General features: G+C 36.2%; 2 protein-coding genes across 2 annotated transcripts; one reads left to right on the top strand and one right to left on the bottom strand.

Annotated features, from left to right (window-relative positions):
- The first annotated feature begins 718 nt into the window (after positions 1 to 718).
- Positions 719 to 49,263, top strand: LOC129255124 (uncharacterized). The gene is made up of 14 exons (XM_064095723.1): positions 719 to 730; positions 4,821 to 5,057; positions 26,583 to 26,692; positions 27,218 to 27,309; positions 33,162 to 33,191; positions 35,687 to 35,779; positions 36,779 to 36,895; positions 39,903 to 39,932; positions 40,869 to 41,123; positions 41,353 to 41,411; positions 41,853 to 41,974; positions 43,505 to 43,635; positions 44,169 to 44,442; positions 48,893 to 49,263. The coding sequence occupies exons 1-14, from the start codon at positions 719 to 721 to the stop codon at positions 49,170 to 49,172; spliced, it is 1,842 nt and encodes a 613-aa protein (XP_063951793.1). The 3' UTR covers positions 49,173 to 49,263.
- A 4,302-nt stretch (positions 49,264 to 53,565) lies between these two features.
- On the bottom strand, positions 53,566 to 58,390 carry LOC129255125 (uncharacterized). Its single transcript, XM_054893679.2, has 4 exons — positions 58,280 to 58,390; positions 57,619 to 57,996; positions 56,713 to 56,926; positions 53,566 to 56,138 (listed from the first exon to the last, which is right to left on the bottom strand). Exons 1-4 carry the CDS (start codon positions 58,388 to 58,390, stop codon positions 55,882 to 55,884), a joined length of 960 nt encoding a protein of 319 aa, XP_054749654.2. The 3' UTR covers positions 53,566 to 55,881.
- Between the last annotated feature and the right edge of the window lie 63,506 nt (positions 58,391 to 121,896).

Here is a 121,896-nt window from a genome sequence, read left to right as displayed (position 1 = left end):
TTAAACTTTCCAAGTTTAAATAATGATGACAATAGCTTAAGTAGTGGTCGAAACTGAGCTCAATGTGACCATATTATTTTCGTTCTACTTTGCAGAGTCCACGTTTTTTTATCGCGGACTAACGGTTATGCGGTCAGATTTATAGTAATGATATAGAGGCCAACTTTCTATCATAGTTAGGTGAAACAAACTATAGGGGTCTCGATAATTAATGCCTTTCCCTTTTCTTTCCCCCTAGCTGTTCTACAGTTAAATGTGTTCAGGCTGGCAGATGTTTCAGGGCTGAAAAGTAGCTTCCTGAGTCATCGCAGCGAGCAAAGGCTCGGTCTCTGTGAGGGGGTAACAACTTTCAAAATGAAACAGACTATGTAGACACGGATAGGGGAGTTGCATCATAATCAACACTGCTCTCCAATCCCCGCCGCTTGTTCTGGGTTTAAAAATGGATATACACAAATTATGCCGGTGTTCCATGCCGGCGATCGTGAGACACCTTGTATTCTTAGTGCTTTCTATGAATTGTGGAATAATTACTTGTGAAAATGATGGTACTATTTTAGAACTGGTGGACGAAGATCAAAATGTGAATAGACCTTTGAGCGAGTTTTTGACCCGAGGAAGGGTAAGACGTTCGGTGGGGTTCACGAGAACTCAACAACATGCCATTGTGGAATTACATAATAGGTTTAGAGGGGAGTCAGTTCCTCCAGCAGCAAATATGGAGCATTTGGTAAGTACAGAATGTTTCTGAATTTCACTAAATTCATAAGAAGAATCGTTTTTCTTTCTACAACTTGCTCTGAAGCCCCATGAGCATTTAAATTACGATGGAAAGTGCGCCATACAAAATTCTTATTATTATTATTATTGTTTTTGTTGTTATTGTTATTATTATTACTATTATTATTATCATTATTATTTTTGTTATTATCATTATTATTATTATTATTATTATTATTATTGGCATCATTATTATTATTATTATTATCATTACTATTATTGTTATTATTATTACTATCCTTATTGTTATGAAATTTAGGTTATAAAATGATTTTTTTTAATGTTGATTTGCTACGGGAATAATGACCAAGACCCCTTTGTGCGTATTCTTTATCATTTCAAATGGTATTCAATTTTAGTTTGATTCAAAATGCCCATTACACTTGTAAATAATATTCATATGTATGCCAACTTTTCTGTAAATCTTTATAAACAGTAAATCTCAATTCAATTCAGCATTCGTTTCCTAGTCATTAAATCTTGTACAGACAAAGAGACAATAACATCAAAACATATAAATAAAATATTAACAAAAATAAACAGAAATGATATAATAAAAGTATAGTTGGCAGATAAGTATAACGCTTTGTAACAAATTGAAAGATAAATTGGAACGTACTTAAAAGCCATATACATTATTTATTTAATTTGCATTGTATTTACATTTGAAACACCTAGTAGTAGTTCCAATGCAAATCTTAAAATGACATTAAAAAATCCAAGCACCTAAAACACTTCCACCTAACGATATCCATTTTAAAATGTTTATTCTAATTGGATATGTATTAACGCAAGAATCAATAAGTAAAAAAGGGCATTTTTGTTGTGATTTATTTTTCTTATTTTCATAAGGTTAAATATTAATTGAATCGAATGAAAGTCGTTACAGAAAGCATTTACACCTGGATTAAACTGATTAAACTGGATGAAACTGATGCGATGAGTAATGTGTTTCCAAATGGTGTGATCAAGCTATAAAATGAAGCGTGATCTGATATATCATACTATTTTTCTAATTAAGTTTAGGATTTAGTGATTTTTATAACTTTGTGTGATTCGTTATAATTATATATACATTATTTTGCTTAATTTGACAATTCATGATTGATTAATTATCGTTTAGATATGTATCAATGCTTTATTTTTATTGGTTATCATTTTTATTTCCTTAGACCCAAACGGAAGAAAAATATCATTTACATCGGTTGTTGAATGTGGACTATCCGTAGTATTTAATATGTGAATGAAGTGTATTATAAGGTTTTAATTACTACTACTATACTAATACAGTATACTACTGTTACTACTACTACTACTACTACTCTAGTAGCAACAACAACAACAATAATAAGCATAATAATAATAATAATAATAATAATAATAATAATAATGATAATAATAATGATAATGATAATAATAATAATGATAGCCCATTAAAAACATTAAACAACCTGCGTAGATCTTGTACGACTTGGTTTAATATTATGTATACTGGCGGTGGTTCTTCAAGAGTTCAAAGAATGCTAACAAAGATGTTTTAACAAATTTAAACAACATTCAACTTTTAAGCAATAGATATATTATGACCGTAATTAAAACGATTGTTTATCGGCGCAGAACGTGAAAGCTGTTTGTCAAAAGTTGTATAACATGCAAACATTATTTGTATAATCACTAAAGTAACAACAATATCCAAGCAATTCTCATTATGCTAATATTTTTTTAATGGCGACATGGTAAGGAGCCAGCTTACTTCTGAATTACTGTGAGATTTTTTTTGGGGGGTATACATTTTTCTATTATAAAAGAGATTTAAGTACCGGTATTTATTTTTTATATAAATTAACGTGCAAAGTCACCTAGCCATTTTATACAGACTTCTATAAAATATCCAACCCAATGGACGAGCTATCCCTTTAAATCTAAATGGTAAAAATTGATAATATTAGGTTATTTATACTTTCTATTTTTAACGCACTTTTTTTTCTTCAAGATGCTTTATTATTACCTTTTTTATTTCCTTATTGGAGGGGAATTCTTTTTCAATCCTCATGTTGAGGAAGAGACGCGGTTGTTGTTGAGTTTGTTTGTGGTGAATGTTCATTGATAAGAATGTTCGTGCCTAGTACGTCGATTTATCTGCCAACGTTTCGACGTTTGTGACACTAAGTCTCGATAACTGATAATCGAGTGTCATTCAATGAAAGTTTCTAAAGCTTTAATTAGCTTCCTCAATACATGGAAAATGTTAGCTGAACTTTGTAGGAGCGGCCTAGATCTCATTCATACAAAAAATTAGAATTATTAATTTGATTAGGGAGGAGTTGTCAATTCTACTATGCACAGTAAAAATGCTGTTTAAAATTTTACATAACGCTGTTAAGTTGTTTAAACTAATAGCATACTTACTGTGTAGGACGAGTATTCATGTCTTTTTGGTAAAATACCCCCCCCCCCTTTTTACCATCACAGAGTGTAAGTTCAATGAGTGTGAACTAGGCCTATTCAAAATTATATTTGTTATCAGCGTGGAGCAATAAATATCTGTTAAACGTTTTCGAGATGGAACACTCTTAAAAACAAATCAGTCAAATTGACTAGACCAGTAGTCAGCTGGGTGCAACTGATATGTCTAGTCACATTTCTGATGTAATCTAGTCAGAATACTGTGTTCTAGTAAATACGATTAGAAATTAGTCAAATATAACTAGAAAATAACAGTTGCACCCAGCTGACCCTATTAACTATTCAATTTTGACTGATTTGATTTGAGAGTGAAGGTTGAAGATTGTTTAATGGAACGGAAAGCCTGGATGATGTGTTGTGTGCGTGTGGGTGTGTGTGTGTGTGTTTTTTTGGGGGAGGAATTACTCTAAACTTAAGTGCTACCCATGCATCACTGTCAGATCACATCAGAAAAACACTTTTTATAGCTAAATATAAATATTAATTTTTCAAGCTCACAGCCTATAGAGGGGCTTGATAAAGCACTTAACATTAATAATTTACCTTATTCACTAACATTCGTTTTATTGCATGGTTTGATTAGAGAGTAGATGTTGATAACGATGTTTAGAGTCCGCACGGCGACATACGGAGTGTTCAAGAACATAGAAAACGTATTGTCAAATGCACATCATGACAAAGAACAACTAAGACGTCTTTGTCGAAAATTGGTGAATTGAGACAGTCTTTGACTCTGAGCAAACGATATATTTGCAAATTTTCGTCAGCTCCGAAACCTATAGGTCGAAACTGCCATTCCGGTTCACAATTTTCGACAAAGACTTTTCCGCTGTTCATTGTCATTTGACGGATATTTTCAACACATTTACTTGATTCTTCCGTACTTCCCGGATCGACAACTCTCTATTATCATCAATACAGACAATTTAATAATAAAACTGACTCAAAGTAGCACTTTCAAATTAACAGTTTAACGTGATGATGAAAAAAGGCACTGAAGTGGTAATTTCATTTTATGTTGTAAATTCATTCCCTTTTCGTGTTAAGATGATTAAGATGTTGACATCGCTTTTTCGATTCTTTTCATGGACGATAGTATGTAGAGAGTCGTGCAGAGGATGATCCCAATTCCCCCATATCTTCAAATGGGGGAGCGTTTCATCAACAGTATTTTAGCATCTGACAACATGGACAAGTTGTCAGATCTGACAATTTTCCTTGGTTCTGAATGGCTCACAGGCGCAATTACCATGGTAACTGTCGGATAAAACATCCGACAGGTCCTTGCATGGGAATTCAAAGAATAACATAAGGGTTGAGGATCATTGTCAGTTTTAGTAAATTACCTTTAAACAATTGATAACTTTATAGTTATGTTTCTTTTAATTGTCAAGTTTACTCTCATATCGTTCGTTTATGTGATATTTTCTCTTTTCTGGAGAGTTAATGGTTGCGTTTTAGACTTCATGACGCTGGCCCACGATTACAGATTCACTAACAAATGTAATCGAATCTTGAATGTAACTACCCAACAAGAAAATTTATCTTCTTTATTTCTTCTTTCCTGTTTTAAGATATGGAGCGACAGTTTAGCAAGGGCGGCCCAGGCCTGGTCAGAGAATTGTACTTGGGGTCACGGGCCAGCTGGAGTGGTCACTGTCCAGTATGGACAGAATGTTTGGCTTGATAAAGTAGCCACTTCTGGAAACCTCGTTGGTATCACAGCAACGCGGGGATGGTTCGAAGAAAGTAGTTTCTACGATTATGCAACCGACGGATGCACAGGGGAGCAGTGTGGTCACTATACACAGGTAGGTCTGTGGTTCGATACCCGTCCGGGGCCGTGTAATATTAATCTTTTGCGATCGATCGTTTGGCAGATTGCTACAATGGATTACATTGATTGAGTGTGATCAATTATAAAAATCAGCCAACGATCAATCATCATGTCTTATGTTACGCGGCCATGATGATTCGTTTATATAGGGTTTTATTATCATTATTATTACTTGCATTATTATTATTATTATTATTATTATTATTATTACTTGCATTATTATCATTATTATTATTACTTGCATTATTATTATTAATAATATTATTATTACTATTATTATTATTATTTCTTTTAAATCGCTTCACTCAATCACTTATAGTCTAGACAATGTTTCGAATTGCCCCCACTCTAAATGTAAAAGATCTAATGTGGTCCCACACTGCTCTCAGAGTGAGACGAGGGACCACTCGTTTTGGAGTGGGATTTACATCTCTTGAGAGTGCATTATAGCTCCTTCTGGAGTGAAAATGTCTAAAAATATACACTATTCGCTCAAGAAGCAGCTACAATTTACTCTCAAAGAATGTAAATCACACCCAAAATTTAATGACTGGTCCCTTGATCGTCTCACTCTTAGAGGAATGTGATTGGGGACCAGATTAGCTGTTTTGCTTTTAGATTTTAGGAAAAAGTATTTTTAGTATCGTCATGATATATCAACATTATTATGATTATAGACATATAAATGATTATCCATGTTGATTCTTTGATTGTGATTTATCGACTAATCATGTACAGCAAAGAACAATCATATACCATAAATAACATAACGTTATTGACCAAGACGCCCCCGCGCCTGTCTTGAAGAGCTAATATGGACATAGCCGGACCATACAAGCTATCAATATTTGCGGTGAATGGTCACAAGACTATTCACATTCAATCCTGAAACCGATATCATAAAATTGACAATGTCATTAAAGCAGCTTTATCAAGCGTTTGATTAAGTGAAAGCGGTTAACAAAATTTTCCAAAGGACGAAAAGTTCCATCCAAAATTGGCGTACGAAGGAGTTACAAATTGCGTTTCTGCATGTGATAATTGGTATTTTCTAAATCACTTGTGTGGTTTTGTAAAGTTTTTATCAATCTATGCAGAGTCATGTTGTGATGATCAATAGCTTGAGTGTGGTTTGCCAAATTTCTAATAAAAAACCACGAAAGCATTGTTTTCCTCATTTTCGAAGTTTCCATAAAATTGTGGGGTTTATCATAATTTGAGTGGAAATGTTTTTTTTATTTCACGGTAGATCTGATACTGTTCGGTCATTTACTAATGATTTAACTTGATATAACTGTTTTTTCTCGATGCTTCATTATCTCTGCCAAAAGAAGACATTTTACTACTGCTTCTAAACATGATGAACACCTCATTGATGCTATAATTATGTCGATGAAAAAAAAACATATCACATTGTATTTCCTTAAAGCGATGGAATTATTTGATTGGTTGGATCTATGATACCAAGATACATGTATTTCCTAATTCCAAGTCTAAATCAGGAATTGAATTGAAACAATTGAGCAATAGCAATGAAACTTGGCGGCCACAGAGAATTGTCAGTTTCTACTCTACACCCACCCACCAATTCCAGTGAAGAGAATCATAACTAACAAATATTTCAAGATTACTGGATGAATAATCATATCCATCAGGGGCCGTGGAACGGTTTTGAAAGTTGGGGAGGGGGGGGCTGACCATGCAAAAAAATACGATCAAATGGTTAGGTAATTCTTATGTTTTTGTACATGGTTTGGAAAAAAAGTGGGGGCTGAACCCCCCCCCCCTGTTTCCGTGGCCCTTGTCCATGGATTAATAAAGCCATAGGATAATTACAAAATAATGGAACTCTATTTTGTATGGTACCAAAGGTGTCCATCCGGTCAATCTGCATTATTGAAATGAGTTTTGATATGTAAAACAAAATATTGAATATATTGCTTAAAAATACCACACTGACGTAGCTTCATGGCCTACCGACGCGACGAAATCAAATCAAAATATCGGACGGGTTAAGGGGCTCAGCTTGGTCACGATTCAAATCTAATTCGGGAATAATCCTTCCTGCCTTGTACTGATGACTTTCTTCAGACGATTTTAGCTCTACAAATGTCCCCCATCGTGCCAAATTTTCACCCATTTTACAAGGTCGGCGAATTTTTTTTTTCATCGGCATCGAGTTCCATCTTCACAATCTTCGTCTATGTGGCAGTGGACGGATATTTGATAATTGTATCGCGCCGAACCTCAAACACTTTTATTTTTGGATGAAGAGAACAATGATATACATCCAATCCAATTGAATCCCATGCATTATATTCATATAGTCCATGGCATATACAAATGAACAATGGACAAAGTGAGATCCGAAAGAGGTGTGTGGAATTGTTGAATGATGATTGATGATGAAGTTTTTCGAAAGCCACCCCACCCTCCCCCCATCCCATGCTGACAAATATTTATATTATTAAGTAATTCATTCATTCATTTTTTAATCGACAAAAATATTCAATATTCTAATGTACACTTCTCTCCTACATATTATCACTATTCGAGCATATAGAAATATGTGTATATATTTTTCATAACATGTCACATTTGGTGTATTGGTGTCATGTGATGCAATGATAATTCGTAAATTCAGGATAAAATATTGAGACCTCTGAACCCGGGCATCAAGCACGACCGAAATATATTGTAATAAAAATTAAGTTATTCTAAGAATTTTAGAGTAACCCTATTTGTCAGGAGAGACTTTTGAGATGTGAGAGGTGCATTCTGAATTTGTTATCTCACATCCTGCGCTATAACCAAAATTAAATGATTCCGTATATTAAAAACAAAAACTGAAATGAATCAATAAGAATAAAAATTATAGATTGATTAGAATTGGAAAATGGAAATTGGAAAGTGCGGAATGAATAATGGATGAACAGACTGATCAGTGACGTAATATAATCAAAGTGAATAAAGATCAATAAATATACAAATACACAAACAAATAAATAAATAAACACACAATTGACTACATTGCTTAAGAGACCCGTAAAATAATAAGCAAGAGAAGTGAATCAGTGTAAATAATATTTTCACATAGTCCACTAACACCATACAAGTGAAGATAAACTAATGCATTTAATCAAGTATAGATAAAAAAAAATGGGGTCAACATGAGTGATGTTGGGCATTTTAAAACTTTACCAGTTGAATATTTACCTGATATACAGTCGACACTGCTGGAAAGAATACAATGTCACAGAATGTGATCACAGTGTGTCCACATACTAGTAGTGAAAATATTATTTACACTGTTTAAATGCTCAAATTCAACAGTGTATAGATATTTTCACACTGTGGACACTTCGACAGTGTGACTGTTCACATTGTGTTGACATGGTCGACTATGTGAATACATGATTCACACTGTTGAAATGCTCAAATGTAACTCAGTGTGTTCACAGTGTGTTCACATTGTGTTCCACACTGTGAACACACTGTGGGACACTGCTCTTTCCAGTACGGAATAACTTTTTTTTTATGGGTGTATCCAAGTAGTATGGCCTTCATACTAATGAAGTTAGAAGTATGATGTCATCCGGAAAAGAAGTACACGACTACATATCCAGGGCTGTGATTCAGTCAGAAAGAAGCATTTAAAATCAAATATAGTTTTCTTTACAGTCCCTCGCATAGTGATTCATGTTAGGCATTGGATTGGCGCCAACCATGTCCAATATATGGACAATGTTCAGAAAGGATTGGAGAGCAGCAAATATCATTCGTTCTATCTCGTCAACCTGGAATATTTGGCAACTATTTGGCATGTTTGGTTTAATAATCGTTTTAATCTCTTCCTGTATTTGAGAACAATGCTCAGGGTAATGTTAATATTGATATACATGTAGAGTGACTTGTATTCTGGGGACAAATAAATATATTGTTGTACACAATGATCGACAACACCCCCCTCAAGAAGGAGAACAAACATAGAACAAAAATAACTATTTATTGCTGCAGAGTGATGCATAGGTGTCAAAATGCCAAAGACAACGTAAGAGGGTATTAATCTGGGTCCAATTCATAAAACTTGTTATAATAAAAAAATTGCAATAACATTTTCAAACTACTGAAATGGTTCGATATGATTGGAATCTTGATTGTAGACTAATTCTTGTTATAAAAATTGTGCATTTTTTATCATTATGGTAATCAATTTGGGATGTGATAGTTAGCAAAGGCAGGCCCGTTTCGACATGACCAGAGGCGGCACCAGTGATTTTTTTTTGGGGGGGGGGAGTGGCAAGTGGATGGCTGAAGAAATGTTGGTGAAAAGTGGACAGGAAAAAAAGTGTGTATCACAAATTTGATTACTCAATTCGTCTTCATATTTCAGAATATCGGGGGGGGGTGCCCTCATGCCACCCTGGTGCCGCCATAAATCATGACCCAGTTGTTCCTGTTGTACCTGCCATTTTAATCATTTAGCTGTGATGGAATGATTAAATGTGATCAAATTATTTAGACCAAATAATGCATGAATATAAGTGGCCCGTTATGAGTAATAAAGTAATCTATTTTTTCATGCTTTTTCATGTCTTTCAAGCTTAACTTATTGTAATATATGCAATGACTATTGTAGATCTAGCTTTCATTGCTGATATTTGATGGCTTTAAATGACGCCAACAAATTAATGCCAATGTAATTCAATAGGCCTACATCGCGAGAATATTAAATTCAAAAAATAAATCTGGAAATATACCAGGTTTTCATGTTCCCATTAACATGATTAAGAAGGATGTGGTGAATGAGACAACAAGAAGTTCAAGTGGATATAGGCCAACGCCAACTGTTTAATTATTTTTATCAAATATTAAGAAATAAGTCCGGGTGCGCTAATGTATTTTAAAGACGACTCGGCGATTTAAAATGATTTATAGGTCGGCGAACAAAGCCAGGTCATGAAGGTGTTTGTAATTTGGAATGGCGCGGTTGACGAGGTGATACGTCACAATGGTGCGCCAGACGGTATTGTTTATGCGCACAATGACAATAATTTATACTGGGCGCAAGGAGCGCCCATATTTTGGCGCGCGCGCCTAGGCGAAGGCGCGAAAAATCCTTCATTTTAGTCTTGGCTTTCAACGGAGATGAACGTCCAAAATATTCGCTTGTAATTTTTCTACAAAGTACAACGAGATCTACAAGAATTTTTGTTGAAACCATCATCGATCGGGAATCATCTTAATTTTGCTTAATGCAGCTGTAAATGCTGTCCGAATTACTTGAGGATTCTCTATTTCTTGCCTGGCCTAACGATTAACCGTCTGCTTTGAACCGAGTTTTATACGACGGTACCGTACGAGGAGCTACGCTACGTGTTGTCGCTATAACTTAAGTATAACACTAGCAGTACCGGTACTTAGCAGTAGCACTAGCAGTAGCAGATCGGCTGGGTCCTAGAACTTTTTGGTTTCAGCAACGATGAGAAATTGACTCGAGATGGAATTCCGTTCAACGACGTACGGTCGACTGGGATTCATCATGATTATGAGTATTGAATGTTACGGTAGTCAGAGCCCGAGTCAGAGGTCCTACTACTACTAGTACTAGCTCCCGAGACCGAGTATGATGCGAAGCCTGTGGCTGAGCCGAGGCAACGGTCTGGATTAGCAGACGGAAAGGGGTCGGTACCAGACAATTTACAAGTTCCAGTCTCTGCAAGACCTAGCCTATCCGGTGAGTACGGAAGCAGGAATAGATCTAGGCTAGACTCAGTCTCAGTCTGGATTAGTGTTAGTAAAAATAGTACTACTACGGTACTAAAGTACTAGGCTAGTAGTAGTAGGCCTAGGCCTAACTTAATTAAGCCTATTGTTAATGTTAGTTAGGCTTGTTGAATGATCGAGGCCTGCTACAGAGACAGTGCTAGTAGTAGTACAAGTAGTAGGTACTAGTACTAGTAGTACTAGTATCGGGGTGATTTGTAACTTGTGGAGTTTTCTTAGTTTAGACTAGCGCAGGTAGGCCTGCCTAGGCCTTAGTCTGAGATTTAAAAAAAAAAAAAAAAAAAAAAAAAAAAAAAATCAGGTTCTTATTGGTCAGAAGTCGATTAGTTACGCTCTGAGTCTGACACAAAGCTCTTCCATAGTTTCAATTTCATGGCCCTTCAATACCCCCCCCCCCCGGTTTTTACGTTAGCACGCGAAGATCCCATTCCCATGTGCTAGGCAAATCAAATGCCTAACTTTAGGCCCTAGTAAATTTAGTCAGGAAAACAGGGGGGGGGGGTCTATTTGCCATGATTTGGCTTGCTAACGCAATTGGGGATTTACATATAGGCCTAGCCTAGGACCAAATGTCAAGCCATAGATCCTAGACATAACTTGGACTTGGCCTGGAATTAATTTTAAACTTGGTCCAAGACCAAGTGTTTTAATTACGATCATGATGGAAAAGGGAGGGGTTAGCTTCAAAATTTAAGCACAAGCCTAGCCTGGCCTAGACCTGGTCCTACTTGACTACTTTGTTTTGGTGTCTGAACCAGGTGTGTACTGTAATGATGGAGATTGGAGGTTTTGAGAATGAGTTCAACCATTATAACGTTGGTTACCGTATAGCGTATATATAGGCGTAGGCCCTAGTGCATCTGCATGACTAGATCTAGGCCTATGGACGGGTATGATATAGCCTAGGCCCTACGGTTGTAATATATAATTTCGAAGCCGGTGGTTTGGATTTGGCCCAGTGAATGCCAACATTGCGGTTCTAAAAATTCGGCTAGTATCGATAATATGTATATACGATCGAAAATCAAAAGGAAATTGTAGTCTATATTGGCGCTAACACTAACAGCTTATTTTAAGGCCTAGTTATGGTCTAGGCTAAGATCTATTTAGGACCATGATTAATTTTAAGCCACCGTATTTGAAAAATGGTGAGAATAATAGAGGGTCTACTAGTGATTGGCGAAAAGTTTAAACTTTTCGGTATTATTGATAAATAATTGAGTGGGAAATGTCACTTTGTTATAAATTTACAAGTAGTCTACTGCACTGCAGCAGTGCATGGTGACACCACAGAGTGAAAGTTGAAACTAGGCTTGGCCTAACGTTAGATCTACTTACAGTAGACGCGGTTTTACATGTATGTTTGAGGATAGACCCTATTATCAGATGGTTCAGTTAGGCCTATATTAAAGTAGTATTTGACCTCTATGACGTTTTCTGGATTATGGGCCAGCGAGAGCTGTGTTCTTGGTCGCAAAATTATGTGGATAGACCGGTAGTGGTAATAATTATAGATTCTACTCAGCTTTCAAATGTTATTGTTGAATCAGTCATTATTTCGGAAAGTAGCAGATGATGCTTATCATTATGATTATGCGATTAGCATTTTGTAATAATACACTTTGATAATCATTATAAATATAAATACCTCCACTTGCACCAAGGCAGTTTTGTTTAAACATGTACGCCTTGAAAGGAGGTTGGTTTTGGGAATTCACTTTGCATGAATTAAATGCCGATGCTTGGTAGAACTGTGAGCTCGAAGTTTCGAGGAAACATGGCACATGTAAAAGTAAACTTACCATGCACATGATAAAATGTGGATGTAATTTCGAATTAGCTTGGAATCCTCAATTTAGTTTAGATTGAAGTCAAGGGGTTCAACGAGCAGTTGTTATAATAGTATGGGCCTCCTAACAAGGAACCTTGATTTTTTTTTAATGATTTTGTATGGTTTATATCTTGTGGAAATGAAAGAATATAAATGCTTAGGCCCTATTGGAATTGAATTACTTGTTTTTATATAACGCTTTATCAACCTCTAACCGCTCAAAGCGCTTCAGAATTGAACCTTACACCTCATGGTTCAAGATATATATCAAATAGGCCTATTTGGCTGATCAATGATTTGAACTGAGATAATATCGATAGTATCATTTAAAATAATGATAATATATTATAGATTTGGTATACATGATCAAGGCGGCAAATAAGATAATAAATAATGATGATGAGCTTATAATTATGAGCTAATTTCTTGAAGGCATTCAGTAGAAATTGATGTAGTCGATTGACATGGGCCTGTGTTGCATGGGCCTGTGTTGGAAAGTGTCTGAAATCTTGTACCATACTGTAATTTCCCCTTTTGTTGCTTCGGGGGACACAATATACGGATGCCTTAATAATGCAATAGGCCATATAGGTATACTGGCCAATCAAACGAAATTTACCGATTGCTCAATCAGAAACCAGGTTCCAAAAAGTATATCTTCTTCTTGGAATTGGACAGCGTGTGAAATATTCGTGCTGGTGGCCCGTTGATTATGAAAATGTATCTAATGGGCTGGATGCAGTAATTTGGCTTGATTATTTCTGCAGTGGTGTAGAGGTAAAACCGAATACTGAAATAAGAATAATAAATAATAAAAATGATAAGAGAAGTTATAGTCTAAAATGGAACAGATTATTTGAAGCTTATTGAATCTGGTTTTGAAATATTGTCGAAGTTGCAACACGCACATATATGCAGATGATATTGCATCGCTGGTTGGGGTTATACTGTAAGGAATTTGAAAATAGCAGTTATAAATGAAACATAAGGAGCAGGACTAATGATTACTCTGTGAAGGCGGTTTCAGATGTTTCGGGAAGCTGCTCGTTTCGTATAAAGCTAAAAATTTAAAGTACCCCCGGTACGCGTATATTGGAAGCTATGATAAAGAGGGCGAAGGATATACATGTATATATTTTATTTGTTATTTCTGAATAAATGGTACAACTCCATAGGCATTTAGGGGGTTCAATTGAGCCCCCCCCCCCCCAATACTGGTGAGGATTGTAATCTTCCAAATTGTTTAATATGCTTTTCACTAGTGCTTGTGTGTTTGCAGTAGATGAAGAAATGTTCATAACCTCTGTTATATACGTCCTTCGGTTTTCGGGCCTACAAGAGTGATAAATCGAAAAGGATAGCAGAGGGACAGACCCGTTTTGGTACTAGATATAGAATTTGGTGTTCTGCCCAGGCTTTTTCTTCTTTTCTTTTGCAGTGCCGGATCTTTGGATGAAAGGGATTCAAGTGGGCTACTGCGAGGCAAGGTAGGCTGGCAGGAAAGTCTGATGACAATTAGACGGTAGACCTACTATAGTATGATCTAGAACGCTCCAAGTCTGGCTGCCAAAGAGTTCCCCTTTGGTTGGATCTATTTCCTGACCAGTTAGCTTAGAGTCCATAGTAAAGGATGTCATTTTGGGGCGTTAATACGCTCTTATAATAAATAGAACTGAACTGGGTATTGTTGCCAGCAATGACTCTAATTGGAGCAGTGGTCAACGTCTTCATCTTCATAGAACTAATTTACCGACAAGGTGGTTTTGATACGTATTCCAAGGAATAGAGGTTTTTCTTCAGTCAAAAAACTGGTGAACAAACATTTTAGCCTTCAAGCAACAGGGAAAGATCATATTTGAAACATCATGATACAGTGGGCTGTCTTGAAGGATAAGTTCATATAATATGAGGATGAATTCGTCATGATTTCAGTTTCAGACTTTTTATGAGGTCCCCCATATTGTTCAACTTGAACATGTTGAACATATGAAGAAAGCCCTTTGTACGTATGCTTTTGCCAACAAGAATGGAACATATTGTTCAGGATAAGCATATATGAATGTATCAATGTATAAGCCACTTCAAATTTTATTCATTATCGTTTGAAGGACTACTTGTTCGGATGTTATTTAATTTTTGAAATAAATAATTATTTCATGGATGTGGTGAGGATGATAAAACAATAAAAAGGCAGTCATGCTTTACGTTGATATGTGAAAACATTATCGAAATGATTCATCCCGGGTAAAGTTCCAGTTTATGTTAACTGGTTCTTAGTTTAACAGCATATTTAATTGAGGAGTGTTGCTCTAACCGAGTAGTCCTGATCGGGAAGGTTTCATATTCAAATTAGTTTTAGTGCCTTCAATTATCATGATTATACTCCATGTTTTATATGGGGTTATTCTGTGGATGTTACGCAATCTTTCAGTTTTTATTTTATCTCATTTCAACAGAACAATTTACAAAATCCATTATAACTCAGGAATGGTATAATTATGTATTTGTTGGAATTAAGTGTGAGGTGACTAACTAAATGCTGTGGTTGGATTTTAATTGATCGATTGTCTACAATTGAATTATATTTGTGCATAGGGTTAAATCATGCACTGTTATAAATGGGGCAACAAGAAAATGGCAGTACCTCAGTGCGGCATGCATTGCCGGTTTAGCAATGTTGGGATGCTTCTATGTGTTAACTATATGGTCAAACTGATGGCGGTCGGCCATCAAATTAGTTTTAGTGCCTTCAGTTATCATGGTTATACCCCATTATCCAATGGGGTTATTTTGTGGATGTTACTCAAGTTTTCAGTTTAAGATTTTATTTTATCTCATTTCCAACAGAACAGTATACAAAATCCATAAAAATACAATTATAACTCAGGAATGGTATGATATGTATTTGTTGGAATTAAGTGTGAGGTGACTACGATAGCTAAATGCTACCTAAATGCTAAATGCTAAATGTTGGATTTTATTGATCGATTGTCCACAATTGAATTATTTGTGTGCATAGGGTTAAATCATGCACTGTTATAAATGTATGGCAAATTGGGCAACAAGAAAGAGGCAGTACCTCAGTGCGGCATGCATTGCTAGTTTAGCAATGTTGGGATGCTAGTATTTGTTAATTATATTAAGGTCAAACCGATGGCGTTCAGCCACCATTGATAACTTATCAAAATTAGTGATGCAATGAATTTCAATTTTGAAGCTTGCAATATGTTTGTATCAAAACCATGATACTTAAAATTGCATATTATCTTGTCTTCCTTCATATGTTTTGTTTAGTTTTGTGCATGGTAATCAGATCTTAATTGTGAAGGAAGTTCTGACACGGTTTATGTTTAATGTATTTCTATTGGGAGATTGTTTCCAACAATTGAATACATAGAAGTGTTTTCCATGCTCTCATTAAACTTGAGATGGATATTTGTTCATATACTTGTATTGAATATTTCTATCTGGTTTTTAAATGTCATTTCATGCTGGTTTAAAAGGGGGCTGGTATGTTGGTCAAGGATAGAAAGCAGGTATTCTAAAAAAAAAAAAAAAAAAAAAAAAAAAAAAAAAAAAAAAAAAAAAAAAAAAATAATAATAATAATAATAATATCTAGAGGCAAAGAATGCAAGCCTTCAGGTAATTGTGTCATGAAAGACAGCGACGTCAAAGGTTGTACAAAGATGTATATTTTTGATTCATTTAAATTTATTGATGGAGGGCTTGGAGGCCTTCTTGATTATGCATGATAACTGATTTAGCTTGGCCAGCTAACACAAAACTGGAGTAAATTATGAACGAAGGCTTAAAAATGAATGAAGTGTTTTGGCGGCCGATCATATATATAAAATATATTCTCGTTTGGCGGTAATTTGTCAAATTATGCCGCCTAAACACTGTTGTCATAAGATATATTGGCATGGAATATGTTCTTTAATCCACAATGGTCACTTTTGCAAGGTGTGTAAAGCAGTGAATGATATTTTAGCCTCTAGTTATTAGATTTTCCACTTTGATGCCATGTACGTTGATTAATATTTCATATTGAATCGGGTCCTCATTCGGTACCTAGACGAAGGGGATTTATTTATAACTTTACATAGTACTTTAGGAACGCAATTGTAATTTGAATGTAAGGGTGTCACGCTCGAACTTTCAGTTTAGGCCTCACCTGATCTCATAGGCGGGGAGGCTGGTATTCTGTATACATTTATATTTTTCGTGAAATTTTGGCCTCACCCAAGTTCTCATGCGGGAAGGCTGGTATATATATGTATATTATATGATATAAGTATGCCATCTGTAATCCACCGATTTGCCGATAGCTCATACATGTAGTTAATAGCTGTGCTGGTATTCCTGTCCGGCTAGCAGAGAACCAGTGGGAAAGCAGCCGTGAAATTTAACGTTGAATTTTCTGGGAGGGGGGCCTTCTAGCCGGGGGTTTAACCCCCCTTCGGGGAGCTAAACAAAGGCTATCGGTTGGTTCCAGACATACATGAATGTAAGTCTATAATCAGAGGTATTCATATCCATGTTTTATACTTATGTGATTGTGACACCAGATTCGGAAAAGTGTTCATCTCTATTGAATAAAGCCACGACATAATCGCATATTATTTTGTTTTGTCATTTTGTTTGCCGAGTATAATGTATTTTAAAGACGACTCGGCGATTTAAAATGATTTATAGGTCGGCGAACAAAGCCAGGTCATGAAGGTGTTTGTAATTTGGAATGGCGCGGTTGACGAGGTGATACGTCACAATGGTGCGCCAGACGGTATTGTTTATGCGCACAATGACGATAATTTATACTGGGCGCAAGGAGCGCCCATATTTTGGCGCGCGCGCCTAGGCGAAGGCGCGAAAAATCCTTCATTTTAGTCTTGGCTTTCAACGGAGATGAACGTCCAAAATATTCGCTTGTAATTTTCCCACCTCCTCCCCAACAACCATCCATGTAAATGTTACGTTTGGGTCAAACAATGTTGGAATGTTTAAACACATGCAATGGGGAAGGTCGAGAATATAAAGATACTCTAGGTATCATTCAGAGTTGATTTGTGTTTTATTGGAGTGTATAGCTCGTTATGAATGGAATAACGGATGTAGAATTGTTATATAATAATTTGGACATTTGAATTATTTTACTTACATGAATTTAATGTTGATTTATATAACGAAACACGAAGTCAAATCCGGGGGCAGTTTGCCTGGTCGCACATCAAAACAATATAAAGATCGTCGTGTATTTAGAAATGTGGGCCGTAAGGGAATTTTATCCTTCTGATCTATTTTGGTCTGTGGTCAGGTGGGTTTTCGCCCTTACCCGTTTTTGGGACTGGGTGTTCGTTATATGTTGGTAATTCACTTAAATAGAGTTCTCATATTATTGGCATGGCATATGTTCTTTAATCCACAATGGTCACTTTTGCAAGGTGTGTAAAGCAGTGAATGATATTTTAGCCTCTAGTTATTAGATTTTCCACTTTGATGCCATGTACGTTGATTAATATTTCATATTGAATCGGGTCCTCATTCGGTACCTAGACGAAGGGGATTTATTTATAACTTTACATAGTACTTTAGGAACGCAATTGTAATTTGAATGTAAGGGTGTCACGCTCGAACTTTCAGTTTAGGCCTCACCTGATCTCATAGGCGGGGAGGCTGGTATTCTGTATACATTTATATTTTTCGTGAAATTTTGGCCTCACCCAAGTTCTCATGCGGGAAGGCTGGTATATATATGTATATTATATGATATAAGTATGCCATCTGTAATCCACCGATTTGCCGATAGCTCATACATGTAGTTAATAGCTGTGCTGGTATTCCTGTCCGGCTAGCAGAGAACCAGTGGGAAAGCAGCCGTGAAATTTAACGTTGAATTTTCTGGGAGGGGGGGCCTTCTAGCCGGGGGTTTAACCCCCCTTCGGGGAGCTAAACAAAGGCTATCGGTTGGTTCCAGACATACATGAATGTAAGTCTATAATCAGAGGTATTCATATCCATGTTTTATACTTATGTGATTGTGACACCAGATTCGGAAAAGTGTTCATCTCTATTGAATAAAGCCACGACATAATCGCATATTATTTTGTTTTGTCATTTTGTTTGCCGAGTATAAGTGTATCTTAAAGGAGGAATTATCTGCCATTTTGTGGATTTGGAACCGAATATTTATCGGAGGGAAGGGTATTTCCCCTCGCCTCTTTACATTGCTGATCCTTCCTTTACTGAATGATATGACTTGCTTTTTTGGATTGGTTGAGGTTTAAAGTCAAGAGAAAAATTAGGTTTCCAAAGACCATCGCGATAATGCCGATGTCATACTCTCAATATACATAAACTCTTCAGTTACAGAAAAACTGATTTCCAACATCAATATGAGCATAGTCACCAGTCACTGATATATATATATATATATGCCTCTTCTGAGATCAAAGGGGAATTTCAACCAGATTTAAATTTTATTTTAGTAAAAGCAGCTGAAAAAATATGAAAACATGATAAATGAAGTTTGGCAAAAATCCATCATTACAACAAAGTCATATATATTTATATATATATTTTTCTTATTTCGTTTATTTGTGACGTCACATGCGAGCATGTGACGATATATCTTGTCATACATTTTCAATACCGCGTTCTCCAAAATAATTTACTTCACAGAGCAGGATTTAACCTGGAAGAACCTTTTACAATTGTACATCTACACACATCCGATAGCAAATAAAAAACCGTACATATTATATCTATTATTTATGTGAATAACATAATTTTGGACGGTGAATATTCCTGTTTTCTAAAACATTCTTTAAGGGCGTATACTTAGTGGTCACCGTTTTATAAATGTAGCATTTTCTTTTATATTATTATAAAACATTGGAAAGGTATTCTCGATTGACAATAAGAGCATGCATGTGCTCATATCTGAATATTAAAACATTGGCACTTCCAAAAAGTTCACATTCTTCGGACATTCCATCATGTTCATGATTATCTTTTTCTGTTGCTGTGATATTACTAGGCGTGACTGAATTTTGAATTCCGCGCATACTATGTCCTCTGACAAATTCATCATGTTTCAATTCGATTCAGAATTATAACGGTTTTGTCTTGAAAGGAGGAAAGTGGGGGTCTGTGCGTGTGTGGGGAGGGGGGGTAGTCGACTCATGATTGGCCTATTATTGTTCTTTAAAAAGCCCCCACAAAAAAAAAATCAAACAAAACCAACAAAAGATGGAAGAAGGGAAGATGGAGAAAAAGAGAGAAAAAATGTAGAAAAGGGAGAAGAAAAAGTAGAAGAAGAAGAAAAAAGAAGAAGAAAGAAGAAGAAGTATTATAGAAGTTGTAGTAATAGTAGTAGTAGTAGTAGTAGTAGTAGTAGTAGTAGTAGTAGTAGTAAGTAGTAGTAGTAGTAGTAGTAGTAGTAGTAGTAGTAGTAGTAGTAGTAGTAGTAGTAGTAGTAGTAGTAGTAGTAGTAGTAGTAGTAGTAGTAGTAGAAGTAGAAGTAGTAGTAGTAGAAGAAGAAGTAGTAGTAGTAGTGGTAGTAGTAGTAGTAGTAATAGTAGTAGTAGTAGTAGTAGTAGTAGTGGTAGACAGAAAAATAATATTTATAAGAAATATAACACAACGATAGTGAGCGCATCTAAATGGAAGTAGGGGACTACAGCCTGTATTAAATGTGTAATGGAAGAAATTTGACGAAACGATGAAAAGAGAAGTAAGACGGTGCAAACAAAACGCTTATACTCTCCTAATTGGGTATCTTATGCAGATCCACTTACCCATAATCAAAACAATGTTCTGGCCCAAATGACCTATCGTATCGTTATTGGAAATGACGCTGAAACATGAAACAATATAGACAATTAAGTCTAGCCTGTGTCATGTCTGTATTTGCTGCACTTCAAATTCTGTCAAAAATCATGCGAATTGACTCAGTTTGACAGTATTAGAACTGATTTACTTTCATTATAACATCATGAACATGACAAAGACCAAGGGAGAGAGAGAGAACAAGTGACGATTTTTTTTTCCAACGATGTGAGAGGGGTGGGGGTGGGGTATCGCAGAATATTAAAGCATCTCAGAACCTGAAAGAAATATTTTGTACAATGTTTCGAACCGTAATATAATCCTCCTCAAAATGACCCCTCCCCTATACATTAAAAAGGAAACAACAAAGAAAAAGCATGATGAGTATTTATACAACACTAATTCTGTACTAGCTCAAGAAATCGGCATGATCTTCAGAGAAAGCTGAGAATAGAAATAATCTCTAGGATTTAAAAATAGAAGGATAATCTCTTCTGGATAATCTTGATTTCTTCTTCGTAGCCCGGTTATAATGTTCTTGGCCCTTTTTTAAGCCATGTACTCGTATCACCGTTACGAGACGGTGTCACATTAACGTAAAAGGATAGCAGAATATCGTATGTCGGTATTTATAACTTCATGTTATACTTTCATGTTTAAAAAATGTGCACTCAAGAAATGAACCGCATGTACCACGTGTATGCCGTCAAATGAAGGAAAATGGTGGCGGGGGGCGCAACGATTATGTATAACATTCCTGAAGATTTTGATATATTTCAAAACGAGATCCGAGAAAAAAAAATCGATGAAGCACCAGAGAGAAAAGAAGAGAAGAAAAGAGATAGACAGATAGATAGATAGATAGATAGGTAGATAGATAGATAGATAGATAGATAGATAGATAGATAGATAGATAGATAGATAGATAGATAGATAGATAGATATATAGATAGATAGATAGATAGATAGATAGATATATAGATAGATAGATAGATAGATAGATAGATAGATAGATAGATATATATATAGATAGATAGATAGATAGATAGATAGATAGATAGATAGATAGATAGATAGATAGATAGATAGATAGATAGATGGATGGATGGATAGGCAGACAGACAGACAGACAGACAGACAGACAGACAGACAGACAGATATATAGATAGATAGATAGATAGATAGATAGATAGATAGATACATACATACATACATACATACATACATACATACATACATAGATAGATAGATAGATATATACATAGATAGATAGATACATACATAGATAGATAGATACATAGATACATAGATAGATAGATATATAGATATATAGATAGATAGATAGATAATTTAACAAAATAGAACGAATAATTGACTCTTCGGAGGGAGTTGAACTCGTTATTAATATTGCTTAATCATTATCTTCAAACACATGCTATTGTTTATATTGTATAATATCTTTTATAGATTCATTGGTAAAGAAATATACATATTGTTGTGTAACCAAACGACATTATTTATTGCTGACTCAACTATTAAGATTCGGATATTGTTATTTGAATTATTGTCACAATGAAAATGTAATCAGCGGAGAAAAAAGGGAGGGACTGTGCTTTATCCAAATATAGCAATCGAGAAATATGTTTTGCTTCTCTTTGACGTGTTTTATTTCGATGGAATTATCATAAAAACAACGCATATACTATATGTTATATTATATAAGCATATAAAAATGCTGATTGAATTTCATAGAACTGCACCTATAGGAAATGAAAGCCTTATAACAAATTTTGATTTTGCTATAGCTGGCTATCTCCTCTTATTTAATTGTCAATGTTTCCTTCATTTGAGGCTAATTAAATCTCCATGGAACAGACACATACTTTCCAAATGTCAAAATGCTTTTGTTGCCAAAATTCTATATCGAAATTCTTATCACCATATACTTTTCGTTTAACATTCCGGTTGAAATTCCTAATATCCATAATTTAACCTCACAATTGCTTTAAAATCGTGATAACAAGAGATTTTGAATATTTTTTGTTCATGCCTTAATTGTATTGGTAATTATTTTCTGATTTTTTTTTTGGGGGGGGCCAGGCCCCATGACCTAAAAGTTTCCAATAAATTTCAAATATGAAAGAATCACTCTGATTGGTTTCTGGTCAGTGTTTTGAACGCAGTGTGTATGTAACATTGATCTTGATTGGTCATTGAATTTAGCGATTGACTGCGAACTTATGTTACGGAGCCCAAATCATTGGGATGGTAAAAGCATGGTTGGGGTCTCCAGTAAATCCGAAATACGCGACTCGGTTCAAATTCGACCCGGAGTGACGACTACGTGTTCGGTTCACTTCGGATTTTCTCACATCGATAAAGTCAAGAGCTGATAGGACCTAATGACCAACCCGATGACGAGTCTTCATAAATGTCCCTGCATGAGGAGCGACAGTGCTATGGGTGCTTCCAAGTTTTTTCCTTGGGCATGTTGGGGGTGATACGTATTATATTCTCCACCCCTGGAAATCGGGTAGGTAGGCCAATGCTAAATGGCAGAAATGCAACCAAAATGACTTCGATTTTTTAATGAAAACTTTAAAAAAATATTTTTCCCGGAACAAAATCACCTTCTTTTTGTAGTGAAACTTTTTTGAGCTTGTCAAATTTAAACCAGCACCCCATGTAAAAAAAAATCGTTCCCAGGGCCCGGAGAGTCTAATGATATGGCATGTCTACCTGTGGGCTTTTGATTTGGATTGAGATTAAGATTAATGCAGATTTAGGCCTGTACACCGTCTGTAGGCCGGTTCATAATCCTTGCCATTGACCAAGTCGAAATTATAAACGATATGAAAATGTATGCCCCCACCCCCCCCCCCCTCCTCATGAATCAGACTCGGCATGCCCGCTGTTTCTGCACTATCCGAGTCAATAATTAGTATTCAACACTGCAACATGATCACAATCATAACAACACCTCTCATTTGAAGAGAAAAAGGTCACATTTCGGATAAAAATGTGATGAAAAGTTTTCCTTATTTCAATCTACCTATTATCTTTATTTTCTTATACTTCTATTTCAGGGACCCTGTATTAGGATAACCAGTTCGGGGTGACACGACATATTTTGCTCCTGCATGCGACATTTGCGCCGGTTTTGATATCTCAGAGGGCATAAGATTAGAGTTGGGTTTGTAATAGAGTTTTTGGTTCAGAATAATGATTAGGGTTTATTTAGTTTTGGAGGTTATATTTTATGTTTGGCATAACATGCAGATTTTCCATCGGAGCAAATGTCATGGGACGAAAAGCGCATCTTCTGAAGTACATGCCTCTCGTACACAATCTTCAACGAACAGATATCATATAGCGAAAGCAGAAAGCAAGCTGACTTTACATAGTAAAAATATCTGGAGCTATACTTTTTAAAATTTTAAGCAACGCTGTTCAAGCCCGTCACTCTAACTTCTATTATTGCTTAAACTGTTAATCAACCGATGTTGTTCAAATTTGTTCACAATCACTCGCCGTGATGAAGCAATGCGGCTGTGTGCTATATAGGGAAGGAACCCCCCTCTATCGCGAATTTCCAATATAATGTTTAAAACATTATTTTACACAATAACTACTGATTTCTTTAAAGCTTATGTTTGAAAAAGAAGGTATGTATTTCAAGCAGTATTGCTAAACGGTATAAATGTAACCATCGTCAATTTAAAACGCATTTTTACAGTTTAAAAATAAAGTACACGCAAAGATTCTCATCGTTCCTGGAGAAAGCGTTGTAAATGTCAAAGGTATTACTATAATGTGCAACAGGGAAAGAAAAAGGGAGAGAGTTGGGGAGGGGGTTGTGTCGTTCTTAAACAAGGTCTTGTAAATATTTATTATGGCATGAGTTACCCCGTCTTGAAGCGGAAATTGATTATCGTCTTCTATACCCGGCCCCCTTCACGTAACCCCTGGTTAGAACATGACTAATAGCGAGGCGAATTGTTTAACCAAAAAAAATCAGTCAGAATTGTGTCAAGAGAGATGAAAGAGGTCGAACCTAATTACAGTCATCTGGCCCCTTTTCATAAAGCTTATCGATTGATCGCAGAGTTGATTTTTTACAACTGATCATGCACAATAGTCAATACAATCGATCGTAGATATCAGACCTATGATCAATCGCTAGGTTTTGTGTAACAGGGTCCTGGACACCTTTAATTAGCTTGATGTAGAGTAAGGAGGCATCGTTTTGTCATCGGAAATCTTCAGGGGGAAACAGCCATTCCGGATATAGGTTGACCCAGAAAGAGCTCCTTTCGCATCCAGGTCAACCATTTTACCCTTTGATTCCAGCCTCCACTCTACCACTATCCCCACCACCATCACCACAACTACCAACAACAACAACAACAACAGCTTCTCTATGTTTACCAGATTGAGACAGGTGTAACAGGATACAAACGTTACAATAACCATTGACTACTTATAGGGATGAGGATTTTCTTTCTCATGATCAATTCTGTAAATATCTTGAACCTTCTCCTTTTGTAAATACCGCTAACCAGTAGAGGTGCCAAAGTCAACTTCAGATACTTCAATAAATAGGTATTCCAGCCTGAAAATAATGAAAGCTGAGATTACATGTACGTTATTCATTCAATAATTGTCAATTCGTGTCTCAGTGACCTCGCGTCTAAAAATAAAAATAAAACCGTCAAAATAATTTTCTCTTTTTCACTTTTCGTCAGAATCGGTCGAATTATCGTTGTTAGAACATTCATATTTATCTACTTCTTTCCAAACAAACTTATTTTGAGATAGCGGACTTACCCATTTAAGGATGATTTTATATCATAACTAGGTTGCAATGATATTGGCCTTGCCCTTTGGAAGCGTCATGTAATCATGAGTGTGGTCATCAGCAGGAAATCAATTTTTCTAAAGAAAAAGGGAAAATCTGTACAGATCAAAAATCCCCCTAAGTATTTATCAGCACAGAGTTCAGGTGATTTGTCTTGTATACTGTTTGATTAAAATAATTCACGGTATTGTTTTTTTTTAGTGGACAAGTTGAAAGGTTGTCGAAAAATAAAGTGAAAACAGTAATGCGTAATGCCTGTCATCCTCTGACGATCTCATCTTCTTCAATTGTATCAATGGACGAATCCCAAGTCATTTGAACCCTTCCAACTTGATCTGCAATTGGCAACTATTCTGATGTTCACCTCAAATTCATGCAATAACTGGTTACCTTGCTGTCGTAATGCACCCCAATCAGATAATTTTATCTATTTCAAAATTTCCCTGTGTTTTTAAATGTCTAAAGATTAAATAATTGTTTTGGCAAGCCCTTAATACTAAATTTGGCTTAATTGTTGCGACCGAAAAAAAGGAGATATTATTATTGGCAAGTCCTTGTCGATATACCCACATTAATGGCTTAATGGTTGACGCTGAATTAAAATCAACATGAACAAAAGGTTTGTTTAAGGCTGTAACATAAAAGGCCTCGTTTTAAAGTGATTGATTGGCAAGCTACTGTAGCGTAGCTTGTTAAGACAATTTATGTTGCTTGGCTATGACTTATAAGGAAAAGGAAGAAGCCTCAGCTGGTATGGTGATATTATCATGTGGTAAAAAAAAACTTTAGGCCAATCAGGAAATGGAATGATTCCAAAATCTTATCTTCCAAAAAGGATTCGTCTTTGCTTTCAAAGTGTAACGACTGAAATGAAATGGAGAAAATGTGCGTGGCCGTACGAAAATGTGTACATCTTATGACACATTTCTTAGACTTCTGTTCATTTTATTGTATAAACTATTGGATATACATAATAATGTCCATCATAATTCGTTTTACCAAAGAACCCCCCCCCCTCCACACACACACACGTATATATGTGCCCTTGGAGAACTATGGTTTACTCATCATATTTCCGCAACCCTCTTCATCCAAATCATTTTCATTGACAGCCCCCTGACTCAGAAAAAGTGCCCAAATAATCACATTAGCTCCAAAAAGTGGATTACGTCTTTAATTTGTCTTTCATCACCAGTTAATGTGGGCGTCATCGAGAAAGGTGGGCTGCGGAAGGCACTACTGCCCAAGAGTAACGGGGGCGGGCGATGCCAGGGCCTGGTTCATTACGTGCAATTACTACCCACCGTGAGTATTATTTTTCATCATCATCTTTTGATTTTTTCCTATTTTTATGGGGGGGGGGGCTGCGAGTCTGGTTAAGTCTGGATGTCGAGGGATTAAAGGGCAATTAAAAGATTTAATGATGTTTAAAAATATAGGGGTGGTGTCGTTCCTCTATGGAATAGAGGGAATCGAAAATGACCTACCTCGAAATCCCCCCCCCCCATTTGGTTCTTCCGCAAAAGCATAACTACATCCTGATGAAGGAAATTTATGGCACGTATATGGTACTACTTTGTTTTCCTTGAGAACGATTATTGATATTTAATAATAATGGTACCGATAGTAAAACGTTCGTTGGTAATATCCAGATACCACGTCTATATTTCACGAAACATCAAATAACAGTTCGCTTTTACTATTAAAAATATGTTAATCATCACTTTGAGTATTTAATAAACTGCTGCATTGCATACACTGCAATATCTATAGGATTAAAAATGATCAGTTATTATGATTATTGATGTATTTTTATTGTATTGTTTTCAGGGGAAACTACATTGGTGCAAAGCCATACATTGCCGGTGAAAGGTGTACAAAATGTGAATCGGGAACTGGAACGTGTAATAATAATTTATGCAGTAAGTATCATGTGACATATTTGTATCGTAAGTATTTATTGAATTGTATGTTTTACCATACTTAATGTTGATAATGTTAATAGTCAGAATCATTAATTGATTTCCATTAATGTCCATTTGATAACATTTGACTGATTTGGATTATCTGAAATGCAAATTATGGTCTGAAATCTAAGGTTTGTGTTTGGATGCAAAAAATGGAAAACCATCAGTCTGATATACATTGATTCGAATAAATCATTCACAATCCGTTATATCAATATACTAAATTTTAAGTAATATCCGTATTTTCCAAGTTAACCATGCCAACCTTATAATATGACAATTTCGTTCAAAATGTTGAACAATGAGGACTAAAACAATGGAGGTCTTTGGTTCTGTTTATTAGATATATCACAAAACAGGCCTTATCTTTGCAACTGACTCTTTGTAATCGCGGATTTAGTGAACAATATTATTTTCATGACAATTGTGTTTTTCAAGGTCGACGTAAAATACACTTTCTGTTGAGGCGACATAAAGTAAATAACCATTTTAATTATCATAATTGATTGTACTGCATATTTTGAGAGAGTCAGCAATTGTATCTCGCAGTCAGATCTAAATGTAGTTATCCTGACAAAAAAATGGTTAGACAGACGCCCTCCCACCCTTTCCTTTTGCAATGCACATAGACACAATGCATTGCTATAATAATAAGTAGTTTTGCATTTCCTTTTTTCCTAAAAGAAGTTTTGATAATTCTTCAACCCCTTTTCCTAGAAGATTATAACAACTTTCTATGTGACAGGTAATATGAACGAATTACTTCCGAGACTTGCTGGTTCTTGGAATCTGTCGATATGAAACGATCACATTTATTTATAAGAGGTAAAAACTCTCACGAAATACGTTCTGTCAAAACGGACAGGTGGTCCTTTAGAAGATGACAATTGACATGGCAATAATAATGACAAACATCACCAGTTTGAAATAAAGTTTGATTTATTGAAAGTCAATAATGTAGAGCCCCTTGAAAATCAGCAAGGAGTTGGCAAAGATTTTTTTTAAAGAAAATTGTGGTATTATTTTGTGATATGAAATGAGAAAATGTATAATGAAACAGCATGACTGTACATTCGCGTTTGTGATCTTGTAATTTTTTTTTTTAAAGATCTAAAATCAGTGTTTAACAGTGCATTTAATGTTAATTCACAATGGACAACTTTCAATGAATGAGCCTTCTGTCATGTATATGTGAGTTTGATTCTATGGGTTTCAAGGAAATAAAACCATCTATTCCTACCAGTACAATTGATGACATAGAATGGGAAAATCAAGATTAATGAACTACACGAATGTTGTTTGGTCTTCCTGGAAAGGCAGTTTTAATCAATCAGAGTTTTTGTTTTATGTTGGTTAAAATGATCATTGTGTGCATTATATCATTGTCTGATTCTTGGTATAGTGAATTAAGGAGCATTAATGTTTCGGGGCTCCTGGAATTAAAACTTGCAAAAGCTATTTTTAGTCTAATATTGCACCCTAAAAATATTGGTCAAAATGGCCATCCTCTTGGTTGTGTCCGACTGAGAAAAAAGGTCAAAATCAATCAAATTATTGGTTAAAATCTTCCAAGAATTTGATCGATTTCAACCAATTTCATCGGTTGGGCCTGCCACCTAAGAACCATGATAATTCGTCAGTGAAGGGTCAGTGTAAATAACCAAAATATTGATTTGGTCTTCTTAAATTAAAAAGACGAAATACAAGAGCTTTTTTATACCTCTTTTTCATGGCTTCTGATAAGTTTCATTAAAAGTGTGCACATCTCATGTCTGAATTAAGCCTAATTTCAGATCTTGTTTTTTCCTCATTCTTTGAAGCTCTCGGCACAGAATTTCTTCTACTCTCTTAAAACAAGAAATCAGTCAAATTGACTACATCAGTAGTCAGCTGGGTGTAAATGATATGTCTAGTCACATTTCTGACGTATATTCTATTCAGAAATAACTCTGTTCTAGTAAAATACGACTAGAAATTGTCAACTGTGACGAGAATAACAGTTGCACCCAGCTGACCCGATTAACTAGTCAGTTTGACTGATTTGTTTTGAGAATGCACATCAATGCTAAATTATATAATTAGGATGTGATTTTTTATTTTACTGGGGGTGAATTGTTAATCATCCTTGGTCTTCGTGAAATTGATTTGAATAAATATAAAATGAAGTAATACACAAGGACTATTTCGCGAGAAGACCCATAGTCTGCAGTGATTTAAGTTCCTATGTACTGATCATGCACATGAGTGTGAAAAGGCCAGCATATTATCTGGATAAAACAACATTCGAGTTTTATATTCATAGTGTAAAGAAAAATTCAATGTAATCCTTCTCTTTTCCCTTATTTGGGGCAATATAGCCGATGAATACAAATTTAGCTTTTTAACAGGGCCCCCATACACCACATCTGTCAACCGTAACACAGCTGCCTCCATTGCTGCATCTGTTCTGGGGGTGAGACTTCCGGTACGAATTACCAGATTACACTTGAACGAATCCTCACTCGGTAATTCATCTCCTCATGAAATTATGGTTGCCATGACAACGCTCATATAGTTTTTCATGAATGATAGAAGTGCGAGCCTTTATCTTTATTAATTGGCACTTCTTTTCGCGCCGGCTTATATACAGTGTTCTTCAAAACAGATCACGCACATGATATAGTTGTATCATCATGAATATCTACACAATCGTACTAACAGTTATGTCCTAGCAACATGGCAAGGATTACTCAAAGGTAATTCTTGAGTTTTAATTTCATTACGAATGCTGAGATATGAAAAAGAAAACCCCTGGGATCCATACAAGCAACGGCGCATCGCGACAAAAAGATAACATACAAAGAATACCCAACACTACACTGTAAAAAAATATTTAAGCACACTGTTTAAGCCCGTCACTCTAACAACAAACTGTTCAAGCTGTTCAAACATCTCAATTGTTTATTTTTATAAACAACTTGATCGAGACTTTAAACAATAGTTGTTATGAGTGACGGGCTTTAAAAAACGTGGGTAAAATAAAAAAAAAACACCTCTAAACAGCTCAGAAGGCGTACGACTGTAGCTGCAAGTGGTCTTCTTTAGCATAACAACGCAGATAATTGAAATCATTGGTTTTTTTTAAAGAACTTTGAAAACAAAGTAATATTTGAGAATATCATCAGGAAATTGTACATCGATGATATAATGGTTGTATTATAACATGATGGGTTTCTTTCATATATTTTTTTGTCCGTGCACCCAACACTGATCATTTCCTTTTTGGCCAAATTTATGATTACTAATCATTCATACACCCTGGATTGTAATCGTTTCATTATTGGTGAAGTGATGTGTTCACAGTCCACACCTGAAAATCAATTAGGGTAATCATGATTCAATGTTGCCTTATTTCCGATTTTATCTGTCATTCAAATCAAAACGGGTGTGACCCCAATGCGACTTCAACTTTGGCTTTTGCTCATTAAAATAGATTAGGCCAAGTTCAATTGACTATTTGAATGGGGAATCTAAACTTGGTGATATGTGTGAAAAGACAAGAATGAAGAAAAGAGATATTAATGGTGAAAGTAAAATACACGTAAAAATCGGATGATGAACAAGAAATTTAAAACCCTTTCAATGGTGGGGTGGGGGGTCTGACCATGCAAAAATATCACGATCAGAATGTATTTTTTACGCTTTCGTACACGTTTTTGGGAAAAAATGGTGTTGCCTTAAGAAAAATAAGATCTAAATTTTATCTAAATCAGAGTTTTTGTCGAATATAACGCCAACCCAGAGCTGGCTGTAACAATTAATGTATACACCATGATGATGAGGTTACAAAAACTGTAAGTAACTTAAAGTATGGCCATCGACAAAATTGAAGGATATAATGATGTATCTCTCATGTCAAGAGGAAGTAATCGTATTGGTTAGCCGATGGATGACCCTTGCTAAAGACATATCACATTATCAGCTCATATTTCCTATGTAGAATTAATTAACATGAACCGTCTGACAATGCCTCTCTGCAATTCGAACTTTGATTTGCAGACCATCTTTATTAATGACAGACATATCCATGGAAAACAGGAATCTCTGCTTTGATTTGTATTTATATTTGTTTGTTTATTATCGTCATTAGATTGTTATTTGTTTTTGTTAATGTTGGTGCTGATGATTATGATAACGATATTTGTAATAACTATGATAATGATAAGGGTAATAATATTAATAATGGTCATGGTAACTATCATTACTATATTATAATGGCAATATTAATTATAACAATGATAAAGATAAAAGTAATAATGATGATATTAATAACGATAATAATAACAATACAATTATGATAATCTTCATCATAATCATCATCATAAAATTCCTATTACTATACTAGTAAATAAATTTAAATAAATGTTTCATGCCTATAAAAAATTGATATAAATTTAAAGAATGAACAGATTGTATTGACAAGGCTGACAATATAGAATTTTTCACAGAATATTTTTCAATGTATCATTTTGTACCTAAGGACATATTTAGGCCCGAAGCCAGAATTTGAACGATTTGGCACCATTGTAAATCCTTGTTGATCACTGAATTATGAGATTTCTCCGAAATCTCACCAAATTGTGCAAATCATTTTCTTATCATTTGGCCTCTTTTGTAATTTCATTTTGGTAGCATGGGTTTATGTGAATTATACGAGTGTTTTGAGCCAAAATTCGCAGATGAGGTAAATGTGATTTATCTCCTTGGGCCAGCCGTAGATTTAATTCTCCCAGTAAACACGCAATTCAAATGTGAAATATTTTCAAGAGTTTCCTATATATATATCAAAAATAAATAAAATCGGTAAAAGATAATGTATCTCACAATTTATCGGTACAATGAATGCATCGCAAAATACAAAATGATGACTTAAAATGAACGAAAAGGACATGACCAATAGTTCTTTAAAAATGTATATGAAAAAAATATTCTAAAATAAATCAATTGGGGATGTTATTGAAGTTGCAAGCATTTTACCAAAGAAAGTTCTTGTTATTTTGTTTTAGGTTCAGCTTATTATTGTTCAGGCTACCTTGAAAAGATCTTCATTTTACTTGAATCAAACAGGAACTTGTTTTTTTTTTCTTCTTCGTGATGATGGTACCCACCGGGATAGACGTCATTATTTAATGACGTTCATACTTTCTTTCCAAGTTCAGAAGGTGATAGAAGACAATAACCATTCACAAATTGACCTTTGATTTGCCTAACCCTAGGCTGTAAAACGTTATTATGATTTAACCCTTGCTGTTCCCCTAGTTTCCATGGTGATTAAAGAACGATTTAGTCTGGTCCTATTCCGTTCAATTCGATTTAGCCTGTCAAGCCTGATATCATGCAGTTTCGGATGACATCACATATATACTACATCAGTAAATTTGTTTCTGCACACCATGAATTCATAGTAGCTCCATGGTTTCATTAATGACTGAATGATATTAAAGTTAATAAGAAAAAATCTTGAGTTAACAGCGTTGTATATTAAAAAAACGTTTACTGCATAGCAGATCAAGGAATCAACATAAATCGTTATGTAACACAAACATTAACCTTTTTCTGTCAGTGTAAAATAATTAGTTACTGTTACCGTGATTGTTACGTTACCAAACTGTTGTTAGCTCTCATCACTTGCCATTTTATTGTCTTTCTGGCACTGAATTGTGTTTTGTATTTATTTTATCATAAAGATCGCTTATTTGTATCGAATAATTCACAGTAATGCCTTCATAATAACGATGACCATTCTCCTTATTCTCCTTTATTTGCAGGAAACTGTACCGGAATTTCAACGCAATGCCGTGAGTAACATACTATATTTTAAGAGAGTATTCCAATCAAACATGAGTAAATGCTATAATACCCGCAGGGGTTTTTTATTGACCAATCAGCATCGAGTTATCGATCCAAGACATTGCCCTCTTTATACCGGATGCGTTTATCAAGTACAGTAGTTAAGAAGAGTAGTGCATTAAAAACTTTATGCACGTACATAAACTTTATGCGCCAGTTTTTCTATATACCCTAGAATCATGATTTGAAACGCGTTTTGAAAGACGTTCCTGCAGATCTAGCAGCGGGTAATGCAACAAAACGTTACAGAATCTTTCGACTAAGATTTGGGTAGGGGCCCATGTGATTGTATGTCATTGATCAATGCAATTAATCGGGGGGAAATTAATTTAATGTTCACGTCGTAAGTTTGATGTCGCTTTGCCCTGGCGATTCTTCGACAATAATGATTTATTAACTGCTGATAATGAAACAACAAATGATATTGCAATTGGGTTTATAGTTTTTTAATAAATACCTTGATGTTAAACTTCCTTTTCATATATTCATGGAATATAGACATAAAACATGTAAAAGGAATATACATGAAATACATGCACATCTCGCTTGAAAAGTGAAAACTGAAACAAATGTGATATACGTGTACGATAAGTGAACTGGGGTGCAGGTGTGGGAAGCTTGGGGGCCATGGACCCCCCATTGTTTACGATCAAGAATACAAGAGGAGAAATCCAAGAACAGGAAAGTAAAGGAAAAGAAAAGGGAGATATGCTATATTTTTATGACTAATGCGTGGAAATCTATTACAAAATTAGCTTTTGTACTGAAAATAGAAATTGTGCCCTGTACGCTACTCTCGAAATTCATTAAACTGAAATAGATTGCGATTACGGACCAATCCAAAGTTTGATTGAAGTTTTCATTTTTTTTAAATTAGAATACAATCTTATTTGATTGAGACTTTCTTTATTAAATTTTGGATTGGTCCCTGACCACAATCTGATTTCAATCTATGGAGTTTTGAGAGTATGTCCGTCCCCTTTATTTTATTTCTAATTTTTTTTTCTTCATTTTATTCTCTACTTATCTATTTATTTATATTGATTTATTTATTTTAATTTATTTATTATTATTTTTTTTTTTAGGGGGGGGGGGCTCATCGCCTTAATGGATAAATGTATATCCAGTCTATATATTATGAACAAAACTTCTAATCGAAGTCATTTCCTTTCACCGTATAAAACGACACGCTTAATATTTTCAACACTTTCATGGATGATAAGTTGGAAATGTCCTTTTAATTGCATCGGTTAAATGAGTAAATGAAGGAATGCATCCATTACAAACTGTTTCGGTATCTCAACATAACTGGAGTAGTAAGCATTGCACTTTAATCATGTTAACTAATGATTCACGTAGTTAATATGATATATTGTGAGCCTAATTGAACAATCCAGAGAACTGAGTATCAGTAAACTAAATTTCCGTTATGTTCTGCTTCAGTAAAGCAATTATAGAATGCTTTCGTCACTGTAAGTCATAATCGTCATTGGGACCATACGAGGCTCTTATTGTCGGATAACAATACATACACGGTCGCAATCATGTAGTGTCTTCTGTTTCAAATTTTAATGTATGACTAATTGCGGTTATTTAATAGTTCGTTTTAATGGCACGGTTGACAATTTGGGTAGGGTCCCCCATCATGCTAATTATTTTGTTAAGATGCACACGCGATAATGATGAACTCTTCGTCACTTCAGGTCCCTGTTAATGTTTTGCACCAATGCCAGAAGGACGCAAGTGTCAATATTGACAAATATTTATTTGAATCATGGACATTTTTCTAATTTTGCCTACGATTTTCCTGTTCCATATATATACACAATACATGACTACCCTGCTTTTATGCAAATATTTTGCACTGACGTCTGTGTGTAAGGATCCTTCAGGCTCTGTTTTCTGGAAATATTACGGCCTATACTTGCTTCATTTTGTCATTTAATGGGTATAATCATGAAACGCACCCAAACATAGGCCTATATAAAGACATAAAAGGGGAAAGGGTATTGTTTTATATTATGCCAGCCTGAGCACCGGCAAATGTTTCTAGTCTTACAATCCCCAATTTGGTTGTAAACTTCAATTGTGTTCGCACTTGGATATCTGTAGTTTCCATAATTACATGTGTCTTTTGGGTATAAAATTTTTTCGCTCTCTTTCCTATCTCTGCACGTGTACATCTTCATATCGAGCAACAAACTGGCAGATGAGATGTTTATGAAACCGTAAAAATATATAGCCAGGATAGAAAGTAAGAATGATCTAAAGAATGTCACCATTTGAAACACTCTGGCGCTAATAGCGTTAATGAACGCTATTACAACAGCATTCATCAACATGTCTCATAAATTACACACAGCTTGACAGTTGAGCCTCATCACTCAAACAATATCCTTCAAACTACTTGATTATATTTAATTGTAACTTTCTTCTTTCACAGAATGTCGGCAGGTCTGTCATTGCGGTGGAACTCTCAACAGAGATGATTGCACCTGCGCATGTCCTAATGGCTATTTCGGTCCCGACTGTTCTGGTAAGATGAAGACCCAAACCCCACCCCCAGCCCACCTTCATCTCCTTATGCCCCCTCCCTCACTTCATCTCCATAACTTCTTCGTTTCTATTTGTTTCACTATAAAGAGTTATATCCTTACTACAGTTTGTAATATAATATTTTTGCATACATATTCGGGGCTGAATTCTAGCAATTTAATAGACTTATCCATTATCATTTTAAAATAAATTATTTGACATCAGTGTCCCATTTTCTGTAAATAGAATTTTAACTGCAAATTCTTAACTTTCGAATTCATTATGATACCGACCGAAGTAGGTCTGTAGGAAGCGAACTCAAGCTGTTCTAAATTAGTTGCACCTAAACAAGAACTTAACGAGTTTATTATGAAAAAGAAATGGAAAATTCTACTTTCAAAGAATTCAATTATTTTTAATCGCATTGAACAAAATGAAACATACCACTTATCAGATTACTAAGAAAACGAAGTGCAGATGTGTTTTTTTAAACAAGAATAACACTCCAGTGCTGTATCGTGGGCGAAAATAAGATGAGAGCTGGTGAACCGCAACAAGTTTTGGTTTATTCAATTTTAACTATTTTTGTAGATCTAATTTTCTTTCCAAAGGCATGAACATGATGAACGTGGGCTTTGCCGTCTTTTCTTACTACGACTCTCAAATTGTATACCATCAAAAAAAGAACATGCAGATTCGGGGCGGGGGCGGGGGCGGGGAATGGACTTTTCTGGTTGTCGGCAAAATCATCTGCAAAATTTAACGTGTGAAGCAACATTCTTTGAATTGCACACCCCCTAAAATATTGCAATAACTCTAGGGATAGGTCAAAATGATATGCCTGTTCTTAAATAGTTTTTTTATGATATCTTGCCGAAAAAGATTTGAGAGGACTATTTTGCATGATTGCAGAATACGTATTTGAGAAAACATTATTTATACTGTTTTAATGTGTAAGTGCGTTGTGATCTGATCTTTTTTTCTCTCTCTGATTTGATAGAATACTGCGAGGACAAGCATCCCCTATGCGGGAAATCCCCCGGCTGGCCCGGGTACTGGACCTGTGCGTTACACCCTCAAATCCCTCGAAACTGCCCAAAGATGTGCAAAGTTTGCAGTAAGTCTATTTTTGCAATTAACATTATTAGTAGTGGTGGTGGTAGCAGTAGTAGAACATTCTAATTTCCAAAGATTTGAAATAAATCCAGGTCGGCTGTGAACAGTGACCAGCCGAATATTAGATTCAGATATAAACCTTGTTGATTTAAATATAAATCTAAAAGATTTCAATTTAAATCTTTTGATATTTAAAAACTAATCCTTAAGATTTGAAATAAATTAAAAATTCGGCTGGTCGCAGCCGATCTGGAATTATTTTGAATCCTTGGAATTTAGAGTGTATAGTATTACTGCTGTAGCAGCAGCAGTAGTAGTAGTAGTAGTAGTAGTAGTAGTAGTAGTAGTAGTAGTAGTAGTAGTAGTAGTAGTAGTAGTAGTAGTAGTAGTAGTAGTAGTAGTAGTAGTAGTAGTAGTAGTAGTAGTAGTAGTAGTAGTAGTAGTAGTAGTAGTAGTAGTAGTAGTAGTAGTAGTAGTAGTAGTAGTAGTAGTAGTAGTAGTAGTAGTAGTAGTAGTAGTAGTAGTAGTAGTAGTAGTAGTAGTAGTAGTAGTAGTAGTAGTAGTAGTAGTAGTAGTAGTAGTAGTATAGTAGTACTCTGTAAAAAATATTTATAAAAATATCACTGTCATGGAAAATCTACATAAAATCAATGTGTAACGTGCATTTTGATAAAAATGAATATACAATCATGGATTTGTGAACTGATCATTCTTGATGCTCCTTAATGCCAACATGATACAAATAAGTTACATTCCTGTATGATTATCCGAAACTAAGTGTTTCTCAGCCACCGGAGCGGTTTGCAAGAGAAGAGCTCCTTGATTGCTCAAATGAATATTTTTAAAAGGTTTAATCTATATCTTTCACACATTTTATCTCTTTCGGTATTTTTAATTGGCCATTGTAGGAAGATATATGTCTATCATGCCATATACACCACCCTAGTATATGTCACGGTTGTAATCCAATAAGATCTTAAATCCATCTTATATCCGAAAATCAACCCTAAACGTGTTATATCCGCATGTATTCTAAATACCAAAATATATGCCAGAACAACAAATATATGCTAAAAATATAACACTTAACTGTTCTCTGTATTTGGAAATGTCATTCCGCCTGTTTGAGACGAGACGAAACACACCAGGTCGGAAACATCCAATAAAGAATCTTTTCAATTGTTTCCTGTTTCTTATATCCCGTCTTAATTAAAATTCCTTTCGAATTCGCCCCTTTGTTTATTCCATGATTATATGCCATTCATGCCTCCGCCCTATTCAAAAGGTGCGAAGGGGGAAAATTTTCGAGATATTTTGAAGGCCATTAAAAAGGGCAAAGTAGCGGATAAGATTAGAGAAGGGGGCCCCGATGCCCCGCTCCTACGTCAGGTTTGACGTGTCGTCGAATTAGGTATTTATTTTATTTAATTAAGGCCATCCACCCTCTCGCTCCCAAAGTAATAATAACATATGCAATATATCCGCAAATAGATGCTTGGCAGTACGCAGCAGGGGTGAGGGACAGGGTATATAGTCATGCATCGTGTTTTTTTTTTTTTTTTTTGGGGGGGGGCATTTGCTCCAAACAGAAATTTCGAGAACTTATAGTGTTTACTAAAAAAAAATCACAAAATGTATCAAAAGTATGCACGAAATCCTTTAATTTCACTTCAGAAAATGCAAAAACACTCTATGACAAGCTTGGTCGCTCCACTCCATCGCTTTCGAGTTTCTTCGAAAAAAAAGTATGTGTCTCGACCATGGACCTACTTCGTAATAGGTCCATGGTCTCGACCCCCTCCTGGAAAAAAAATCTGCGTAGTGCCAGTGTTATATGATTTGAAAGTTGACTTCTTCTTAAAATGAGGTGCGGTATCCTCCCAATCACTATATTTTTTTAATAATTCGCCTTCTCTTTCTTTTATTTTCTCTTTTTCTTTAAACAAATAATATGCATACAAATTGCATAGATTAAAAAAAAAACAATTGTGGAGGTCACACCCTTAGTTGATATGGTGCTGCCCCGTTATGGAGCCAGTGGTTAAGGTAAAAAGGGAGTTTTTGCAACCGCTACGCAGACGCATTCTGGAACGTAGATAATATATTGTTAAATGCTCGTCATGGCAAATGACAGATTTTGAATTTTTCGTCAGCTCTCAAACGTCAGACGAAAGTGCAGTTCCGATTCACCAGTATTCGACAAAGTCCTCTCAGGCTTTCATCGTGATAAGACTTGCATTATTTTTCGATGCATTTACTATGCGCTAGGATTAATTTTACATCGCAGTGCACAATCTTCCTATATTAGGTATAGCTGTGCGCAATATTAAGAGGGCTTTAAGAAGTGGACAGGCGGTTCCTTTTTCGGCAACACGGAAACATGTCAATGATTGTTACCGTTCAAAGGTCTGAGTTTTGTTTCCAGTTCTGAAAAAACCTCTCGCGACACAAGAAGAGTAATCAAGTCACCAAACTGTCTTGTCCGAGTTCATTGTCAGCCAATGAACTATTATGCAATTGATAATCATGATGATGATTATCAAGAGGAGATAGTCATTAAATGCTCATTTCTCATTAGGATTTGAGAAATGGCAAAAACAGAAGTTCTCAAGATATTAAATAAAACGTACTAGGGATTATGATGTTTCGATGTTTCAATTCAAAAGTGAATAAAGTTACTTGCTAACGATAATAAGCATGATGAAATGAATAGCAGGATTTGAACTCCTTTTAACTTTTTAGACAAGTATCATGAGTATTATTAATAGTCTTATTCCCAAAGTGTTGGAAGAAGTTGAACTTGTGTTTTCTGTAAATCCGGTCAATATTGATATGTTTATTATTTTTATTCACTTTATGTCTATAGAAAATTAGTAATTCATCATGTTTTTAATTTTCCGTATTTTATCTTTCAATTCTCTTCTTTTCATTGCCCCCTCTCTGTTCCATCTCTCTCTCCTATTACCTTTGACGATTGACCCCATATCTTCGCTCGCTTACCCCAACAGCGCCACCGGACCCCGCCTCACCAAGATGTGGTAAGTGCAGTGACCTTTATAAATAGGTTGTGGTTATTCCTACCATATCCAAATATTTGCATGATTAATCCCCCAATCATGATGTATGGAATAAAGGTGTGATTAGCGGTAAACTCCAATGTTACGCTTAATTGAAATAAACACGCTACAAAATGACTAAGGTATTAAAGGGGAAGTTTGTCCACTGTGAGGTTTGTTTCAATATCTTGTTTTCAGTCGAAATATTTAATTATGATAAAAACAGGGCTAGCGATAATAACATTACAAAGCACTTATAAAATGATTTTAACAAGTAAAAATACAAATCAGGTATGGTAACAACTAAAGGGAAGTAAAGTCATGAGTTCTACTGTTTAGTGATCAACGTCGTATACTTGCACCCCCTCGTATGAATACTATAAGGCACATGTGAAAAAAAAATCCCAGTGAAAAATTATGATTTCTCCATAGCTGTTAACTCTTGACTAAAAATTGTCACATTGAAGCATTTATCATTGAAGGGAGGCCGCGAGATGCGCCAGAGTAGGAAAAAAAATGATGATGAACATTATTAGACATCATTGGAGAACAAAGAGGGTACCCCCCCCCCCATCAGCAAGAATGATCCAAGGGATGGTGCACACATAACAAATTACGTAATATTGAGGGACAATGAATTGAGGGAATTACAGGAAATAAATCTGAAGTCTCTGAGTCAGAAATAGATTGACATCATGCAGTGACACCCGTACTAAAAAAAATAGTTAAATCTTTCCATAGTTGAATTTTAACTTGTGTTTTTTTTTGCAAATCATTTCAATAATTTCTAAATATTATTGGTAATTCGTTTGTAACTTGGTGTGATTTGTTTAGATAAAGATTTAAACATATAGACGATGAATATATTGGTACAAATTTGGTAGTAACTTTTTTTTGCAATATTACATACTGTTCTAGTTCTCCCCACGGCACAAACTCCGACTTTCCAGCCATTCAACACAGACGGCAACTTCTTCACGACAGCGTCTTTCTTCGGGCCTGGGGCGACAGACATGACCACCGTAGATGGCGCTATAACACCAAGAAACGGTCGAAAACGACCTACTATCACTGACGTCCCTTGTGTGGATAAGAAGTGCAAGAACGGCATTGTAAGGGGAACAGATTGCAGTTGTGCCTGTATAGTTGGCTACGAGGGCAGGGAGTGCCAATGTAAGTTCAAATCATTATCAAACAAAAATAGTGTAGCTAGCTTGAAGGTGCAATATGCTTCTAATGGTGCAAAATTGCACCCAAAAAAGGAGCTCTTCATGTTGCATTTGGTGGGTGCAAAATTTCACCTTCTTCTTTTATCTTCTCGTGTGTCAATATCCTCAAATATACAATCAACTGTGCATTCCTTTATCAATTTGTATTAATTTTCTTTATGAAAACTTTTCAGATGTAACTACAGAGCTCGATCATGGAGTTATATTTTACTTGGAAGGAAATATAAAACAGGTTGGTGACATTCATCAATAATTACACCAGTAATCTGTACTCTTACAACAATTATTCTCATGGTATTACAATTGTGTAATAGTGTAACTTGTTGATATTTCTATTGCTACAAGTTAAATAGATAATTCGTAAGTCAAAATAGTTAAGGGGGCAAGAAGTAAAGCCTCTCATAATATATCATTGTAATTGTTTGCAAAAGGCAGCATCTTCACAATACTAACACCATAAACTTTTCAAATCTTACATGATCTGCAATCAAATCCATGAAGTACAATTGAAAACTACTGCTATTTTACTTGGCAAAAACAAAAAATTGTTGCATGACCATACCTTTACTTTTAAAGATTCAAGACTTGTTCATAAAAATCAGTTTTTTTTTTCTTCAGTCAATTTTCCTATATTTCGTTGTTACAATTTCTAAATTTCATGTTTCCTCCGCAGTGGCCAACGAGTAAATCTGTTTTGAAGGCTATCATAGCAATGGCTGTAAATTCGTATTGTTCTCAGTATCCTCATGAATGTTGTCTCAAATCGTCAAATTTACAAAATCTCCTTCTAAACAGGTAAGAATCGTGAAGATTTAAGAGCCAATTAAATCTGTATTTTACAGTTGTTACAAATGCTGCAGTATATTTTCAAATTGTTTTGATTATAATTAATTTAGGTAGGGTCCCATTCCTTTTAAATATCATTCTCTATTGATACTGTAAGGGGCGGGGATGCCAAAGATGAGTGGTAGTCAAATTACAGATGACGATACGTTCTTCTGGGGGCAAGGGGGTGGCCGCTTCTAAGTAAGTAAAGTAATTTTTCAAGTGATGGAAAATAAGGTTAAAGATGATAAAAGACAAAGAAGCTAATATAGGAATGCAAAAGAAATGACGAGTATTACGGAACAACTACGATTGGTACTGTCTTGTTGGAGTTTTTTTAGAATGAAAACAACGGAGAGTATGTAAAATTATCTTAGGACATAATTACTTCACATACACAAATGCATGTCAGGTATGTAATTTACCAACACTTGAGGAGAGAAGACTGACACTGTGTAAAAAGTTTGCAAAATCACTTTCAACTCATCCTTTGTGTAAGACATGGCTACCTCGGAAAAAACATACAAACATATCTCTTCGTCGTACAAACAACTATCAACAATTTCCAATAAGAACAACAAGATTTAAAAACAGTCCATTGCCTTTTTTGGTTGACATACTCAACAAAAGATGAGTGTGTCGACTAGGAAAGGCAATGCAAAATGGTCATGCCCACCCCACCATACAATTATTTTTGTCATTTAAATAAGTGTCAGTCTCCTCTCCTTCAAGTCTGCCATTATCATATTGTATTCATTAATTCATTCATTCATTGCCTTTTATGCTTTATTTAAATTGTATTAACTTTTGAATGTATAGCCTTTTTAATGTATTTTACTGTGGTTTTTACTATGTATTTAATAATGTGCCAACATCAACTTGTAAACATGATATTTCCAGCTTTTGCTGTTTTTTCATGTATGATTGTTAACATGTTTGATTATCAATAAAGAACATTTTTGAATTGAATTGAAATTGAAATTGAATTGAAAATCACACTGGGCTTATAAATTGACGCTGATAAAATCAACCTTGCGCATTCCTATAGTGTGCATATATTAAGTGGAATTATGTGCCCTTTTTTCTGTGTAAAATTGTTCTAAGTGACTCTGTACCAACAGAACCAGGCCCGGATCTAGGGGGTACGGGAGCACCTGCCCCTCCCCTTTCCCAATTTTTTTCAGAAATAGCTCTCTGTGGTACTATGTGGCGTCCTCTCTTGTCAACCTTAAAAACGAAGATGTGCCAACTGGAAATGGTTATCTTTTTTTGTAACCAAAATCGCTCCATTGAAAAAATGTTTGATCCTCCCCTTTAAAGAATATACTTTTCCTATGTTATTTAAAAACGATTTTCAGATAATTATTTATCTCGCGATACGCAATCCGATATTTAACTTGTGGGCCACAAACATTTGTTCCGATGTAGATACAGAGTAAATCTTTCCCTATATCTTTTAATGACTAAATACCCATTTTTCTTATTTTTTTATATTTATAGAACTCGAGTGCCTGCTTACATCAATGGCAGTCATGTAAGCGCTGCAGTAGGGTTCCCTGTCAAGATCAATGAAAATGAATTCAAGGTTGATATGCTTGTTCATCCACCACCTAAATCACCTCTTTGTATAGGTAAGTAGGGACTCACTCCCCACCCCCCTCACGAATTGTAATTATAATCGAGGCGTCAAATGCCATTTAAAATGAAGCCAGTGTTTGATAAAAGTGATCACATTTTGAAAGAGGTAACAACAAAAAAGCATTTACATTATTTTGTTGTTGCAAAACTAGTATTGAATGATTATTTATTCGAAGGGCGTCTAAGTCGTAATAAATTAAATCAAATTTATATCGAAAAATCGCAAATGATACAAAATGATTAAATCGGTACTGGTACATAATTATATTGCAACACCATAACCATGATAACTGAAAAAAAATAAAGTGTACAAAACATCAATTATTTTTTTGCCTTTTCAACAAAAATTTACCCCCCAAAAAAATAGTTGTATTAATTGTCTGTGGAAAGTAATCATTAAGTCTGCATCTACGAAAATTTGCTCTCTTCCCTATTTCGAAAATTCTAACACCATCTTTTCAAATTCTTCTCCGCGTTCCAACCCCGGACCGTCAATTCCCTCGAACTCGATCCTCCTTCCCCTCAGACGGCGGCTACCTAACTCAGAACCTACTCCTTTCCTCGCTCGGGTACCAGTTCGACAGCATCAAAGCTTCCTTGAGTGTCACCACAAACTTCACCCTCTACGCCCTCGAAGGTAGGGAGATCCAAGCCAGTACTAACCCTGCCGACGACCCCTTCTCTCCCGATGAGGGGGGCAAGGAAGGGGCCGAAAAGACTCTCACCATTGTTCTTTCAACCGTAGCAGCAGTCACTTCCATCTTCGCTATCACGATTATCATCATGGCCATACATAAATGGTGAGTATGTATTTGGTGATATGTCAGACTAATTTCAGCCAAGGTCAGATCCAATATGCCGCGTCGTTTAGAGGGGACTGGGAATAATTAGGGTGAGAAGATCTTACAAAATGGATGCCCGCGTTCGAATCCAAGTCAGAGCGCGATTTGCTATTGGTAAGGTAATTCTTCTCATTATCAAGTTCATTGAAAGTGTATAGAACCTTTGGTATTTTGTTTACTTTCAGCATATCCAGGCATTTTCTTCTCTTTTTTTTGCATTCAGCCATTAAAAACAATAATTGTGGTAATATTTACCCCCCTCAAAAAAAAAGAATAAATACCTAAATTTTTTTTAAAAATCAAAGCGTACTAAAAGTGTGATGGTAAAGCCAGATGTGGTCTCTCGACATTATAAGAAAATGTTTTTGCAGAGACCAAAGTTTTCAGTATCATCGCATAATCGAATGTGATAGGCCTATTGTCCAATCACTTCTTAAACACCATAAATATTAACTAACTGTTAATATTAGTTGTTGATGTTTTTATTTTTAGTTAGTTGAACTTGTTATGCTCATTTTCTGAACATGCGTTGGATCTGCCCTTGTTTGATTTTAGAAAGTCTTCAATGGTTTCCTTTCTCTTAATCGTTATTCCTTGTTAGCTTATTCTGCTACCATTATTTCCGATGTTTCGATTCCTATAAAATACCTATTAACGATGTTAACTTCATTCTACGCTGCAAGTTCGATGAAATGATAAAGTCAAAATTTTACAATGAAAAGAAGAGATGTTGATATCCCTCTATTTATATCTATTCGAGAAACATTTTGAAAAATGAGAATTCTATAAAACGTGGTCAATGGCTAATCATACTGCAAAGTTATAGAATGAATCAAGGATGCACATCAAATACAGTGCGTGACAAAAGTGACAGCTGAGTATTTTCGCCCAAATCGGACTTGCTACCAAGTAAAGTTTCAAAACATATCTTACCAAACACATGACTGGCTTTCAAACAAACCCAAGTTTGAATCCACTTAAAACACACCATTTTAAAAGTAGCATTTTGAATGAATTAACTAAGAGATTGCCAGCAACTTTCTTTTTACTGTTCTTATTCCTTTTATTAAAGGGTATATATAGGGACGCATTTGACAGTGATATGCGTTATATTATTCATGATATCGGTATTATTATTTTCATATATTGAATGTGGATTTAATATTTCTTACATATTCACAGTTACCGATACACTTACTACGTTTATCGTCGCAGTCAGAGACCGCAGCATAAATTGAAAAGTGTGAGCAAAATAGCTGAGACCTTTATAATATATTTCTGACGCAATGGCACATAATATTCCAATTAATAGCGCTATATATTAACGTGATTATGCCATTTATATCATTTGCCATGGCAACACACACCACACATACAAATGATTTATTATTTCACGAGAGGTATTATGCTGTGTTTCGTAGTAAATTGTCATTGATTTTGTGAGTGCACGTTTAAAGACGATTTCTGTTTTGCTTAAGATATCTAGATGTTTAAGAGTTTACTTTGACATTCAGAAAATTTATGTCATAAATTCATTAATACCCATTTCTATTGTAAATTTCAATGATTTGAAGATAAACTGGCGGGCTATGAATAGTACCAGCCGAGTAACAGATTTAGATTTAAATCTTGTGTATTTGAATTTAGAGCTCAAAGTTGGATTTCAATTCTTGAAAAGATTTTTGAAATAGATCCTGATGATTCGACTGGTTTATAACTCCGGTATTGGGCTGATCACATTCACTCTGAATTCATTTAAATCCTTGAAATTTATGATGGGTAATAAAATGAATATCACAAGCATACCATACACGCAAGTTTCCATAGTCTGGGATAGCACACTAAACATGCTTACCACGTTTTAAACCTTTTAAAAGTCCTTTTGATAGTAATAGATGTTTTTGATTACTGTGCACCGGGAAAGCCATTCATCACTTATGCTGGATCATCTTTTGTTTCTTCCAATATGATTTGTTTTATTATTGTCACCTTGTACTTTTTAAGCATAAAAATGCCCACCCTCATGACCATTTTGTACTCTCTATGTAATTTGTCTTTCCTATTGTTTTGTAATAATCTGTAATTTGTCCCAATCAACGTTCAAGCTTTAATGTTTTTCTCTTGCTTTCTTTTATACAGTTTCAACTAATGCATTGTGTTACTAACTCTTGTGCCTACTCCTAATATTCTTTCGTAACCAAAATTGGCGTGCATGTAACAAAATATCTGAACTGCACGAATAGCTGGGAATATTTTCAAAGCACCAAAGTGAATTGGAGCATCATTTTGATTTAATTTTACCATCTTACGCACAAATTCAGCTTAAAATGCTTTCTCCACATCTCCCCCTCTCCTATCTCATTTAGCTAAAGATAGGGTTACACCGGCACCGAATCACATCTATGAATCCATCCAAATACACGTATTCGGGTGGTTTCGGGAGTATTCTGTTCTCCCTCCGCGAATGCGAGAAAATTCGGGAAGGATTCGGGAACATTCGCGGAGGAATTCGGCTCGTTTTGAAATGTTAAAAACCAGCCGAATACCCTCCAAAATACTCCCGAATGTTGCCAAAACATTCCATTCGGGCCGCATTTTGAGGTGTATTCGGATGACATTCGGTTGGATTAGGGGAGGTATTCGGAGTATTCTGGGCAGTTACGGACCTATTCGTATCATTCGGGGAGTAACGGTCCGAGCATGGCGCATTCGGCCATATTCATTTGTGTCGTCATTCGGCTGTAAACGGAGCAATCGGACCACATTCGGCTCAATTCTGGGCACCTTTAATTGGTTCGATTCTTGCCACTATTTGGGTAGCATTCAGTTTTATTCGGGATGGCCAAAATTGATTCGGGTCAATTCTTGGAGATTCTGCGCTGAATCGGACACATTCGGTACCCATTCTCTCTATTCAGAGAGCTCCCCTTAGCAGAGACGAATAACTTCCGAATCCACCGATATAAACCGAATCAGACCGTATTCGGGCAGAATCGGTTCGAATTTATTCGGAAAATTAGGTTTCGGTGCAACCCTGGCTTTGCATCGGCTTTTTATCGTTTGTTTTCCATTTAACAGTTTAACAAGTCTAATATGTGTTCCATTATCACAACTTATTACAAAACATCTCCTTAATGTCACGTCGCTATCGACCTTTGTTTTATGTGTGTCAGCTTACAGATTCCAAATAATCATTATTTTTAACAGCCCTTATCAATACTTTATTTATACCACTATCCTAAACTGCCAGCACCATTGAATAAAATATTTCCATGTTATGACAATTGAATTAAAGTGAAATATAACAAATTTACATTGTTTGAATAAGAACTCACACAAATTCATTGTCTTTTGGTCTGTGTATATTTGTTTTAATTTCATTTTAAACGAATAGACTTTGTGTTTGGTCATTTCAAAACAAAGTGATTTGTTACTGTTTATACCAATTTTATAATAATAACTGAAAAATGGAAAAGGAATTCTCAATAATTTTTATGAATGCTATATCCGTATAAATTTTGCTCTCTCTCTCTCTCTCTCTCTTATAGTATTTTTGTTTATAAGCTTTATTTGATTATTCCATCTACGTCAGGAGTGGCGCCAAGTTATTTTTGAAAGGAGGAAGACAAAGGGGTAGCATGAACTGACTTAAATTAAGGGGTACTAGTATTATATCTCCACGACCCAGGCACCCACCTATTTAGGCCATCTCTTTTTCCTTGTTACTTTCTTTTTATTCTATTTTTTCTTAGTTCTCTTAATTGCCCCTGTCAATGCAAAGTTTTCTTATAGCCCTGCACCTTTATCATGTCCATTTTTATTCTTAAATGCGTATGCTTCACTATTCCTTTTGAATTCCATCACATCAAGGGCTCTCCGACTTTTGATATTCTCCCCTTCCCTCTTCACTTTCAGCTCGAAAACTACAATGGGTACAACCCGTCGCCGTGCAAGGCCAAATCGGTCCGCCCGACGTCCAAAGAGTATCTTTAAGAGGCCCATCGTTGCCACCGACGATATTTAAAAATAAGGCAGGATCTCATTGGCTTGGGAACATCACGCGACATCAGTGACATCACCGACGGTTGCCGATTATGTGACCACGCATCGGTTGTTGGTCTTCTAATACCTCATTCGTGCTAAACGACGGCTAACATGCATGACTTTGATGATCTTTATTTCCGTTATCCTATCCCCCTCCTTCATATCCCGCATATCCTTCTGCTATACTTTCTTTAAAAAGAGCACGTGGTGATAAAGAACGTCGAACAAAACTCATCCATATCGCTCCCGACTAATGTATCTGAAACATAAACAATAACCTCGAAAAAGAGCGAAACTCACCTTCTTTGCTTTTACCCCTTCCCATATTTTCTCCTTCCATACCCGTGTTTTGGCTCTGTGGCAGCGTGAAAAAGAAAAAAGAATATATCCGACCGGCGATGTCGACCAAGAGTTCCTTCGTCAGCGTTCTCGGGGACGGGGACGGTGACGGTGAGTCGGCGCTGACAGTCAAGGACGAAGTGTACCACAACCGAGCCGCCAGGATGGAGTCGGCGGCCGTTAGGATTTCCAGGACATCGAATCTCTTCAAGATGTCCAGAAGGTCGTGGTTGATGACAACACGGAAACAGTTAAGGAGGAAACTACAAGTGCAGACGTCGGAAGGAAAGCTTTTCCCCCATTGACCCTTGATGTGCCAGTCTTCAAGAAATGGTTTCAGTGCCCGTTATCCTATGGAATCGGTGAAGAAATTACTCCCGCACGTCTCATGTCGTGTCAATGACGCCAAAGAGTACAAAGGGAATATATTCTTGTTGGTCGTGACAATGCAATTTCGTGTTTCGTGTAACTAGCTTTGTGACGAACAGGTAACATTACTTTTCTCAGTTACCGGTGTTTTTGTTAGTTTTGGTGGTGTTATGACCTTACCCTTTAAACAAGGTTGAATTGTGTATTATAATTATTTTTACTGAAAATCTGTATTGTATGTTTTGCCTTTGAAAGGTCTCAACATTCAAAAAGTTTTGCTGGATTCAAATGATATCATGGTTGAAGGGCACAATATATAAAATCCGTAAAATATTTCTTCCTTGCTTGAAAGAACACAATGTCCCACAGTGTGTTCAGAGTGTGGACAGTGTGAAAATATTATTCACACTGTAAAAATGCTCAAATTCAACTGTGTGAAGATATTTTAACACTGTGGACACCTCGACAGTGTGACTGTTGACAGCGTGTTCACATTGTCGACTATGTGAATATGTGTTCCACACTGTTGAAATGCTCAAATGTAACTCAGTGTGACGGTGATTTCACATTGTGTTCCACACTGTGAACACATTGTGGCACACACTTGGGGATAGTGCGTTCTTATCAGTAGGGTTGTATATGATTGTATATACACTTATATATGCATATCAAGTTGGTTGACATTTGATGTTAAAACCGTTTGGTTACAGATTTCCTTCCTGTCCAAGAGAAACTAGAAGAATGATTTTACACCTATCAAACGATTCAACTAAAAAATGTATGTTCGCCTTGCTTCAAATTTAGAATGTACATCTCCAGAAAATATCGTGTATTTTGTATGTTTCTTAAATTGTTAGGTGCTTATTTTAATAATTTGATTAAGAGTTCAATGACAATGCATGATTGATGACATGCGACATTGCAGGAACGTTGTTGTTTCGTAGATGATGCTCCACACTCTAAATTCATAGACTTTTATAATAAATTAATTCAAAATTATATTTACAATCATGATTTTTAAATGTAAAAATGAAATCTTTTCGATTGGGTTGCTTGTTTAAAGTAATTTCACGAATCGCTTTAATCACCGTCTTTCTAGATTAGTTTATACTCTCAAAAATTTAGATAGAAGATGTTCAGGATTTGAAATAAAAATGAGGATGACGAAAGACATTAAATGCATTATGCGTTTTATTCAGAGGTTATCTTGGAATAATTTCATGACTCTTGCTTGAGCAAGATGAAACATTCCGAACTTTTTGCATTTACTACGAGGAAACTCTACGGGGAAACTCTCCGTATGCGAAAACTGTCTTTTGTCTCGCTTTTACTACAACAGGAGAAGTGATAATATTAACCGACTTGATCCAAAGTGTATTGTGTATAATTATTTCCATTCCTATATCACTTTCAGAGCTACCATACTCTATGAAAACCAATTGTTGCGTGTAACAATGGATTTTGAGAGTATATGGATACTCTATATAAATGAAAGCTGTTTGTATTCCTTATACATGCAATAGTCTTTCACTATGGAACAATATTGAAATATTTAATATACACTATATTTATCAATACATCGTTCATTCAAGTCCAACCATAAATTAACTTTTGTAATTACCAGAGCATTGCTGTTTGTATAACCAGAGGGCCAGTCTATTATGTATTATCATTTTAAATCAAACTTTAGAAATCACTATATTTTGTGTTATCAATATTTGATATTACCATGGTGCTATAATATGTTATACTAGCAATATTAATGTAATTTCTTGCCACAAACATATTTTATGTGCCTCATACCAGTATCAAATATTTTATTCACATGTAATTTCTTGCCACAATAATATTTTATGTGCCTCATACCAATATCATTTTTTTTATTCACATGAAAGTTCTTGCCATGATAATTTTTCATGTGCCTCATACCGATATTTTTTTATTCACATTTATAATTATATATATATTTTATACATAATATTATTTATATTGTGAATTTTTCATTGTTTATGAGGTGTGAATATTGTATGCAAGTAACAAACAGGGTTGTCCGCAGTAATGTCGTATTTTGTTATTTTTGTTCACACAATTTCATCTAAGATGAAAACAAACCAAAGTATGTGACATGCCGCATTTCATTATTTATGCATATTAAAGTTTTCGATAAAAGTGAAGATCAAAATAATACTAGGTTTGTTCTCATTTATATGGTATTTTTTTTATAGCAAATCTCTTTCTGTATATATTTTGTATATAATATTGGAATGTGTTCATCAGTGCTTTCAGCATTCACAGAAAGAATATCTACTCGTCTTCCTTTCTCACTTAAAATGTTGGGCAACATACTGTCCACTAAGTTGGGTAATGTATGTTGGTAAAAAATATATATATTCTGGGCAATTATTATCCAATTTAGCAAATTTATTACCCAATTATTAGTTTTATTACCCAATTAGGGCAGATTTTAACCAATAGTTATGTGGACAATATGATGCCCTGGGTTGGTTAAAAGTTGGGCATTTTTTGCCAACTATTTTAAGAGTATTCTTTAAATCAGTCTTCCTTGGGTTATTTTTGTTACTTGAATTAGGAATGTAAATAAAAAGGAGTTATTATATTATTACATGTTTATACAAGCTCATAAACGGTAGTTTTATATTTATTTGATTTAAATCTACTAGAAACAGGGGATTCAGTTTATGTCGGATATATTGGCTCTTTATGACATTCAAGATCATGCTGTATGTATTTATTTCTCTTATAATTATTCAGCGTGACGATATTTTTTAATCATTGTCTGCTTTAATACATTGTTTGTATAAAAGAGAATATAAAATTATTCATGTTCGATTCTTTTTTGTGTGTGTATAGGTAGTGCGATGGTATAAGTTAAAAGGAGAGTGTCAAGGAAAGAAGAGAGAGAAAGAGAGAGAGAAGAGAAAGAGGCAGACCCGACAGAGGTATTCGTTATCTGAATTCTGAGATTCCCCTCCCCAAACATAAGCATAATATTCATAGTAATGATAAATAATTCACCCAAACTTCATCTATTAATCATTGAACATTAAGTTCATTGATTTGACACATGAAGATTGGGTGAATTATTATCACTTAAATCAATAAATGTCCTAAAATGCCACCATGCATAATAGATCGGTCTCTCAAACCCCCTCCGAGTTAATTCTCCACACATAATTAGATATAATATGAGAAAAGAGCTAAGAAATTGAGTTTGAGTAGAGGAGGAACTAAACAGAGACTAAGAAAGTTTGAGGTTTGTTTATCACCATAATCAGAGAGTTTTCGTAACCACTAATCAGACGTTTTCTGAAACTAAGAGAATCTATCGTCAAAAGCCCTTCATGACAAAGCAGCTTTTGCCGAAAATCGGTGAATCAAAACAGTAGTTTTTTCCGTAACTGACTCTGAACAACCGATTTGGATTTGCAAAATTTTCTAGTCGGCTCCGAATCTTGGGACGACATGGACCATCTGCTGTCCCGGTTGCGAAATTATTTTTTCTGGATCCCAAGTCTACATGATATAAATAATAATAATAATAATATAGGGTATTTATATTGCGCACATATCCACCTTGTTAGGTGCTCAAGGCGCTCCTATATTACCCGGCTAAGCTAGGCGTTCATAGCGCACACAGCTTTTTAAGGAATTACTTCCTACCGGTACCCATTTACCTCACCTGGGTTGAGTGCAGCACACTGTGGATCAGTTTCTTGCTGAAGGAAAATACGCCATGGCTGGGATTCGAACCCACGACCCTCTGTTTCAAAGTCCGAAGACTAATCCACTGGGCCACAGCGCTCCACAAATATACATGACTTGCGTCTTCGGAATAAAGAGTACGCATATGTATGGGCTTGATCGTAACAAAATTAATTTATACCGTGACATATATGCCTTAGCCCTTAGGCTTAGATCTATATCTAGATCCCATTCTTAAACACTTATCGAAATGACATTAATGACAAGACAATATACTAGGCTAGGCTATGCGTTCTTATTCCGAAGACGCAAGTCGTGAATATTCATATAATGTAGACCTGGGGTCCGGAAAACTGCGGTACCGGTGGGAAAAATAATTTCGCGTTCTTGTTCACCATACAAATTTTAACAAATACCTCTCGGCTGTTCATTCCGATTTGACGTGCATTTCCAATGCATTGACTAGTACTACAACGGAGTGCTGGTAACTCCTTGGTACTACGTTTTAGAATCCGTCCCGTTGCAATTGAAAAAACTCGCTATTATAATACGCGGAACACAATAAAAAACAATACGACTCTTTGACAGCAGATAAAAGATCTATCATTACTGGAAAATGTTATCTAAGAAATTGTTTATTACATAAATTAACAAATAAATATTCATAACTTACACCTGATTAATACAACGATCAAACATACAAATCGATTCTCAAGTAACGAAAACTTATTTTTGGTAAGCACACCTGATTCAAAATCATGAAAACAGCCTTAAGGTAATTTTATTGATGGCGGGAGGAGTACCACCTCCCCAATGCCTGGTATTTGTTTCTTAGTTTTGGAAAACAAGCTATGGGACATGGTTAGTTCTGCCCCCCTCCCGCTTCTCCATCTTCCTAGTCTGGGTCCCGTCTTACGACAGATTCAATTAACCACATGCAACTTTGGAAAGCCAGCGACCGAGCAACGTCAACATCTAAAATAAAATGTTTATTCAAAATATTTTCTAGATAATGTCTATTCATACATTTACTGCTTTCTTGACAATTTAGTATGCTTCTCTTTGTCTTCAAAGGACAACGAGCAAATTTCATATAGAAACAAAATATAACATTGATGGATTTCCTTTTACTCTAGGTTGATCGGATCAATCATAACTCTTTGTAAGACGGGGCCCTGCATGGACCTTAGACGTTATTTGTTTGGTAAACCCTATACACTCATGAGTGAGTGTAGGGTTTTCCGAACAAATAACTACTAACGTCCAGATCTAGACTACCATCTTCCATCTGCGGGACCAAAAATGTCTCCACACAAGGCAATCATAAAGTTTTTAAAATAAAAAGTTTTGTAAAACGATTTATGATTTGTAAAAGCCTTAACTTAGGCTATCATGATTACGAGAAACAACCAAATTAATGTTATTTTCTTTTCAAAGATATTTCATACTCCTATAATCGTACTTGAGAAAAAAATACTATAAGAATTTCGAGCATGAGTACTTTTCTAAGTAACGCTAGAATGCGAAGAATTCCTTCTTTTAATCATCGGTTACACAGGAACCGAATAAGCTGCGAATCCATCCAAATACATGCACGTATTCGGACGGATTCGGGGGGGGGGGGTTCTGTTTTCCCTCCCCGGCCCCTAATGCAAGAACATTCGGGAGGGATTAGGAAACATTTGTGGAGTGACTCGGCTCGTTCTGAAATGTTCAAAACCAGCCGAATACTCACGTAAAATGGCAGTATGCTTCCCTCGATGCACCCTTTTCACAATCACGCTTTGCCAGCAATTCCCAAGCATATCATTTTCACCCTTTGACATTTGACTACACATTTTCTATGTTCTTGAACCCCCCCCCCCCCTTCGTACGCCCCGGAGCGAAAAACCCCTATTATTAAAATTACAAGCACACACATCTAGGCACAATATCAACAAATACCAGTTTATACTAAAGCTATATTGTTACGGTTCAACTTTATACCACACACATGCATGTACACGCAAAACCATCATTCATGAACACCTCGAATTGCATTGAAACGAAAAACGTGTGTTTTCTTGCATTTTAGGTATAAAATAGAATCACCATCCACCAGGGATGTGATGTTACAGGAAATAAGTATAAAACGATTTATTAGACACCTCGACGACATCTACCAAAATAAAGTACCGAGATTTACAAGAAAATTCATCCTATTGCACTCGCATTTGCCATCACAAGACACCAGCTTACACACGGAGAATACTATAATTCTTATGAGCCTAGAATTTTGAGGACAAAAATGGAAATATAAGTAATAAAGTATAATCAGTGGGACCATGAAACTCGTTGTCCTAATGCAGTGATAACCCGTCTTGTTGTTGCATTCTAGATTCAGTTGTAGCACCCCCAATCAACATCAAATAAAATAATAACTACGAATATAAAAAAAAATGCCCATCGCATCCAACCATAGGATGTTCGAACGAGCTTGTGAACAGAACAAAACAAAATTTCTAATCAAATTTGCAATAACGTCTTTCAAAACGTGTTTCAAATCATAATTCTAGGGTAGAAAAAAGTGGCGCATAAACGCATCCGAAGCTTAACAAATATAGAATTGATACATCAATTTTACATTTTTTTGTTCCCGAGTGCATCGTGTTATCTTCATTTTGTTTCTTATCTCCGTTAATGGTTATAAACATAAAGACCAACACATGTGGACATTGTTCTGCAAATTGTTTTAACAGTTTCCAAATTAAACCAAATTTCCAGTATCACAGCAGCCACTAATATACACATCAGTCATAAACAAAATGCATGGCATTGATCTTAAAAGTCGAATTGGTGCAGATTTTATACGTACATCTTTCAAAAAATCGAAAATGGAATGGCAGATTTTTTCCGATAGGACAACCCGGCGTGGTGTTTTTGCTATGATCCATTGCCATTTTCTGAATTGTTGTTATCCTTGTGGTTATTGTTGTTATTTGGACTACCGTTTTTGCTTTTATGTTTGCTCATTTCTGCATGGAGCCTGTTTTTTATTGCATCTTCGTTGAGTTTCTTGGTGCATTTGGATTTGAAGTTGAGGGCCTGGACGATGTCCTTGAGACCGTCTGCGAGGACGAGCTGGTCGATGAACTTGTCGAGGCATTCGAGTCCCCTGAGACCGAGATTCAACTCAAAACCTGTAAGGTAGATTATGAAATAAAACAGGGGTTACAATGATCACTTTGGTCGTGTTGGTCTACGTTGGTTTCGGGGCATAGAGAAAACAAACAAAGTATTTAAGTTTTAACAAAACAATTATTGTCTAAATAATATTTTACCCCACATTGGGCTATTTCAACGCAACATTGCGCAAAATTTACAAAATACTTATCGTTTGACCCAAACAACATGCATGTACCCATTTGATCCAATATTAGGTAAACCTTTTTTTTAGTGTATAAGAAAATGAAATTAATAAAATAATGAATGAATGAATAAATAAATAAACAAATAAACAAATAAAATAAGAATGAAGGGGGGCATGGAAAAGAATACAAAAAACTGAGCATGGATAGATTAATATTGCTATTGGGAAGACTATTTTCGGGGAGCATTTCAAACAAGTCATCTTTTGTCAGAAGTTTTTCACTGACAACTGTTTAAAGCTACTGAAATCCTTTTTTATGATTGGCTGAAAGAAGAAATGTCAGTAAAAATCATCAACAAGACGCCCCTGGAGCGTTTCTCTGCGTGTATTACCCATGGTATTACCTAAACTGTAGTTGAAACTTCTAGTGGCATCGCCCTCTACCGACACAACCATGTTTTCCTCTTCGATGTATACAAGCGGTTCTCTCCGGTACGACATCTTGACCTCGGTTAGTCGGGTACTCGCCTTCAGGTTGAGAGCCTCGACATCTGACATATTCCGTTCACCCTTGCTCTTGTAGGTGTTGTAGGACTCTTGGAATATATTGCGCATCAGCTGGGAGTGGGGGGTGAATAAAAGAGATGACATAGTATGAAAAACAGTGTGAAACTTTTTAGATGTTGGAGTTTTTACATTTTCCAACCTACGTGGTCTTGGTAATTATTGTAGATCAGTTGTTAACATGCCATCCAGAAAAATGAAAACAATGACAAATCGACACCATGTTACTAGTCTGATTCAATATCATCTAGAAATGGCATACTTTCATCAAAGTTATCACCATTGATTCACCAGTTGGCTCAATTTATAGAGATAATCTTCTTGGATTAGATTGACTGAGAAGCAATTATGTTAATTTCAAGGTGCCCTTATACCAGAATATCGGCTAAAACAGGCCGTGTCCGTCGATGGCAGTCAAATAACAGCTTTGGTCGTTTAAAGACAGTTAAATCGTCATAATGTATAAGCCTATATCTTGCTCAGAAATGGTAAAAAATAATTCGACAACAAGCTCGATGACATTTTTAAAAAGTCAATTGAATATGATGCGTAGAAAATGGAGCAGAGACCAGAAATAAGCATGACAAGTAACGGTCACTACATTAAGATATTATCCTTATAAACACTTTTACTTTGAAGAAGAGCCTAGGATTTTTTATGATTATGAAAGATGACCACGCCAACGACAGACATGCCACTTGTGTTTGTCTAGGTATGAATACCATGATTATTAGGATTATTCTTACCATTGGGTCAACATTGAGCCTTAGCTGCCGAACAAGGTTCGAATCTCCCCTATGGCATATCAGCATCATGTACCGGTTTCTAAAGGTACCGAAGATTTTCAAAAAGAACACGGCCCGACTGATATCCGGTATCCGGAACTCGGATCCGAAAGCGGACAGGTCCATTTTGAGTCGAAATACTCGCGTCTCCGGGGTCGGCAGGCTGTGCTGATCGGTGCGTTCCAGCGATGACACGGCGCAGAAGGATTTACATGTTTCTTGGATGAACTCGTCGCTGAGGCCCAAGCAGTTGGACCCGGTACCCCTGATGCCGTCTGCGACGATCACGAGGGTGAGAGCCCGAGGACAGGTCAGTTTGTTCACATAGTCGGTTCCGAACTGCAAGGGATAATACAAAAATGAAAATGATTCATTAGCTAATATGAGTGCAATATCATTTTCATTCATTGTTTTTAAAGCGTGGAAACAATTTACGAATGAGTAGCACTCATTTCATGATAGTGAGGCTAAAAATAATAATGAATGAATGCTCCAGCGGCCTGTTTTTTATACACTTTTCGATAAGTTTTAGCATGTTTCGCTTTGTATACATAGCTGTAAGAAGAAGGGTGTGTCCTCATTCGATATCTTCCAATGATCGGCAGAGCTTCCATCAAATTACATCTGTCTCATGCCGCGACCTCTCTCCTACACCTCCCATCATAAATAATGAGATACTGGTGTATGATGGCTGCCTCATCAGAACAGCATCTGCACTTGAACCTGAGGCCATGTGTTCAAATCATGTCCGAGTACTATCCGATCAGATATTTTTTTATTCTAGTTGACTTGGAGAAGGTCGGCTCGAAGAACAGAAAATACTCAAACATTGCACCTTAATTTCCATGTAAATCATAAAAAAAAACAGAGCAAAAAATATGTTTAAGTCTTTCTTCAGGTGTTGCTATGGTGACGACTGATAAAAATAATCGGGACATAAAAATAGAAATGTCGTTCAAGAATGATAGATTTTTGATTGATCACGATTCTGATTTGTGGGAATGCTAATACCTTTGTTTCTGAAATTGTAGCCTAGAAATTTGAACAAAAACAGTTTTGTACGAACCTCACTTGCGTCATCAATTTCAGTAAATCGGATTTACGTCTTAGGTTGGGGAAAATGTAAGCCATGTGAAATATAGCGATGCCGTCGTTGTTTGTTGAGGGGATTTCTTTTTTCTTAATAAATATATTATGATAGTTTACAATAAGTTTTGATCATTAATCTTTGTGTGTGTGTGTGTGTTCATCTTAATTTGAAAATACATCGATGCTATGACATTCATCGTCCACTCTGAAGTTACTTTTGAATTTATTATTTTTCGTATGAATCGAATGCCAGCAAAGGTTTCGATATTTTTTTACGTTTTAATAAATCAGATTTTCAAAGTGACATTATTTCTGTTGACAAAATGGCTATTGCTATGCTAACTCTATTTTCCTCTAAATTGGTCATCAACGAATTATTCAAATTGGATGAATGCCTAAGTATTTGCCTATTTTTTTTTTAAACAAATTATCATTTTCACCTAACATGAGAATTGCATTATTACAACTTGAGCCAATACATCTGTTTCATTTTCTATCAGTGGAAGTGGTAGAATGAAAAGCAGATTAATTTGGAGATATAATTTAGACTTGTGTTGGGCTACATACAGAGAAAGGGGTAAGACTATTCTTATTCTCATAAAGAAAAGCTGTTAAATTATATTTTTCAATGTCACCACCACAATATTTACCAATATAGATACATATACTTTTATTTAGAATATTACTATTAAAGGAATTTCGATTTCAAAGAAAATACACAATTAAATTTTTAAAACAGGTAACTTATATGCTTGTTTGGTAAAACATACGGTTTTCTTTCGAAGATACATTTTCACACAAAGTTTTCACAGCATTTAGCTTTATACTTAAAAAAAATATTCCCTCAACCCAACATGCCCACTTAAGTAGACCTTGTTAGAGTGGAACATAATAAATAAATTCTAATTGACAACAAGGCATTGACTGAGTTTTGTTCACTGGCCATTATTGGTTATTGTTCCCATTAGTAAAAATTTACATAATGTAAGTATATCATAGAAGCGATTTAAGTAACTTCGCTGCATTATCACATCATTATCTGTATGTCATGCATCACATCATGCGTTATTGATATCTATTAACAAGGAGAATATTAAAAGAAAAAAGATAAACTCACAAAAAACAACATCGTTAGCGGTTTGAATGAAATCCATTAGCGCCTAAAATGCAGGAAATTTATTACATGATTATGTGGACGCGACAATAATGATATAAATTTAAGTCATGAAATAAAATCTTATAAAATAGTTGACGCCAACGCCAATACATTCACCCCCACCATATCATGATATTCACCTGCTTCTGTTAAAAATAGATGTCTTTTTTCCAAACTTGAAAATCTCTCATCTTAAATGCATGAACTGTAAGATAAAACATTAGAAAGTGCATCGTCTGTTCCTTTTCTGTCATATAAAACACGCTTACAGGCGCTTGTCTGTCTGAAAGATATCGTGTTCAACCTTTTATAAAAACATGATGAAATGGAATTTTTAAAAAAATGCGTCAATTTTACCAAATTTTAAAGCATGCCTCAGTGCTGTGAGGGGCAGCGCCATGCATGACGTTTGCTTCCCCCTGTCGGGTTCTATTTTAGCACTGCATGATGTTGAATTAACACTGAGATCTGTTTTAAGGCGTTTGACCAGTTTCAGCTTGCCTTGCATTTTCTCGTTAAAGGGAATTGGCCTGGGCGTATATTTGTATTCCTTTAATGTGCAGATTTACAAATAAATTGATATAGATTTTAAAAAAATAGAACAAAGCATAACATCCTTTCATATATACATGTAACTTTGTAACAAAATGCAAATCAATTTTTGATGTTTAGTAATTTTAACTGTTTGCTCTACGAAGGCGCTCTCCAATTATTATAACAAGCCTATTTATAAGACAATATTTTCTTATTAATCTACCATCATAGTGTCTTAAGCTAATTTACCATAATTGTCTTAACGATCGAAATATGGATTTGATTTTCTCTTCTTCTAATTTTATAATGTGTCATTCTTTTACGTGCAAAATCCTTTGTCTCTAGATGTTAAAGGAAGTGTGTGGAACGTTCTATTCATTTCTATAAATATCTGTCAAAAAGTAAAATGAGGTGGCATCCTGGCGAGAAATAATGGATAAAAGTTGCTTGAGCGATAACATGGGCTCCGAAATTCAATCGCTAAAAGGCACGGACAAATCAAAACAAGTGTTGCAAGCGCATTTTGTTCCGAAAGATGACAAAATGTACAATCAGAGCTATTCTTGCGACCGATCATAAACGTTAGTGTTACCGGGTTCTGTATGTTAACGATATGTTTTATTGTGTAATACGGATTTAGCTAGAGGTTACAATGTTCTCTTGGGAGGAATCGGGAGGAAAATTACCCACAGCAGTGCGATGAACCAGTCATATGTAAGAATCCATTCACAGTGATCGTGGTGAGCATATAAGATTGGGGACTGGTAACATGAAAACACACAAAGAAACTGGGACTGAACTCATGAACGTTAAGTAAATTCTTATGTAGCCATGCAGTGATCAATCGATAATTTTAAATAACTTATATCTGATCAAACGAAAAGAGTGGTCGAAGAGAAGAACATTAAATTTATATCTATAGGGAATTTTAAAGGTCATCGTGTTTAAAACATGAATGGGCTTACATGAATGTTACAATGTTGATTGAGATCAGCATTCACCATTTAAAATTAAGTCGAATCCAAGGGGGGGGGTTGCTAGAGACACTTTTCAAAATCCCTAAAAAAAACCGGACGATTTAGTGGGGTTTGGGGAAAGGTTGATCCATCCCTGTAACATCGTAATTTAATATGCCTTTATTTTTTCAGGCTTTTTTGTGTGTTTTTACATGGTCATCTTGATAACCCTTTCCCGAATATTCTGACCGATTTGACTTTAAACTAATGTCAATCTATGTGGAAATTAAAATGAATCGTTTACTACATAAACAACTAACCAAAATCAAATCAAATACCCGATAATCGTATTTTTTATTGTTTAAACACACACACACCCTCGCCGTCTCCCCCCCCCTCAACATCTCTCTCTCCCTCTCTCTCTCTCTCTCTTTAAACAATAACATACTCTTCAATAAAAAATTCAAGGTAATAATTACCGACAAGAGATCATTTTCACAAGTTATTATCATTGCGTGTTGAAGAACACACTTCATAGACATCTAAAGGAGATAGTAAACTACTAGATTCGGATAAGTGTTTATTGAAACGAGCTATAATAAAGATTCTGAAGGTTTTATTACAATAATATATTGAATCCCTTAATCAGATCTTGGTACGATTTTATTATTCCATTTTATTATATTTTTTTTATGAAAGGTTGAACTGACATCTACAGTAGATAGCAAAGTACTTTAGCTTTATACGAGTAAGCCACAGTTTGCCATTAGGGAAATTGAAATAGATTCAAAAGGAGTTTTCATAAAATCTTATTACTATATCATAGCTGGCTCAGTAATCCTACCTACAGCTTGAATTTTTTTAGTCTGTTCCGAGTATATAATATAATGTGTATACTTCCGTTATAATCTCCATAATTTACGATTGAGTACGTTGCTAATGTACCATTTTATAACGGGCTTAAGTATATTTGGTAGTATTCGTCTTTGAGGTAAAAAAACAAAAAAAAAAGTTCTCTTTGGCTTCACCACGCACGTTGATTCGAATCAACACATAAATGACATACTTTTTAGGAACGATCATCATGGGTGATAATAAGATATGTGTATGTGGCCATTTATCTTCAAGAGCAAGATTTTTTATTTGGTCAAAAAGAGTTATTGCTGTATTAATGATTCGATATTAAAGAAAGGACCTTGGACCTTATAGCTATGAATCACAGAGGGAATATACTACGAAAAAAAAAATAAAGCAACATGGCTACTCTCCTTATTGAAAGCAATTTATACCCCTTGCTCTTGACCGATGTTACTGTCCAATCCGAGAGGTTCTTCGGTCATTCGTCCAGCCATCCATCACTGATCAATTCATTCAAATTAAGCCAGTCAATTTACTCTTTTGAGGTCGGGCCTAGTCTCTCCACAGGCATCATTAATCTTCTATGTTTGTCCAGGCAACGTTAAAGAGGCCTGTTTTGCATGCCTAGAAACGTGCACCCTTGCGGGTTTTTTTTAGCAGGTTGTAATGATGCGAGCAGAGAATACTAGGGTGTGTGTGTGAGAGGGTGGGTGTGTGCGGGTGTGTGTGAGTGTGTGTGTGTGAGTGCGTGCATGTGGGAGAGTAGTACTAGTAAGTAGTATTTAGAAGGGCGGCGTTTGGTATATTTATGAGACCAGGCTAGAGAGGAAAACGAGAGATGGGGAAGGGGAAGGGGAGAGGGGAGGGGGCGGGGAGATATTGGTAGTAGAATGTAGTTGTTGTAATACAGGTAACCAGGATCGCACAAAAGATTGAAAAACACGACGAAACATTTGGTAAGACATATTCTAAGAAATTAAGGGATATTTAATCCGAGATGAGGTACGTGTTAGATTAACCTTATACCTGTAAACATATGATGATATCTAATCGGGGAGTTAAAGATGAAACTCGTGGTCATGGATAAAAAAACAACAGCCAGCAAATACTGCAGAACCGGACAGAGCTATGCGCCAAAAATCCACAAAAGAAGATGCAACATCGAACTCCATGCATGCACGAAACATGAATTTAAAGATTATATTCGACTGAGAGTCACATTCAAACATTGTTACACAGAGAGCCAGCCAGATGAAATTTCGATATTGCTGAGGGGAAAAAAAGGGGGGTTGGATTTATAGAACCGAGAAAGTCATGTGAGAAGAGAAAGACTCTTCGGTTATCTGCAGGGCTTTTGGCTGCAATTGCTATATCGATTTCAAGAGACTTGTGGATTTGAGAGCTTCATTTCTATCGGATCGAGATTACAGGACAGTCTTGAGCGTGGAAGATCGACATGTCTGAGAAAGAGTCAGTCATGTAAAGTTAATATTCTACACATTGAAATTCTCGATTTGTATTTGATTGAGAATTTTTGCATGATTCATCCGTAAAAATAGCCCCAGCAGAAGAGATGATGAGATTACCGGTAAGCGGAGCAAATTCTCCAAAAGAAAGCTAATATTACGTGAGGAATATAGATTTTTTGAGCTATTTTGATATCGTCATGAATATTTAACGATTGTTCAAATCAGATGATTATGATCAATCTAATTTAGAGCCATTTTGTCCTTTAATGTAAATGATGCAATAGGAATATACCATATGGCATATGTTTCATATTCATGTAATCATTGCAGGAATTATCTCATATCTATATTCAGCTATGGTATTTCGGAAAAAAAGATCTTAATAAGAAAATCGACAATAACGTCATTGAAGTGAAAAATAAATTAATTTCTTCATTGATTTATTCACACAGGTATTTGTTTATTAATCTACCAGCATATTTATCTATGTATGAATATATTAAATCATCCATGTGTTTTGCTTGTTTGTTCTTTCATTCTTGCATTCGTTGTGAATGAATACCAAAAAAAAAATGAAATATCACATTTAAGACAAAATTATGCTGACGTTTGAATTCTCAACTACTACCGATTTCTTATCAATGCACACAAAATATTTGTTTCGATTGATTTTCACCAATTTACTGTTTCGGCAAATGAATTTGTTTTTGGAAAAATGCGTCAAGATGTCCCATCAATCCTACCAGGATCGCTTACATATGCCACTCTTTTTTTTAATTCAATATATCAAGGCGTTTGGGTTACCTTTTACATTATACAAATGCAAGCTCTCCAAGAAAGGCATTCAATGTTATACGAGTCATGTGCCTTGCAGGAAATGTTGCCTCACGTAACACTTGATTATGCGATCTGCAGCTCACTGTCCTAAAAGCAGAACGCCACTTTTGCATTTTCAGTCTGGAGTACTCCTTTGCTATCGTATATCTTCTACCCATCCAAATCAGAGTAGATCTCAGCCGGTAATCTGAACCAATCATAGATTTCAAGGTCAAGATTATTTTTCTCAGATTGTCTCTAAATAGCGACGGGGACGTAATATTGAAGCGCTCATTATGCATTCTCTTTTGTTTTATTGAGTTCGAATGAAATTTGTACATCTGCTCTTCCTATTTCTCCTCATAGGTTTGCCATTTACCTTTTCTTAATTTCCCCCCTTCTACTCCTCCTCCTTCCCATTCTACTTCTTCTTATTTTTATTTTTTCTTATTCTTCTTAGTACATCCCTGGTTTCAAAGGTGTAAAGTTGAACAACTCATAGGCCTATATACCGAAGTGATCCAGAGTATGGAGGTGCTCAGAATAAGGCATCTTAGGCTGCAACTTTGAAGAGTACAAATTCAAAATATTTTCTTATTGTTTCTTTCTTTCGAGCTTCCAATATTTTCATAGCATGGCATTTTAAATTAATCATAATATTACTCATGTACAGTATCATATCCATTCTTTCAAGAATACAAGAATATGTAATACAAAGATTAGAAAACAGTTAGCATAATCGAATTTATTGATATACATTTAAATAAAAGTGTTGGACCTATCTCTCATGAACTTCCTACTCAACAATCCTTAAGAAAAAAAAAATTAATTACATTGATTGCTGATTGGTTCCGTTGCCAGAGAGACTATTTCCTTCGGCATAATTTTTTGCTCTAGGCATAATTTTTTTAAGAATCAGTAGCTCCATATCCAGCGAACAAATCTCATACCTGATCCATCGCTTGCACTGCGTACAGTGATACTAACACCTTACCTGCGGCGATCAAATCAATTTTCTCTTTTCCTTTTCTCAATCTCGCACTAAAAGTTTCCAAGATCATATTTGATGAAAAAAGTCGGTTTCGTCCTCCGTCGAGAATTAAAAAGTATTGAATTTCTGCAAGATGGGGGAAGATAGCAACTGCAGCCATACTGAGGGAACCGATTCAAGACTGGGTCAAACGACAGTGTTATTTCCATTACTTAGCATCGACCGGTTTGATGTTGCTTTCGTCGGTCTGACTGGGGCAAGAGAGTTTAATGCACTTCGCGCTTTGTTAGCGCTGCAGGAACCTTTCATCGGCTGCACTATGCAGGTAAGACGCATATGAAAGACAATACTTGCCAAACATGATCGCATCCTCATCACACGGAAAACCGTCCGTCATCTTGGGAGGAAGGTTGGAGAGAAAGATGGAGGGAAGAGCGAAGGAAAGGGTGTGAAATATATAGATAGGATGAAGGAAAGAGTTTTGTTCACGGAGTTACTTTCATAAACGTTAGCATCAAAACTCATGTACTTCTCAAGACACTATTAATGATAAACTTTTAAGATATCTACATGTATATCACCTTTTGACATGACATTTACAAGCTGCCAAATTTGAGGGTTTTAAAAGTATCCGTCAGTGAAAAAATAAACACATTTTGAACAACTTTCACATTGCACCTTCTTCGTTTCTATAACATTAAGGCCATAAATTCTCTTTCGTTCCTCGGAAAACTTCTGATTTAGGGGATTTGGCCTAACTGCGCATGAAAAAGGAAGAGAGCGCTCAGCGGCAGCGCTAAGGACAGGAGATTCCGCGTCATTGTCATTGCGAGACCGCAAACCTAGCCCGTCTTACAAACAGTTGCGATTGATTCGATTAACCACAACTATTGACGGCCATCAACCTCAACATCTACAATGCAAATTTGTTCAAAATATTGTCTAGATATGAGCAAATTTCATGTAGAAAAAAAAAATGGTATGGATGGATTTCCATACAGTAGAGATTGACATCAATAGTAGCTCGTTGTAAGAGCGGGCCCTAGCTGGGCCCCATCTTACAAAGAGTTACGATTGATCCAATCAATCGTAACTTTATGGAAATCCATCAGTGTCATAATTTGTTCTACAGTAAATTTACACAATGTCCTTTGTAAACAAAGAGAAGCACAGTGAATTTTAAGAAAACAATGAATGCATAAATACATATAATATAATTTATGTAGAAAATATTTTGAACAAACATGCATTTCAAATGTTGACGTTGCTGGCCGTCCATTATTGTGATTGATCAGATCAACCTCAACTCTTTGTAAGACGGGCCCTGAACTCCCCAATGCCGAAAAAGAAGACGGTATTGAGTGGACGGTATTGAGTGGATTTCAGTATCTAAAATTTTGTACTCTTGATATTCAGAAAATGCTACCAACTTTCCATTTTCAATGACTTAGTCCATACTTGTACCAACTTCGAGAAGCCTCAATGCAGTCATGCTCCAGCTAATACAAGTTCCCGTTATTAAATTTCGAAAGGAAAAGCCCATGTTTGTAAGGCTCTTCATAACATTCCTCAGAGGCCCCACATACTACTCTGTCAAGGAAGAGTACCTGGTTCAACATCCTCCTCGTCCTACTTGATCTCCGTCTTTGGGGACGCGTGCAAGCGAAAGACAGTATATATTGACTTAAGAAAGGTTGAGAAAAAATTAATACATGACGAGTAGAATTTACACTTCTTTTGAAGAAAACTTGATAAGCTCTGGAAATCTAGAAAGAAATTCGGAACATGGAAATGAATGAATACATGGAGTACTACGAATATGTCATAATAACCATGATCCTATTTCTCTTAAGAAATCTTGGAAAAAAAGCCGTGGACGTCCAGATGCAACTGTGCAAAGGGAAATCGCAAACAGTTACAGCTCTTTATTCCGAAAACATGGAAAAGGAGCGTTATTTCGATGGTTCGATATTCCGAAGTTTTGATATTTCAAAAATTCAATAAGATATAAGCAAGGTTTGCATTAGCTCGTTCGTTCGAAATATCTGGACTATCGAACCTTCGGAATAACAAACCTAATTCTCCTTCAAAAACAAATAATAAAACATGAGGGAGGAGGTTGAACATGGAACTACACAGGTGGTAATAACGGATCGCGGAACTCTATTTTATAGACTGAAAAGGGGGTCAGGGAACTTTATTCCAGAATAACAAATTGTCACCTGATTGTGTTTGGAGCCCCCTTCACCCCCCCCCCCCACAAAGAGTCACTCCTTTATCTTTCCCAATTATTATGCATATTCATTTAATGTACAGTGCATATGCGTGAAGGGCCGATCGACCCATGTATTTTTTTAAATGTAAATGATTTGTGCTTTAAAGAAAGGAAAAGTGTACTGGAACATAAACATAGAGAAAGGTGGGGGTAGATGCAAAAAAGATGAGAGGGGAAAACCTGAATGCCGGACTACATGCAATAGAGAGAGATATAGAAAGAGAAAAGAGATTAAGTGGAGAGGGTTAGAAAGGGAGGAGTACGTGTAATGGGCAATGAAATGAGGGTACAATAACGATAAACGATCACCAAGGAAAATTTATTTGGACAGCGCAAGTAGATTCTAGCTCTTCCGCCATTGGTGAACCAGCAATTCATTTGTCAACTCTCTGTACTTTCCGTCGATTATAAGATAAACAGTGCAAGTTTGTATAAATCTTGTATATAATCGTTCACTGTCTTGTGATAATTCGCATTTGTATTCAAACCTAGCTCTATCTATGATGGAATGTAGTGCCTTGGTAGAAAAGAATGATGACGTACGGATATGGAGGGGACTTTGTAGAGAAAAAAATAAACTACCAAAAAATATAATCCTTTTTGTACGGAACTCTACATAACTACAGAATTACATATAGTGCTATTCACGTTGGAAATATCAGATGGACACAATACAATTGAAACGGGCATTATCAGACTTACATGTATGTATATCATACATAATTTTATGCAATGGCATTACACCTGCACGTTTCAGACATCGTTTCGCTTTGTAACATAACGCCTTTGTTCAAGAACGCAAACATACATTTTGAGTGCACGGGATATCTATTTTGCCCCTCTACAATCGAGCATAATTTTCTCTCTGATGGCTTGAAGAATCTCCGGTTGTATAACTAGGCTAATTATTGCTCTCCAGTGGGTCCTTGTGTACAATGTTGACGATGTATCACCGCATATACATCAACTCTCTCACTCTTCAACATCCACTTTCAACCATTTCACTCTTAAGATGAACTGTATCTTATATTGGGACGTGACTTCTTATCTCTTTCACACTCCCCCTCTCTCTAAGTGTTTCTCGTTCTCGTTCCCCTCTCTCTCCATTGCGATTTTCTCCCCTTTCTTCATCTTCTATACTTTTATCGAATATTAATTCACCAGTGATCTCATTCAAACCGAATCTTTACAAGGTGATTTGAATGATTACATACAAATCTTAATCACAATCATAATATATTCAGATTTTGTTACAGTTGCTTTTCATTGATTAACATCCCTTTTTTCCAGATATCATTGTTACTCCATCTAGAGCAAATTAAGAACCTCCAACCCTCTCCCTCTTCGTCTCTTCCTTCATGATTATATTTCTTTCCCTCTATCCATCTAATTCTATCTCTATCTCCCTCTTCCTCCCCCTCTCTCCTCTCTTTACACTCTCTCATTTTAATTGATACTCGAAGCGAACCTGTTCTGCCCTGGTTTTTGTTTGTTTCTGAGCACCCCTCTTGGGCCTTTATTCCCACATGTCCCAGTTTACATTACATCAACATCACTATTACCCATTCATTAATGTCAGCGTCTCCCATTTGCCTGGCATAATCAGGTTCACGTATCCTTCACTTCATTCATTAATTTTTCTTTCGTCATTATTCCGTAAGGTATTCGTTGATTGTTTCTTTGCCGAGTAATTCAGATTATTTTCTTATCCTCGTTCATCCTAATTTACAATTTTTCTCTCTGCATTTGCATCATTCCTGTTTTTTCTGAGACCAGCTTCTTGTTGTCCTTGTTCTACGCTTTATGTATCGATGGCTCTTCAGAAATAATTCATGCAACAACAACACTCTAAAAAAATATTGGGTAATAATGCTCCATGAGGGTAATTATTTGTCCAACCAACATTGGGTATTTTCATTTATCCAGTGTGATGAAAATTTTGCCTATTCTAAAGTAATTGCTGCTTCTTCTTTTTTTAACCTTACTGGACAATATGCTTCCTGCATTAGGTAAATAAATACTGCCCCAAGTTGGCTGAACACATAATTACCCTCGTGCTGGTTAAAATTTTAATTTTACGTCACACGATTAAATAAAAGCAAATTATCTGTTTTTATACACCATCTCTATCCCTATTGCCTATTCTATATAGTCACATAGTAGACCATACACTCCCATGAAAAGACGATTAAAATAATCGAGACGGTTTCGTTTCTTTCCTTAGTAAGCTATAATGCCGCTTTGCTCCATTACGGGGGTTTAACTTTTTTTTTTTTACAGATCAAATAGGAATATGATCATGATGTGATGTTTGTCTGCAAAGACTACATAACATTTGATACTATTAACAAAACAATTTGAATTATAATACTTTTGCATAAAAAAATCAATACCAATTGTGAATTAAGAATTACTACATCAAACGTAATATAAGAGACAAATATAAATAAAATGAGGCGTCTCAAAGTACTTCAAATTTGCAATCTCGTACTTCTAAATGCATGCATTATAAGAACAAAAACAGGGAGAAATTCGAGACCAATCTATTTCCTGCATTGTAATTATGGTATACACTCCTATCAGAAAATACGGGTTATAAGACAATCTTAAAATCCATTTCACCTTTGGCAGAACCACTAGCGTACCTACGGGGGGGGGGGCAGACTGCCCCCCCTGACGAGCCACAACCCATACAAAAAACATATCCCTGCCCCCCCCCCCTGACGAGCTTGAAAGACCTTTTTTGCCCCCCCTAACGAGCTTGAAGACCTTTTTTCAGTTTTTTTTTTTTTTTTGCTTTTCTATTTTTTTTCCGGTACGAAAACCTTAATTTTGATTGAAGACCTTTTTTTTTTTTTTTTTTGGCTTGTCAAATTTTTTGGCGGCCGATTTTGCTCCCCCTGTGGAAAATCCTAGGTACGCCACTGGGCAGAACCCAAACCCTTTCTTTTAAATCATGGCATTTGTTGCGTGACCAACAGAGCTTTCGACTGTTTGCACTCTGAAATGAATGTACATTCAAGATTGAGTGTCATTGGTTGGGATTTTGAGACCTTTACGACCGACAATAAGCGAACAAACACAATTTTCTCCGCCGCTTTATATTGACATCGAAATTGCCTTTTTGGTGATCGTCTTCTGTCGAGAAAATGGGCAAGAGATTATGACTGAGGATGTGAAAGTTATTATGGTCGCCCTTAATGCTTCGGACGAATCAGAGATTCGGAGTCATAATGATTGCACAAGGACGTAAGGTCTAGCCGAGTTTTTGTTGCAAAAAGCTTGTTTGGTTTTCGAGTTGTGTTTAAACGTATCACAGTGTGCAGCAGAACAATGGCGTCTATCACCCACGCAATTTTGCAATAGTGACTTGTGATCTCACCTGATAGAAATTAAGAAAACATATTTGTAAGAATAAATAGATATGACATTCCGTATATAAAACGCTTTTGAAAAGTTTGTGCATATTTTGTACAACATGTTTAACTGTAGATAAGTTGTACGCAATACTATCTAATTTACATTTTGTTTCACAGTATTTTCGCTGTGGTACATTTACGTACATAACTGGCGTATACAGCATTAATCTAATTGGAAGTGAATATTAAAATGAATCTAATAACCAATAGCAGTACAGCTACACAACGTGAGAATCAAAATAAAATTACGAAGGGTCGCTTTAAAAAAAATGCACTCAAGAAGCCCCAGTCTGCAAGGATTTGAGGATCGATATTCATTGAGGAAAGAAGGAGATACAAACATTAGCCCTTCACTTAACAATTTCACTTAACAATTTTGCTTAACAATTTGGAAATGCTACATAATGCGGGCAACGGAAGGTAAGTAGGGGCTGGGGAAAACCCTTGAGTTTGAAGATTGATGTACCTCTCAAAGAGCATGACTGATGCTGTGTAACATAAACCCACGAGGATGAGCGATTACTATGTCACTCACCGCTTGCGCTCAATGTTTTCACAATAAGAAACACTTCGAAAGGGCAGAGGGCTTACGAGGACGGGAGGAGAGGGGGGGGGGGGTGCACTGGGTGTCGGAGGCCTGGGGTGGCAACTACGATCTAAAGTAGATATGAGGTTCACCAATGTACTCTTATCACCCAAAGGTTTGCGATTGATTTTAACGCAAGAAATAATACTTTCAATTGGTTCGTAATCAATGTCTTGACCAAAAAGCATGAGAAACATCGATTTTAAATGGTATTCAACAATATCCTGAACCTGCGCGTTAGTAATCTTAGTGGTTTATTGTAGCATTGATTTTTTTTACTCAATCATCGGTCCAAAAATGCAAATAATACTATTCAAATTAAAGTCATTATACGATCTGAATCGCCGCAGGCCTACGCAGAAACTTTGGCATGAGGGCAGACGCATGATCATTTTCAAAGAAACTAGAAAGGGATCAAAGCAACCGAGCTTGTCATGGTGTGCTTTTGCATTTTTCTAGAGGGAAATTAAAGGACTTCGTGCAATTTTTTTTTTGGTGAAAGTTTGCAACTAGTTTCCCCCATCCGCTGCGTACCTCCATGATAATTTGTCCACTTGCCTACATGCTTCATTATTCAGTCAAGAATATAAGCTTCACTAAACCCCTGATATGCAGAAAGCTCATATACGCAATGCTATAACAGTATCATTCATGAAAAAAAAAGAATAGGACGGGTGAATCTAAATAGACAGGAAGTTTCCAAGCTTTTGTTGTATCGTACTTCAGACAGTGGTCACAAGGAATAAACAAAAAATATTGTAACATGACTCGAGATAAACAGCATTGAAAGATGTTGTGACTAGTAGGATGGACAATGTACACAACCCTATATAGTAAAAGAAAAGAGAAGAACGAATACACGTCACAAAACGTTGTAATTACAATAGTTTGCTGGTACATGCGCTCACTCATGTTCATTATGTTTGTACAACTGTATAAAACACTTTCTGGCTGATGATATTGTATGGATGAATAATTATGTGCGAATGGAAACAAAAAGCCACATTTAGATATCTGAAAATGGAGGCAGTCGAGTTCTGCGTGTTGATATAAGCCTAAAGACAGTGGTCACATTTAAAAAATGGCTCATGTGAATGTGTAAGGGAGAAACGAGAAGACAAGTAATGTTCTTTGTTTTATTGTAATTCATTTTCATATAGAATTCCCTGTTTGTATTTTATAAACCTCCCCGGCTGAGGATGTTACTTTGTTGATATGAAACGATCAAGTTCAAGTGTGTCCAAAAGTATGATTGACCATGGGCTTGTAAGTCCATGATTCGTTGTAAGACTATGATATGAGGAAGCTAACAAAAATCAAGTGAATATATCAACTTATTCATGAAATGTATATAATAAACAGTAATGTTATTAGGCCCTATCTCACTTTAGGCCCTATATCTCACTTTTATTGGGGCATAATTATGATTAGGGGAAATCGTCCCTCAGTCCATCGCCTTCCCGACAACACGCACACACACTCTACACAAACAAATAAACAAACACTCAAAAGAATTATATTCGGTAGGGTCAAATAAACGATCTCACCAACTGTTGTTTTTCCATCTATATGCTAATAGAATAGGTAAAATATATATATATACATAAACATATTGTATTCCATTCTCATGCGAAAATTGAGACGATCCTTTGTGATTTTTTTCCTTGTTGATTTATGATATACCTCCGATGGCTCTTATTTTAACTAGAATAACCTGAAAACATGGTAAGAAAAAAATTGTTACCACGGTAATGAATATACAACATACTACTTATAATGCATAGCATATATTTATTTGTGTAAATTTCTATTTTTGTTTATCGTCATGAAGGATGCATTTTATGAATATGTTCTTCTGCTATATGATTCCGACAAGGATAATATCCATTAAAGCCTTTTTAGAGCGCCGAAAAATCCCAAGCCTGCAGATAAAAAACTATCATGCGCATAATTTTCATCTCTGTAGTTTTGTTTTTGCCTCTTCATGGTCGGGTTGGCCAATAATTAACTTCTTCAGTCGGTCGGATATTTTGATAGTAATTCGGAACGAATGCAAACATAGAAGCCTCCGAATTTGACCTTTCGCCAATTCAATGTAGCTCCACTGAGCAAACCCAGCAGAATTAAAAGAAAACAACAACGTAGATTTCGAATCATGCGTGTGCTTTCAGGAAAATGTCACCAAGCACCTTAACAGATTCGGTTCTGTATCACACAAATATGCTACTGATAATTTAAGATTTAAGGGAGTATAAAAACGATTACAGATAAGATCACCCCTAATACCACACTTGCTATTTGGAGGTTTTGTGTCACAACATTATATATTGATATTTTTAAATTTCATTTTAGAACTCGTTTTTATCAGCCGTGATAATGCCTGGACGTGAAAACGTATGATAACCTTTACTAGAAATGGTAACCAGCATAGATTGAATTAAAGGATTTTGTGCTGTACGTATTACAATATGGCATGAGAGATTTTGAAAGAAATATATATCCAATATTGTTTTCCCGCCAAAAATAATAATTTTAAATATACATACAAATAAGAGAGTTATGAATTTTTAATTTAACCAAATGAATGTTTTTAATTTTAGACGTCACATGAGAGCAGCTCCTCCATCATCATGTTAATTCAATATGTTCCAAATTCTCAGAGAAGGGGTGTGGTGATATATCCATGCACATAAGAAATCATTTTCAAATTTTTTAGAAAACGACATATTGGTGGGAATTTATTTCAAAAATATAATCAGAGAACTTGCTCGTCTGTGACGTCACATAATAAAACTTATAAGTATTTTATTCTTTGACGGATTTTCATCAAACCTTCATCAATATTGTTGTCTAATATCTCTTCTTTTACTGACACCAACTTGTAGTCAGGGTAAATTCCCCCTTTAATCGGAACATCACGTTTCCATTGAGGCATGCTATGCCTTTTCATTCTTTGAAAGTGAGATGATGGCTTTAATTCATGAATAAGAAGCATTGTATGTTATAACGTTGAACTATGAAAGAATGATTGCCCGAATAGAGGAATAATTCCCTCGAGAAATCCGACGATAATGTACTATTTAAACTGTGGGAGGTAAAAATGATCATGGAGACTAAATTAATGAAAGACGCCTATAAAGCGCGGGAAAGAGATAGTCACGACAATTGTTTTGACCATGCTTGGTAATGCAACATAACATGAAACAAAATAATAACTCTTCTTCCAAGCCAGGAGTAAGACAATTATACGAAAATTGTGAAAACAAAATCTAAATCATTTTCACCTGTCGCCATTATCATCGAGAGAAATTGCAACAACCTTCATCAACCTTGAAATCGAGAAATATTACGGAAAATAGAAAAATGACAGACAATATGTTAATAGAAAATCGTCTAAAAAACAAGGATATATTTTTTGATATTTTGTAAAAAGTAGTATCTAATTTACCTTGAACATTCCATGAAAAACGACCTTGGCGATTTCGCATAGAACATGTTTGCCTGTTTTAAAATAAGCTATAGTTATTCATACTGTTGCACAAAATGGAGTGCCAAGTAAACATTACCACGTAAACATACACTACATGTTGGTTGGATGTTCGGTTTTACATCACACTTGTAATAGGAAGCAACCTCTGACGAAATATTCTGTTACTTCTAAACAAACAGGTAGAAACGACCAGAAGCAGTTTTGGTAAGGTTAGAGTTCTGCGAGTCTGCCGACAGTGTCATACGAGCAGCAATTCAATTCATGTTTGACCTCTAGACTATCGTAAGGACTTTAACAACAAATTATAAAAAGGAGTAAAATGAAATACAAGCCTTCAGTAGATTCATGAGCCAAACAATTTGAGGGGCATAGCATGGCATGTGTGAAAACTTTCTTCAAAGTTTCGAGTGAAAGAAGTGAGCGAGTAAAGATTTTATTCAAAAAATAACTTTTATTTTTCGCCACAAAGTAAAGGTTATTTTTGTCCAGAGAAATTATACGAGCAAAAAAGGGGGTATCGCTACAAAATGTAGGTCATTTCGGTTTTATTTCGTCACATTTATCAGAATTCCAGGGGGGTGCTGCAAATGAAGAATAAAACACGCAGCACCCCCCTAAAAGGTTAATAAAAGGTTGATAAAATAAAAGTTGATAAAATAAAAATTTACCTTAATTATCATTACCAAACATGTCAAAAATGATTACGGATATGGAGTACCAAAAAACGTTGCAAAAAGTTATTTTCTTTGTCATTAAGTATGCCTGTATCTCCAATAATCTCACTTTAGTTGAAGCAAAATGAAATATAGATATTTAGAATGATGTTATGGGCACCATTACACCATGCAGGATGTCTTCCAGTGACAATGGCCAGAGTATCAGTCAGTGTCTAGTGCACCTTGACCAATCACACCAAACATTCAGGGAATGACTACGACTGCCACCTATCATGTGAAAGAATGGCAGGATTGATACTTACATCATTCTAAAATTATCAAACAAAGTAATAAGAACACTTTTAAACCATGCACGTTTCACCTTCATGAAAGCACCAAGAAGAATAAAGCAATTGCTTTATAGCTGATGAATCCGAACGTCCATCTATTTTCGCCGAGGGCTATTATAATACGTAAGGCATTTTTCATTGGAGCCACCTGCGCCCTAAATGATTATTATCAATAATTGCTGATGCTCGTTGATATAGAGCGTTTACTACAACTCGTTCCCATTTATTTAGGTTATATTATTAGGTGATCGCGATGTCACGTGACTTGACTGTTCAGTCATTGGATGTCGAATTTCGCAAGGAAACAAGAACTTTCGCAAACTTTTCTTTCAATATTCATTTTACAGGTTAAACAAATACATTCGTCAACAATAAAAGTTAGAACAATGATACAGCCGCCTTGTATAGTTTTCACGTAATTTCCAAGAATGCGATTTTGTGATCATTTAGCCTGATAATTATACGCCTACTAAATTCTTCCTCTACTTTTAACATTATTCAAAAACAAAAATGTTCTAAAAAAAACAAATAGTGTGCAGTAAGCTTCCATACATTCACCTTCTCTTCCGAGCATCAGTGGCTTAATGAGCCAAAAACTTAAGGGGGGTTAGATATGGCTATCGGGCAACATTAATTAAAAAGTTGGGGGCGAGCAAAGCGAACGAGCATAAAATTTCACAATTTGATGACAAATATAAAATTTTTGAAACATTTTGACAAAAACAATCACCATTCTCTCTATACTTTTCTCTGTTTTTTCTTGGTCGTGAAAAGCCCCCTCCCCAATCTGTACGCCACTGCCGATCAGGATAGAAAGGTCAACGTGAATTGTATCATATTTTATTTTTGCTAATATAATTAATGTATACTTTCTACGACTACAGGTACAGCATCGTTGCCTCTCAAAAGGCAGTCACCCCCGCCCTCCCTCAAGACACTTGAAAAAATTGCAATTTTCATGTCTTGATGTAGGCCTGCTTTGCACGATTTTCGCATATATCTAGTTTAAAAGGTGCAGAGATGCACCCTAACAAGGAACTTAAAGACTAGAAAGGTTCAAAGTTACACAAATGTCCAATTTGGCGTTAGTTTAAATATTTTTAAATGCGCAGAGATGAACCTTGAAGATTAGATAGTTTATCTGCAAAAAAAACTATATCAAAACAAGAGAGTCACATCAGTACTCGTTTTCATAAGATTCAACACAGTCAAAGTAGCAGTTAAGATTTCTTGTGGTTTATAAAATGAATAATGTCCTATTTAGAAAACGACTGCACTTCATGGCACTTGCGTCTCCCTGCGAACTTGCGTAACTTGTGGTCCAAACCTGAAGTGGTTTATTCCGAATTTCGTATTTGTGGTCACGCCTGAACTTCTGTAGCTCATCTCCTTTGGACACCGTTCATACTGAACATCAAGTCTCTGCATGATAATATTATCTTCTGAATCACCCTTAAAGTTGATGATAAAATGGATAAGTGGTCCCTTAGTTCGACTGAATACTAAGCATAATCTAAACTGAAGAATCATGAATCATTTCTGCATAGGAATTTTCTACATTTGCCGATCTTCTCCTTTTTCATCGTCAAATACCGACTTCCTCATACCAGTATACGAATGAGACCCTGATCGAAACACTAATCTTGTAAACGTGTAACGAAATTGAACGAGTGTCTATGGCGGTCATCCCGCATCCTTACATTTTTAAGAGCAACTGTGAGAAGATCACCCTATCCCAAATCTATATTCCAAAATATTTCATGAAACCGCGGCATGACACCAAACCGAGAGTCACTCTCAGTTCGGTGTTACAATACACTAACCAAAATCAGATGCCCATCTCATGAAATTTGTTATAATAACAAATTTACAATAACAGTAAAAAGCTATCATTCAATTTGATTGGATGATAAGCAAAGTTGTTATAGAAATTGTGCATTTCTTGTCTTCATGAAAAGGGACATTGGACATGCTGAATTGATAAATCTTCAGATGTGAACGACCAGTAACCTAGCGGGATGTCCTCAGGGACAACATCTTGCGGAAATCAGAGGCTTGGTAAATCTTGAGAGCCATAAAAAAGAAATTCCACGTTGTATACATCAACACGACCATTTTTAAATCATGAATATTCAAAGCATGTTTTGACGAGAATGGATTTGAGAGTGTTGAACCAATTATCCTGTCTCGTTTGAGAAGATAGCTGGACCTTTGCTTGACCTTCAAGACAGGCCAGGGTATCCTTTGAGAAAACGTCCCTTGGTTTCAATATGCAACACCAAGTTAAGTCTTGGCGCTCATGTGTGTGTTCTGGGAGTGAATATCGATGATGGAAGACTTCGAAAACGGCATTGGAGATCTTGTAATGATTTATATCAAATAATACAAAATATGCCTACTGCATTATGTTGGTTATTGACAAGTGGCGACAGTCTGAACACCAGTCTGTTTTCAAGAAGCTTTAAGTGACCGTTGTTTGTTTTACCCTGACACTAAACACCGGTTTTCCGACACCAGACTTGAAATCTACCTCTGCCTATATCGCAATCTTAAGTAGATATGAACTATACAAGGCAAATACCAAAGGTGTTTATACGAACAACATCTCAGAATCTATGGGCATTATGTAAATAAAACAAATAATGTTAGAATAAGTCTAATATGCCTTTAATGACTGTAAAGTCTAGTCAAACATGTAAAAGGTACACTGTTACAGCACCACATTAATACTGGCCTTCTCATGATACATACAGCATTGTTGGAGAGGAAACAGAACACCTAAAAGCAGATATACCAGAGTGGAAAAAACTATATCATTTATCAATAATATTAAAACTACATTATATAAAACTATATTATCTATCTATATATATATTTATTTATATATATATATATATATAATTATTATGTATGCACATCACAGGTTGATCCTAATCTGCTTACTCTATGCGTCCCTATGTATGCACATCACAGGTTGATCCTAATCTGCTTACTCTATACGTCCCAACACAGTCAAGCATGAAGAAAACATGAAGAAAATCGGAGACAGTCTAAACGAATGTCGATTTTCAGTAAAGGGTTCAACACCCGAATCGGTTTGTATAATAGGAATGTGGATAAAAATAGTAATAATAGTTGAAATCGAATGTTGTCTTTATGATTATACAGCATGTGCGACCTGGTTATGCCAATCAAACCATGGTGTGATGGGAATTATGAATTTGACTTGCCCGAGGGACTGCTGCCTGGTCTGCGTGATCAAAAGTGAATTTCCTTAAACAAAACCCAGATGCTCCGATGAGTGTCGAGCAAATTAGCACTTGCTGAAAGGCAGAAACATAATATAGCGCTAGGGTATCTTTCAATCAAAAGCTTGCTCGCACTTGCTCGGCACGCTGCGGCATCGTCTGCTATTTTCGATGTTACGAGTATAGTCAAATGCAGTAGCCTAAACCTCTTTGACCTAGTTTTTGCAACAAATTTATTACCAAATTTCAAGCTAATAGTCTTACTAGGCTAAATAAAAATGCATAATAATCGTAAATCTGTAAATAATCAATGTAGTCCGATCTTGTTGTTTATCAATTATTGTCAATCATTCACTTCGATATTCGTGTAACTGGTGTTTATTCATCACATGCAACTACGATACATTTGATATAACTTTACAAACGTTTCTTGCGAGCAATTACTGCTGAGAATCTGGCTAACATAACATCGAAACACAAAGAGCACAAAACGAAAACTACGACTGTCGTTTACTGCAGTCGATCTGCACGGGTAGATTTTAAATGACGCGATGAAACCCAGACGTCAACCGCGGATATTTTTATCAGGCCGCGAAGAACTATAAATCAATTTTCAAGTTATGATATGATATGGTGACGCTTCCAAGACAGGATGAGACGGCGAACCACGAGGGACGTGTAAGATATGATAGCAATCAATGTTTCATTCCTATTGAAGTTATTTGTTGAAGATATGGTTATAGTAAAAATTGTAAATAGCATGTTGATTGTTTTACAGAAGACACTCTGTTATCAAGCACAATGTAGCCATAAGGAAGCTGACGATGCAATCGCAGTCGATATTGGAATTTGAAAACAGAAGTAAAACGTGGACAACCAAAAAAGCCTCTTCTTCTGGTAATGTTAACGATAAATTAAAGTAATGGTTTTCATGTTTCACGCACTTTTTCATATCCTCATTGTGTAGATTCATTACATACTGGGATCTTTAAAGCGAGTCAAATCTCGTTTGCGAAGAAATAAATTGAAAGATCTAGCTGAAATGTAAGAACACAAAATCGCCAACAAAACACATACGTTGACACGATATTGGATCATATCTTGAAGAAAAAAATCCATTGTTAATAGTCGCAATTAGATATTTATATTGTTAATCAAACAACGATTTCTCGTTTTCTGCATTAATCACACATGATAAATTACTCTCATATACAAAGCCTTGCTTTTGCGTGTTTAGTGTTTGTTGGATTTCAACAGGTTTTGTGATCTTTACCACTGCAGGATTTTCTCTTTAAAAATCGCTAAGGAATCACCTGATAGGAATATGCGAAGCGCGTGTTTGCTGGATTGTGCACAGGTGCGATGAGTCGAAACAGATACATTCCGAGTGATGCGATCCAAGACAGGTGGGGGGAGGGGGAGAAGAACATTCCAATGATTGGTGATGGAGAACGTTGGTCACGTCCCCATACGCGTCAATGGATCCATGGAGGAGGAGGAGGGGGATGACGATGGTGACGATGTTCGAACGTGACTTGGTGATAGGAAGAGCAAATCATCGAATCGATGCCCCCGAGCAGGAGTCGAAGAATGGGAAGCAAGACAGGAGGAAGGAAGGGTCGATGGATGTGAGGAGATAGAATGAAGGAGTGAGAAAAAGAATCGTGACAAGACATGAAGATGAGGCAGGTATCTTGAGTTTTCTACAGAAAGATGTATGTCGAAGAGAGTACGAGAGAGTTAATGTGCCGAGAGAGACAAAAAGAGAGAGATAGTAAGAGAGAGAGGGAGAGAGTGAGGGGGAGGAAGAGTAAGGGGATGCGTGTTAAGGAAGCCAAGAAGGTCAGGAACATGGGACGAGTCCTGCGTATGCATGATATAGATGCCCATCAAGATGAGAAACATGGTATGGAGTCTGTGAAAAATAAAAGGTGTATACGTGCACCCTATCAAGGAGCTCAAATACCCCCCCCCCCCAAAAAAAAAAAAAAAAAAAAAAAAAATGGGGGGTTGTACATTGTACATATAAAAATGCTCACAATTTGCTATTGGATCGGAACTTTTAAAGGTGCAAAGTGTTACCTCGTTTAAAAATACTTTCAAATTACGGGGTGAAAATAACATGAAGATTATAAATAATCGAGTTCTGTTAACCTATTATCTGCCATGGTATATCGATTCTATGAAATTCCACTGAATTAGGTCAATTTATAATCATTTATGAATACAATTAATATATATTAATATATATAATAAAATTATACAATTTATAATTTTGTGTGATTCCTATTTTGGGGATGCATTTTGATTAATTTAGAGAAACCTTTAACAATTCAGGAGTTATATGACCATAGCTTTATCTTTAATCAGATAAAAAATAGAAACACAACAAAAAAACGAATCGAGCGTGTTGTATACCAGGCATGAGTGGGTATGTATGATATATGGCTGCAGCAGAATTTGGTTTGTTCCTTATTGAAATGTGACATCGTAAAAATGAATATACACACACTAACAATGGGCAACTTTATTGAATGAAATTAGATCCTGTCTAACCCCCTCTGGATGCGTGGATCATTTCGTCTATATTTCGTCTTTTAGAACACGTAAGCCTACTTTCTACAGTACTTTGCGATCGGTCTATTAATTCAGTTGGTATTAAAAACTCCTTTACAAGAAAACCATTTTCCATTTGAGCATTTCAGTCCGATGACTTCACGCCGAATGCCAAATTTCATACTCATTGGCTTTCTGACACGTGTTTATCACATTACACTTTTTTAAATGTTTTCCGGCGTTGCAATTTGTTTGATAACTTCAGTTTTACAGTAATGGCAGAATAATCCCAAATATTCTCTTTTGATATTTCCCCGAGTTTTATATCGATATGATATGAAGAAAGCTTTTAGATGGCTAGCGTGTGGCGCCAAACTAAAACAAAAAAGGGAGATTGGAACAGTTCACAATATTATCGATATAGAGACGGGGTAGGCAGGGTGCTCGTGTCCCCATTTTGGTACAATATTTGTGTTCTAGGAATAGTCCTGTTCTCTTGTACCCTTTCTTCACCTGCCAGTAAGAGTAAAGATGTAAACAGACCTGTTTTTATTGGATTGAGACACTTTTTTTAAACATTTAATTTTTGTTTGTCAGAATTATTATTGTGAAGGTGAATACGACCATTTTGGGAATTATAACGTTGTTTTTGGTTGTCAATTTATTTATCATCACCCATCCACATATATATATATATATATATATATATATACATATATATCCACCCCAACACATCATTATGCAATATTTGACCAGTTCCACTTCGTGTTTATTCAACTGACTTCGAACACCTCCATAACATCAGCGCATTTGATTTTAGTTTACACGTATAAAGGAAAAGTCAGCCTTGTAAAAGCCACGGTTCCGAGACACTGTTTCATGGAGGATATACTTTAGATGATTCCCCCGGGAAGTTGAAAGCATAAATCCTATATCGTATTACGATCTTCTGATAAAAGCAAACACAGATCATCCTAGATGTACAGATAGATGATAACGCTCATACTAGGAATCGAATTCTTTGAAATCGGACTCGTGAGGTATGGAAGCAGAAGAAAGTGGATATTTGCAAAGTGGAAATTTTGTATTCCTAATCTCAGTATGTGTAGAATGTGAGCAGTTCTATATTAGCTTTCAACTTTTACAAAGATGACCAAGGATCATAAAGACCTAGAGCGGCAAAGCTATGTTGAAGATACCGATTGCTACTTCATCGCCTTAGTACACGGTGGCATGGATGAAACATAATACACTGGAAAACAAAACGGGCCAAGCCAGGATATCTTTCATTTTATGCAGCCCAGAGGGAAAGGTGTGATGATTGGTTATCGAAAGCACATGAAAAGTGGATTGGAGGAACTTTTCTTTTTCATATATAGAGCCTCAGGAAATAACTGGGCTGCAAGTATAAAGTTCTGTTAAACCGGATTTGAAAGACTTCCCCATGGCATTCTGGAAGCCCGGATGAGCCATAGTGAGTGGATGTATATTGTTTCCCCGTTTCAATAAAAACATAAAATAAATCTTCTAAAAAAGATGGTCTGAATAACCAATGAGTTGGTTTTGTGTCTGTATCTGTTTTACGACTTTTTTATCTGGAACATACACAAATCCATGCTACTTTTATCAAGGATTTATTATTTTTAAGAATGAGAGAGGATATTGCACTCGATCACATGGTGATTTTACGAAGGCTTGCGGGCGGTGTGGAGGGGGGGGGGGGGACCTTAATTCCATCAGAGATATACAATGTGGAATTCGGTATGTTATTCTATAAACAGATTTATCTCCATTCATTACTTGATAACTGTTACCCCCCCCCCCCCCTTCCATCCGGACATTTCCCTCTGTCAGTTTTCTCACCCAAGAGCGACATCCACGACTTCGCAAAATCTAAAACCCCTATTTTTTTATCAAGGATGGACCAAATTACGTCTTAATAATAGCATAGTGTTTCATATACGATGAAAGTTCTTTTACTTCTCCCCCCCTCTCTATCTCTCTCTCTGTGAGTCTCTTCCTTTGCTGTACATGATTAAGGTCATTACTTTACTAGCTAATGATATCGAACGGTCAACTAAAAGCACCAATTCGCAAAAGCAGGCCTCTCTCAAACACGAAGGCAATTGATATGGTCAGTCATGTAGGCAAGCTTTTAAAGTGAGGTCGAGTGAGGCGAAGAAGGATTCAATTTTGCTATTTTCTCCTCTCCTCCTTCAAATTCTTCCGACTTGTTTTGTATCTCTGATAGACCTATTTGCAAGTATATTTTATATCGAGGTCACTTCAATCTCTCTCGAATAATGCCCCATCTTATTCTTCTTCTTCTTCTTTATCTCCCCTCGTCCTCCTCCTCCTTCTCTTCTTCTTTTTCTTTTTCTTCTTCTTCTTCTTCATGAAACATTAAGACAATGATATGGTTTTCCACATATTAACAATCTTCCGATGAATCCCTACCTTCTATAAGATCGTCACCATGCGTGAAGGTTATCAAATGCCCTCGACATGATCGCCTTACACGGCTCGTTTGCAAAGTCACCAGTAGCTAAACTTGACATCCCTCGGTCGGAACCGTTTACCGATATTAAATGTCACATTGTCCCTTTAGGTCCACGGCGAAAGAAGAGTCGGAAGAGATAAATTCCTCTTTTTTTCATTCTCGAATTAGGTATTCTGCTTCAGGCATCGATATTTGATAATGAGGTAGATACGGTGGCGGGTGAAGTCAGTCAAAAACAGAGAGAGCAAGTAAAATATATTGGATAGCAAAATAGGAGATGCATAACACCTGTTTTACCTCTTTCCATTTCATGCATTTGTAAGAAAGGCCTAGTTTATTATTTCACTTTTTAATTTCCTTAAATTCTGCAAGATCTCAAATGATAATGATGAAAATTATCATTTTCTTCCAGTATATGTCTTTGTCCCTAATTAATGTTTTTCTTTCAAAATTATAATCCTTATTTCATCTCATAAACTTACTCTCGTCCTTTACCCTTTCTTCAACTTTATGTCTGTTCTTTATTTAGGAATCTTTTCTGTTTATACAAAAGTGTAATTGTATGACAAAGCTCCCTTGAAAAGATGTACTTTGTGAGAATTTAGAAGATTAATGCTTCAAAATGAAACATCATACTCAAACAAATAGATCGTGACATGCTTCCTATCCATCTGTCTTGCATAATATGATAATTTTGAAGCATCTATAGGAAGTGAGAACTAACTTATTTTGTTAATCAGAAATCAGTTGATCAGTATCAAAAGAGCGGAGTTGCTTTCTATTTACCAAATTGGATTTGGTTTCACCATGTCCAATTTGCAGCAAGTCATTTCAGCTTCACTTGCCCAACGGGTGGTAAATAATACCGAATTAGTTTACTAAAGAAAAGTGCGGAAGTGTATAAATCACACCTTGGTTTCAACCCCGGGGGGCCACTTACATTGACGAGTGGATACCATGCGCGACCAAAAAAAAACACGTAAAAAGGATGTCTTTTTCAAGATAGGGCACGTTACGTGCGTAACGTAATAAGGGTGTCAAAAACATTAAAATAATGAAAAAGGGTATCTATTTCGCTAAAAAAGCTACGTGTTTAGGGTCAAATTTGCGAGGGTATAAAAAATGTTTTATAAAGGATGTACTTTTTGCCCCAACAGAATACGTGTTTAGAGTACGATTTGCGCGAGGTGTGGTAGGTGGGGCCGTACTATAAACCCAATGATGTAGGTAAAGGTAAAACCGACGACCGACGTCCGTGACATAACTATTAAAATACTTGTACTTGTTTAGGGGTTCAATTCAGGGAATACTCGCCAAGAGTATCGTTTTGTTTCCAATACTTGTTAAGGGTAGGGTTTCACACGCCAATACTTGTTAAGGGGTGCATTTTCAGAATATGGAAAATACTTGTTTAGGATGCTTTTCGAGATCCCATGGTCGCGCATGGTATCCACTCGTCAATGGAAGTGGCCCCCGGGGTTTCAACCAGTGATGTTTTGTTTCCTCAGCACATCAAAGGCATTCATTCATTAAAAACATTGTGTTAAATCACATGCACAGTGTGACATAATGAGCCAAAAATTGAGGCCAGACATTGCGTATGGGGCAAAATTTTTGTCTAGGTCGTGAAAATTAAGGGGGGTCCATGGCAATCAAGCGCCCCCTCCCCCATACATGTATGTACGCCAGTAGGGTGAACAAAGTCTGTACCCAAACTGTGGACGAATGCATTAGCGAAAACCATAATTGTGTTGATTTCTCCATCGAGCACACTAATGCACTTTCTGAAACTAAAAACCCTGTGTTGCCCCTACACTGTGTATTCAGCAGTTCAGATTGAACAAACCTTTGACATGGTTGATGAAAACAATTGCAAATACACATTCTAACGATGTATTGATTTTGAATATACTACTGTATTGTAGTGATCGCAGAGTTAAGTTTAGAAAAAAAAGGTTCACTGTGTGTAGTACAATAATATTACCGTAGACATGATAGAAGAACATGCAAAAACCGCATTATCAAAATGATCTCGTTCTGTTTAAATCATACATGGACAAAGATAATAAAGGCCTATTCACCACTGTGAGATACAGACTGAGATCGTACAGTTTCACATTTTTAGAAGTAAAATTTTAGTGCTTAAAAATGCAATGAAATGGATCCAGGGGAGGGGGGTACATCAGACCCGTGCACCCCCACCCCTTGAGAGCCACGAAAAATATTTTAGAGGAATACGGCGTGCATATGCTAGTGAGGACTTTTTTCTGCAAAATTTATCCTGGTACAAAATTATCTCGATTTGATAAGGAAAAGAAGCTCTTTCTTGCTTGTCAAATTTTCTTGTTCAAAAATCCCCCACCCTTTGCAAATTCCTGGATCCGCCCGTGATTCAGATCATCAGAGATCATTCATCACGTTATAACCAGTGTGGCTTTAACAACGTAAATATCGCACTTGGAAAATTTAAGTATCATGTTGTCATGGGGATTGTCATCCCAGCTTACTTTCCTTTCTCCATTTATCATTTAGAAGAATGATCCATGCTATTAAAGTAAGAATAATAAGCGAAAATAGTATTTTCGCTTCATTACTTTGGAAACCGCTGACACAAAATAGCTTTGTCTTTTCGCAAATCTCCCTGAAGGGGGGGAATAAATAAACCTCATTTACACGCCTAAGCTAAACCCCAAGTTAACACCTAATATACTGTTACGGCCCAGAGTTATGTGTTTCATGACTTAGTTATTAAGCAGCTGTTGTTCGCCCCATCTTATTGAAGTGTAAAGTCTGTTTGTTATTCCCAAGGGGTTTTAGTTCATGTAATATTATTAATGTTAGTAATATGGGAATGACCACTGAGTCAATGCTCCCTTCCTGCTTAACAGGTTACTCCAGCATTTGTTTGCATTTCCCATGGACTGTTCAGTTGTCTCCTCTCTTTCATGTATTCTGCTCTTTTGTACACTCCATGTGATTATCCTTTGTTTACTACTTAATTCTTGTTAAGCTTTCTGTTCTCAAGGGATTGAAATTGGGTGTATTGTTCCTTATATAAACTGTTACAATTGTAGTCCATGTGAGATCAGATCTGCTGGTAGGTTCAATACTAGATGATGGTGATTTGGACATATTGAGTCAGTCTTGATTTTGAAGTGAACAGGAGAACATCTTAACTTGTACCACGCTACCCTCGTAAAATAAAGCAGATGAAATCGTGAACTATATTGTGCAGAGTCTTTTGTGCGTCCAAACAAGTTTACCCAAAGAAAACGTAACATTTGGTGAGCAGCGGTGCGAGCAGGACTTGCACACGTACATTGATATTTTTATTGTCAGATATTTCTTTGGAAAATTGTGTAACATCATTATGCCGAACACAAGAAGAAAGCGACAAGAGGATGTGCCTGTGGAGGTCACTGATACTTCATCAGAAGTAGAAGCCTTAAGAAATGAGATACGGCAAATCAAAGCAGAGAGGATTCTGAAAACTGTGATACCACTTCCTCGGCAAAACTCATTTGATGGAACATCATCACTACTTGCGTTCAAAAATCAATTTGAGACTCTCGCATTTTCAAGTGGATGGAACTCAGAAGAAAAACGAATAAGGCTTGCGTCAGCTCTACAAGGGGAGGCAGCCGAATATATATTCGAATTGCCAAGCTTTAATGAACTGACTTATGACGAGCTCATGACTAGTCTGCTGCGACGCTTCGGAGACCGTCGTCGTGCTGCGTCATACCTGGCGAAATTGGAGTCAAGAAAATTGGAAAGGACTGAATCCATTGCCGAATATGTAGCCGACATACGCACATTGACAAATAAAGGCTACCCAAGAGCAGACGCTGTGACAAGAGAGTCGATCGCCATTCGGCATTTTGTGAAAGGGTTGAATGATCAACATTTAACAATAACTGTGGGGATGAAAGAGCCTGCATCACTAGAAGAAGCCATGGACATTGTTGAAATGTATAGGAGTTTGAAGGAGGAAGAAATGAGCAGTGCAGGATCAAGAATTCGACAAGTAACTGCATCAAGCCCGGTGACGGAGGAGCGTCTCAATGCATTCGGGGAAAAGCTGACGTCAGAATTGTCACAGAAAGTAAGTGAACTTGCTAACGTATTATCAAACATCTGTACAGACATTCAAGGACGCCAGTATGGTGCTCATACTCGTGGTCGTGGAAGAAGTCGCGGACGTGGGCATGGGAGAAATGCGAACTACGGTCCAAATAAAGATCACATTACATGCTACAACTGTGGTGTTCAAGGACATTTCGCGCGGGAATGTAGCCAACCTGAACAACCATTCAAGGTGAGTGGACAACAACAAAGCCAATCTTCGATGTCGGGAAACTAGTGATGACCGGGTCATCCGGCTCGACGCCGGTCACACCAGTTGTAGAGATTGAGGTGAGAAGGAGTGGAGCAGTCGGAATGTCAGCATCTATACGAGGAAAAGTAAATGAAACTGATGCAAATTTGTTGATTGACACTGGTGCTGCTGTAACAATCCTTTCCCAAACTTTGTACAATAAAATGCCCCTTGATTGTCGACCTCCGCTTGTAAAACCCTCAGATAAGACCATACTAAAAACAGCAGATGAAAGCACCATGGATATAAGTGGACAGGCAACATTTCAATTTGACATCAATGGTAGCGTTTTTACATGGAATGCTTTTGTGGCCCCTATACATGACGACGCTTTAATTGGATATGACTTTTTGTATCATTTTGACTGCATAATTGAAGCCAGAAGGGGACTGATGATTGCTGGTTTGTGGGTGGACTGTGACTTAGGAGGAGTTCCAAATATTGCGAGAAGAGTTACACTCAACTCGTCTATTGTGGTTCCCCCACATAGCGAAATACTGACTGTTGGACTTGTCGAGGAAATCGCTGGGAGCAGTTGCAGTGACGTTATTATTGAACCATTGCCCGCTGGACTTAGCAATAAGGATACTGTGTTGGTTGCCGCCACACTTTGTACCGTGGAGCAAGTCAAATCGGGTGCTCCAATACGATTGATGAATACTACTTCTGAGGAAATATCAATGGAGAGGGGGAAGACTATTGCTTACGCAAGTGATATCATCGATCTCCATGAAATTGATAATCAGGAGAACTCTCAGAGTGTGATCATCAATCGTGTAAGCGGCACAAGTGTCACGGGGACTAGCAGACCACAGTCAACCCCAACAATGGAAATAGAAATTGAGAAACAACAACTACATGAGAATTTGTATGAACTTTATGAGAGAAGTTCAGAAGGACTAAATGACACAGAAAAGGGAAAATTGAGTGCATTGCTTCAGAGGCATGCAGATATATTCGCAAAGTCCAAAAGTGACCTAGGGAGGTGTGGTGTTCTTCAGCATGAAATCAATACCAGAGAAGCCAGGCCTATTCGCCAACCTGCTCGTAGACCACCTCGTGCTTTCGAAGGAGAAGAAGAAAAGATAATTCAGGAGCAGCTGGAATCAGGTATCATTCAACCCTCAACCTCCCCATGGGCATCTCCCCTCGTCTACGTGAAGAAGAAAGATGGCACCACACGTCCCTGTGTGGATTATCGTAAACTCAATTCTGTGACTGAATTTGACTGCTTCCCACTCCCCAAAATTGATGAATGTTTGGACAGCCTAAGCGGCAGTAAAGTTTTCTCCACCCTCGATCTCCAATCAGGATATTGGCAGATTGAAGTTAAGGAAGAGGACAGGCCCAAAACTGCTTTCCGAACAAAATCTGGTCTGTATGAATATATTGTAATGCCGTTTGGACTATCTAATGCACCAAGCACCTTTGAGAGATGCATGGAACTAGTGATGAAAGGTCTGCAATGGAAAACCCTGCTAGTCTACCTGGATGATCTTATAATCTTCAGTAAGACTTTTGATGAGCACCTGTCCCATCTCGATGAAGTATTGCACCGCTTGAGCAGAGCCGGGCTCAAGTTGAAACCCAGCAAGTGTGCATTATTTCAAGAGGAGGTTCTCTACCTGGGCCATATTGTGACAACAGATGGAGTAAAACCAAACCCTGAGAAAGTTAGTGCTGTGACCGAGTGGAAAACTCCAACCACTGTAGGAGATGTGCGTTCCTTCTTAGGACTTTGCTCTTACTATCGAAAGTTCATTAAGGGTTTTTCAACAATCGCGCGTCCATTAACCCGACTGCTTGAGAAGGGCGTACAATTTGAGTGGAGCGATGACTGTGGGAAAGCTTTTGATGAACTGAAAAAGGCCCTGACTGGTGACAATCTGATGGCGTATCCCAGCAACTCTGGCAGATTCATCTTGGATACCGACGCGTCTGCATTTGGAATTGGTGCAACGCTGTCACAAATCCAATTCAATCATGTGAGTGGGAGGATGGAAGAACGTCCCATTGCTTACGCCAGCAAAACTCTGACAAAAACCCAGCGGCGATATTGTGTGACGCGGAGAGAACTCCTAGCCGTCGTCACATTGTCCATCATTTTCGTCATTATCTGCTGGGACACAAGTTTACCATCCGCACCGACCATTCGTCACTTAGGCGGATCATGTCTTTCCGAGAGCCGACGGATCAGATGGCCCGTTGGCTCGAGATCCTTGCCCAATTCAATTTTGTCATGGAGCATCGATCAGGAAAGAGTCACGCCAATGCCGATGCACTGTCACGAATCCAATGCAGCCCGGAATCATGCAGCTGTTATGACTTCGAACCTATTTTGGACGCTTTGCCGTGTGGCGGCTGTACAGCTTGCAAGAGGAAGCACCTGGCATGGTCCAGCTTCATTGACTATGAAGATGTTGTGCCACTTATAAATATGCGACGAGTACAAGCAACAAAATCGACCTCAACTGACACTGAAGTCCAATTTCAAGAACCCGATAAAGAGAGTAAGATGTATTGTTCAGAACTAAGACTGATGATCTGGTATGTTTTAATGATTATACATCTTGCTCTCTCTTTCTTTTCTAAGAATATGCGATCCTTCTATCATTCAGTCAAATGTGTTTGTGTAAAAATGTGTAGCAGTACTAGTTGTCAATATGTTAGGCAAGTAACCACAAGAGGAAGGGCAAGAAATACTGCAAGCTCGAATGAATCGAACAAACCAAGTAATGGAAGACCAATTCTAGATAATTTAGGGGTGACTGCATCAAGCCTGTCAACAATTCAAAGGCAAGATAAAGATATTGGTGTTGTTTGGGTTTGGATGAAAGAATCAAATGTGAGACCTAATCGTGAAAAGATACAGGACAAGAGTCCAATAATCAGAAATCTGTGGTTATTGTGGGACCAGCTTGTATTAATTGATGATGTATTATACAAGCGGTATGATGAAGGTCCATCCAAATCACACTTGACACTCGTCACACCTAAATCATTGATAAAGTTGATTTTGGAAAACAACCACGATAATGTGATGTCAGGCCATTTGGGCATGAAGAAATCTTTGAGTCGAATCAGACATCACTATTACTGGTATAAGATGAAAGAAACAGTTAGGAATTACATTCTAGCTTGCAGTGTTTGTGGTGCGAGGAAAAGACCTCACAGGACCCCTCGTGCCCCACTCAAAAACTACCAACAAGGTGCTCCTTTAGACAGAGTTTGTATTGACATCTTAGGACCTTTTCCTGAATCTGAGAGTGGTAACAAATATGTACTGGTAGTGGGTGATACTTTCACTAAATGGATAGAAGCATATCCCATCCCTGATCAGTGTTCGAATACAGTTGCCGATAAAGTAGTTCATGAGTTTATTTCGAGATTTGGAACACCATTCGAAATACACACTGACCAGGGAAGGACATTCGAATCCGCTCTATTTCGTGACATGTGTCATGCACTTAAAATACATAAAACTAGAACGTCAGGTTACCACCCTCAATCGAATGGATTCATAGAGAGATTTAATCAAACTTTAGTCAATATGATTTCGTCATATGTAAGCAAAAATAAAAAAGACTGGGATGGCAACATTAAATTGTTAACAGCTGCTTACCGCAGTACGACTCATGAAACAACAGGGTTCTCTCCCAATTATTTAATGTTGGGAAGAGAAGTGAAAACCCCTCTCGAAGTAGTCCTAGGGTTGCGGCCTGACTCGGTGCCTAATAAGGTTGAAGAGTATGTACTCAAGATGCAAAATGAGTTAGATAGGGCATATGATTTGGCCAGAGATCAAATAGGGAAAACGGCCGAACGACAGAAACAGGATCATGATGTCCGATTGAGCGAAAATGCATTTAATGTTGGTAACCTGGTCTATTGTCTTGATAAGACAAGAAAGAAAGGTTTGAGCCCTAAATTGAATCCAGAAAAGTGGCAAGGGCCATTTGTAGTAGTGAGAAAAATAAATGATTTGTTGTTTGAAATCAAACAAAATAAGTCACGGTCAAAAGTAGTCCACCATGATAGGCTAAAACCGTATGTAAGTAATGACTTGCCTGACTGGGTTTCCAAATTGCAAGAACAAGTTTTATCAGGCAAGAACAGGACAACAAAGTCACGTACTGTCCAAACAATGTTTTAGTTGGTATTTATGAGTATATGTTTTGTGTTGAGAAGGGCTTGATCTTTTCTTCATTTTCTTTTTCTCTTCATTTTATTCTTATCCCTTGTTTTCTTCACTGGCTAACTTTCATCGAATATATGAATTATGTTTCCTTCCTGAATCCCCCCCCCCCCCCCACTGCACAACCACCTCTTCCACTGATAATCGTTAAAGATTGTTTCTTATTTTGACTGAAGTGAGAATATACACCAAAATCCTAATTTGGGTTCATATTGCTTATAGTTTAGTAACTGTTACTTATATTATATAGAGAACAAAGAAGTGTATCGGGGAATCAAGTGATCTCAATCTAACGTTGTGTTAATTACGACACCAAGTAATTTGATGTGTATTGACGAGGTGATGGTTGTTTGTAATTTGGGATACAATAATGATGGAAGTCGCCAATTTGATGATGCCCTGCACCTACACAAAGGTGCCTGAGCTGGTGTTTCCAGGCCGTTTGATTCAAATTGTGCTGATTTATGTATATAACTAGCAACAAAAAGTGTTGACTATTAGGATTGGGTATATCCCTGCATGTTGGTTTCTACTGTTATCTATAATATATTTCCAGTTTATGAGTTGGTTAATCTTATGACTGACCCTAACCCCCCCCCCTTTCTCTCTCCCGTGAAAAAAAAACAAAACACTTTCCTTCCCACATCTTATTTTCATTATTTTTTTTTTTTTCACCTTTTCTATCTCTATCCTTCTTACCTCCAGCCTTAATGAATTTATGCATATGTACATGTATATAGTTTTTTTTTTCTTGCTTTCTTGTTCAAAATATATTTGTTCAGGAATAATGATTTATGTTGTTACTCTGAAGATGATGTAAAAGAAATTGTTCTGAGAATATTGTACACTCATTGACTAATTTGGGTAAATGTTGGTTCATATCTGATTCTGTCAGTTTCCTTCTCAAATTTATGTATCCGCAGTCTATCTCTGCCCTTTTTCTATATTGTAGTCTTTCCTATTAGATCTAGAACTTACTCATGAAATACATATCAATTATATTCACCTTTCTTTGATTTCAGCTTCAAGATAAAATGTTCTATTAGTTAAACAGTTGTTTTTATCAATGATTATAAAAAGTTTTATTTATTCATTTTTTGTTTTTCATTATCTTCTGTTCTGGGTAGAAGTATATTGGTATGCATATTACGTAAACCGTACAAGCACTGATTTCATAATTTACATTATTAATTGCCTTAAGTGTTGTTGTAATCATATTGGGTGTTTGGTTTTGATAGTTATGTAAATGCTTTTGTTGATGTTGTAGTTTTAATTCGGTATAGGTGATTTAATCCTCAGCTATAGACCTACGATACATTCAATGCCTTTTGTTAGGTATTGAAATAGATTCAGCCACCTCTTTTCCACAGTCTTGAGTATTGATATACTCCTTATAACATAAATACTTGTGATATTTGATTTGGTATTTCATTAGTTTATCACTTAAATACTCAATATCCAATGCGATGTATCGACCATCAATCATCAAAAATAAGTTCCTAATTATTTTGTATTGGGTTTTGTCATTACTCGCATGTTCCTAAGTACATTGTATCTTTGTACATTCACATTTCCCCTTATCTTTTCTTTTTTTTTCTTTCTCACGCTTTCAAACTGCTGTAAAAACTATATTATAAGATGTGTGTATTGTTGTTACTGTTATTGTTTCAAACCTATACTACATAACATGTATATATAGCAATTGTTTTTGGTTTTATTTATTTATTTTTTTTTTTTTTTTTTTTTTTTTGGAATGCCACTATGTTTGTATTGAGGGCAATACATTTTTATTGGAGGGGGAGCAGTGTTACGGCCCAGAGTTATGTGTTTCATGACTTAGTTATTAAGCAGCTGTTGTTCGCCCCATCTTATTGAAGTGTAAAGTCTGTTTGTTATTCCCAAGGGGTTTTAGTTCATGTAATATTATTAATGTTAGTAATATGGGAATGACCACTGAGTCAATGCTCCCTTCCTGCTTAACAGGTTACTCCAGCATTTGTTTGCATTTCCCATGGACTGTTCAGTTGTCTCCTCTCTTTCATGTATTCTGCTCTTTTGTACACTCCATGTGATTATCCTTTGTTTACTACTTAATTCTTGTTAAGCTTTCTGTTCTCAAGGGATTGAAATTGGGTGTATTGTTCCTTATATAAACTGTTACAATTGTAGTCCATGTGAGATCAGATCTGCTGGTAGGTTCAATACTAGATGATGGTGATTTGGACATATTGAGTCAGTCTTGATTTTGAAGTGAACAGGAGAACATCTTAACTTGTACCACGCTACCCTCGTAAAATAAAGCAGATGAAATCGTGAACTATATTGTGCAGAGTCTTTTGTGCGTCCAAACAAGTTTACCCAAAGAAAACGTAACAATACGTTACTATTCACACTCTTCTATCATTTTCTCAAGTTTAAAACCACACTTCATTCAAAGAATCCCGGTGTTTTGTTTCAGAAGCAAAAATTTTTCGTTCAAATGAAGAAGAAAAAAAAAACAATGTTTTTGATAAGAGGATCGATTACCATCAAGCTGCGAGTAAACTCGTAACAAGTCGTGTGAAATGCGTAATATCAACCACAGACTGGTTTGAGTTTCATTAAGTAAACACCACGATGCACAGTACTGACTACAGGTATAGACTATTAACAACGCTTCAAAATAGAAATAAATATTTAGCATCAACAGGTACTGTACTGGAGACAAATACGATTAGATGAAAATAGGATATTCGGACAAAGAAATCAATGGCAGCAGATTGAAGATGTCTCGAATGCGACGAGAAAGGGGTACGTTGACATCTACGTTAGATTTCAAAGATGACAAAAACCTTTTTAACAACTACAACAAGCTAAGATGTTTTACCGATTCAGGTGTTCGCAGCTTTTTGATGAATTACTTCCTTTCGGTACCTCACCTGGGTTGGGTGCAGCACATTGTGGATCAATTTCTTGCAGAAAAGAAATTACACCTTGATGGTGATGATGATGGTCGTGATGGTGATGATAACGTTCATGATGATCATGATGATGAAGATGATGAAGATGATGAATATGATGATGATGGTAATGATGATGATGGTAATGATGATGATGGTGATGATGATATTCATGATGATGATGATGATGATGACAATGATGATGATGATGAATATGTTCATGGTTATGATGGTGTTCATGATGGTCATGATAATTATGAAAATGATATTGATGTTGAGGATGGTGATGATGATGATGACGATGATGATGATGATGATGATGATGATGATATTTGTGCATGTTGACGGCGGCAATAATGATAAAGACAGTGATCATACGTAATGACGATCGTGCTGATGATATTGACAATAATGATGAAGGTAATCAAAATGATCAAAAATGAATGTTGGAAATATTAAACTTCAAATAAAGGACACAAAGCCATGTTAGCAGCGGCAACAGGCATGAAAATGACATTTCTGACTGCCAATGAAAAAAATGAAAACGTTCATATCTTCGTTAGATATCGAGGATGAGAATGACAATAATGATCACGAACCTAATGACGACGTTTATGGTGAAGGGTATGATGATGGTGATGATAATGATGGTGATGATGATGGTGATGATGATGATGATGATGATGATGAAGATGATGCTACTGCTGCTGCTGATGATGATAATAATGATGATGATGATGATGATAATTATCGTGGTGGTTGTGATGATGATGATGATGAAGATAATGATGGTGATTATGATGGTGGTGATGATGATGATGATGATGATTATGATGATGTCGAAAGTTGGTGGACCAGGACAGCAGCGTTGTCTCTTGACTCTGGTCAACGATATAATTTGCAATTGTTCGTCCGGTGCAAATCTTCAGATGATCTGCTGTCCCGGTCCACCAACTTTCGACAAAAGCCTCTCCGCTCTCCATTGTGATTTGACTTGCATTTTCAAAGGAATTGGTACGTTGTAGAGAGCGGCTCCGTAGTAAATGCAAAAACTTTCTATTACCTGATGATGATAACAACATCTCATTTGTATCACGTTCTTCGAAATAGAGAAATGGTATACTTTCACAGGCTATAACAAGATAATGGATAGTTCTCGTATAACCGAGGCTCTTTATCACCTGTCATGACGTTATGACAAGAAATCTTGACTAATGACACAATGATTGGGCAGGTGACTTTCTTTCCTCTTAAGTTATTGATATACGTGTACTTTAAGATTCCAACCTTTCTGACCTTTGTCGGATGAAAGATTAAATCCAGGAGGACGATACTGCATTATGCCTCTTGTGGGGAAAACAATTCTTTGAACTTTACAGCTTTACCTGGGTGATATGACCTTTGAAAGTTTGGCAATACCGTTTTCAAAGACTGATTCAGAATTTCGACATTAAAAATATTATCAAAGATACGACAGACTTTTAGATGGGAAAACCCATAGATATAGTATTTTATTTTGTTGTAACTCATTTCTTAAACCACAACCAATTGAGCTTTTTAAGCTATCAACTATCTAGGCTACGATTTTGAAGCAATTCAATTCAAAATGTCTGATAACAAGAAAGCAATAGTGTAGCTTGGGATTCATGACTAAAGTAAAATTAAGCATTTCGATTGTATAAATTTATGTCACAGTAACAACACAAACAGATTCAATGATTGATGTTAACGGTCTGTTAATGATTAAACCCCATCCCCTAAAAAAAAATATCTATAGATGATTTTAATTAACATAATTTTTGGCAAATCTTATGTAGGTCTTATTGCACCTGTTTAAAGGTGTGTCACTTGTGTTGACCTCGTCTGAGGTCACTTCTAAAGCAATTCGTGTGACTGATTTGTGTGCCTTGCCTGAATGAATCTCAAGACAGGAACGAACGGGGTTTGAGCTCCAGCCAGCACATGTACATGATGTATGTATGACTACTTTACCAAGGCATTCTATCTGCACTGCTCTTTTAACATACAGTGAGATTAATGAAAATGCTATTGACATTACAGGTGTTCACGTGATAAAGATGACAGACAGCTAATTTCAGTCGATCGATGGTTGAGCATGTATGGCGTTATTATGACCATGGGGATTTCAAGAAACATTGTTTGCACACCGCAAGATGCTTTAGGTTGGACGATATTGGAAAAATCCCTACTACAAGGAGAACACAGAAGCCTGGAGGTACATATCACACACTTATATTTTGCCCTGGTTCTACCATCAATATGATCTATGTGAATATGAACGTACCGAATATGACAGGATGGATTAGGGATAATATCTCTTAGCTAGGCCTATGCAGACCAAAAGAGCATTTTTTTCAATAATCAAGTAAACTCAAGCAGTCATCAAGAATGTTTAGCATTTCCGAGTAAAATGTTCAAATGATATATTTAGAGATGCCTTTTGGGGTTCGGTTTTGTTCGGACAAGCAAAGATCTGTATTTGTGTTTTACAACATAAGTATCAAATTATAAAATTAAAATCAAGATATTTGTTAATATATTACCTAACAGCTTGCAAAATCCTTTTTAAATATATAGAAAGGGAAATATTTTAGTCTAATGAACAACAGTATCTTCAATCAGCCATGAGCAAAAGGTTCGTTTCTTCATCAAACAACTTATGAATTCGTTTGGATCGACAGTAGTCTTAATATCTTGTATATATTTCTTAACACGTTCCAATGATAGTAGAGCACTGCTTCTGTATAATGTTTTATCTCGTCTCGTGACATTGACTCAGTAAAGTAGCTTAAGGATTTTTGTCATACTGTATATAGGACAAGGGTATAGATTATCTGAAAATTGCATTCTGACCGTGAAGGCATCCTCTTTCGTCCTTACTTTATTCAGTCAATACTCTTAGCTTTAATGAAATCACCATACTGTCATTGGAGGGAGGGAAAGAGAGAAAATGAAAGGGGGAGAGGGGATAGAATAGAGGTGTGCTGACAGAAAGGACAAAAGAAATAGAGACATACTGCAGACAGACACATGAGGGGCCAGAATAACGAACAGACGAGATCGGATCTGTTCCTTTATCCTAATTCTTACTGTTAAGTTTGATCGCTGTTTCATTTTTCATCTTAACTCATTGCTCTTAGCTTGGTCAATGGATTATACAAGGGAATATTATACCTCAGTCACATTTGCTCGACGGTGGCCGTACGGCGAGTCAAAAACAGCCGTTTTTTTACATTTTTTTGTACTAGCTACATATAGGTGATTGAATACAAATGAACAAAACGGCCGTTTTTGACTCGCCGTGCGGCCGCCGTCGAGCAAATATGACTGAGGTATGACAGTTAAATGGAGAAGAGAGATATGGCGAAATAAAGCGAGAGGGGAATGGAGGATGAGAAGAGAATCAGAGAAACATCGAGGGAGACAGAGACAGATGAGGTCCTTTGGGAAGATGGTGTAATGAAAAAAGGATTGAATCAATAAGGGATATTAGAAGCGGACCTATCACCTGTGGCAGGTGAGCAACATCGAGGAAGGTCCGGCGATGCATAAACCTAACCCAAGGCATGACCCACAACAAATCCGCAACCTAATTGCTGGTATGGTACGGATGAGAACAGCTTATTAACACACAAGGCGTAAATGTCCTTGTCGTATCAGTCTGGCGTATTTTCCACTCATGGCTATTTTCTTGATTGACTGCTGGAGTTGAAAATCTTCGCCAAACCCCTATGCAACCTCTGATTAGAGGAAAAAGAGAAAGGTCTTTCGCACTTGAGTGAAAGTTCACATCATTATGCAGATGTCCCCAGCGGAGTATTGAAGTACGATAAACAAACTTGTGTTGTACGACAAGCAACGTAAGACAAATTTTGTGGCCACTGCTTTACCCAACGGCATCTAAACCTATAGTACCCTAACGAGAAGACTGCACTTTTAAGCTAAACATCGGTCAATGTACAGAGCATGTGAGTTTGAGGATACTTGTTGCACATGCTATCAAAATGCGCTGATGTAAGTATATATTTGACCGTTATGATATTCACACAATACACGCATATCCTTACAATACACATTCACGCACGCTCTCACCCTCTCACACATACAAATACCTTCATGTACAGTCGACTTGGCCAATATCATTCCAATAAGCATATACTGTAGATGAAGAGTCTCTGACTGATTACACATTAAGCACCAAACAAAATAAAATTTCGCCTTGTTCAAGTTACACGAAATACCATTAGAAACATTAAAAACTGCGTTATTTTGATAAAAAATGATTGCTTAATTTTTTAAAAACTCTTTCCTCGTTTTTGTATTGAAAAATTAACCCCCCCCCCATTCTGTATCACTGGTCCTGTTTGGTTCTTGTATGTTACAAAACGAAATGAACATCTTGAGATTCATTTCTATTCATTAATCATCTTCGCCAAAACCATGACAACAAAAAATAATATGATCCTCCCGACTTCGGAATGCACCTTTCATTAAGAAAAAATAAGTATGTCAAGGGGGGACCACACCTAGGACAATGACCGTAGAATAAAATCTCTATATTAGCTCGTTAACACCGTAATTGTCTTGACGGTTGTTTAATTTGTTTATTTAGGAAGGAGAGACTCTACCTTCATGACCTTCACAATAAGTGCATACTCGTTAGCAAAGGCTAAGCTATAGTGTTACGTTGATATTATAAAAATAGCACAATTTTTAACAAATGAACAGTTGATTCTCAGAATAATAGCTCTAATCCTCATAAGTGAGAGTGTCGTACAGCCCCAGTTGGCTCTACGGAAAATGGTCAATATGTATAAAAAAAATTGAAGAAGGTTGAGTTTTCAACCTATATAACATTCGCCGCTAGACCCTTGGCTCGATAACTGTGTGAAATTAATTTTCCAGGTGCGTTTGTCTGATTGGCGACAAGAATCGTGCATATTTTCGTAAACGTTCGGTATGTATATTCCTGTGAAGACTATAGTATATGGCGCCAATGTTTATGCATAAGGCAAGAAGATATCCTTTTAACATGTCTATTGCTCCGTCTCACTCTTTCAAAGCGATTTATCAATTCGAATCGAGAAAGCTATTCATACGACAACATTCTTCAAAGTGCACCTGGACATAATGTATGGGAAGAATAGGTCTTTTCTTTCCATGCATGCTCTCTCGTATCTCTTCGGGGTGTTTTTAAGGCGATTATAATGGGTCTATTCAGTGGCCTACGTGCAGTTGATATACGAGCACGGGCACGATGACCTCAACAGATGTCTAATCGAAGTCATCGATGTTGTCAAAGAAGAAGAATCGTCTGTTCATGCAAACATCCCTGGCATTGAAGTGGAAAGGCTGGCAGGAAGGAGCCATATCCACCTTACCCATAAAAATAGTTGCGATAGTAAAAATTATGGAATAAACATTAATCCCACCAAAGACACTGCAGGAATTTGAATCAGAATTACAACTATGAAAAACAGAGGGAATCTGCATGGCCATGGAGCGTAATGATTACTTTCAAAACAGTTTTTTTCTTAATATTCAAAAACAGTTTGTTTTTTTAGAAACCTCGATCATCTCATCGAAACTATCAATCAAGATTACATTTCGCTGGCCCCGAGTCTTGATAAAAAGCAGCTATATGAAAGGTGATCGGCCTATTCTATATAGAAACGGCTCTTTCACTCGACCAATTCACGCTGGATGAAATGAAAGCCGGAATCAATTCGCGAAGGGCGCAGCGGGTAATTTCGCTATCCACAGAGGTTGCAAAATTCGCCTGCCAAGTCTGCTGTTTTCCCTCTGGAAGCCTTTTTCAGCCTTGGTCTTGCTCTTGGATGATAGTGTTTAATGTGACTATTATGTCATTTCCAAAATTAACTCACCGACGTACTAATGGACAGCGGAAGTTGAGTTGAGTATCATAATATCATGTAAAAAAGGAAATAAGATAACATTAGAAGTGGCATTTATGATCTACTAAAATGCGTACTGTATATGAATTCTAAGAAGGGGGAATATTTGTCTTTTAAAAAAGGAACACCCTTTTTGTGTGTCCTTCACCAAGGGGGGTCCTAGCGAGGCCGAGGGTCCAAGAGGTCGATGATTATCTTCATCAGAGTAATTTTTACATAGCCTGAACTTCTAAACCCGACTTTCGGTTTTAAAACATGAACAGAAAGACGGGTGAATAGTTGACTTCTACTTGGTTAAAAGAACTACACGCTGTAAAAAAAAAATCGTGATTTTTACTGGGAAATCCGTAAAATTTGCGAAAGACTAAGTTAACGATGAAATAAGTGCGAAGCCCCCCCCCCCCCCCCCCACCAATTTACGATAAACCCTAAATTTACGATGGAAAGTCGAACATCAAGTTGGCAGCGATTTACCGTCAAAATAAAAACATGCGTAACATTCCTGGTAACTTGTTGCGCGAGTTTCCACCGTAGACTTTATGGTTTATCGGAAAAATTGGGGGGCTTTTAAATCGATTTCACCATTAATATGAGTCTTTCGTAGATTTTACGCTATTTCCATCATTTTTATTTTCCTCGAGCCTCTGGGGCCTACTGGATCCTTCAAATGGAGGATTATTTTACAAATTTAAGTCGCAGATGTATAGGGATAAATCTTACTCCGATAAAAAATTGGCATTGAACATGTGGAACTCACTCTATAAATCAAATATACTATTGTCCTTCTCTGACAAGAAAAAAAAGAAGAAAAGATACCACACAGATCAGCGCATGAATTATCTTCAAAAAGTTCAGCTGCATTTTCCAAGCATATCAATTCATCTCACGGACCAGACCTTAGTTTCAGACATACAGAAATTGAAATATTAGAAATTTATTAATCGATTAATCATCCTTTATCATACTGACATTGAGCAGCTCGTTATTTATTTGAATTTATTCATGCATGATAAAATATGATCAGCACAGCTGTTTTACATCCTGGTCCTGATATTCAACAGGTTTAAAAATTAATATAAAAGTTATATCATCAATCATAATTTACATTTTAAAAAATATTGCAATAAGAAATTCATGATGGTAAATTACAGACACAATAGTACTTTAACTATTTTTAAAATTAAAACAAAGTATATTAAGTAGTCGCCAAAAATTCGATAGAAAATAGGCAAGGAATTCATTCAAAAAGTGAGCAAAGGCAATTAAGAATGACAGTTTAAAAAGGAGGCCTTATAATCATACAAGTTTGCAGGGATTATATATTTTTGATGTGGGCAAGCAGTTCGAGACCTTGATAGCAGCATAATTATTTAGATGACAATTAAAAAAATTGGGTTTTAGCAAGACTGCAAGTAAAGAAATAATTTCTAGTATTGATATCATGTCTGTCAAAATACATTTCTATTTCATAACACAATCTCTTCTGGTACAATCACCTGAATCTTACTCCTTTTATTCTTTATTTTATTTCTGTTTTTATCTTCATCGTATTATGAAGTAGGTTTATCGTGAAGTGTGTTGCGGGTTAAAGCGTGGGTGGACTAGATTGTGAGTGCGTGTATGTGAGTGTGCTCTGTGTGTGTGGGTGTGTGTGCGTGTGTGATAAAACAACGTTCTGTTATTCCTTCGCTTCTTACCGATTAAACAACAACAAACACAAAGAAAGTTCGCTACACTTTTGAATACTACTTCGACAGGCACTTTTTTTAATTTACCACATTAAGCTCTCATCAATCAATAATAAATGTGCTGAAATAGAAAGTACAAATCATTACATTTCATTTTCAGCTAATTTGTCATTTAGATTCAATCAAACTTTGCTTGCGGTTGAATTAGATATCTCTCAACCGGAATCAAGAAGTTAAAAGCGCTCCTTGGGTTGAGTTAAACCACGAAGCTGGAAATTGATTTTTAAAGAGGAAGTATTAATTTTGAGTATGTATTTGAAAAAATATTAAAATTAAAAAAAATAACATGTAGGAACTCTCATTTGATTTCCTCTCCAAAGTTCGAATAAGTGCATAAATTCAACACGTAGGCAAATTAAGAGAATGAGGGACAGGAAACATGACCTAATTGCTTTCTTCAAAGGGGGTTTAAGTATCTTTGTTTTACAGTCATCTATATGTCAGCATTTTAAAAATCACAAATTAGATTATTGAACCATGTGAGTGATAAAAACCGTGTGCTAAACATGCTATATACAATAACAGGTATGGTCCCCACATAATGTAATAATTATTACCTATCTTAACCTAGGCCCCAATATTGAGACCACTAAAGGCCATTCGTATACGTATTTCTCTCTTGGTATTTGCCTACATCTCGACATGTTATACTGTCTGTTAGTCTCAGTGATAATACATAAAGCTAATGGATGTTGAGTACTTGGTCAAATAACATACATTCTTGTGTCACTAAACTGTAGAATTTCCGTCGTGCGCGGCGCCTATGTAAACAGAGGGAAAGAGGGAATCGTTGAATCTGTGGGGAAACCCCTTCGTATACCCATCGAAAATGTATATCGCGATGAACTACCTATGGCATTTGACTGAAAAACCCGGGTCTTCGGGATGCATAAATGTTCATTAGTTAGTCTTCTAACTCAACTGTTTTGGTACTTTCTTTCTTTGTTTCTTTCCATCTTTCTTTAGTGTATGTATATTTTGCTACCCCCCATCTCTCTATGTTACCATGGTTGCCTTTCTTCTCTCTCTTTTTCATTTCTGATTTAAATTTAATATGGAGAGAAGTGTCAGCGAGGACTGTGGAATCTTCTTCTACATCTTCTAATAAAATAAGCAAAATGAAAACATCCATCTATCAGTTCTTCAGTCTTACAACGATGCCCCATCCATGATACCAAATAGCCCAAACTTGATTGCATAACATATCGTGCATTGTGTTAACATGGTGAAGAAAGACACAAAAGCGAATAAATTCACAATATTTCTCTTCACTCAACTCTACATCTCAATATCCCCCCCCCCCCTCCCACGGCCCCAGCTCCATTATCTCCGGTCACGCCCTCTGCGGTTGGAGATCGTATAACTGGAGGACCGTTTACGATGTTCAAGATGATTCTGCCCACCTTCGAGTGGTTGTGTCGTCAGCTTCGAGTTATGGTTTCTATCGAAACAACCTACGTTTCTTTATTTGCTTTTGAAAAAGAAGTAGGTCACAGTAAAACAACGATTTAATGACGCTGTTTGAATTCATCTTCTTATGACCTTTGACCTTTCCTACGATTTATAAACTTAAACCTTATAAAAAACGATGAGAATTTTTAGTCCTTTTACAATAAAGAAACACAAGGAAATTGAAGGGTGACAGAAAGACTATCGAAGCGAGAAAATGAGAATATCAAGACGTATTGGGCCAAACCAAGACCCAACAGACAATGATAGATGAATAATATTATAAACGGGACTCGAGGGATATTGAAGTTATCATTCATTATTGTCTGCAAATTTAATGATCGCCGTAGGTTGCAAAGTCATCCGTTGTCTTGCCGACCGAAAATTTGATTATTTTGCTACGCTCCCTCATACATGAGAGACAATGTCCTAAGAGTCCAATTAAAATAAAAACTAGGTCGGCCTTAGGCAGGGGCCAGAAACTTTGATTGCAAGTTGTTTTCATAGAAAAGTACAATGTTATAAGCCGAAACGGGGAGAAAACACGGCACGAACATGGCAAATATTCGTACATGTCGAATGTTAGGATGCAAGCTTTAGGCGACACTTACAAAAAAAAGGGTTTAAAAGAATTGATACGAGAGTCACGGGATTCACCACAAGAAAGGGGAATGGGGTTACCGTCCCGATGAATTTTCAAGTGAAGAAGATCGTGAATAATTGAGAACAAAATAAAAGGACGAAAAAAGGAGAAAAGGGAGAAAAGGAAATATCTTAAAAGTATGTGCTTGGTCTCATAGAAATATGGTTTTATCTTAAATGAAATACATTCAGGTCGCCCTCATCACAAGACACTGGCGCCTCGATTTACTCTTTACGCGAGTAGACATGGTAGAAGGTACATACCTTTCCTGTCCACTTTAACAATGTTCACTCTTAAAAATTGCACATTAATCGAGAAATGTAGGTGCCTTTAAAATATAAAAAATAAAAAACCGTATCGGTGTTTGGATAGAGACTCAAATAATTAGTTACTCACATACCACACCCCCATCCTCCTTTCCTCATGAACGCCCCTCAAACTATGTAAAACAATAACGACGAGTTTTGTGGTATAGATTATGATTTTGCAAATCTGGACGTATATGGAGTCGACTTTGCGATGCACACTGATATCAACGGTAGATGTGAACGTATTCTTACTAAGGTTTCACCGGACCTTGTGAAGGCTGAACAAACAGCTTATAGCCTTGACAAGAGACTAAAACGGACCTCGGTCTGGTGATGGATGGTGGAAACCATTGTCAAGGCAAGCAATGCATCTAACTGAGTAAAAACAGTGCTGGTATATATCTTCTTATTAGGGTATACAGGAGAGACAGACCGAATAATCGAATAATCAATCACACATTTTCATCTGTTTAGTCTCCTGGTCAGAGAGATTAATGAGAGCACGCAATCAACTCTACATGCCATCGGAACAGTGTTTTGTCACAAAACTAATGAGAACGAACGAAATGGAAGTAAGATGGAAGGAACGTGTGATTAAAATGGATGATGATTCGGACGAAGGGAATAGTAATTTATTATCAAGATCTTATACCTAATCTACAAGAGTTTATGAAGCCTCATTTTATATGAATATTGGAAAAGCCTAGCTTAATTTGGAAAAGATATTCATATGCCATGCACGGGCGTATGGCAAGCCATTTTAATTATTTTTTGGTGGGTGTGTGTGTGTGGGGGAGGGTGTGTGCGTGCGTATGTAGTGACAGCAAAATACAGACAGAGAGGGTGAGAGAAAAAAATGAAAACTACGAGCACAATACCACAGAGACAATGAAGAAAAATAAATGAGAGTGCAGAAAGCCTACAGACACACAAAACAATGAGAGCAAAATACAGTAGATGTGTCGCATTCATGTAAATGAAAGGTGTTATCTATCGCCTATTAATCATGTATGTCATTGCCTTGGTGAACCACCAGATAACCAACTCCACCATCGATCATGTCCATGAAGACTTCTTCCAGCATGTTCTCGTCGTCACATTCCTCTTCATCTTCGTCCCACTTCTCTTTATCCATCCAAGTCTTCAAGGAATGCCAGGATGATGGACATGTCGGTATAAGACGTAAGCATAGATGGAACCATGAACGCAAACATTGTGTGAAGATTAACGAGTTTATGCAAGTCAAACGGGTATGATAAATTATGCTTTGCATTTGGCTGTTTAAGAAAAGTAAATAAGAAAATTATCAAGTATTTGTACATAATATACTGCACTTTAATGTTTGAATTCATAAATAAATAAAATGACAGAATGATTAAGAAATGAAAAAAAGAACTAATACTGTTATATTTCACATTGTAATGCCAAGAATATACAGTAATGATTAAATGAATGAATGAATAAATATAATAAATAACAAAAAAAAGCCTTGTTACTACGTATATGCAAGCAAAGAAGCCACATGTATTCTATAATTCTCTTTATACTGTTAAATCATCTGTGAATGATCCGTTTTAAAGGACACAATAAAAAATGAAATAAAATATAGAAAGTGCGTTTCGCATATACTCTCCTTTTCCATGAAATTTGAGCAAAAAGGATGTTGGCTATAATTATACACGGCATGTTGCTTGATTCTGAAGCTTTGAATACAGTATAGTAGTTCAAAATAAAACACTCGTTGTGGCGTTGAAACAGACTTATTCACATGAGCAAGGAATTTCATGATCATTAAACGATTATAATTCATCATGCTTGTCATATTTTACATCATTGTCGATTGATTTATCTTGAATTTCTTTTTAGTCTTTGATTTAGGGGTGGCCAAACGGCCCAAACCGTTATCAGTATGGTCCTTTAATATTACTGTTTGGATACAAACAAATCTGATGACTAGGTACAGAGCAGTTCGGAGTGAAATATATCATGAGCAATACACTCATTCACATGGAAATTTACATGAAAAGTTTTAAATCACAGTTTCTGCGTCTCTCGAGAAGGGCAAATAATGGCAATTATATATCCCTATATTCTCAAATTCCTACTACAAATACTAACATCACTTCGTCCACATGGTTTAATTATCTTTTAGGCCTTTCTACAATCTTATTACGTCTTCCGTTGAATCCAAAAAAAAAAATTCGCCGGCGTGAATTCCCGCCTTCCCATCGATCGTATGTCACGTTTACAAATTCAAACATAACAGGCCTTGTCTCTCCTCCTCATATTAGAATCGTTACCTAGAATATATACAATCGACAAATTGTGAAAATTAATTTAATAAAGATATAGTAATTGCTCTTTAAAATTTGTTTTGTTGGAAGCCTGGTGGGTGGATAGATGAATAGCATGGTTCAATGACATTATTTTCGGTGACGAAGCTGTTATAGGTGATATACAATATAGGAACAGCAACTACCTTCAACATGTAACAGCTAAAGATTATATATACCGTCTGTGGTAGATGGCGAACAAAGTGAAAATAAAAAGAAAAACTGAACATGAAATAATGTATGCAAACGAAAGTGATTCTCCTTAACACACACACGCACACACATCCCCACCCACCCACACACGACACCATATAGCACCAACATAAACCAAAAAGAATATGAGCTGATAAGAGGGAGCAGGGAGATGTAATGGGTGGATAATATTAGTGACCATGTATGAAGGATCGAAAGTAAGACCTTTTTCAGGAATTTTAATGAAAATACAACAGTATCAAAATTTAAAAAATAATAATTGTACGGGTGGTGTTGATTTGACAGTTTCTAAATCGATGTGCATACACCGCTTAAGGAAGATCACAGAAGACAGGAAGTAAAATAATGTACACCAGAATGCCATTGATCGAGCACAACCAGCTTGTATCGAGGCAAGGATACAAGTGGGTTTTTCTTTTCTTTTTTTTGTAACCAACAATATACGACGACTAGTATACCCCAGACATCTGACTTGGCCGAGATGTATGCATTACTCCACTAGAGAAAAATTATACTTCAGAGACTCTTGGAGAAAGAAGGCGTTTCATTTAATCCTACACTGTTCCATGATATCATTTATTGCTGTAAATTCATCCAAATCAACCTTTTGAGGAGGTAATTTTTGCTGGAAGGAGGCCCGAGAGTGGACGCGGCTAGATACACTATCCGCTCGTGAAAACTAAAGTGAGAAAAAAAGGCATCATTTTTTTTATTTAATCGAGATGATTACACTTCCAGATTTACAAGTAATTTTGGGGAAAGGAGTTGATTAAAAAAGTGTAATTTCGATTTTAAACGTTGAACAGCAAAATATTTTAAACTTTTGAGTCATTATAATCAAGTGCTGTCATAGTACTGACCTCTCAATCTGATTTAGTCGCAAAAGGACAGGTTTAACTTTGGTGAAAGAGGGCATATTTCCTTAGGGGTGGCGTCACGGGGCAGGGAAACACTATCATAAATGAATAAATGAATAAATAAAGGATATTTATAGATAAATAATTACATAAATAAATAAAATCATGATTCCGCCACTATTTTTTCTTCCATTTCTAAATACTCTTCTTTCATTAAAGAAGACGAATCCAATTAGATATGATATCACAATAATGATGGTTATATAAACTTAGTAGGCCTACTATGTATAATTATTGTTTTATGTATGAAGAAGTTTTTATTTGTCTACAACTTCAATTCATATACAGATTACATTCATACATCAAAACAAAATATATTATCTCCTTACAAATTAATATATAGATATATTTTTAAAAAAACATTACATTTCTCTATATTTCTTTTCCTTGAGTGCTACGATAAAACCTAACATACTCAACGTACTCAAAACTATTTCCTCGTGTCAAATATTCACAACATGAAAAAAGAGATTTACCAAATACACAAAATCAATCATTGATAAAACCTAGTCGAATTGAAGCCATTAACAATTTCCATAAAAAAACCCATCACCTCGGCCTCATTACTAATAATATTTCATATCCTAAAACACCCAATCTCGGTCTTGGACCCTACCTATCACCCCCTACCGACCCCTATTTTATTGTTGTTGTTGCTGTTGTTGTATCAATACACACACATACGTACCTATGTGTAGATATATTATACATATTATATTATTACAAAGCATGTGATCGACTCTCAACGTCGTGGTCTACAAACTTAACGGCGAAGGTGTACGCTGTGACCCATTATAGATATTATCTTGGTCTTTCTATAAGAAAATCACACCCTATATTCAACAGTTTCTTGCCGTTTACAACATTGTATCGAATGTCATACTTAGGATATTATGCCATGTAAGGCAAAGTGTTAACAGGTACATTATATAGTGGCAAATAAATACCACACCGCCTGCGATTTCCATCGATCCTTGCTAATATCAACCAAAGTAAGGTATTAGGTTGCAGGCTAAGTGCTCTTTGAATCTCGTCCAAACAAAGGAGAGAGAAATATGATCAAGATCAGTTATAGGGAGGATTAAGATTTGCTGTCGTTTACTAGGTTATGAGGCTTGCTCGTACTTCATGGGGAAAGTATGAAAAAGATCCCGGATGGTTTATGTGACAAAGATATGTTGCCACATTCGAAACCATGGCGAGCACAAACAATCAAACGAGTTACTAAGCAATACAAAACAAAAATATTACCAAAAATTTGTCAAATTCAAATTATACAAAGATATTCTGAATAGATTTTACCAAGGAGGTAGAAGACAGTTTATCAAGGTATTGTGAAGGTGTTGGGTGTAATAAGAGTGTCAAAGACCATGAAGAATGAGAACTGATCACGATGTCCCACAGCATTATTTTATTACCATGCATTGCGCCATATTTCTGTTAGAGACATTAATAGGCTAACCCAGTCTTTGGTAGGCCTATTGTCAAGTGTTGCGTGTAACCGATATTACCTAAAAGCCAAACTAGGACTGTTAATTGGTGTAAATAATATGGTGGTAGAGGCCTATGTGTTGTGAAGGTGTTCAGTATAAATGAAATTGCCTGAAACCTGATTGTGGAGCGTTGTGGCCCAGTGGATTAGTCTCCGGACTTTGAAACAGAGGGTCGTGGGTTCGAATCCCAGCCATGGCGTAATTTCCTTCGGCAAGAAATTTATCCACATTGAGCTGCACTCGACCCAGGTGAGGTGAATGGGTACCCGGTATAGGATTTATTAATATGGCGGCTCAACTACAGCCGGTGTAATTATGATACCAAGTATCAAAGCGCATTTGAGTATTTAATATGCACATAGTAACTGCGCTATATTTTATAGTTTTAGACATATATTTATAACTGATTGTCATTATTTCACTCGATTTTCTATAATGCCATAATTATTTCATTGTTATCATTTCAGTGTTTTCTATCAGTGAATAAATTATACAATTAGTAGTTTTATCATTAGTAACTGTTCCCTTTTGATAACTTAAAATATTTCAGTTTGATTCATATTATCATTTAAGTAAAAATATTTGTTTATTTATGTTACTAAGCATTGTTATCTTTGACTTAGATTTTGACTTTATTTTCATGTATGATATGATGATTTATGTTGTTCTTTATGTTTTCATCAGGTCATTGATGAAAACAGTTTTATGCTGGTCTTTTGTACCTGAATAAATATGTTCTAATAAATAAATTAAATATAAATGGACATATTATTATTATTATTATTATTATTATTACAATGAGGATTGGCATTAGGTGTAGGTATTGTCGTAAAGGTGTTGTGTGTAATTGAGATTGCCTAAAATCTTATTACAAGGAGTCACGTTAGGTGTAAGTGTTATGAAGGTGTTGGGTGTAACTGAGATGGCCTTATTACACGGAAGATTGACCTTAGGTGTAAGGTGTTGAGTGTAAGTGAGATTGATCGCTGATCCATATATCTGCCTCTTGAGATACGATCTTCTCATAAACTGGGTAGTGAGGTCAAAAGAGACAGCGGGAAAGAAGAGGGAAGAAAAGAATAGATCGGAAGTACAGAGAGGTAGGTACAATGTAAATAATGATCGTATTTTTTTACAGGAAACCACAATTTTACAGCCCAATATGGTAAAAATAGAATATAAAAGGCAGACCCAAATCAACAATGAAATATATACCGTATATACAACTTAAAATTCATTAAACATTTTAGAGTGAAACGTCATGCAGCAGGTTGCCCGCAGGAACAGTAATGTAGGACTTGAGCCCGGACTCGGACTCTAGTCCGGACCAGAGTCCCAATTTGTAGGACTCGGACTCGGATACCCGGAATCGTACTCGAACTAGGAAAGTGGGACTCGACTACAACACTGGCCAGGAGAATACTTTAAAATATTATTGATTATTTTCCCAGTTTATCCGTAAAATATACGGTATGTTTATGCCGTGAAGGGCGTTGTAAAGATGAATGGGTATAAATAAGAAGACAGCGTGACCAGAAGACACTCTTTACCAGATTCTTCTTAATGTAAAATGATAATTAGCTTCTTAACTGAATAACGGCACATAATTATAGAGCGCCTTTGCCAGAATTAGATACAAGAAAGACCTTAATATAATCATGATAATCATATATGTCAATAGAACAGAATGAAAACACATATTAAAGGCAAAAGAGTGTGTTTCTGAAATATCAGGAATTGTCTGTATAGAATATGTTTAGAATATCAAACATGATAAAAATAAAGTATTTGCGGTCATAAACTAAAGTAATATACAGAAATAAAGACAGAGGGAGAGAGAGAGAGAGAGAGAGAGAGAGAGAGAATGGTATGGGGAGGAGAAAAAGAGATCGGCTTAGAGATCGGCAAATTCAAAGCTTTACCTATGCGCCCCAGTTCTGTCTAATCTAATAGGATTCACAGCGATTGAATATCGCCCTCCCAAGTAAAAAGAACGAGGCAACGAAAACGAGATCGGTTATTATATCAACTTAAAGGGATTAGATAATAAATACGAAGGGAATATAAATAGATATTATGAAAATGAAAACGACGGGGTTCGGTTGCTGTGAGTTACTATCAAAAACTGATCATCAAAAGTGAAAGCAAGAAAGAACGAGACTCAGCCAATCACACAACCTAGTTTTCATAACAGCTATCTTATATTGTTATTACTCCAAATCTTAAGTTATCTTTATTTTGTCACCTTCTTCATCCATCTCTGCCCCCCCCCCCCTCTCTCTCTCTCTTTCCATCTCTCTCATTTGATTTATGAGGAGAGGGGTTATTATTACAGGAGATGATTTTCGTTGCCTTGTCATTTTTTTTTGGGGGGGATGGCGCACTTTATATAAGTTATGATGGCTTTTCTGGGCTTGCAAACAAACTTTGCTGAAAACGCGCCACCCCCTACACACTAAGAAATCCCGGTGCAAATGGGGTGTACAATACGTGCGTACACCTCGCAAGACCATTGAGGTGCAAGTTAGCTCTTATGCGAGAGTCCGTGTCTGTTGTACACCCCTGTACTCTTTGCGTGCACCCCACCAGTCTCGCTGATAGACGTATGGTATAGATAAAGTTGATTCGTGAAGATTACCCGAAATAACAATGCACTAACGCCGCACTTTACCTAAGTGAAATGATTTGTTGTATATGTAATATTTATGTGATGATAATTGTTTCAAAAACACATTTGATTACGTATACATTTGGAGAAACACTACTTGAATCACAACTATCAGCACAAGTTAAAAAAAATCGGATCGTGTTGCTGGAGACCTCATCTGGTCTCTACTGTCATCAATCCCCATCCAATACCTTCTCGCCCTTTTTTTAAAGGCATCCGCGTCCACCCCAAATATAATTCACAATCTCCCTTTTTAATTTCACACCCATTTCTGCACGTATTTCATTTCATAATTGTGTCTAATTAATTCTATAATTGATTCCTGAAAGAGCCCTTATGACCTTCACATGACATTGTATGCCTGAAGAAGCTTGAAAATGTATGTTTGGAAGCATGTTATCTCTCGTCTACTTGACTTTTCGACTGCATGATTATACATACAGTTAATAATGTCACATTTGCATGTGAAACGCATGCACGGTCTCAGCTCACGGTCATCTTCCAACGCGTGTTCAAAGGAGATGCTTTGGAAAATGCTGTTTTTTTTCCTTCTCTCTCTCTCTCTCTCATTCTCTCTTGCATCTCATTCTTGTCATGGCACTGAGTTATAGATCAGACATTCCCTTTTTTCTCAAGCTCAAGACAACAGAAGGCGAATGACAATTAACAAAATAATTTAGCGCGACGTTTCGATTCCTTTTCCAGATTTAAAATACAATAAGGCTTGCATGGAGTATAACAAAATGATAATCATGATAAAGGTTTGACTTCAGAATTATCAAATGATAATTAGCTACTAGTAATTGGTTAAAACTCTGAAATGTGAAATGAATTGCAAATATTTTTTAACAATACATGAAGGTTAAAACAAGTAGAATCAATGTATTGGAAGTTGGAAAACAACATAGGAATACTAAAATCACAATTTCGGTAAACTTTATACTTATCAAGTTTGAAGGGAAGTTCAAACCGGCTTTGCATTTTTAAGTCATGGTCGATTCCAAGTTTGATGTGATGTCAATACAATACATAATTGCCTTTGTTTTTTTACCCAATTTACATTAAGTGCTTATACAACCATATAAAACGTTAGTTACTATATTTAAATGTTCATATCAAATAATATGATCTTGATTTCTTTCTCTTGAAAATCGGGTCACTGGCTGCATGCATAGTCATGAGGTGGACCATACAGCTATTACAGTAATTTCTGTAATAGCTCCATCCTGTCCATGGGTGAGATTTTTTCAAGGAAGGTGATATAATTTCACCGGATGTCCTCCCCCTGTCATCCTTTCATCCCACGCCTATGATCATCGTCCAATCTTTTGATGGTTTCACCATTTACATCGTATCAAAACTCGGAGCATCTTTCTCGTACTATCCTCCTTGCAAATTAACCCAAATTAAATGGTGCCTGCCGCGGGGACATTCTGCCAAATTAGTTAATGGGTCTCCCCGAGTCCGCATCAATTCTCTTATTGGAAGTTATAGCAGGGACCACCCCCCCCCCCTTCTCCCCTCCCCTCTCCCCCTCCTCCTCCTCCATCTTCAACATTAACCATAACCCAAATATCAGAAATGTAATTTTACCTATTTAACCTTTGTATCTTCATGTGGGGAAGTTACAAGTTGATGCAGAGGTTCGAGGTTCGAGCCCTGGTCACGTCTTTCGGATGGTGACGTTAAAGGTCGGTCCCAGACGTAAATAATCATATCTGATTGATACACGTCTGACAAAACTCAAATACACACACACAGTTAAATGATGTTTGACAAGCTGCCATGCAGTTACAAACTGAACAAGTCAACCATAAATAAAATGAACAGATAACGAAAAAAATGAACTGCAAATTTAGGATTCAATAAAGGTTTAATGTACATTTTTGGACGCAATATACACTCTAAAAACACTGAGTATTTTTTTCCCAATATTGGGTAGAAAGGGAACATGCATGTTTGCTGGGTATTTTTTTACCCCATATCGGGCATATAGGGCTAAATGCATGTTTTAAGTGTAAATTTCAACGCAACATTGCGTAAAATTTACAAAATCTTTTTACCCAACGAACGTGCATGTTCCCATTTTACCCAATATTGGATAAAACTTTTTTTTCAGAGTGTATCAAAACTTCAGTGATAATGTTAACCGATCCGGGATGTACTCTGGGATATTACTCATATGATATAGCGAACAAGGACAACAACATTTATACGATGCCATAAAAGGACCCCCTATCCCACGACGTAAATTATGAAGAATTCGTAATATACTGATCTTTTTTAAGCATTATATTTCTTATACAAGTGTTAATCTGTATTATATTTCATGAATCAGTCTGGATCTTTTTAGAGGGTGATTATAGCCGTCATCGAGATCATATCCTTTTAATGACAGTCCGTCGCTATGTGGAAATTCAACATCTGGCTCGGAAGTTTTGTTACACATCTATTACCGGTGTCAAGTTGTAACCTCCGTATGGTTGTTTGATATGTGATGTAGAAAATACACTTATAGATGCAGGAAAACATAATAATGACATCAAGATCAAAACAGAACGAGAGAGCTGAGATGGCTGTTACATGGTGTTTTTGTTTTTATTTAATTTCCCTCCCCATGTCTGACAGTCCAGATGCCTTTGCCAATGTTTGCCCTTGCGTTTTGCAACAGCATACTTGCTTTTCGTTTCATTGGAAATTCGTTTCTTTCTAAATCAATAAAAGTATACGAATTCAGAGGCGGTGTTGGTCTAGTATGGGAAAGGTATCGTTTTTTCTCAATTGTACAAAATTGTAACAAGTTACTCGGCTCACACCATTTTATACCCTTCTTTCCTTCCTCCATTATTAAAAAAGAACACAGTAGACGGTCGCCTCCTTACGCCCCCCCCCCCCTTGCAATGACGCCTGAGCATGGAATTATATTCACAACCATCAACAGAAACATTTTAACACGTAAAAAGTCTATTTGAACTTCAATATACTTCCCAAAATAGAACCCATATCTCGAAACAAATAATAAATCAAAAGAGGCTATTGTTTATTATCACCAATGTTATCTATTATTAACATTAAAGTCAACAAATATGAGATTTGACGTGCATAGAAGGCAATAATATGAAGTTTAAAGTTCTATCCCTGATATTGATTATGTTAACACAGTTAATCATAATTTATTTTCATTGAGTCTCATCGTGCTACAACGAAAATGACAAATACATATAAACCATGAACCATGGATTTTCCTGTGCATGTTCAGCTATAGCTCTTGGTAAAAGTATAACGGGTCGGTCTAAAGGGTCTAGTTTATTCTAACGATTAGTTGAAAATAGAATGACTTTATCACTGAAAATCTCCTCTAAATCGTAAGCTGAATAAGACAGTTAATTAGAGTTTATTTTCATGAAAGAGTAATATTTTCATATATTTCGATCTCTGTATAATGGAACATAAAAGGTAAAGATTACTGCGATTCTATTGTGTTCAACAGTGTTGAAAGGGAAATAAACCATGTTTAAATTTATGATAAGAAAATAATTTTATTTTGATATGAAATAATAGAAAAGAAAATGTAACTGTATGACGCCATCGTTTCATTCACTTGCATACTGTCATAGATGTTTGTCATATTTTTTTAGGGTATCAAAATGTACATCATTTCATTAGAAAAAAATATGAAAATACCAAAAAAAAATTGAAAAGCATATAACACACCTCCATTCTTTTAAAAGAAAGTGTTGAAAAGGATTTCTGTGCGTCATAAAACTTAAAAGAGACGCAGGTTTGATAACGGTAATAGCGACACCGTGACAAATAGCCAATGCAAGTCATCATGGTAATTATTATATGATAGTGATAATGGTGAGTTTTCTTGGAATCCATTAAGGTTCATTATGTTACTAGTTTACTAGCATCATCTACGTAGATTACTTACATGGTGTTAAAACCTTTTAGGCTCAATGTGACCCATCTCAGACAGGATCGTGTATTTTCTTCACTATTTTATCTCATTTCCGCTCCCCCATATGAATTGAATTCAACTGAACTGCATTTTCATATAATAGTTCTAGCTTGGTTAGCTTGTTTAGTGTTCATAATTTCGGCGTTTCGATAACACTGTGTGATCTCATTTCAGGCTATGCCAGATAATTTTAGTAATGATTTAGCATGTTCAATATTAGTTAATAACTTAATACTGGAAAGGTGCAGATCCAGGCTTCAGGAAGGGGGGGGGGTACAGACAATTCTGTTGACTAATAACAAACATATTATGATTCCATAATCGGTCACATATTCTCTCCCATTTTGAAGGTCGATCGTCACATCAAATTCCAAAGAGGAGCACATAAGAGGAAAACTTCCACCAGCCAGCCCCCCTCCCCCACACAAACACATTCTCTGGATCCATGCCTGGTACTATATAAACAAAAAGTCAGCTAACTGCAAATAACAGAATAATGCAAGAAGATACATTCCTCTGAGGAAATTTTCTCGAAATTCGCATATTATGCACAGATAACATGCATATAACGTTATAAATCTATAGCCAAACTTCTTCTAAATCTTCTTGAATTTTGTAGATGTTTCATGATTAAAATTGAGTTATTTAATTTATCTATCTTTTCTTGGCCCAAACCACTGAGGTCAAACCTAATTCGGAAGATCGTCCAATCATATTGCTATCTACCGCCATGGTTCTCAAACCTGTCTGTCATTATTGTCGAACTTCAACTTAATTAATCTGAATCACTCTGCACACAAAGGGCAAACAAACTTGCTAATGTCCAACAGCAGAAATTCATTAACCCAGGCCAGTCCACAGTGAATGTCCATCGTAAAAGAACGTTTACGCTTGTCATTAGCATGAGTCAATTTCGGACCGTTACTTTACAACTTGTAGATCATGTAGATGAAAGGAGAAGGACAGAGAGCGAGAGAAGTGATGACGTATTTTACATTTCCTGGATACTAATGAGATCAATTAAGTGGTTTTTGAGTCTATCTCATTCTGAGTTTTTGTTGATGAGGAACTTTAAATGACCCATTACTATTTTTTGCTTTTTATTCTGTACGATATCCCCCTGGGGGTTGAAAAATGGAAGAGATAGAAAATGATATCACATAAGACTCGTAAGATAACCAGATAAATGTCTAGTTAGCATGGTTAGGTTTACTTGAATGACTGGACATACGCCTTTTACAGTTGCTTTCAAAAGTTCAAGATTCCAGCTATATTCATACCAGCAAAAATAAGATAACATTATTTTTACAACAAGATCATATCGTTACATAAGTCTAACGAGATCATAAACATAGCGTTATGAAAAATAACACACCTCTTATGTATGTGTTTATTTGCTCTGAAGCACCTTAAACATATAAATAAGATATAAAGTGCGCTATATTAATCAAATATTATTATCATAATTATCATTTCATTATTATTATTGTTATTGTTATTATTATCATTATTATTATATCTTTCATTTTCTTGCTTCCGTTTAGTCATGTGGTTGCATCATGGTTTCAAAACTTCCATCAATAAAATACTGAAATAGATTAAAAAAAGACGTCTACGAGAATAATATTATGACATTATGAAATCTCAGCCGAAATCCAGTCTCTTTCGAACAGGAATTGCACACATCAATCAAAATCCCCATGACAGAAATGAAAATATGATTTAATCTTTGTCCACTCAAGACACAACGAGGAGAAAAAAAATACACAGATGACACCACTACAGAAATGACACCACGGAAAATTACGTGAGATATAAACAAAACCTTGTCTGATAAATATTCAAAACAGAAAATAAAAAGACCACAGTCTCCCAACAGGGTCCAATATTACTCAGAACTACATAATGGCATAATTTTTAGCTCGTTTGAAGGTTATAAAAGACTAAAATATTTCATTTCAAAGAAAAGAGATAAACTCCCAATGCACTTCAAAAAGTGAAGATTTCTTATTCAATATTTACATATACATATCTTGTAACTGCTTTATGAATAATATAGATATATATATATATATATGTTTCTTTATAATGCGTATCATGTTTATAGATCCAGCTTTTTTCTAATCTTGTAAGTATTGTGATCTTCTGAAGATTTAATGAATAAAAACTTAAAAGGGGGATCACATTTGCATTGCTAGTCTGGAGTTATCCACTGTTCATGACACCAGAAACATGTAAGTCCATGGGTGGTCATTAAAGTGTCAAAATTCATGAAATATCAAAACAATATTTATCATCTTTAATGCTAGTGTCGCAGTGATCCAACAAAACCGACTCCAGACCGATCAAATCATGACACTATTTCCAATGACATGTACCATTGGTCGGTTGGAATCTGTTGCAATGGTGTGACTGCAACTGTTTGTTTCGATTTCGCACATTCGTACAATTAAAATAATCGGAACATTAATTCGTTTTCTAGTCGTGTATTTGCCAGAGTAATTGGATGTAGAAACTAAGTAACATATTCATAATAACCACTACCACTCTGAGCGCCGTTGAAGTGACGAATGCTCTTTATATCATGCCAGTGACACTTTCTGAGTGAGCCGGTGAGAATTTTTTTCCCTTTCTATTCACCTTCTGAAACCTATATTGTGCATATTTATCTGCATTTTGGTTCATAACGCCATATGTCATATGCCAACATTATTTCAATTTTATTTAAAGTTTTCAATAATAGAAATGGATAAAAAAGAACATGGACGTAAGTAATGAGGAAGTCGCGATTTTCACGAAAGTTGTCCATCATGCATGCTTAGGCTATACATTCCAAATGAAAGTGCTTGTGACTCGCTCAGATATATTCAAGAAGGTTCTGAATTGCAATGGAACAAAACAAAGCAGAATATATTATACAAAACTATTCTGGATCACAATCTTGTGATGTCACAATGAACTTCATGTGACCTCACGTGCTCTCTCTTTTTGAGTGACGTCACGACACGCGTAGACCGACGGTGATCCTAGATCGAAACCAATAGTCGGTCATGATGAGAGATGATGAGGAAAAGCATGCCATGTGACACTGAAGAAAGTGTATTCGCAAAAATTAGGCCATTACGTCACGCATGTACTTCGACGTTACTTCCCCGAAAAGAAAATTCTAGAGGCATATTAGCTCTTGGAGCAAGATGCGAGACGCTTTCAAAAAATTGACATTCTTTCAACTTTAAGGTGTTACTGAGAAAATGGACCTACTAATAGGTCCATGCTGAGAAATGAATATGTTAACAATTTCTTTTCCAACATCTAACATCAAGCATATCAAGTTAAGCAGTTCTTGTTCCTCTCGTTGACATGGTTGAAGCATACAGCACGAAGAACACTCGGGAAGAACACGATAATTAGCACCCCTGTGTCCCGTAAAATTTGATGATAGAGATCGAAGAGGATCCACTGGATGTATAATGTAACACCATAAATGAACACCAAACATTGTTGTGTAGCTCCAATATTTATCGATTGAAGGTGTTAAGACTGACTAAAAAGTAATCATGTTAGTTTCTGTGCCAGTTTGCAGGAAGCAGGGGTGTTCCGAGAACGGGGATGGCCTTCAGGGAATTTCCGCACCATCGTGAACATCGTGAAAGCGCGCGTTGCCTGGCAACGGTGACTATCTGCGGGATATAATAGAAACATCCCGTAGTGTGGGGGGGGGGCAGAGTTATTGTATATACAGTTTCAAAAAGAACGTTTTATTTATCGTTTCACATTTATTATGTATGGACTCGTTCGATCACTCCTGAGGAAAAAAAAGATTCAGGTGACAAAAAGTAGGCCCTAACATTTCAAAAAGATTAAAGTTTGCCGTTCATGGACGATATAAGAAGCTAAGAACATGGATGAAAAGTGAGTGAATTGAAAACATGGTTCAATATTAAAATCATACAGGAAAGAGGAAAACATAAAAATAAAGAGAGGTGAAAAGGGACAGCAAGAATATGGCCCTGGGAAGCGGGGGTGCAGCTTTGGGTGCTGCGTGAGTTATACACCAAAGGCATCGCCCCTAGAAATCGGGTATTTATGTTAAGTGGAAATGTTACCAA

The sequence above is a fragment of the Lytechinus pictus genome, chromosome 2 (assembly GCF_037042905.1).
Source record: "Lytechinus pictus isolate F3 Inbred chromosome 2, Lp3.0, whole genome shotgun sequence".
Taxonomy (NCBI): domain Eukaryota; kingdom Metazoa; phylum Echinodermata; class Echinoidea; order Temnopleuroida; family Toxopneustidae; genus Lytechinus; species Lytechinus pictus.
This window is presented reverse-complemented; position numbering and strand designations above follow the sequence as displayed.

Excerpts from the sequence above, each read along its gene's own strand:
- LOC129255124 (XM_064095723.1), top strand. Across the intron at positions 27,310-33,161 it reads GTGTAATAATAATTTATGCA|GAAACTGTACCGGAATTTCA; the intron begins GTAAGTATCATG and ends CTTTATTTGCAG. Across the intron at positions 33,192-35,686 it reads CGGAATTTCAACGCAATGCC|AATGTCGGCAGGTCTGTCAT; the intron begins GTGAGTAACATA and ends CTTCTTTCACAG.
- LOC129255125 (XM_054893679.2), bottom strand. The coding sequence starts at position 58,390 with ATGGCCTCAGGTTCAAGTGCAGATGCTGTTCTGATGAGGCAGCCATCA. Across the intron at positions 57,997-58,279 it reads GGTCGCGGCATGAGACAGAT|TTCGGAACCGACTATGTGAA; the intron begins GTAATTTGATGG and ends TATCCCTTGCAG. Across the intron at positions 56,139-56,712 it reads AAGTTTCAACTACAGTTTAG|GTTTTGAGTTGAATCTCGGT; the intron begins GTAATACCATGG and ends TCTACCTTACAG.